Source organism: Psittacula echo (assembly GCF_963264785.1).
Source record: "Psittacula echo genome assembly, chromosome: 5".
Taxonomy (NCBI): domain Eukaryota; kingdom Metazoa; phylum Chordata; class Aves; order Psittaciformes; family Psittacidae; genus Psittacula; species Psittacula echo.
In genome coordinates this window covers 66,878,753-67,022,931 of record NC_137739.1, presented here as the reverse complement: position 1 = coordinate 67,022,931, position 144,179 = coordinate 66,878,753, and the positions used below count along the sequence as shown (strand labels likewise).

Here is a 144,179-nt window from a genome sequence, read left to right as displayed (position 1 = left end):
ATATCACGGTGACACTGTCTAGTTTAATGTTCGCAACTTCTCTTTTTTTTTTAAATCCTCACTTAGAGACAGAATGTTTAAAACAGCCACAATTACCAGCATTAAAACAAAATTAAACCTGAACCTAACTCATGGTTCTGCTTAAAGCTTCTAGGGTTGTAAAGCCTGTTTTGTAAGCTGCTAGTCTATGTCTTTGCAATCCATCAATAACATGCCATCAATCACTGTATATAGAATCAGAATCACAGAATCATAGAATCATTGAATCATAGAATAGTTAGGGTTGGAAATGACCTTAAAATCATCTAGTTCCAATCCCCCTGCCATGGACAGGGACGCCTCACACTAAACCATGACACCCAAGGCCTCATCCAACCTGGCCTTGAACACCGCCAAGGATGGAGCATTCACAACCTCCCTGGGCAACCCATTCCAGTGCCTCACCACCCTCTCAGTAAAGAACTTCTTCCTTATATCCAATCTAAACTTCCCCTGTTTAAGTTTGAACTCGTTACCCCTTGTCTTGTCACTACAGTCCCTGATGAAGAGTCCATCCCCAGCATCCTTGTAGGCCCCCTTCAGATACTGGAAGGCTGCTATGAGGTCTGCACGCAGCCTTCTCTTCTCCAGGCTGAACAGCACCAACTTTCTCAGCCTGTCTCCATACGGGAGGTGCTCCAGTCCCCTGATCATCCTCGTGGCCCTCCTCTGGACTTGTTCCAACAGTTCCATGTCCTTTTTATGTTGAGGACACCAGAACTGCACACCAATACTCCAAGTGAGGTCTCACGAGAGCAGAGTAGAGGGGCAGGATCACCTCCTTTGACCTGCTGGTCATGCTCCTTTTGATGCAGCCCAGGATACGGTTGGCTTTCTGGGCTGCGAGCGCACACTGCAGCTGGCTCATGTTCATTTTCTCATCGACCAACACCCCCAAGTCCTTCTCCGCAGGGCTGCTCTGAATCTCTTCTCTGCCCAACCTGTAGCTGTGCCTGGGATATAATTTGCTTTAGATTATCAGGCCTTGCACAAGTCTCCTGAACTTCTAGCATGTCCATAGATTCACTAGCTCTTAATTTACCGTTTGAATTTACCTGATCCCTCCAGCTGGAGGACTCTGCAAACAGTCTCCACTTCACAAAAGGAGCACTCCACCTGGGTAAACAGTCCTGGCATCTGCTGAAACAACAGATTTGGAAATGTTAGCCTGTTCCATAAATCTCCAGGTTAGAGGGTCATTGAAAGGCCCCAAGGTAAACAAAAGACCTTGTCTCAAAGCTTTTTTCCCTTAGGAACCAGCTACCTTCAACACTTCCTCTATGACCAAAGAGAACGGCTTGAAAAAGTCCTGTTTTTCCAAAGATAAGCAATTTAGCTTTGTAAATGGAAAGTTATGGGTTTCTTTAAAGGCTCTGTTTGAATACACTTTTCCCATGACTCCCCCTTGACAACATTAGATCTTCCTGGCTTCTCATTTTAGATGATTTTGTTTTAAAATATGTTTAGAAACTTAGGTTCTAATGAAAGACAGTAATTACTCAGCTAACAATGAACTTAACCAACCACCCAAGGAGTCAGAATGATTTACAGCTTTCAAAGGAGCTGATGCTAGCTTGCCTTTTGTGTTTCTACTTAATGCCTCTCTAATATTCTTCTCTGGACACAATGACTTTCTGAACAGGTTGGTTTTATTTTTTCTTAAATAGAATGCTAAGTGTCTCCACCATCTAATTCTCTGCATACAAAAGAAGATTTAATATCATCTAAAAGACTATAAAGAACAAACTTAACAGATGGCAAACTTCATTGCTCAAGGGGCACGCAGGCTGCTTTTCTTGGAGAAGCATTTCAATGTGGTTTTGAAAGAGAGAGTCACTAGATGTATTAATCTTTTCCTTAGTGGGGTGCTGTGATATAATTCAGGAAGAAGAGGGAAATACAGTTTGTGATCCAACAGAAGAGATAAGCAGATCTGCATGAGGGACATTTTTTGCTAATTCCTTGAATCTCTTTGAGAATCACTTTAACTGACCTTGAGCACCTCTGCAGCAGTTTTGAGATGTAACATCTGGATCCTAGGCATAACTTTACAAACTTGGAGAAAGATTTATGAAAGTTACTAACATTCAAAGACTTATTTTCCAGATCTAAAACAAGGACATTGCTGGCATATAATCAATGCTTTTCAGGAAGAAACTGTTCTGCTTCATTCTCTTTCCATTTTTCCTGTGTCAGAAGCCAACTTGCTAACAAGATTAATCGATTAAAACGACTCCTTTAGGAACAAATGTTTTGCATCTCACTTATTTTCCAAGTATTCGGCTGCATAATTCATCTGACACATAGCTAAATAATTTCTCTTCATGATTATCTGAGAAGCAATCACAACATTTACATATGGACCTATTGTTCAGACTTACTTGCTAAGTAATTTATTGGAATAATCTGTGCTCTGTGGCTAATCTCTCACTGTGGCCAGTTCCTTGGGAGATGTTGATATTCTGATGATGTGATATGTTTCTTTTCCCAAGTGGGTGAGTGTAACTTTCTGGAATTACTTTGTGATGTAAGTGGCTGTTATAAGTTTGAAATGTGTTTTCACGCTAAATTCACACTTGGTGAGTATTCCTACCAGAAAATGTGTTCTCTAGGATAATTGTGGAAAGCAAACATGAAAAAGGAAGGAACATAGTCAAAGCAAAGCGATAAAAAGACTGAGATGAACATAAATGTGTTTGCAGGACACACTTATCTCTGTTGTAAAGCAATGTGATAAAGGAGGAGACCTCAGATTTGCAAGGTAGGAATTGCTATATGCCAGCCAGCTACATATCGTGTATGGGCAATTTGGAAGATGATCAGCTGCCAGACCTGCTACCAAACAAATATAACCCACCATCACTTGTGCTCTTCTTGGGATATAGGTTACACAGCAAAGCTTCAAGCAAAGCAAAGTGTAAAGTTACATACCAAACAAAGAAAAGCAAGAAAAGATAAAAAGGGCATATTAATGTGATGGCAGCAATCTCAGTATTAGGGATAAAGAAAATAGGTTATTTCATGTCTCCAAACTAACACAATAGCCTGTAGTAATAGCCACTACTTGAAAAGCAAGAGAATAATTTCCATCATGATTTAGTGATCAGCTTTCACCCTGAATTTGAAGATCTGATCCCCTTTGTCTTGGTTTAGCAGTAGCAGTCATTTTTCTCTACTGGTGCAGTGCTGTGTTTTGACTTTCGACCTGGGAATAATACTGATAAAGCCGATGTTTTCAGTTGTGGGTCAGAATGTTTACCCTGACCAAGGACTTTGTGAGTCTCATGCTCTGCCAGGGAGGAGGAGAAGCCGGGAGGAAGCAGGGACAGGACACCTGACCCAAACTAACCAAAGAGGTATTCCATACCATAGCACGTCATGCCCAGGATGTAGAATGGAGAGGGCCCGGAAGGGCTGGATCGCTGTGGGGTGGGAGCGAGGTACCGGTTGGTGAGCGGTTGTATTCTCTTCCTTGTTATTTCCTTTATCATTATTACTATTAGTGGTAGCAGTAGTGATTTGTGTTATACCTTAGTTATTAAACTGTTCTTATCTCAACCCATGGGAGTTGCATTCTTTTGATTCTCCTCCCCGTCCCTGCAGAAGCGGAGGGAAGAAAGGGGGGGGGGGGGTAGTGGACTGCATGGTTCTGATTTACGGCCTGGGCTTAAACCACGACACCCTTATCTTTGCAAGTGCTACTGGGAGACCTGCTTGGTAACAAGAAAAGAATTCAACCTAACAACAGTCCATTCATCCTGGTGCTGCATCAGGAAAAAAAAACAAGTGTTTTTCTGGAACATTAATTCTCTGCAGACCTTTGCTTCAAATCATGTTTGCTGTATGCCAGTATGTATATTAACATAGCCAGAGAGAGGCCTTACTCTCACTGAAAGTCAATTGAACTATGTTTATCCCCACTGTGAAAGAGTAGACACAAATGGTATACCTGTCACAATATGGTCATATAGCTCAATAGGGGAAAACAACTATTCCAGATTTAATCCGAGCTATCAATTGGGAAGACAGGTTGCAGTTTTCTCCCTCCTAGTATTTCTCCCTACTAGTATACTAGTATTCACATCTTTCTTTAAATTTCAAAGGATGTCTTTGGGACAACTAGAAAAGATATTGGCTTTTTTAGAGCTTTGTCCATGTCTACACAATGATGGTATTTTTCTGCATGTGTATATACATATATATTTAGAGAGAGAGAGAGAGCAAGCTGTATCTAACTCCCTGGTCCACACTTCTTGGTATGACAGTCTAAGACCCTTCTCTTAACAATCATTGTGCACACAGTTTGCTCAGTACTTGGGAGATATCCTGAGGTCCAGTACTCCCTTGCTTTATACTGTGCTCTACAAATTTACTGGCAGTACATTGTGGGATGCCTTTCCAGAACTACAGGAATACTGGTCTGGGGAGGTAAACGTATGAAACTGCCAAATTCTCGTGATTCACATCCTTGCCTGCTATCCATTAACGTTCCTGGCACCATTTTCAAATTACTGTTGGGCAGTAGATGGAAGACATGCTGCTAAGTGCTATGATTATGAGATTCATTAATATGGGTGGGATTACGCACATGCATTTGTAGTTGGGCAAGCAGAAAAATTTGCATCTGGGGTTTCCTAAAACATTGGGAACTGAGGTGATACAACTGTAGGAAATGATGCTGTAGGAAGATGAGATCAAATTTTGTAAAGCAGTTTTACTTGACAAAATTTTTGTTTCAGGGTTCACATAGGCAGCAGTAACTGGTGAGACTCAGGCAGCAGTGCAGAACTGGATGGCCACTGCCTGTGGCAAAGCTTTTGGATGACAAAGACCAATTAGAGATATGAGCAGAACCCAGAGCTACAAGAGAAGGTGGGCCATGAATGCGCCCATCCAAGTGGGCAACCATGCCACCATCATCTCCGGCATCTTATTGCTGATCAGGAGCTCACCAGCTGGGCTTGGGACATCAGCTATAGCACATGTTGTCATGGGAATTGGAAATGGAAAGGTTTCTGCTTTGTCATATCATAAATCTAGAACTGCGTAAGTGTTGGTGCTGGCTTTAAAGGATTGTAAATGATAGACACACATGCCTAGTCTTTGCCAGCAAGAAAAGGTATTTTCCATGCATTTGCAGAGGCTGACTGATCACTATAAAATATTCACTGACAGTAATGTGATGTGAAAAGGTCTGTGATGCTATGTTATTGCAAAAATAGGGTCTAGGTTCTGGAATGAATAAGGGCATCTTAATTCTAGAAAGGCTACAAACATTATGGCTCCTCTTCTTTCTCCGGGCATCTGGATTCAGTGTATACTGTGTTTCCCTGGCCAAGGAAGCTCTCTGTTAACGGTTTTGGTATGAAGGAAGAATTACCTAGCTTTGTGCAGAGTGGTTGCAGATGATCATTAGCATGTACTTGAGGAAGATGGATAGGAGGGAGTACTTCATGAGAATGGTGGGTGTTTCCCATCATGATATGCCTCATGTGATAAGTGCCTGAAGGATTTTTGTGCATCCGTAAGAAGAGAGACATCCTGAAGGAAATAGTGGAGCAGGAATGTGAGTGGGAGCAGGAGGCAGAAATTTAATATTTATGGCAGATGGTGAATGTATCTCTGCAAAATGACCAAAATAGTCATGACCACAACATAATGGATGTTTAGTGTGCTAAGGGCAGAGAGCAATTTTTGGCCTATGAATTCATTGTAGCCAAGGAAATGTCTTCATGTTTGATGTACTGATGGTGTGTGGGCATGATCTGTCATTTAGGGGTTGAGTTGGAAATACATGACCTTTTTCAGTCAAATGTACCTAAACAAATTGGAGTGAGTAAAGTAATACAAGACATGCTGAATAAAAATCCGAAGACTGCAGTGGGGAAATATACAAAAGTAATGGTTGTGAAAGAAATGCCTGGTTGGGTTAAGGGTGTGCAGGACCACAAAAAGGTGCCAAAGTGGGCCTGAGAGTAATGAGAGCCCCAGGATGGTATGTGCCCTGGCTTGCAGGGGGTTCTCTATGCCAAATCCAGTCTCCTCACATGTTTGACTCAGTATTGCCCATGCTATCACTCCTTCTTGTTCTTTGGGAGCACCTCAGGAAGCGCCATCTCCCTGCTGTCTCTGCAGCCCTTCTGCAGGGATGTGTTCAGTCAGCCCAGACACAGATTCTCTCACACGTTTTCCCCATTCAGGTATCTGTCAGTCTCCCTGTGTGTGGTAATGCTCCTTTTCACACGGGCTGTGTGCTACAAGTGCTAATGGAAATTATAAAACCTCTAAGTGCTTATTGTCCATTCCCAGTTTCCATAGCAACCATGATAAAATGCTTCTTTTCCTACGTTTCAGGAATGCCATTCACCTCCTTTCTTCCCACTCTTCAGTCCCCTTCTGAAGGAGGTGATGTTTACTCGGCTGCTTCTCAAGGGAGAGACACCTATGACAAAGACTCAGTGCTGCCTGCACACCCAGGGCAGACATTAGAGCAAACGGGGTAGTGTTTGGTAGCTGGTACAAACTCCTCAGACCCCAAACAGGTCTTGTCTGAAAAGGCAATGTCATGCCAGGACCACACGGGGAGCAGGCTCTTCTCATGGTTGCAGGAGTGGAAAAGGAGAGCCAGCTCTCTCCCAGGAGAGCAGCTTTGCCTTGCAGGTGTGTGCTGTGCCATATGAGCTCTGATTTCCCTTACACAGGACCTACAGATCAGCATAAGCACACTGCAAATTAACTGAGTTTCCCAGCAGTCTTCCTAAGCACTTCACAGCATCCTAAAATCTGCATGCACCATGGCCAGCCTCGGTAGCTCAGTTACAGGAGCTCACTGATGAAAGCTCGCCTTCTTAATCAGCTGGGTGAAACAATGACCTAGAGAACCTTTTCTAAAGAGTTTTTCTGGCTGGGTTTATTAATGTTATACATAGACTAGGTTTGCAGTGTGCTTAATTATTTAACCAACGTGTTGCTGGTGCACTGAATCCTGCATTGTATGAGCTGTGCAGGTGTACCAGTAACAAAGGAATACGATGTGAGGACAGTGAGTATGGCTAATGACTGTGGGTGGACATAGTAGGCAGCAAATCTCCAAGTCTCGGATGACTGAGTTGTGCAATGCATGTACAGAAGGGAAGAGGGAAACAATAGCATCAGAGAGCTGGCATGTAGTCAAGATGTCGCTGGAGCTGTGATGGGGACACAAGAGTACGAAGGAGTTCAGTCCCAATAAGGAGCAGTATCACTTGGTTAATATTTGGAAACCTACCAGAATTGGCAATGTTGGTACCAGAGCTGGCTGAAGATCAGGAATTCTAGTCCACCCAAAATAACATTTTTTCTTGACTATTTTTCTTTTCCACCTAGAGTTTCAGCAGATTTGGGCCCAAAGACCCATAACCTCAAGGCTTCTTAGCCCAGAAAAAGACTTTCCAAATACATCTTTCTGACCGCACAGTTTGCAGTATCCCCAGCCTGGGGATGTTAGGGATCCAGAGGAAGGCACCTCAGAGCCTGGCCTCAGATTTTGTCAGTTGAAACTGAATCTTGCATGTGAGACATTCAAGACCTGAAGAAAGCAGCTCTTGGCCTGAAAGCTGGCTGGAAAGCTTCCAGCCAAACATAGTTTGAAATGTGCCTTCATGAACCCTATAAACCAAACAGCCTCACTGGGAAATCAACAAGCACCAACTCATGGGTGTTTCTTATGGGTCCATTTGCTTGGGCAAATGAAAAGCCCCAGTGTCGTGGTTTAAGCCCAGGCCGTAAATCAGAACCACGCAGTCCACTTCCTCCCCCACCTTTCTTCCCTCCGCTTCTGGAGGGATGGGGAGGAGAATCGAAAGAATGCAGCTCCCACGGGTTGAGATAAGAACAGTTTAATAACTAAGGTATAACACAAACCACTACTGCTACCACCAATAATAATAATGATAAAGGAAATAACAAGGAAGAGAATACAACTGCTCACCAACCGGTACCTCACCCCCACCCTGCAGTGATCCAGCCCTTCCGGGAACTCTCAGTTCTACATCCTGGGCATGACGTGCTGTGGTATGGAATACCTCTTTGGTTAGTTTGGGTCAGGTGTCCTGTCCCTGCTTCCTCCCAGCTTCTCCTCCTCCCTGGCAGAGCATGAGACTCTCAAAGTCCTTGGTCAGTCTAAACATCTGTGTTATCAGCTCTGTTCCCAGGCGGAAAGTCAAAACACAGCACTGCACCAGTAGAAAAAATGACTGCTACTGCTAAACCAGGACAGTATCCACCCCTTATTCCATACCATTCACGTCATGCTCAGATCCCACATTATCCATATACCCTCACTCTCATCTCAGTGCACTGTTATCTTCGTGCACAGACCAATCCCTATAAAGCTGCTGAGTCCATTCGGTCCATGATGTTGGGCTCCATCTCTTGTAACAGTTTTTCAGAGCAGGAGAGGCCCATTGCAAAGTCCACCCCTCGATCATGAGTCCATCTCTATGTTGCATCTCTGCCCTGATGGCCTGAAGTGTCATGGGCCCATCAGGCCCAAAATAATTCACCCTCCCCTGCAGCAGTCTCTGCAACTTGTCGTTGCGGACTCCATACAGCTGCCTTCCATCTCCGACGCTTCCAAAGCACTGGAGGGGCCCAGTGGATTAGATACTCGCCCATACTGTCCCACACACCGTGACACTCATGACTGTCCAGCCTTGGGGAAAACCTCTCGGTCCCCCTGTATTGTCTAAACCCAGACAAGACCCAAACCTGACTCTGCTTAACTCTCGGGATCAGACAAAATGGTCGTGGGTAGAACACACTCTGTGTGTGTGCCAACATGGTGATCCCCATCACAATCAGCAGGCAGGTCCCAAGGGTACCCAAAGGCCATTCAAAACCTTCAAAACTGTCAAATGCTGCTGCTGTACTTGTCACTGGGGCTGCTGTGCTTGAAGGCTTTCTCACCACCAGCTTCTCTTTTTCCGAGTCCAGATCTTCCTCCTCTGCCTTGCTGGAAAGTGCTGCGGGGTCTCCTGCATCCTCCTGCGGCTCAGGCTCGCAGGGCTCGGTGGGCTGCTGCTGGGGGATGCTCTCGGCCGCCGCGGGGCTGGGCTCGGCTGTGGGGCTCGGCTCCTCCGCCGCCTCCTCCCGCTGCTCGGCAGCCGCCTCCTTCCCCTCCTCGGCAGCCGTCTCCTTCCCGGCCTCCGGCCCCGCTCCCGCCGCCGCTTGGTCCCCGGGGCCCCTCTCCCGGGCCGCTTCGGCTGCCGCCGGCTCCCAGGGCCGCTCCCCCTCAGCTCCCCGCAGCCTCACAAAGACGGAGGCGAGGACGAGGGCCAGGACAGTGAAGAGCAGCGGGACGGGCAAGTACAAGTCCACGGCCACGTCCATCCCGCCCTGCTGCCGGAGCCCGCCCGTGTTACAAGCCATTACCATAAAGTACAATGAAACAAGAACCTTAGCCCAAGGCCCACACTTGATAAACACTAACACAGCAAATACCAGCTCTAAGTAAGCAACGACATACAGAAACTGTGGCATCAAGAGAAACAACTTTGAGAGCCCATAAATCAGCATTGTGCCTCAGTCAGATCTGTTGTTATCTCAACCCTTCGTGCCCCACGTTGGGCGCCAAAAAGAACAGTCGTGGTTTAAGCCCAGGCCGTAAATCAGAACCACGCAGTCCACTTCCTCCCCCACCTTTCTTCCCTCCGCTTCTGGAGGGACGGGGAGGAGAATCGAAAGAATGCAACTCCCATGGGTTGAGATAAGAACAGTTTAATAACTAAGGTATAACACAAATCACTACTGCTACCACCAATAATAATAATGATAAAGGAAATAACAAGGAAGAGAATACAACTGCTCACCAACCGGTACCTCACCCCCACCCTGCAGTGATCCAGCCCTTCCGGGAACTCTCAGTTCTACATCCTGGGCATGACGTGCTGTGGTATGGAATACCTCTTTGGTTAGTTTGGGTCAGGTGTCCTGTCCCTGCTTCCTCCCAGCTTCTCCTCCTCCCTGGCAGAGCATGAGACTCTCAAAGTCCTTGGTCAGTCTAAACATCTGTGTTATCAGCTCTGTTCCCAGGCGGAAAGTCAAAACACAGCACTGCACCAGTAGAAAAAATGACTGCTACTGCTAAACCAGGACACCCAGGTGCGGCACAACTGTCCCACATGACATCCTTGTCTCTAAATTGGAGAGACATCAATTTGATAGGTGGGCCACTCGGTGGATAAAGAACTGGCTGGATGGCCGCACGCAAAGAGTTGTGGTCAATGGCTCGATGTCCGGCTGCAGACCAGTAGCAAGTGGTGTCCCTCAGGGATCGGTGTTGGGACCGGTCTTGTTCAACATCTTTGTCGCTGACATGGACAGTGGGATCGAGTGCACCCTCAGCAAGTTTGCCGATGACACCAAGCTGTGTGGTTTGGTTGATACTCCAGAGAGAAGGAATGCCATCTAGAGGGTCTTTGACACGCTTGTAAGGTGGGCTGATGCCAGCCTTATGATGTTTAACCATGCCAAGTGCAAGGTCCTACACCTGGGTCGGAGCAATCCCAGGCACAGCTACAGGTTGGGCAGAGAAGAGATTCAGAGCAGCCCTGCAGAGAAGGACTTGGGGGTGTTGATTGATGAGAAAATGAACATGAGCCGGCTTCAGTGTGCGCTCGCAGCCCAGAAAGCCAACCGTATCCCGGGCTGCATCAAAAGGAGTGTGACCAGCAGGTCGAAGGAGGTGATCCTGCCCCTCTACTCTGCTCTCGTGAGACCTCACTTGGAGTATTGTGTGCAGTTCTGGTGTCCTCAACATAAAAAGGACATGGAACTGTTGGAACAAGTCCAGAGGAGGGCCACAAGGATGATCAGGGGACTGAAGCACCTCCCGTATGGAGACAGGCTGAGAAAGTTGGGGCTGTTCAGCCTGGAGAAGAGAAGGCTGCGTGGAGACCTCATAGCAGTCTTCCAGTATCTGAAGGGGGCCTACAAGGATGCTGGGGATGGACTCTTCATCAGGGACTGTAGTGACAGGACAAGGGGTAACGGGTTCAAACTTAAACAGGGGAAGTTTAGATTGGATATAAGGAAGAAGTTCTTTACTGAGAGGGTGGTGAGGCACTGGAATGGGTTGCCCAAGGGAGGTTGTGAATGCTCCATCCTTGGCGGTGTTCAAGGCCAGGTTGGATGAGGCCTTGGGTGACATGGTTTAGTGTGAGGTGTCCCTGCCCATGGTAGGGGGGTTGGAACTTGGTGATCTTAAGGTCCTTTTCAACCCTAACTATTCTATGATTCTATCATCCCTCCTTTTAACTGTTGTCTTCCTCCCTGGACTGGTGCTGCCTGGTGTCCTGGCATGGCATGGAAGGCAGCATCCACCGAAGACCACGAAGAGCAGCACAGGTCAGGCTGCACCAGCTTCAGCACCATCTTCCTCATACAGTCTTTCATTAGTGCTACAAAAATGACACACTTTTTCCATACCCCTATTTTTATAGGAATAAAATATCACCCTGCTCCATCACAACACTGCTTTCGATGCTTTGAACTGTGAACAAGAAACAGAAAGAAAAAGTAATACTAGTAATAGCATATTAGGGCCAAAGGGGCAGCACACGGTGACCAGATGAAAGCCAGAAACAGATGTGTTACGGACTGGAAGTGGCTAATCTGTGCCAGTTGGCTTCAAGGCCAGAGAATGGTACCTGACCTGATTTATATATTATTTCAGACTTAGACTAGCCAGCAAATTTGGTATGAAAATGAGCAGCATGAGGACATACGGCACTTCTTACGCAAACTGATTGAGTTCCTCTGGTGTAATATTTCCTTAATGAAGGTCTTGTGGAAGCACCTGGAGGTACACAAGATGTGTTGTTTAGCCCTCATAACAGGCTCGTAGAGTGTTCAGGATGAAGTACATTACACTAGAGGTTCTTCTAATTGCTAAGGTGGCCAAAATCCTCAGAGCTGCCCAGCTTTTTCTGTACCTTTTGATTGTCATTTCAGTGGTGGTGTTACGAACTGCCCATAATTGGCCAAATACCTCACAGACTCATTATGGGACCATTTCTACATGGACCTAGCCCCTATATGATCGGTGTACAGAATGGGGAATGGGGATGATCCAAGGTCGGAGGATATTAACTGACATTAGTTTGGATTTTCACTCCTCTAGTTTATGAGTAGTTCTTTGGAAATCAGCTTGGGATTCCTAGGTCTGTTGAAAGAAAGATATTTGAAGGAGGACTTAAAGAAGAGGGCTAAAGAAGGGACTGGCTGCACAGCTAATTCCGCATCATAGCCATGAGCATCTCATCTATCTCCCCGCCATTCCCATTACATCTGAATAGACCTGTTGTAATGAAGCATTGAGAGGTGAAAGAGGGGGTTAATGTACTAGTCTGTTACTGCTGGAGATGTCATTTTCAGTTTGATGGAGGTCACACAGGAAAATAAGTGTGGTTGTCTCAGCTGATTCTTCAGCACATATCTGGTGACTAATTTTTTTGAAATCTGGTATTGCATTAGTTAAGAATTTGCATAAATGACTCTGAGAGAGGAGACTGTGGTTCTATCCTCTTGGTTTTATTTAACATTGTACCCTTATTACGTGGGGTTTACTTTTCTGGTGTGATGCATTTTCCCTCTCCTGGATAAAGCAAAGTAATAGCTACCCAGAGGCCTGTAAAGTATACAAGTGGGGCTGAGTTGGAAAGGTCAGCCTTACAGATATGTTGGACCATGCCAAAGAGCAGGGTGAACAGATTAAGCTATATAAATATTTAAAGAGCTGTAATTAGGACTAACATGGCCCCACTCGCAATGTTCATTATACATGCGCATGGCAGAAAAGTAACTAGTCATGACCTTTTTGAACTTGCTTTTCAACAGAGTGTTTTTTACTTCCTAAGATGTTCCTAGCTGGCATTGCCCCCCTGGGAGGGGACAGAAGATTTGCCATGGCTTTCTGTGAGTCCCAGAAAAAATCCCAGAGAGCTTGTAGAAGCAAATAGGGGGGAGAAGTTGCCTTTTGCCCAGGTGTTACCCTGTGCTGGGGGGGTCTGGGGCAAGGAGGCAGAGATTTGCCAGCATGGTGGAAGCTCTTGTCCAAAGACCAGACAGACTTGAGGAGCCCTTGTTAAGGACACCAAGTGGCCCATTGTCACAGACACACAAACACCCTCTTTCTGGAAGGATGACTCCAGCTTATTCTTGGCCTCAAGACCATGTATTTGTAACTCCAAGACTCAGTTACAGCTCTCCTTGAGGAACGCAATCCGCAAGCTAAAAATGCTCTAATTGGTACAAAGCACAATATCCTTTTTGCTTAGCAACACACGTTTCCGTGAACACCTCATGCCACGAGGCTCACTGTCGCTTCATCACTCATCAACCTAGTCCAATGCAAGGTCTCCATCCTTGGATGGAGGTAACAGGTGGCACAGCCCTGCACCCTGCTGCCACGTCCTGCAGCAACAGCCACCACCTTTCTGTGACACAAGAACCAGTGGGACAGCCCAGGGGCTGGGCCACCATGGCAGCCATCCTGGGGTTTATGCTCTTTGAAGTGCAGCAGTACTCATCACTCTGGTGCCACCACCTCCAGGCAGAGGGCCAGTTGCTGAAAGGGAGTTGCCGCCTTCTTCAGAAGAGATCTAAGCTGTTTTCCTCAGAAGAAGAAGAGTGAATGAGGGTCAGAGACTTTTTCCAGATGGCCCATGGAGAGACGTTATGCTGGGTGGGAACAGATACGTAAATGCTCCCTGCAGCATCCTATAGAGAATGCTCTCCGTGGGGACCAGCCCCTGCAGGGCAGCTGGTGTGGGTCAGGACTCAAGGCCACACCACATTTTTAGAAGGGAGGGAGGGAGGGTGGGAGGAAGATAAGGGGTCTGGAGCACCTCCCGTATGGAGACAGGCTGAGAAAGTTGGGGCTGTTCAGCCTGGAGAAGAGAAGGCTGCGTGGAGACCTCAGAGCAGCCTTCCAGTATCTGAAGGGGGCCTACGAGGATGCTGGGGAGGGACTATTCATCAGGGACTGTAGTGACAGGACAAGGGGTAACGGGTTCAAACTTACACAGGGGAAGTTTAGATTGGATCTAAGGAAGAAATTCTTTACTGAGAGGGTGGTGAGGCACTGGAATGGGTTACCCAGGGAGGTTGTGAATGCTCCATCCTTGGCGGTGTTCAAGGCCAGGTTGGATGAGGCCTTGGGTGTCATGGTTTAGTGTGGGGTGTCCCTGCCCATGGCAGGGGGGTTGGAACTAGATGATCTTAAGGTCCTTTCCAACCCTAACTATTCTATGATTCTATGATTCTAAGGAAGGGAGGGAGGGAGAAGCAGAGTAAGGGAGGACAAGTCCCTAGAGAGCCTGAAGCTTGAAAGCACACCTATACTGTGCAGGCCAGGAGCTTGCACCCAGACATAGCTCTCTGAAAGTGCCCATGGACCAAGAGAAATCATATACATACACAGAAAAAGGGAAAAAAAAGAAAAAGGAAAAAATCCTGTTTGCTGCCCTGCTCTTCCCTGCAGCTAAATTAATTGGGTCTTACTCCTGCCGTCTGTATGCTGGCAGTACTCCCACAGCACTGACTTTAATAGGAGTGCAGATTGCAGGATCAGGCCCACAGTGTCTTGGAAAAGATGAATAATAATCACTATGTGGAGAAATACTGCAGTTTGTAACTCAAAAAACACTTTAAATCTGCTTAGCAATTTGTAACGCCCACAGAAGCACACTGTGTAAAGCTGCAGTTATGAGACAAATCACTTCTCCATTAAACACAGCTCCAGGATGTGCCTTAAGTCAGCATGCACGGGGAGCAGGGAGGGCTGGAGGGGAGGAGGACACTGCTAGCAGAGAGGTGTGAGAAGCCAAGAGGGTTGCTTTTTACAGCTGTGTTATCCCTTTACGGTTATTTTCTGGGCTTGCAGCAATTAATCCCCACACAGCCTGATTCCAATGTCCATCCATCTGTGGATGGTTGTGCTGCCTCTCAGATCTAACTATCCCTCAGCTTGATGAAACCTTTCCTGGCTGGTCCATCAGTGTTCCCCTCGCCACCCAGTGTTCTGCTGGTGGTTATCCAACCTCACCTATAGCTGAAACATCCCTCTGTCATGGAGAAGTGCAACAGCGAGGCTACAAATGCACATTTTAAGAACCTTCCTCTTTCTTATTTAAGCCTTGGACATCGTGCTGATCTTCTGGAAACAGAAAACACCTCCAGATGCAAGATGCCCTTTTCTGACTTTGGGCTGTTTCACACTAGCAGGAGGCACTGTGCTGCTTGGCAGGAGTGCATCTGTACCTTCCGCTGACCTCACCTGGACCATGTTGAGAGCAGGCAGCCGAGGCCAACACTGGGAACCAGTGGGGAAAGGAGCATTGGGAGCCCAATTGACATTAATCCTCCTTGTTGTCATGGGAGGGCTGTTTCTGGGAAGCCTTGTGATGGCTTCACTAAGAGTGAAAACTCTCAGCAAAGAGAGCCAAAATTGAAGAGGTCACTCTGAAATTAGCCAAGAGAAGCCAAAGAGAGACAGACTCTGATGTTCAGCCTCCAAAGCAGGTAAAGGCAGTGTGTCAAGGCAAAACAATCCTGGTCCATGGGACTAAAGCCTGAATACATTCTCCCCACATGGCCAGCTGGCAGCTCAGGCGTCCTCTCAGATTTGGGTGGGGTGTGCAACAGGAAGGGGAGATCTTCCCTTCTAGCCTACAAGGAGGGAACAAAGCCGCCAATTCTGGAGCCAGCAAGCCCTGCAGCCTAACACCCATCACTGCCATACTGGTGACCAGGGTGGATTTACCCTATCCTTGCCAGTTCTGACCCTTTTGCCCCCAAACTCCCCACGTGCTATGTGCAGCAAGCCTCCACCACCCTCTGGTTATAATTTGATGGGTACCAGATGATGACAAAAAGCACTGGCGGAGACACTGCCTGAACCACAGCCATCAGTGGCAGGAGGCCATTTACAACAAATTCTTCACCGCAGGGCTGGCCAGGGTGACTTGGCTCTGAAGTGCCATCAGAGCAGAGTGGGCTACTAAGCACAGCTCTCTACTGAGAAAAGGAAAGACCTTGGACATGCTGGAAATAAAAGTGAGGTCTGAAATGCAGGAAGGGGGAGGACAGCAAGCTATGCTGAAGCATCTGCATGGACCATACAATGACATTTAAGCCTGACAAGGCTGGTGAAGAGATCCAAGTGGACTGGGGAATTAGACAAAAGGGTCAGAGTCTCAGTGCAAGCTTTTATCTCATGCCGAGGGAAGGTGTTTGGAGACCTTGAATGAGACAAAAGGGTAGCAAGATAAACAGAGCAGGCAGCTGAATCCCTTGAGATTTTGAAACAACGATCAAAGGAAAATGTAAGAGAGGAACATGTTCTCAGAAAGCCAGAGGAAAAAGATTTATAGTGCAACAGTGGGGATCAGGTACCACAGGAGGTATTTCAGCTTCTCCTGGGAACCCAGCCTGTCCCACACCAGGAAAGCACACACTCATGCTGCAGGAAGAGCATGGACAGGGCTGAGCAGAAAGGTCAAGTTTTCTCCTGCCTAGATTATGGTCAATGCCGCAGATCCTAAGTGTTGGATCTGGATTGGCATGAAATGATGTGTGAAAAATAAGATATCATATATAAAGGGAAAAATTTTCACAGAAAGGGTGGTCAAATGCTGGAACAGGTCACTCACAGAGGCTGTGCTATCTCCATCCTTAAGGATTTTCAAAGCTCAATTGGGAAAGGCCTTGGATAAACCGTTTTAATCTTGAAGTTAGACTTGCTTTGAATGGGGGTTGGACCAAATGATCTCTGACAGTTCCTTCCAACCTAAATTGCTCCATGGTTCTGTAACTTTATGATCTGAAATGACCTCAGGGTAATATTTTAAAGCTTCAAGATGTTTGCCTGCTGTCCTGGAAACCCAAGCACTGCGATACTTGGACTCAGAGAGCTGAAAAGGAGCTCACAAGAAAATGCCAGCTCCTAGCCATTCCTCAAATGAGCCCGACAACCAAAGTCAAACTTCCCCGTTTGCTCACAGACTTGGGTAGGTTATATGTCTGTGCTCCTGTTCTGAACTTGAGGGATTTTACCAGTCAGCATTTCCACTGGGCAATGTAACTCAATTTACAAAGGAGCAAAAGAGCATCTCTACTTCTTGCAAGCAGTCAGATACTTTTACTTTACATCCTATCTTAAGGGAAGTTTTAGTGCTTGGTTTGTGTACTGCTGTGCCGATGATGGAGAAGCAGGAACATTTCGTACACTCAAAGTCTCTTTGCAGACTTCATCCTATCAGCCTCAAGAGAGAGTATTTGGCCATAACGTGTTTTGATCAGCCTGCTGGAAGAGTAAGCCCATTGTCATGGACCCTGTAGCCCTGACTCAGAGCAGGAGCTACAGAAATAAATACTAAAACACACCTGAAAAATAAAAGTGTGTGTGTGTGTAATGGCAGAGGCTAATCCTCAGTGACACCAGTGGCAACATTTGATTTCAGGTTGGTCATACCTTATGCATCAAGGCATGCCCAGGACGCTTTACCTTGCAACTATCAGTCAGACTGAATACCCCAAATAGATCATACTTGATCAATAGTTCTTCAGTAATGCCTTGAGGCTTCATAACATGACGACCCCACAGAGACAGATGCTATGTGCATAAAATACATCCCCTTTCGTCCACCAACACAGTGAAATTTCCAGTCCGTTTTCTCCCTTGACCCACATTTTTGTAGCAGGTGCTTTTAAAGGAAGGAAAGAAAATGGGAAGCAGCTGTTTGATGGCTACTGAATGGCCTGGGATGGCAGCAGCAGCCTGGGCTGAGAAGGATTAATAGGCAGTGTGCAACGTGAGGAGGTCAGAGGTGGCAAATAAATGCAGTTTATCAGAGAGTTACAGAAAGAAAGGAATGAATCATATTGCTCTCATCACCACAGATGAGGTATAAATAGAGTTAATCAGCACTGAATGAAGGCATATTAACTCAAGGAGAATTATTCATGCACTGCAGGTGTTTTCCGAATCCTTGTCCATGGAAGTAATGAGTGAGAGCAGTAATTGGTGTCCAGCCCATCTCTAGCCAACAGCTAATGCCCCTTCTGGACTGAATTAATCTTCCAAATTGCTATAGTGCTTTACAACAAATATTTCAACATAATGATCTTTTACTTATTATTATTTTGGGTAGCTGGTGAGTTATCGAGATTGATAGCATCCTTTGGAAGAGAAATAAAGAATCCGAGGGGAACTGATAATTTATTGAACTTTTGAACTACCTCCAAGTCACCTCTCTGGGACTTGAAAATTATGATGTATTATTTATCCAGCCCTGGCTGTGCCTTTCACAGTGTGGTAGAAAGCTTCAGGAGAGTAATACAACACAGGCCCTGTGTGCTTCCCATGAACACTCGCTGGAGAGAGCTTGCTATTAATTTGCCTTTCAACAAACGCTGTATTTTTCCTTCATAGCCACTTTTTAAAACAGCAATTTCTATGTGCCAGGTTACCAGTGCAGCCTCAAGAGTTTCCTTCACTCTGGTCAGCTGAGCTGCCGCCTCCCTGCTGTGGCACAAGCCATGTTTGGCAGCCCTCGTAGGGAAGTGTACAGGTACTGCTGCCCTCCCTGCTCTCTGGGCTGACACCACATCTTGCACAAACTTCAGCAACACAAGGACTGATCCCCAAATAAGTGGATGTAGCTCCTCTGGGTCCAGATCTCCCCCGGCAAGGTGTGGAGCTCTGTAGCCCAGATTCAGAAAAGTGCTTAAGCAGAGGCTTAACACAAGCATGTGCTCACCTTCCTCATGAGCTTAAGGTTCAAAGGATCATGTCTGGGCAACCTCAGCTCATTTAGTTCCCAGTGAAGCAAACACGTGAACACTTCAGTGGATGATGAGAAAGTAGCTTTCATCCATACCAGCAACATGGAATTTTCTCACACTCACCTCCTTACCCTCCCTACCTCATGTCAGGCAGGGGGAAGATGCTGGCTTAAGGGCCACTAACGTGACCACCCCCAGCCGGTTAGCCTTGTGCTGGGAGCTGGGCTATGGCAGAGGGGCCGGGGATGCGACTCTCTAATGGCAAACTCTCGTTTCTCTGAAGGCCTGAAGTAGTGCAGCAGGAGAAAAGGTGACGACCACAAGAGGTGTCTACCTTTGCCACTTGCATCACGTTTGGCCTCTGACAGCTCCCGCCAGCACCTCATCCCATATCCCATTCCGCATCCCTCCCGTATTCCCGCCGGGCGGAATGCGGGGGCTCTGCGAGCCGCGGCGGAGCCCGCTCTTGCCTTTCCTTTACTCCTGGCTCCCTCTCGTGGGCCTCCCCAAAAAGCGCAGCCCCGGCGGCCCTCGCTGTTTCCCAGCCGTCACTTAGTTCAGTTGCTCCGCGGGTTCTTACGAAGGAAACTGCAGCTGGAGCTGCGGCACCCGGCCGGGGAAATCGTTTTGGTTGCGAGGTAAAATACAGTAATTTGAGTTTTCCAGGGGGTGTTCGGCTTCACAGCTATTCTCAAGGCCCCAGCCACGGGGACTTGATCATTTCATGCTGTTGCTTTAGCGCCTTACCACCGGTTTAGGGACAGATGTGTTTTCACCCAAAGTAAAAGGCCATCCACTCCTCTGCCCTGTCCTGCACTCCCCCAAGCTAAAGTTTGCAGTAGCTGTGTCCGTGCCGGTGTCACTGCATTTCCTTCCCCCCTGCTGCTTCCCTCTGTCTGTGGGGTTGGTCCTGCCTGTCTCTGTAGTATCCTCCATCTACCCCACAACCTCGCTTAAATCTTCATTTTAATCTTCAACTTGCAGCACTTTTGAAGAGCTGTCACTTTCTTCCTCATTCCCAACCCGTCTGCCAGACCCTCTGCCTCTTCTTGACCCACTTCACCCTGGCTCTCGCACCCTTTTTCACTAGCCATGGCCCTGTGCCTGCTTGGCAGCCCTTTCAACTCTTCCTTCTCTCTCAGCACCTTCTACACTGCTGTCTGCCAGGGCACTGCCAACACTGCCGCCTGCCTTTGTTGCCTGACCCCTTCCTTTCATTCCTGTGATCCCAAGTCCCCTGAAAATGTGCTTATCCTCCTTCACTCCTTCCTTTCATTCTTCCCCTTCTTACATTTCCATGTTTCAGTCCCAGCTGTATTCTGTATTCCAGCCATAACGCATTCTTAGATGCAAACAAAGAGTGACAAGCCATGTCACCGAAAGCTGCACCAGAGCTGCCATGAGGCTCAGGATGAACCTGCAGCTGTGGGGATGCGAATTAGTGTCTGCTGCTTTACTGCCTGAGCTCAGGTGGGTAACTGAACCTTCCCACGCCTGCCTTTCCCTCCTTCATCTGATCTCTGTATTTCAAGCTAAAAGCTGCCAAATGCAGGACAATTTCTTTGTCAAGTTCAAAGAGGTCTTATTTTCTGAACAGATCTAAGGCCTGATAATAAGACAAATAATAACAACAGTGTATCAAGCTTTTAAAATAAACCTTTGGCAAATGGATATTTTGTAAGTGAAGTGATGCTTGCTAGACTTTAACACATTAAAGATCCATGAGCCTGCGGCTGCCTTCAGGACAATTTATTTCAATTCCACCTCATTTTCCACTTGTGAGATACTCCATGAGATTTAGTGACAGTATGTGAAAAAGGAGCTAGAAAGCATTTTGGTGTAGAACAGCCACTGAGCCATCCAATATGCTTGATGCACTTTATTCAGAAACATAAATCACTGAGGACAGAAAATGTATGAAGAACGATACCATTTGGTGATGTTTCTGCCTTGCCCTTCTCACTAATGGTTTCTTTGCGATCTCTGATGTATTTAGCAAGGAAGAGCATGCCCAGCCGTAGCTGGGTCTTCCATGCCTCAGGCTGATGACAGAGCTCCTTTGCCTCATGGTATAAAGGGTCTAAGTGACACGGAAAACACAACTTCTTCCTCCACAAGAATCACTATTTGCACATCACTTGCCCAAAATTTAGCAAAGGTTGTGTGTTAGGACTTGTGTCTCAAGTCTTTGGAAAACAAAGCAAGGCTATTTCCGAATGGTGTCATTCAGACCCCTAGGTTTCCCCATCAAGATGGATCTTCACTATTAGAAAGCAAGGTAGTCCACACCTGAAAGAGGAAATAATTTTTGCTTTGACTGATTCACTGTCTTTTCATTCAGGTTGCATAGAGCAGATTGCACATGGGTTGTCCTGGGCTAGAAACACATATGTGTCTGGCAGCCAGCAACCTACTTCCCAACAATTCTTTTATCCAAGGGATAAATGCTGGCCGGTGGCTTGGCCACTCAAGCCATTTCAGGATGGGAATGTGCTGCTAAATGAAGCCTCATGCTATCTGTGTCTTTCTCTCCCCATCTCCTTTGTCTTCAGCTGGAATTATTTATTGCCCAGGAGCAGCAGTGAGGGGCTGGGTGCTGGTCTCCCGGTCAAAGAAAGTCCATGGCCAGAGCTGGGCTCTGCTTTTTGATTCCCTTGCCATCAGATCCATTTTTATTTCAGAGGACCAGATACTCTCTTGATGTATAATAGAAAAGAGTGAAGACATAGTACTTATCCCAGGATGAGCCTCTTTAAATTCTGATGTTTGATCAGCAGATAAAGTGGCAGAGAGAAGGGAAAGGAGGGTAGACCACAGGAGGGTAGACCACAGGACCATAAGAATCCTGAGGAAGCTTTGCCATCTTTGTGCTGTTTCCATCAGTGCAAGAAGTCTGCAGATTTTGATTTTGCACATTGAAATCAAAGGTGAAGGCAAGTAAATGGAGTTTATTCACTTCTCATTTGGGTGGTAAGAGTTTACCCATTCTTCATCAGGCGCCTAGAGCCCCAAGCAGGGATGATTGCTGACTTTTATTCACCACTGTAACACTGATCCTGTTTCAAAGGAAGGTTATTGTTATTGTGTTTGGTTTTGGGTTTGGTTTTTTTTTCTACTTATTTTTCAACTTACTGTTACACAAAGTGGCCAAAGTCTTCTTTAGCTTGTAACTGGGAGAGGCAACCAGCAGGTACTTAGGGGAGACAACACGTGCTTCCCTTGCTCCACAGTCAGTGGTTACACCCAGACCTCTGCATTGGACCCCCTTGGTGGTCCCTCTGAACCTGTTGGGTGTGCATTTCCACGCACCCTTGCTGCGCCTTGGTGGGCTCCTAGGTGGGTCATGCAGGACGAGGTGCTGTGCAAACACCCCCGGGGATGGTCCCCTCCTCCTCCAGGGTCTTCATGCTGAAGGATGGGACAGGGAACTTCAATATGGCCATAAAGCAGAGGGCAGCAACAAAGCCAGCCCCTTTGCTACCTGTGGTTAAACTCCTGTCCGCTTGTCCTGGTTCACCACAAAACCTCTGTTGGAAAATTTTGGAGGGGTCACTGTGGTTGGCAGGTGGATTTGGGGAGGGCATTGAAGCAGCTGCGGAGTGGGGAGGCAGAAGCATAACCACAAATAGCAGAAGACCACAGATCAGACATTAATACTGCCTGCACAGGGAGAGCAAAGTGGCCAAGAGAGACTCACATAGTGCATGATTTCAAGGTGGAGCCCAGGGTCTAGCTGCAGGAAGGCTTCTTAACTGAGAGGCAAAACGACATGGCTTCAGTGTTATAGTAATGTGATGCAACACGAAAGTTACCTTCCCTTCCTTTTTATACTTACTTTTTATTAGTAATTTACCAGGACAAGGTGGGGAAAGTAAACAATTTCAGCCTACATCTTTGATGGCAAGCTGCAAAGCTGGACTGTTGAACCTATAAATTCAGGGATCTTCAGAAGAGCCAGTGGCTGCAAGCTGGGTGCCCTGACTGTCCCCATGCCCAGGCTTGTGCTCACACGCTGGCTTGCACGAAACCAGGAGTGGCATTGCAGCTTCATCTGCAGCAATTCTGAGCACTAGAAACTCTGACTAACTCCCCAGGGACTCATGGGCCGCTGACTTAGGAGAGCATTTGCAGTTAGTCAGGCTGGAGAAGTCCAGTCACAGGCAGCAATGTGGCATCTTATTGCTCAATTCATTCATCTTGTTAACTGTTACAGAGGAAGAAATATCCTGGAAATACATAACATCTGACAGGCAGAAAGTGTTCAGAAGCCTTGCTAGTGTGATTCCTGCTCCCACTGCGGTTACAACACAGGGCTGTGATTATGATACTCATCACGGTTAGACGGCACAGTTATCGTTTCCTGCTGCAGTGAGCAGGGTCTGCAGCAGATAAGGGGAATCCTGTGCCACCCTGGCTTGTGCTTAACAAGGTACTGTGAAGACCATTGAATTTGGATTTAAGAGTGGGGAAAATGGTCCTTTGGAAAGAGGGTTCTGGCTGGAAATGATGGATAAATACTATCACAAGCTTCTGCTCCCTCTCAGGGCTGCTGCTGGGGTGATTTATGAGTCAGTTTATGGACACAGACATGCAGTAGCGATTGCCTGTTCCTCTGCAGTGCAGCACAGGCTGCAGCTGGCAGTAGCTGAAGGGCAGAAAGCACTGCCGTGCAGTCTCCATGGCTGGGTAGAGACAGGCCTGCGGCTCTTGAACCCAGAGAGACCCAACCTTGGGTCCTCCCTCAGGATAACACCCAGCCCACCAGCCACAACAGTCATATCCTGGCCTCTCATGGGCAGTCAGGGCTTGAAAAATCCTAATCACAAGGCAGCTGCAATATTCAAGGGGTCAGAGCTGCAAGGATGCTCTTTCATAAATCAAGTGGATCTACTGGCTACATCTTCCCAATCAGAGTTCCTGGGGAAAAAGGCTTTTTGTCGGGAATTAATGTTTGGGGGTTTGGTTTATGGTTCCAAGTCAATACATTTAAATGCTTTGCAAAACAGCAACAGAAAAGAAAAAAGTCTGCAAACTGGCCATGCATATTAAAAGCTCCATCCTTCAACAGACTAAGGCCAAGTAATAATCCACTCAGCTCTTGCTTATTCTGAGCTAATTTTTTAAATAAAATATGTAAAGCCATCAGAACACTTGGAGTTCATTAGACAGCCCAGTATCTTTGATTGAACAGGTCACAACTTGCAGCTTGCCTGAGGAACTGTGTGTGGCTAATCTGAATGTCCCCATTCTGCTACTGCACAGGGCTGTGTGGGGACTGCAGCCCCCTTAGGCCAAGAGCAGTTTATAAATCTTGTCTCGTTTTGCCATAATAAATGCAATAATCACAATCAGCATTATCACCCTAGCTATTTATTGTTGCTACTTGACTTATAATGGTAATTTGCATTATCGTATGAGAGCCTCTCTATTCTAGGCAACCACATTGGATTGGGAAGATATATTGGCAGTCAAGCTGCCCATTTTAATTTATTCCCTCATCTTCGCAATGGCAGCGCTGGTCCAGCCAGCACACAGAATGAAGGGCTGGCAGCTGAGGACGCCAGCAATCTGCTCAGCTCTTCATCTCCTCACTTAACTTATCCCAGTAAATGGATTTCCACCGGGAAGCCAAGGAACAGGTAGGCTCCTACCCAAGCCTGCTGCAGTTGCAATAATGTAAATGGAGAGACACAACAAAATCTATACAGAAACTAGGGAGCTGGCTGGGACAGATACAGTCCCCATGCAGGGAACAGCTCGAAGAACAGAGATGTCTTCCCCCTGGTTGTGTGCAGGACTGCACAGAGGGAGGGGAGAGATGCCCATGTTGGGGTCAGAGGGGTTTGGCCCTGAAGGCACAAGGGGAGCGGGCTAAGGTAAGGTACCATCAGCTGCCTCTCTTACCTCATCTGTTTGAAAGGACAGCTCATGACAGAACTGCAAGGAATATCTCTCTGTGACTTTATCACTGGTTTCCATGGAAAATGTTGTGTCACAGGGGAGCATGAATTCAAGGCAGGAACAAGCTGAAGAATCAGAGAAGCTGGGTAACAGGGCAGCTGCTGCTGCTGAGCCAGAACAGCTGAGAGAAAGCAGGGCAGGGACAGTAACGTCATCTTATCAGTGGGCTTTCTTGGTGGTCACCTTGCACTTACAGGCTGCACAGCTGCCGTGGGGTTTCCAGCAGCCTACAGTGGCAGTGCCACAGGTTGCTTTTATAAATCATCACCCCTCCAAAGGCCTCTCCCCAAACCACCCCACAAGGCCTTCCTGGGCTCCCACCACTCCCCCTCAGCTCGACGCCCGCACCCAGAGTCCACAGACACTCCCCTCCCGGCGCCCCGGCACGGCTCGGATCCTGTGTCACTAGAGGGCACTCGGGTTACTTTTTCTACCGAACCTCCGTTATTAATATTCACATCAGGCGCTGCTCTTAGGGCGGGTTGGCAACATCCTCTTACGAGAGCAGAGAATTTTTTCCATCTGGTTTGCAGGGAGCAGAGCGATCCCAAAGGCAGCGCCTGCTTTTGGAGGGGATGCCACAGGGGCTGGCGGGAGCACCAGAAATGATGCGTGCATGGTGTACTCTGTTCAGGCTACTGCTGCGACCACCATACATGGGACCCCTTCCTGCTGCATCACAAAGCAGTGCGGGAGAAAGAGAGGGGTCCTGGCCCCGCAGGGCTTTCAGTAAAGTGCTAATTGCAGCAAATTCCCAGCTTCCTAGGGCTTCAAGTAAAATAAGAGTGCTAACACATCCAAAGCTTTATGCCTGGCGAAGTATGAACTAGCAGTATGGGCTTTTGTCTACTGCCTCTGATGCAGATGAGGAAATATACTTCTATAGGGGCCTGGAAAAGATCTTTAGAAAGAGAAGATGTGAGCAATTAGCTGCCTGGATTGAGAGGTTGCACTGGAGGCTGCATCTGGAGGGGTATTTTCCTTCTATTTTGACCTGATACTAAGGCTCCTAGTGTCCTGCTTGGCTCTGGTGTCCCCAGTAGAGCAGGGGGCCCAGCCACTGCCCATGCACTGTCCCAAGCCAGAGCAGCACTGCTGCCCTTGGTGCAGGCACCATGGGCCAGACTCCTTGGCCCAGCACTGTGCTTGGAGCTTCCCCAGCTGCAGGATGCCCCATGCCAGGTCCTCCCCACCATGTCCTGCCCACAGGCACGTGCACACACATGCACATCAGCACACAGGGTAACGTTGGCATATGCCAGGAGAAGTGGCTGGCACAGGGTACGTTTGTGAGGGATGGGCACTTAGGGTCACATGTCCTGGGTTCCCCCAGCTGGCTGTCACCAGCCCTGGCCCAGGGGGTAAGCAAGCTGTGGCAGATTCCCAGATGCCTCCTCCACTGACGCTGGAAGGGAAGCCTACACCCTCCCATGGGATGCCAGAGCTGGCACATTGCAGGTCACAGGAGGGTTGGATCTCACATGGACCCTCGAAGCCTTCGCCAGCAGCAAAGTGCATGTCTCTCTCAAGTGCATTTCCCTCTCACGGACCACATTTCATTAGCACTAATGCTTTCTAAGCTGTAACTGGTATTCAAATCAAAGAGAAGTAGATTATTTTCCCTTATTTATTGCTACTTTATTTGCAGTGGAGTAGCAGCTAGAGGCTCTGATTGGGACCCCCTTGTGGAAGACATAATGAAAAGATGGTCCCTGCCCCAAAGAGCTTCCGGTTTAATTACAGAACAAACGACAACAGATGGATGCCCCATACAGACAGGGAGGAGCACAAGGTAACAGGGAGACAATTATGATTAGCTTAATAAGCCGTGGTCACAGTACAACAGCTGCCTGCCATTGTCAGTAATTGTCACTCCAATTGCTATGAAAGAATTATTTCAGTTTAATCGCAGAATGTTCTCCATCACCCAGGAGAAGAAAACAGATATTTTCCTGTGCCTTGTGTTTCATTTCTCTATGAAAACGCCCTACCCAGCCTAGGGATGCGGGAATCATTGCTTTGGGCAACGGTGCTTCTGCAGGATCTCCCTGCCCCTGCTCATTTCCCATCTGAGACATGACAGTGGTTTCTGCCCCCTCTGCTTCTGTCCCAGCCTGGTCTAACCATGAAATGGATGGAGAAGCTACAACTAACCATGCTGGCAGGAATGCAGGGACAGAGCACCATGCACCCAGCCTCACACAGGAGTGAGCAGGAAGAGGTCTTGCTGCTGGAGCTCTGGTAGTATCCAGCCACAACCTGAGCCCATTTTTCTCTTTTCTCTCTGTTTCCCACCACCATGACTCAGCTACACTGTATGTGCTCACTTGCAGCATCTTTCATGTGCTCCGACACTGTGACTGTTGCAGCCTAAGACCAAATTGCCAGCCTTTTTGTGGCTAAACTAGTCATCACATTTTTAAGTGGTGCTTAATTCAAAACTGTTCCCATCTGTAGCTTTCTTGACTATTTTCTATGCATTTCTATATTTTTTCTATGCATTTTTGTGTCTACTTCCAGACTTTGACTGCCCAGATTAATGTTTCAGATGTCTTCGAGCATCAATTGAGACTGGCTTACTGTGTCACACACATATGTATGCACACTTGGAGGAAACTGGATTCCTCCATGCCCATAGAAAGGAGAAACACAGAGCACAGCTGGCCATCCAAATTGGGCTTCTGCTCTGACTGAGCCCCAGAGGAGCCTGTCTCACTGCAAACAGAGAGAATCTCAAGAGACTGAGGCTGCAGCTTGGGCTCAAACCCAGGCTCCACCAGGCACAGCTGCCCTCCACTCCTTCATTTCTACAACCACTTCCTGTTGACCCTTCCCATGCACAGGCATGAGCCTTTGCAGGGTGAGCTGGCCATGCCGTGACTTGGACCATTCCATATTACTTCTCCACAGATGCTCATCTTACCTCAGACTGGAAAAAGACGCTGACTGCCTGCTGAGTTACACCCTGGCTCTCAAGGATCTCCACTGGTGTGGAGCCATGAGCTTATTTGGCTATATCAGTTGTTGACAGCATCTCCCTGAGGAAGGAGCAGAGCTGTGAGCACTGCCCTTGCTGGCTGCAGCAGTCACTGTGTTACAGGGACCTTAGCCTACCCTTTCTCACTTCCAGGGACTTGTACTGGATTTTATTTCCTTTGCTGCTCTCCTCAAGCTGAAGTAAAAGACACCTGTGTAGAAGTTATGGGATAGGGAAGGAGGATGCACTAGTCTGCACCCATGAGGACATGGCCTCAAGTTCTTCAGGGCTCAGGTTGTTATCTACAGCACCAAACCTGCTGTTGCAGTGCAGCATGTGACAGCCAGCAGTGAGCGCAGTGGCTGGGCTGGCATCTCCTGCTCATTCTCAGAAAGGCTTCTCTGGAGAGGGACCAGAAGGTTCCTTCAGCCACTGCAGCCTCTGGGGAAGCAGGAGAGGCACCGGCAGTTGGGCTAGTCCGGCTCAGCTGGGCGGGCAGTGGGCTGCAGCCCACCTCTGCTCACCAGCACAGTGTGCCAGCATCCTGGAGAGAAGGGGATTGCTGGTTTACTGGCTATGATGGAGCCTGACCAGCTTTGAGTGAACTAAATGGGAGCGCTCACACCAAAGCGAAGGATAAGCCCGTGTGTGTTGCATGCTTGCCAAGTGCCGTGGGTGACTGCTGGGCAGGCCTGGCTGTATCCTGTGTGTAAAAGCCATTTCAGGGAACTTCATTTGCTTTGTAGTGTCCTAAAAGAAAGAATTAAGTTGCTTTTGCCTTGCAGCTCAGATCACTCCGTGTCCTTGGATACTCACATCAGGTCAAGTGTGAATTAATTGTACTTGCTGCTTTTCTAGATATATTGCTTTTGTTGGGAGAGTAAACTGCCAGGTTTATTAGCAAGCTGAAGAAAATCTCTGGGTTTTGGTTTGTTTGTTTGTTTGTTTCCTGAGCATTAATAAGTCCTTATTTATTCCACTATCATAGAAAAACAAACCCCAAACAATCAAAGATTTTATGGCAGCTGCTGCTGAGTCATGCAAAGTGGAAAACTCTCTTCAGTAAAAATTAGCCCATCACATGTTTGTTTCCTGGGTTATCTGGGGTTGCATTTCTTTCCTTTCCCTACCTGGTAACTATTGACATGACAGGTACAAGCAAGACAGAAGATAAAGGGCAAATGTAATCTTAAATAAAACCTTCTGCATTGAGAAACGGTAACTATATTGCAATCAATCTGCTGCTACTCTTTTCCTTCTGCTCAAGTGGATATAAGTCAGGGTAAAGGAGGATGCCACAGGATGTATCACTGTGCTTGCCGCAGCCTAGGCTGCCAAACAAGGTATCTTGGGGCCTTAAAGACCATGACAGTTGGAAATTATTTGCCGGCACATATTTTGCACCATATGTCCTAGCAGTTGCTGTACCTTTAAAGTGTGTTTAAGCAATGACATGCTGCCAGGACAAAGGCTGGTGCTCCTCAGCCTTTCAGCAACTCTGCTGACAGGACTGATTACAGAAGCTGCAGAAATCTGTTGGGTTTTCTCTACCTTGGGAACGCAGAGCTGGTTGAACTTGCTGGCCAGCCCAGCAAAAAGGTGTAGGACATAGAGGCAATTAAAGGCAAGTCAGTGTAGAGTTTGCAGAGTTCAAAAATACATGAACTGATCCTGTGAGAGTGAGACCATATTCCCAAAAGAAAAATGCAGTCAAATGGAGTGGGAAGCTCAGCATAAACATGTATTAGGAAGAAAATATTTCTGAAGGATGCAATAATCTATTTGAGACAGGTCTTGGTAAATCAGCACTTCAGTGCCTTATTTACAATGATGAGACAGATGATGTGAAATGATGAGAAGTCTTGCATAACTAATTTGCTGCAATGTTTCAAAGCTGTTAGTGGGATGATAGTAAGAGAAAATAGAGCGGTTATTTTGTGCCAAGATTTTTGAAAAGCACTTCATAAAGAGAAAAGTTAAAGATTAATTAACTATTGGCTGTGGTATGATAGTGCAGTAAAGCATCTAGTTAGACAACCGGCTTAAAAACAGCTTATGAGGGGAGGCTAAGACATGAGCAAACCAGCAAGCATTTGATTTGAAGACTTTAATTATCTCTGATGTCTTGTATTTTTAAATGACTAGGTTGGGATATGAATTATTAGTTACCAAATTTTGCAGGTTAAGGCAACAGTGAGATTTAATAAGCAGGAAGGGAGCTGGGCTGTGTGCAATACAGTTCTGCTCTGAAAGGTGACTGTGAAAATTACACGCTGGAATTTTTTTACAGTTATATTTCATGTAGAAGCAAATGACAGTTTCATAACCACCTGCTCTGCAAACTAAACTGGAGATTCTTGAATGTCAGTGGAAATGTTTATAGAGTTGGGCTCTTCTCAAAGTGAATCAGGGCATCAGTCTCTGACCCGAAGCCAATAAAGGAGAGATGGGCTTTAATGTTGGTGACTAATGTGAAACAATAAATCAGAGAGAAGGGCCAAGCTGCAAATAGCACTGTCATGCAAGACACTGCCAAATATTTGGGAGTCCTATTCAGTGAAGTTTTGAGCCCATCAGCATTGTATGTAGCTGCAATAAAACTGGGAGAAATAACACCGTTATTGATGCTATTGAATGCAGAATTTGCACCATATGCCCTGTGCATTTTGCTGTGAATACAGCACAAAACAAAAGCAGCAGTTCCATAAATGCTGGTTTAGGACTGGATTAAATCTCAGGAGCTATGGTAGGTTTCTATTCTGCTCTTCCATTTAAGGGATCTTTAAGATGCAGTAAACATATGTTTCATATAGGGGAGCCTGCTCAGGAATTCACATATTATGGATAGCATGGGTTTGTCTGGGTAGTGTTTGAGGCTGAGTGACAAGGGCTGAAAGATGGAGAAGAAACTCACAGGCCATCCAGAAACAGACACAGGAATACATATTAAAAACAGCCTCAGCAGCCATGGGGAGAATGCTCGGCTTGTGTGTCCCTGTGTCTGACCAGTCAGAGCCCAGAGAGCTGCTCATTTGAATCAGGGCACTGGCTGAAAGGCCTCCAGGGCTGTCAGCACCAAAACCATCTCAGGCTGTCTTGAGTCCTGTGTTTGGTAAGACCTGAGCAGCTCCCTGGCACATGGGGTCTGTCTCTCCCCAGTGTCACAGTGATATTTTACAGGCCTTGAAGAGCAGTTTCTGACATTCTCACTCCCTTGTTTTCCTCCTTTCTCCTAACTCAGCATGCAATTTAGGTCACGGTCAACCCTTCCATTATTGTTTCAAACCTCCAAGCCAATAAAAATAGCTTCTAAAGGCTTTCATCTTATCTCCACCACCCATTTTTTTAGTAATTCAGCAAGCACATTCTGTGCCCTGCTGCCTTGTTGGTCCTGAGCTTCCCAAGCATCTCTTCCATCTTTTATTCCAAATTTCTGCTGCAAACAGCTCTGCTGCCTGGAAAACAGCCACTTGCTCTTCACCTTTGCTCACCTCTCTGTTAAGGACCTCATTAAAGTGATCCTCTGCCTTTCTGCAATTGAATTCTTTAGACTAAAGCTCCCATTTTTTGTTCTTTATAGAACTCACTCCCACTTGCTATCTTCCCTTCACTGCCACTTTTGAAAAAAGCTCACATACATTTCTACTTTGCTCCCTCATGTCCAGCAAGCCACAAAAGAAATATCTTTTGCTTCATCCTATCAGCTTTGTGTACCCACTTTCAGCAACATCACATTCCTCTGCAAGAGACTGTGTTGGATTTTGAGTGCAAACAATCCATCATGCTGCACATAAATCCTCAGCTGCTTCTGTATCATCTTCCCCATGTTGTGTATGTCTTGTAGATACCAACATCTGTCATAACTCATACAACACTCAGTCAAACCCTAAAACTCTTCTTACAATTTCTGTGACATCCCTATCAAGATTTGGGTTCCTCAATGCCTCCAAGGTATATCTATAGCTATTCTTCATCTGCTTCTTCATCATGCAGGTATTTCTGCTATTGGCAGTCTTACAAGTCACAGTCAGAGCTCCTGAGATGCCTGGTGTTCTGATTGTTTCTGATTTCCTTAGCAACCTCTCTTCTGGTTGCATGTCTGGTGTTCCCCCTGCATCAGTAACTAGAGAACCTGATTCCTACCAAATTTGGCAAAAGCACAGAAATAGCAAAGACATTGCCTTCCTGCAAGTTCTGTGCAAACGAGTGTTTTAATAGAGGAGAGAGATGCTGCATTTGTGCCCTCCCACAGAGAAAGGCAAGACTGTCTCCAGCCTCACCTACCAGGTCTGGCAACAAATATAGCCAGGGGGCTCACGGCACTCTGTTGAGAGCCTGTAAGAGGTAGGTGGGAAACAACAGAGGAATGGGAAATACTGTGATTAGCCATGCTTTGGCATACTGCAGGGCTGGAGGAGAGAGGTAGGGGAAGCACGGATGGGAAAGGCAGGTATGGGACTGGAGTGCTGGATGCAGAGCAGATCTGAGGATGCTGCTATGGAAATGATGTAGAGGACAAGTGGAGGAATGAGTGTTAGGGCAAAGGGCACAGATCCACCAGGAAAAGGTTCGTTAGTATTGCTGCTCATGAACCTGAGCATGTTAATAATGATTGGCATGATTAAGAGTTCTCCAGGTTAACAGATCTCCAGTTCTGCACAGCCATATCTTTAAGTGTGCACAGTTAGCTGATCTCATTCCTTTGTAACTATTAATAGCCCAAGGACTCTTTTACCATGTGATTGATTTCTTCCTCTATTTTAGCACTGTAGATCTCTTGCCCATTTCTGATTACAAACTTGAGAAAACTAGTATAATTGGAATAGTTCTTTATGGACTGTTCCTGTTATTTCATCCTTCACTTCTGCAGTGACTACTGACAAAGCAGATACCGTGCTCTCTTTTTTATCCTGAAACAGCAAATTTATTCACCAAGGGCTTCCAAACCGATGACTGCTAATAACCCAGGCTCATCATAATACATGCTCACACTGCGTGTCTAGCTGGCTTGCTTCTGCTACAAAACACTGGGTTTGCTCATTTTTAAAAGACTGTCTTACAGCTCTCTCAACATTTCCATGGCTGTTATACTCCTCTGGTTGCAATGCTCTATTTTGGGGGTGGCCTGAACTGCATAAGATCAAAACATTCCACATTCAAGTTTCTAGATCTTTTCTATCATAAGTCATTTGCACATATCATAGTTGGTGCTTTCCCAAGGCCTGTTTGAGTTTCTTACAAATCAGGGCTTTTATAGGAGAGATGTTAAGCATATGCCCAGCCTGCAGTCTGAAGGACCAGGCTTCTTAACCTGGCCACTTTCCTTTAGCACGATGGGGAAAGGAGTCTGCACGCAAAGTTACTGGAGGCTTGGTTGTGCGCTCATGGGAATAAAAAAGCCGTTCTGCATGGTCATACACTAACTAGAAAGGGCCATTAAAACACTATTAGAGCTTCTACTTTGTGATGAATGAGGCTCACAGCTCTGCCTCAAGGTAGTGAAAACGAAGCATACCTTCACTGGAGCCTCAGGAATTATTCTCAAGGGTAAATGCAGTAGGTAGGAGGAGGTGCAGGCAGAACAGGACAAACTGTTAACTTGCAAGACATCTCGGTTTAACTTGTGTTGCAGACTGAGGACTACATGCCAAATGCATTGAAATCATTGAATCATAGTCATAGAATGATCTAGATTGGAAAAGACTTTTAAGATCATTGAGTCCAGTTGTAAAGCTAACACTGACAAGTTCACTGCCAGAATGACAGCCTGTCCCACACAGACAGGACAGCTACTCACAGCAACACCAATAAAGCTTGAGGGGAGAGAGCCAGTCTGATCGGGCTGCATCTTGGCAGGTCAGGGGCTGCATCTTGACAAGCCAGGGGCTGCCACAAGGTACCTTCGATACATGAGTCTGCCTACATGATGTTAGGGTCAAAATCCTGGGATAGGTGTCCACCCAGGGTTCAGCATGGCTCAGACCTTGGGTTGCAGCATCATGTGTGCCACCAGCCAACGCCATCATGCTTTTCTAGAGGTCCAGCAGGATCCTGCAATAGGAACTGCACATCACCTTGCTCAGTGGTGTCTGTTTCTTACGAAGGCTTTCTCAGTAGTAACACATCAGATAGTTCTGGGGCAAGACAGATGGGCGGACAGGTCTAGTTAAGGACCTGATAAAATAAATCTATTGGTTAGCTTAGTACACTCTTTGTTATGTTCAGAGGAGAGACCTTATCAGTCCTGCTGAACAGTGTCTAAGTAGGGTCTCTAACTGTGAGGCTTGGCTCCAAGAGTGATATCCTCCTGCATAAAGCCTGTTTCCCCCAGAAAATATGACAGTTACATAAGCCATCAATGTGTCCTTGTGTCAAAGAGGACAAAGGTATCCTGGGCTGCATTAGGAAGAATCATGCCAGCAGGCTGAGGGAGATGATCCTTCCCCTCTACTCAGCACTGGTAAGGCCACAGCTGGAGCACTGCGTCCAGTTCTAGGCTCTCCAGTACAAGGCAGACATGGAAATAGAGGAAAGAGCCCAGTGAAGGGCCACTAAGATGATTAAGGGACTAGAGCATCTCTCTTATGAGGAAAAGCTGAGAGATCTGGGACTGTTCAGCCTGGAGAAGAGAAGGCTCAGGGGGGATCTTACCAATGTATATAAATACCTGAAGGGAGGGTGTAAAGGGAATGGAGCTGGGCTCTTTTCAGTGGTGCCCAATGACAGGAAAAGAGGCAATGGGCACAAATGGAAACCTGGGAGCTTCCAACTGAACACCAAGAAACACTTTTTCTCTGTGAGGACAGCACAGGCTGCACAGGGAGATTGCGGAGCCTACATCCCTGGAGGTACTGCCCATGGTCCTGAGCAAGGGACTCTAGGCGGCCTTGTTTGAGCAGGGGGGATAGAACAGATGACCTCCAGAGTTCCCTTCCAACCCCAATGATTCTGTGAGCTGTGATTCTGTAATACAAGCAGTGAGGACCATGCCTAGCACCTGGATGCCCAGCACTTTCAAAAAGGTGACCTCAACTCTGCTATGACAATGAGTGATTACCTTTGGAAGCTGTCCCTGAGATTCTGCTTCAGCTGAAGGCTGCTGTGCATACTTTGCATTTACTCTCAGAAACTACGCCCAGGTGGATGGTTCAGAGTACAAATGAATTTAAATTAGGTATGTGGATTTGCATCTTAACCATGTTATCATGATTAAGTAGTACCTTGGTGTTACCTGAGGCAACCATAGGCTACACACCTAAACGAAACCTGAAATAGTCAAATCACTTATGCTTTACATATATTATGTCAGTGCAGATTTTCACATCTGCAGGGCAAATCATAGATTGGCAAGCAGCATTTTAATGATTGAAAGAGACAGCCTTGCCCAGGACAGGCACTGATTAATTGCAGTAATGATGGATGCTTTGAAATAATGTATCCTGTTCCTGGACCATCACAAAATTAAATTTAGGCCTTGTCCTAGACCCAACATATTCAATATCAAAACCTCAGGGTCAGCTGGACAACAGTGGATTTCAATGAAGCTGGATTCTATTAGCTGAAGATCAGGCCTGAGGAGTTTAACTACTGACACAGGAGTCTCTTCAATTTGCTGTTGACTCCAATGAAGTCATAACAATTTACCCCATTCCTGCTTAACGTCAGGAACAGAAGCAGTATCCATTTAGGATAGGCCAGGCTAGGCTATTTCCATTGGGAGGGACCTACAAGGATCAGCTAGTCCAACTGCCTGATCAGATCAGGGCTGAACAAGGTAAAGCATGTTGTTTAAGGGTATTATCCAAATGCCTCTTAAACACTGACAGGTTTGACCATCTCTCTAGGAAGCCTGTTCCAGTGTTTGACCACCCTCTTGGTAAAGACATGCTTCCTGATGTCCAGTCTGAACCTCACCTAGTGCAGCTTCGAACAATTCCCACATGTTATGTCCCTGCATACCAAGGAGAAGACATCAGCACCTCCCTCTCCACTTCCCCTCCTCAGAAAGCTGTGGAGAGCAATGAGGTCACCCCTCAGCCTCCTTTTCTCAAAACTAGACAAGCCCAGAGTCCTTAGCTGCTCCTCCTAGGACATTGCTTTCAGCCCATTTACCTGCTTTGTTGCCCTCCTCTAGTCTTCCTCAAGGACCTTAAAATCCTTCTTAAACTGTGGGGCCCAGGAATGCACACAGTATTTGAGGTAATCCTCTCAAAAAGAGCAATCACTTCATGTTCATCTGGGTTGTCCAGGCTAAGCACTCAGCCTGTGGAATGGCCACTGCAGAGTCTTCATTTTTGCACTCAGAAAAAGTCACCAAGCTGATGGACTCAGAACTGACAAACACAGCAGCTGCCTCCTTTTACACTATACATCCGCCTTTATATCTCATGATAGAGAAGCAGGTCTCTGAACCCAAGGCTATTGGGGAATCCCTCCTTACCACTGCTCCCATGGTGCTTGGCGGTTGGAGGACCTCCTCGCCTGGGACTACAGGCTCTTTTCACCATGTGATAATCACTGCCTGGTCTTTTGTCACTGAAAACAGGGCTTTCATAGGACATGTGTGATGCCATAAAATGTATGTTTGACACTCTCACACGCATTAGCAGGCACATTTTCTACTCCCATGTTAGTGGGAAGTGCACCCACAGACATAACACTGTGTTTGGTCTTGTCTGAGAATTTGAAATCCCAACTGAGGCAGCTCATCACAGATTCAATTTTCATAACTTAAAGTTGCTCTAAAATGCATGGATCATTCAGGCATTATATGGAGAGAACTGTACAGAGCTAAAAAGAAAACAAGAAAAAAGAGCGGGGACTGTAGGTAACTTTTTATTGCCCAGAGTGGTTGAGGGCTCTATAATTACCTTATAGAGCTAGAGACCTTTGCAGAACCACCAGTTGTCCTTTCCTTCTTCACTGAAGCTGAAGAGTGAAGCTTGCTGCAACTTCTTCTAAGAGGGGGTGAACACCCTCCCAGGAGCATCATCAGCCACCATCCAGCCTCCAACCCTAAATTATCAGGTGCACGTCCAGCTCTTCAGAGTCCTCCCTGGCTTTTTGTCTGTGCTTCCCATTGATTTCAGAAGACAGCATGATTTCTACAGACTTCTGAAAAGTCCAGGTGAGTGCCACGACCCACTCCTGCAGTATCTGCTACCTGAGGATGAGTAGCTCATCATCACTAGTCCTGAAGAGGGTTGACATGGAGGATGACAGGGAGCCAGCCCCTATCAGAGAGGTGGGAAGAAGGGATCAAATATTTCCTGTGGTGCAGGACTGGCAGTGGCTGGGAGAAGGGGATTCAGCCAGGGGCAGCAGTCACACTTGCCTGCAGTGCTGTGAACCTCAGGTCTCTTCCAAATTGCTGTCAATGTTGTTACAAATCTTGGTAATTGCTGGCATAACATGAAACGAAGGACTTCTGTGCAGCTCTGCTGAGAAGGCGTAAGGCACAAGACAAAGGCAGCATTTGTGTAAATCCACACTGAGTGCCTCTCAGTGTGTAATGGTGCAGCCAAGAGCAGCCTGCAGCCCAGGTGAAATCTTTGTTCAGAGCAAATGAATAAGAGCAAAATGCCTCTTTGCACATTGTCAGAAAAATCACTTTGGTTTTGGAAGAGATGTTATTGAACAGAAAAGTGAGAATTCTCAGAAGCAGCCTTTCAGGATATTTGATGCTGAAGTTATTTTTTCACTGTCGCAGGATGCTGTGAATAAATTGAAGCCATTTTGGTCCCACGTCTGCTCAGAAGTGCTCAGAAATTTATAATAAAGAACCATCAGCTGAGAATGGTTTGCCAGGTCATCATAACTGAAGAAGAAAAAGCATTTTTTGTAAAGCATTTCCTGATGCTTTTAGGGCAGTATACAACTGTATTTTTCCTGAATGCTATTTCTGTACTGTCTCTATCTCAAAATTAGATTGGAGTTTGTTCTGATTTCAACTTCTCATTACCACAAAATTATTATCTATGGCTTGTCCATTGTGGGGAGGGAACCACAGAGAAGGGAAGGGAATATAATAGAAACTTGCTTTTATTTTGATTATACAGTTTCTGAAACTCAAAGAGCACTTTGTTATAGAAGAATGAAGTGTGTATAAGAGTTGCATTACTTAAAATTCAAAAATATTTAATTCAAAGCAGATTAGTTCTCTTCCTTTTAGGTAGACTTAGTTGTGCTTATCTCCATGGGAACACTCCTATTAAAGTCAGCGACAGATTTTTAAAGGTTCAAGAGAGGAGACTGGAAAAGTTTTATTTTTCATCTCCAGTCATTTCTCTCAAGACATAGAAAAAAAAAGTATTAATTTAAAATGCAGTATGAATAACACTGCTACCCTCAGCAACCTAAGAGAACTAATCCTACAGATTAGCTAAGAAAAAGGAACACATTTTCTATCTATTTTTGCACATATTATCTAAAACTTGTCTTATTCTCCACAATGAACAGTACCACTGTCAGCTTGGCTGAACCAGAGTGCCAGAGTATCTAGCAAAAAATATAAAAGCCCACAAAACAGAACTGGATAATTTTGGTCTAGCATCAATTTAGGCACAAAAAATTGCCTCTAGCAACGTGATGCTTTTCACGCTTTCTGTAAGGATTGATCTGACTGAGTCTGGCAAATGTGAAGTCGCAGTAACACAACACTATTAAATGAGAAAATGGCAGCTGTAGAGAAAGCAAGACAAGGTACTGCTACTTGCAAGATGTCATAATTGCTGACCACTATTTGTTTTTTCAGTATCATCTCTGCACCTTTGTTCACACCACCTTTGAAGATCCCTGAAGCACTGTGAGTCTAAGGGGGGGGTGTTATGTTTTGTTTTGTCACTCTTTCAACACTGCCGCGTGCCTAAGCAGACTGCTTCATTGAGCCACTGCTTTCTTTAGGATACTTGAAATCAGGACTGAAATAAAAATGAGCTGTTATGTTGCCTAAATGTGGTGATGACATTCTGCTCCAGATGTCCATGATAATGGCCTCATCTAAACCCCTAGTTCCCTGCACTTCAGTCATCTTCAGACAAATTCTGGACAAAAAAACCCCAACAACCCAGAACAAGTGTCATCATAATGATTTTGATGGAAGCAGCTGCCCACTTCAGTTAATGCTACTCTCAAAGTGTGAATGGAATGGGAAACCCGCTAATTTGATGTGCTCCTTCTATTAAACTGTCTGTAATCAGGATACATACTGATCAATAAGACTGACAGCTTCCTAAAGCAACAATAGGTAGGCAAGTTCCCTTCTTTCAGGTGAATTTTAAAGAGGCATAAATTATTGAGTAAGAAAACTACAGTAGAAAAAAAAAATACTGAGGAAAATAAAGCCAACAATGTCTTTGGGAAACTGCTGCATCTAGACTGGAAGAGGGATTAGCATGGTTTCTTTGCCTATGTTGGCACTCTGCTCCCTAAATACTCCAAAACAAACCAGTCAGAAGTGATAGTATCCCTAACAGTCTCTACTAATGCACCTAATGATTTTTTGCTTCCTTAGGTTTGGTTTTGGGTTTGGGTTTGGTTTTTTTTTTTTTTCTCTTTAGGAAAGCATATACCAAATGCAAAATCTTTTCATATCCCAGTTTACCTTACCTTCAGTCCAAAATGTTGGGCTATGACATCATTAAAAGCTAGATACAAGAGCACAACAGAAGCTCTGTTGACAAATGCACTAAATGGCACAAAGCACTTAGCAGAAGGTAGCTTGCCAGATGGCTTTGCTGCCTTTTTTTCCTTTTAATTATTGTTATGAGAAAGCATTTTAGTAAAAATTGGAAATGACCAGACTCTCAGCCCTTCCCAGCATTTCTCTGTGAGGAACTGCCCTTTCTTTCCTACCACTTCACTCATCATTACGTGCAAAGATGAGAGCATTTGTGAAACTCCCTTGCTCAGCTAGTGCTTTAATAGTGAGCTGAGGCAGACAGACCTCCTTGAAAGCTGAGGAAGGGTTCTAGCATTCATCACCAAAAGAGCAGAGACTTTGTCTTCTTTGAGAAGTTTCTATATGCTTCCCGTCATTATTGACATCACACCAATGGTGACTTAGCTGCTGTTGTTTTTAATATCAAGTACATTAGCTCAATGTTCAGGCTTACATGATGCAATGTCATCAAAGACAGCCCCCACTGATAGACTATTTTTGGCTCCCAATATGGATCACAGCTGTAGATTTAAACTGCTTTTGGCAAGAAGGAATTTTTTAGAATATTGCCAAATACAAACAGAGCTGGAAAGGTGACAGCTTCCTAAAAAATAATTCCAGGAAGGAAAGTCTAGGATAACAACAAGATATAAACCAGTTGTGCTGCTTTGAGGTATGTTTAACTCTTTCTTGTATTCTACTTTTGGAATTCATTCCTATGAACTTTCTCTGATTTCAACTTAATTATATTTTGCTTTCCGAACCCTTAGAAAACTCCTCCCTTGATGCACATTAGCCAACTTCTCTCTCAGTTAGAAATTTCATCTCATTTCCTTAATGAGAAGAATATATTTAGGTTTTCTAGCTAAATTTTCTAGCTCTTCAAAGTCTCTGCTTTGCTTATTAATATAAAACCAATCAAAATAAAAAGTAAATAAAAGACTGCAGCTTGATGCTTTTTTTTTTTTCTAGAATTATCTTTCTGAAAGTGACAAAGTAGATACTTGAAACAACTTCACTTTTGCTGTTTTGTTTTAGCATGGGGGGTCTTTATTGTTAATGAGCAATGTTTGCAACTTCTACCCATACTCTTTATATTTCTTCATTCTTCTCAATTCCAAAATGATCTGTGGGTGGATTTTCCTGAAGCCATAAAGTGGTGACACAGCTATTTCCTGTTGCCATCAAAATTCTGTAACAGAATTTCTCCCTCTACTAGTTACTAAGTTACTTGGAGTACAGCCAAATCTAGAAAAAAAAATAAAAATCCTAACTTGACTGGATCTGAAAAAACTTTTCAGTAGCCATATGGACCTAATGCCTTCAGTTCTGTGGGTCTGCAATGATTCCAGAAAATACGTAATTAAGAAACCCTTCACTTATATTTCTTTTCACAAAAAAATAAAAAAGAGGATTTTTAAAATCAGATCAGTTCCAGAAAAGGGGGCTGTATTTTTCCACTGAAATATACCACAGGAAAAAGGAACTGGTAAGATGGATCATTTAATTCATTTTATCCAGATCACACTTATTTTTAGTATATGGAATTGGCACAGATGAGTAACAGAAGCAGAATACATTCAGCTACATTTCCAAGCTTACATACATCTTTAGCATGTATCCTGAATGTCACTTTTCAGCTCGGTAGATTTTTGTAACTGAAAACCTTGCTGTGGAAACTCAGCATTATTTACAGTACACAAGGCTTTTAAATCTTTGCAAGAGTTTTTGAAATCTTTCAACTAATTCTGGAATACCTGCAGTATCATTCATAAATAATCTTGCACGTGCCAGTCTGATACACTAAGCCTTCCATAGTTGTTAAAGCAGGCTTCAATATCATCTGTCACCCATCTGTCATTTTCCCAGCACAGGAGTTGATTCTTCCCTCTGACTGGTGTAAGCCAGGAATAGCGCTTGAAATCCCTGAATTTTACTAATGAAAAACAGACTGAGACTGGAAACATTACAGTGACTGATAGGCAGAAAACAGCTATTTCTTCATTCAGCTGCGGTTTCCTTTATAATCTCTTTCTTGCTGAAGGAGGTGGTGATAATCACCATCTGCAGGAACAGATAAGAAGGGGAAAGATAGATATTGTAACAGGATCTTGAAAACTCTGCTCTCCCTAGTCAAATCAATTCTGATCAACTGCCCAAAAATGAGTCTCCAAATTGGTAACAAGTATAAAATGTTAAACTCTCCTTTAAAAAAACCCAACAGAACAGAAAAAAAAAAAAAGAGAAAACAAAAAAGGGATTGTTAAAATGTGAAGGATCCTGCAAATGAATGTATCTGTGATATTAAACAGTTTGAGATCAGGTGAGACAACTGTAATCAAGGAGGAACCCAGAAAGAGAACAATGAAGACTTCGATATCTGCCGTGAAATATTTTTCTCAAGTGGGTGTCTGCAGAAGGAAGCACAAATAGAAGTAATTTAGGAAAAACAAAACAAACTATTTTAGTCCACTGTATCTTTTCTTTATTTTAAAATTATAGGTTCAGGGTATAAAAGATCTTCTATCGACTTGCATTTTTTTGAATTAACAGGTCCCAATATGCCTGTACCTTCTTGATCCAGGCAGTAGGTCCAAATGCACAGCACGATATTATTACAACCTGAATAACTCTCAGATCTAACAGGTATTTGGTGCCCTGAGGGCAAGGGCTTCCAGAAACAAGTATGTCTGTAACCATCTGCTGGACCTCTCTGTCACGTTGGGAGCAATACTTTCTGCTACACAATAGTCCATCTAGCTCTGTCTGGTTATGTGCCTGATCCTTTGAAAAGGGCAGCTCCATGTATGCTGCACTGGTTGGATTTGGTCTAGCCAATGGCCCTGAAGGCAATGGTTGAAAACATACAGTCCTTTCATCAACTGACATGTTATGTCTGACTGCGAAGGACCCCTGGCAACCGCAGCTACCATGGCACAAACCCCTGTTTAGCTCCAGCTCCTGAGGCAGGGGGTTTCCCAGCCCTGACAGAACCAGCACTCAGCTGCCTCTCTTTCCAGTGTGATGAGTTTCAACACACAGCACTCCAGCTATTTGCCAGGGGAGACAAGTAAGGAAAAGGCATCCTTCCCGGTTCAGCTTTGCATCAGGACCTGACTGGCTGCATTCCTAGAGACATAAACTCCCATCTCAAGCTACTCAGCATCTTGCCTTCAGGTGCTGCAGCCTCCAGAAAGAACAGTTCTCAGAGTAAGTGCTAATGCAAAAAGAAAAAAAAAAAAAAAAAAAACGAAAAAAAAAAAAAAAACACCCAACAAAAAAAACACCCCACTGCAGAAAGTTTGAGTGCCTTACACTCAGCTTTCCAGGGAGTGTGGACAGCTGCTGCTAACACACAGGGCTCTATTTGCCCAGGCTACCTGTGCTTTGAAATAAAACCCTATCACCAGGTAGGTTCTGAAAGGTACAGATAGCTAGAGCTTCCAGGCGCCATCTCCTGATATGTGGGGCCCTGCCAACCCTGCCAGTCCTGGGCCCGTTGCCAGGGTCTCCACAGGGGCAAGCCCAGCTGCAGAGCAGGGAATCGTGACTGAAGCAGTGAAAGGGAAGGACCGGTTCCAGCCATGGCTGCCGGAGAAGCCTCCCAAGCCCCACATCGGCCCTGGGCGGGTAGTGCACCGCGAAGGTGCGTGGGGACGGCGGCCGCTGGGATCACCTTTGTCCTCCTACAGAAGCTATGGCCTGGCAGAGCCCAGTGCTGCCCCGGGTGGCTCGGAGAGGGTTGCCCGGCTTCTAGAGCACCGCCATCCCTGCCCTAATACGCACACCTCTGTTGGAATGACACAGGGAAACGAAAGTGCGGAAGTGAACAGCGCTGCCCCTCTCCCCACACCCTCCGTAGCGAATCTGCCGAAGCGCGACCATAACCGGACAAACCCAACTCCACCCCACTACGGCGCGGGGCTCGGTCCAATCTTGCGGTGCCCTGCCTACGTCGGAGCGCGGAGACGCTGCGTGGTGGGCGTGGCCGAGTGCGGCCGGGGCTGCGCTGAGGGACGCGCCGGGCCGCGCTCGCTGGGGTTGTCGCTGCCGGGGGAGGAGGAGTGGGAGTTGGAGCAGCTCTTCCCCACCGCTGGGGAGAGGCCGGAGCGAGGCGGTGGCCGGGTGCGGCCCATGGACCGTCCGTGTCTGAGGCGGAGCCCGTGGAAGGAGCCGCTCGGCCCCGGCGCGGCCGTGAGGGGTGGGAGGCGGCGCGGGGCGCGGGCGGTGCGGCGCGGCTGAGCGCGGCGCACGGGCCTTTGAACACCGTTTTCCGCCGGCTTCGCCGCCGCCCGGCCGTGCCCTGCCCTGCGCCCGCCGCCGCGGCACCATGTCGGCCAAGGTGCGGCTGAAGCGTCTGGAGCAGCTGGTGCTGGACGGGCCGCAGCGAAACGACAGCGTGCTGAGCGTGGAGACCCTGCTCGACCTCTTGGTCGGCGTCTACGCGGAGTGCAGCCGCGACTCGCCGTTGCGCCGCGACCGATACGTCTCCGACTTCCTCGAGTGGGGTGAGGACTGGGATCGGGAGACGGGGCCAAGCCGGAGCTGGGGAGGGGGGCGAGGCCCAGATCGTGGGGGACTGTGTGGGATCCCCGAGCGAGGGGCGGCGGCTTCCCCGGGAGTGCGCTCCCCGTCGCTCCCATCGGCGGCCGAACCGTGCAGGAAGCGGGGACGCCGCCCCTGGATGCGGAGCCTCCCTGGGGAACGGTCCCGCCGCCAGCCGGGGCTTGACCCCGGCAGGTCTCCTCCCTGCCCCGCTCGGCCCCAGGCGAACTGCTTGGCAGCCGCAGCAGGAACAGCACCGGAGTGTCCTTGGCCCGAAACGCAGCTCGGCTTAACCCGAAATGTCAGGCTAATCCAGCGCTCCTCGGAGGCTCCCTACCTGCGGCGGGGAGGAGAGGGAGAGCAGCAGGCTCCGGCTTTGAGATACTGCTCTTGGGCCTGATTTGTTGCTGTTAGAGGGGGTAGGGGTGTGTGTGTGTACGTCTTGAAGAAACAAGAGTTACCGCTTATCATGCAGTCTTGTGCATGACCCCGAAGGACAGAGCAATTCTAAGCAGCCTTTATAACAGCTTTGTTTAATGGTTTCCTACTGTTAAGCAGCCTGATAATGAAAAACCTCAGTAGTCTGGAGCGTGCTGACAAAAGAAAACGCGGATACTTGTAATAATGCTTGGGATAAAAGTTTTCTCTCCAGTGTTGTTTAGTTAAGACTATTGACTACACGTCTGGGGAGAGAGATCTTTCCCTGCTGCATGTCTAAATGAATTTATGTTAAAATGGCCTTGACGGCTGACTGGTTTATTTGGCTGACTAAGTTATGAATAATCATGTATGACAAAGGTGACTTAACTTCTTCATGGAATGAGAATTGGAGGGGAGGGAGGAGAGGTCACTGCTCACAAGTCTATTGTCCCGTTTATCAGCTGTTCCATGCACGTACAATTAACTAGGCTTTTAAAGAGCCCTCATACAAAAAACAAAACAAAACACAAACAACCAAACAAACAAAAAAAAAAAACAACCCACCAAACCCCAAGAAAAAATAAAAAAATAAAAACAGCGACCAAAACAAAGGATTTCCTAAGGGAGAGGGAGGGGCTGATTTACTTCAGTAAATGTAAATGTATGTCTTTAGCATTACAGACCAGAGCACTAACATGTAGGGACAGCTGGTTCTGCTTAATTTCTGTGGGGACCACCACTCTTTGTCATACACTAACAGACTAAGAGGATTCACTTCCTGGACTCTCCTATTGACGTCAGTAATGCAATTGCCAACTGAATAATTAACCATTTTATCACATCTGCCCCGCAAGGCTGCAGCCTATTTGTTTTCTGGTGGGAGATTTGTATGTGTTCTATAAAGTGCAGTCTGGTTTTACACTTTTGTTCCCAAGCTGATGGTTTGAATGAGTGAGCACCTACAAACTGTTAGGATGGTACTTCAGGCACTGAAGTTGAGGAAAGGATTTAAGGCAGGGCCAAAGAATGATATGCTTTTTTCTATAGCACTGCTGGTGGTTGTGTCTTACTGATTGATCCCTGTGTTGTCACTTTCTGTGTGATGGAGAGACTGGTTGTCCAATTGTTTATAAAATCGCTCCTTTTAATTCTGTTTATTGTGTTCACTGCATGTGAAAAGGTTACTGACTTGATGAAAAGTATAGCTTGCAGTAAAAACAGTGTGTAGTTCTGACTTCAGTGTGGGATTACCCTAGTATAACAAAGTGCCTATTCAATAAATAATTGAAATGTATGTGAGCTACCATCTGGTGCTGCAGAGTCGGGATAAAAGTTTATAATCCAGACCCTTGATGGTAAGGGGATGGACCTAATCTGAACTGCTATTTATTATTATATTTGTGTTACATCAACAAGGAATACCTTTTAAAACCAATTATATTTGGTGTTCTCTGTTCCTCTCTTTCCTTCAAGCTGTTAAACACAAATAAATACCAACAACAAGACACCTTTTATCTGTGTCCTAATGCCCTCACAGTATGTTTCCACTGACAAGGAACTTGTTTCTGCCTCCAGCTAATAAGGAAAATATCATGCCGAACACACTAATCTTCCTCATGTCATGATGTGCAGTCTTAATTACAGTGTGATTCTCTGTTAGAAGATACTCGGGATTGATGTGCACAAGTTTTCTGTGCTGTTATATGTCTTTAGAAGCATAAGAGTGTAGTTAAATATTTGGGATATACTTTGAAGATCAGTGTTTCTTTATCAACTGGAGATGGAAGGAATTTCCTTTTGACAAAATGGAGACTTATCATTGACAATGGAAATAAGCTGCATAGGTATTAAGGTTAAATTAAGCTGAGCTACATAACAAGCATTTCTTTAGTATTTTGGATTTAAAACTGGGTGTGAGGTATCACACATATAAAATTCCCTTAAAATGATTCAGCATGGCTAATGGACTTGCATTCATAATTGCCAAAATAGAGTTCAGGCGTGGCAGTTGAGGCAGAGCTTCTTCCTGGCTGTGGGGTGCGGAGGAGATGCTGAGTTGTGTGATGTAGCTCTCTGACAGCAGCAGTGATGGAACTGATGACTGTGGGAGAAGGGAAGTGGGGAGTCCAAAAATTAAGCCTCACATTTATCCTGTGACACACCGCCTTCTCCCTATTCAACATCTGTAAAAGCCTCACACCTCACCTGCAGAGGCTGGTGACCCCCAAATGGTGGATCTCATTGCTTCTGCCATATCAGTCCCGCTGCTGCTTCCTTGCAGTTCTGCCACAGGTTTATTTCTTCAAAATCATCTTCCTATTTGCTAACCATAGAAGAGTGTAGGGTGTGGCCTTTCGCCTTGAGGCAGCTTGTGGCTTCCATTGCTTTAGAAATGTTGTAAGAATCTGCCATTTTAACCTTGGCAATTATAGCTTTCCCATGGTGAATGGAGCTTTCAAACAGACTATATTTTTTCCATGTACTGGAATTATAATACACATACCTTTATGCCAACTGTCATTGGAGAAGAGCTAGCTGAGCTGCATGTTGAGGAGGTCAAAAGACCTTTTCCTCTAGTTATTTTTATTTATAATAAAATATATTGAATAAGTTTTCACCCAATTGGTTATCACTGTATTGTTTATATAATAACTATTGAAATGATGCCCAGTATTCTTACTGGGAATTGAGACTAAGTCTATTAGTTAGCGAACCCATGTATACATGTTCAGAAAGAATTTCCCGAATCTGTGCTTAGTGCCTTTTAAACTGTTGCTACATCTGCTGCTCCCAGAGTGAGAAATAGTGAGGAGTCCTGTTTATTCTGGTTGTACTTGCTCATTCCTCTCAAAGTCATCAGCGAAACTGGGCTGCTACAACACTTGTGCCTCTGAGGCCAAATTGCTTGACCATCTTTGCTTGTCCTTCCAGTTGTCAGGAGAGTAACCTAGCTGGCATCTGGGGAAATGCTGGAACTGAACAGTCCTGGGTCCTAGAAAGCCTTTAATACAGTCTGTGTGGGCCTGAAAGTCTGTGGAGGTACCTTCCTTGTTGAAGCTGATGTAGGCCACTAGTGAAGACTACCTAATGTTGTCATCAAGCACAGAGGAGGCTGCGTGGCCTTCGGGGTTATCCAGTGGATTATGGTACACACCAGCGTTGGGTGCTGTGGGGTGGTATTGTCCATGCACTGCAGAGGGACCTCCAAAGAGGCACTTCCTGCAAAAAAAGGTGTGCTGTTCCTGTTTCCTGTGACAAGGAGAGAAGTATGAAGTGCTGGAGCAGCATGGCTGCAGCTCATATCCATGCATTGCTTGTCCTTCTGCTTTCAGGTACAGGGTGTTCCTCCCTGTGGAAGTCCTTGTCCTGTCATACTGAGGAATCTGCATCTTTCATAATGCTGCACTAGAATGGCTGCTTGCAGGTCACCTTGCTGGCTGGCATCATGTTCATGCTCGTCTGACATCACCTTGTTTTTCGGGAGTTATCTTAGCTAGCTGTGGCTGGTGCTCACTGCCCCCTGCTTCCAGTCAGCAGGGACTGATGCAACTGGCTGCTGCATTTTTGAACAGCTACTTGGCACAGTTTGCAGCCAGTAGGCAAGCATGTTCAGAGAAGAGCCTGACAGGAATGGGCCTTATTTGTATTCAAAATTCTGTTGGTGCTGCATAGACTCTCTTTCTTGCTCCAGCCTTTGTTTTCTCTGACCCTGTTTTGTACTTTTGGCATGCTACAGAGGGCAGGATGGCACATGTCCCCACATAGTTCATTCAGTGTTGTCTCACTCCTGGACTATATACTGGCTAGTGCTCTCTGTGAGAATGCCTCAAAACCAGTGTCAGTAGTTTAGATTGATCTGAAATGTGGGGTTTTTTACCTTTAGGCAGGTGTGTGGTATACTTCCATGGACTGTTTCTCCTGATGTGCTATGAGCCATCTGTTTGAATGCTGACTTATCTTCTGCATTCTCAGTTTGTGCAAGGTCTGCTGCCTGGCTGAACTGGTGTTCTGCTTTTGGATGGTGGCTGTTTGTTTGTTGGCTGTGGGGTGGTTTTTTTTGGGTTTTGTTTGGTTTTGTTTTTTTTTTTTTTTTTTTTGGTTTTTTTTTTTTTTTTTGGTTGGGTTTTGGGGTTTTTTGGGGAGGGGTTGTTGTTTGGTTTTTTTTTTATGTTTGGGTGTTTGCTTTTATTTCTGCTGAGAGGGGGAACTTTAAGGAGGCTGAAGCTGTGGGGAAAAGAAAGAAGATTGCAGGTGGTTAGCACAAGAAGGCCGACTGGGCACCTGCTGCCAAGCCCTCGAAGACAGTTTGGCATAACAGGCCATAGATGGGAAAAATCATGCATGTAAAGTTCATCAGAAAGGGTTGCTGTTGTGCTGGCGCAGTGATTCACACTGTTGGGTTAGGACTGGGGCTTCAGGTTTGCATCTTGCTCTTGGAGGGAGGGGAGCTCTGTGAACTTTGCAAGTCTGTTCCCAGATGTTCTTTCTCCTTCCAGTTCTGCTTAAAGAGGCCCCTTAATCTTTCAAATACAAAAAATATCTAGTGAGGGAATGAAGAACCTTACAGGTGGCCTTTCTGCAGAAGAGTGTGTAGCCTGTTCTTTCAGCCTGAAGGCAGTTGTATTTAGAAGTGTAGATGTGGACCTGAGAAAAGGTCTTCCCAGCCTGCATTAGAGCATCTTTAAAACTAGCTACAGGGTAGATCTAGCCCTCTGACTGCCACAGGCACTGATGTACTAGAGAAACTACTAGGTAGGGGTGAGGGCACAATGTGTAGCTGAGTGTGCTGCTATATGAGGCAGAAGCTATCCTTAAGTATTTTTGAGATGACCTTAGAATTATCAGACTTGGAGGGCTGGTTATGAGAGTCTTTGGCCTTTTTGGGTTGCACCAGGAAAAACTGTCACATGATAACATGTTGTGTATCTTGACTTAAGGGCTTAAATTCCTCTCATCCTTCCCTTTAGCGCTTCCTCCCTGCCACCCCTGCTTACAGAAATATACATAGAAAGCCAGGAAGACATCAGGCTCTGCTAGCTTGTATAGTGTCCTTCTCTGTGCGGGCAAAAGCTGTACAGTGAGTGATAAGCCTGGTTGGCACATGTGTGAAGTGAGTGTGGTTGGATAATGAAGACAGCTGATGAATTTCAGATTCTGGCCTAAATTCTTCCTACTTCCATCCGCTATCTGCCAAAGTCTATTACAACCCCTTATACTAGAGCTAGCAGCCAGGAGGGTGTGGATGTGCGCCCACTAGGGCAGGGTGTCTTGCAGAGGTTCTGGAAAGGCCAGTGGTGGTGGTGATGGCCATGGTTTCTTTGTGCACAGTGCAGTGTGGATGCAGCTGGAGCCTTTTCCTGCTCCCTGAAGGCTTTCCTGTGGTCAGAGATGGGGCACTATAGCTTGGATCGCGTTTGCTTCTAAAGTCTTTGATAGTCATCTGGCAGAATAGTGTGAACATGGCCACTGAATCCCAGTTTCCTGCATTCTCTGTTTTGAGTAAACTGGTTTTGTTCTTCTGAAAAGTATGTTAGGATTAATTCTTGTTGAAGTAGCCCAAACTGCCGTGTTAGCTTTGATGGCATTGTAGTTGGGGCATGAGGTTCAAAGCCTGCTGCTGTATGTATGGTGGACCCTTTACAGTACATCTCTTCTAATCTGTTATTTTTAGAATGAGGCAATATCTTCTAATGACTTTTTCTGTAAAACTTTATGCTGTGAAATATTAGCACTGAATGTCACAGTCATGTTTTGACAATGGGAAAGTAAAGTGGTCTGGAGGATGTGAGATATATTGGCATGTGCTGTTAAAATGACTCATGTCCTGGGTGAAGCTTTTCTTGTGTCCCATAGGAGGAAGTCATTGTCACTTTCCTCCTCTGGATAAAGTTGCTGATGAATAGCAGTAGTGAGGGCTTGAGGAATTATGTGGTATGTTAAAGGTTGTGACATATTTTTGATTTTAATTTTTATTTATGTATAAAAACTCAAAAAGAGGTAAATAAGTCATAAATTTGTCTTTGTGTAGGAAAGAAATGTGTGCTGCTAGTAGCTTCTCACTCATGGTACATGATAAGGTGTAGAATGCAGAGGTAAGGTTTCATCAGCATCCATAAATCTAGCATTTTTTTCTGACTCTTACTTAGAAATCCAAATAATTTTCATATTGCTTTGTCCTATTTTGCAAAAATATGGCACAGTTACGCGTTACCACTGGAAATGGCTTGGATGTTGGTTTAGTCAGCAGATTCAGTACAATGAACTAACTTTTTTTTTTTTTTTTGCAAATAATTCATATGTGTGAGTGAGTCAGTTTCTTCTACACCTACTAGAAACAAATTATTTCAACTCTGAGTCAGAACTGAAGGGACTTGTCTCCTTAGCTTTTTTTTTAGCGAGCTACTTTTACTTTATGGTTATATATTAATGTTTGATGTTTTAGAAATGTTGATCTGTAGCTGAGATTAGTTGGGAATGTTAAACTACTATAGATTCTTCAAATTTATGAAACTTGTATTTTATCCCTTGCTTGTAATTTGAGGCAGTTTGTGCAACCTGGTTTTAGATGGGTATTACAAAAAGGAAAAATTACAGTACTTACCTAAACAATCAAAAATTTATCTGAGCCATTAACAGAATATAGATTCATCTTTTTCATTACCTGTGTCTGAAAAGCTGAGTAGGATGGACTACAGGCAAATTTGTTTAGAAAAATAGAAGGGGCTTGTTAAAGCCTTTTACTATGTTTTTGCCTTTGATAATACTTTAAACAGAGTTGAGGTTTATTTTCTAAGTCTTCCATAAGGTACACTTGAGAATTTCAACATATTCTTGATGTAGTTACCAAAGACCTTGTATTGTGCTTACTAATATATCCCACTGAAGCTCTAGTATTTTTTTGTTTTTCTCAAAGGATTTAATTTTAAAAAGCTTTTCTATTCTAGGTCTGTAATTTTGAGTACGTTTCTATGGTTCGGTGTGATCTGTTCATTTTAGCTGTGTCCTAATACTAAAGTATTCCACTCTATTTTTCTCATCAGTGTATGCAGATTGCCAGAATGCAGCCTTTCATTTATAAAGATCTTTGTTCACTGTAATGAATGTAGCTTTCTTCAATAGGAAACTACTCGCTGTTTTCTTAAGCCCAGATTTTGCATAGACCTCAGTAATCATGTCTGTAGATATACTTAGGGTGCGTTCAGATTAAGTGGGTGCATCCATCATTGCCAGCTGAGGCCTTAGGCATCCTGAAGTGCCTGAGATCTTAATTTCTGTCATTCATGTCATCAGGGTCTTAATACTCTGAAACCTGTTGTTACTTAACCATAGCCTAAAGCTTGAAACGTGACTCAGGATACCCAACCTGAGACCTCTGTAAAGGAGTGTGAGCTTTGGAAAAAGGTGGGGATGTCTTCACCAAATACTGAATTATTGAAAATGTGTGGAGTTTATTAATCAGGAGTACATTAATGAAGACTGAGGTATAGTTCTTAATTTGCTTGAAGGTGGTGCCATTGAGGGCTGAATATGTACAGCTGCCTTTCCCAAAAAGGCCAAGAAGAGAAAGGATCAGAAACAACAGAATTCTATATATATCCCAGATTCTTTTCACCAATTATAATTGTTTTCCAACATAAAAATAAACATGGGTAATTGCTTTGTGAAGTCCTACTTGAAACGTGTTTATGCCATGTTAGCAAGATGTGCATGTTCAGGATTTTAGAGAATTCTATAAAAAATTCTGTCTGGGCTTGTAATTCAGATTAAACCTGTATTATACTCTTCTAATTTTCATTAAAAATGTAGTGAAAGACGAAGTAATAAGTAAGGTGAAATGAGTTTTTAACTCACTTAAAGTAGATATGTGGAAGTCAGTCTTAAAGGAGTGTTGCAGCTGTTCTGGCCATATTGTACTTTTATTGGGAACTGTGTAATTCATGGGATGTAGATTCACTTTTTTTTATGTCGATATCGTAGATTTACCCTAAATACAGCAACCACTATTGAAGTATAGGAGGCTTTAATATATTATAATTTCCCTGCAAGGATTGGTCCCTTAGCCTAAGAGCTAAACTGTATGCCTTCCCTGGATAAACGAGACTTAAAGAAAAGCTTTGGGTCCAGTTCTCGAAAGGTACATAGAAATAGATCATGCTCTAAATTGGTTTAAACCCTCTAGTACTGGAAAAAAATGAGGTCAGAAAATACCCCCTTCTGGTAAAGAATCTATGCTTTCTAATTGAAGGCATTTGAAACTTTTTGATCTAAAACTCCCTTTTAGAGTTGTGCTAGGTGGGGTGGAGGAAATCTCTGTCCTCAAATTTTGAGGAAGGATGAGGTTTCTAGTAAGTGCATGGTAATACTTCTGGGGCATCTAAAACCTTTTTCCCACTTTTGAGGAACTCCTCTGTCCCTGGTTCCTCTCTTCCAGAACTCCATGTGTACCTTGAGGGGAAACGGGAGTCATCTCCATTGCCTTGCACACATTCAGATTTCTGCTCTTGTTTCAGCTTGACTTCTGTGATGTTCATTTTGCACATCCTTCCTCAAAAGTTGGCTTCTTCTGGAAGCTTTTCTGTATGCTGCTGCCTTTACTGCTGCCCATGTGACTTGGATTATCAATACTGAAAGCCAGAGTGTTCTGAGTGTCTTTTATTTTACTGTAATTAAGGCAGAGGAGAAACAGCAGGAGGGTGACTTCAGGCATGAAGATCCTGTTAAAATTTTGAAATATGTTTCCAAAGGTTTTCTTTTCAAGAAGTGCATTTAGTCTTAAATTTATCTTTTTTTCTGTTAAGGTTAGTTAGGTCACCATTCTCTCCACCCCCATTTCTGTGTATGATGGCTACCTGGCTATGATCTTGTCTCTTGTTAGTGCTGAGAGATGGACACATAGTGTGCATGTCTGCAGGCTTTGTTGTGCAGGCTTCTGACTATTCTTGGACTGTAGATCCAAAGAAGTGTATTTTTTCTACAGCTAGGTATACTTGAGTGAGAAGTTTGTATTCAAGATTTTAAATTAAAGCATTGGGATTCCCTTACCTAGTCTGTGATTATTTGCACTTCATCTGAGTGAAATGGGAATATAGCATCTCTCCTCATTTTCTTTCCTTTTAGTTTTGGTGTTCTTTAGGGCAAAGAGGGGATCTCGCTGCACACTTGCTATCAGTGGTTCCTTTTGGGATGCAACCCTCTCACATTAGTCACCTGAAAAAAGGAAATTAAACTTTAGTGATGCAGAACCTCACCCTATATGACTTGTTACAGGAGATGTATTATTGTAATAATACAATTACTATGTGTACAAATGGCTAAAAGTGATCTAAAGGTCCTAATGGAACAACTGGTAGCTAGTAACCACTAGATGCTGGGTTATAAACACAGAGTGAAGACTGGAGTCTGTGGTATTTAATCTTTCTGCCTTTTATGGGTAATGTGGTATTTTTCCTAAACTCACAACAATTCAGTTTCCAGAGCAGATTTTCTGAGAAGTTGCAGATGAGTTAGCCTGTTGTGTCACAGGGAAGAAGCACAAACATTTTCCTTACAGACCCACTTTAACTAGTTGTAGCAAAATGCCTTAGTCATGTGGCATGGTATTGTGCAGAGGAGTTGAGTTTGACTGTGTTAACTTACTCAGTTATGTAACTGAAGAGTTCCATTACCAGTAAGTTCAGCCTTTGGATTCCTGGACAGTTAATATTTAAGTTGGGAATAATGACAATATACAAACAGCTGTTTTGAAACTGTGGTTCTGCTGGCCTGGTACTCCAGATAACGTAATACAGGACAACACACAGCAGGGATACTGAACTGGAGGCTGCATCAGGCCCACAGACTGTCTTTATCTTATCCTTAGAAGTATTTACTGGTTATTAAGGCAGCTGAAGTGTGGTTATCACTCTGTGTATGTTATTGCAGGCCAGCAGGATTTACCAGACTGCTGGGTGTAGTGCTGTGCCAACAGGGCTATTCTGGTCAGGCTTGATCCAGGCAGGCAAGACTCAGTCAGATCTACATCCATGGTGTCCTGGTTTCAGCTGGGGTAGAGTTAATTTTCTTTCTAGAAATAATAAATCCTTGTGCATCCTGAAGTTGCCACTCTCCTGATTTGAATTGTAAAGACAAAAGACCTGACACTTTGAGATAGAAGAAAAGGGGGGATTTTTCATTTAAAAAAAAAAAAAGTGATGGAGAAGCATTTAACTGCTCTTAGGAAAGGACTTTGCAGTAATTATCCTAAATGTTAGAGGCATGCAAGCATTTAAGTGGCTCAGACCTAGAGCAGAAGTGCCCTGATTTTGACAGAATCAGAGTTACAGGTAGTCTAATCATAAACTTCCTGTCCTTGTGGATAGTATTACACATTATAAATCTTTTGTTTAATATTTCAGGTGCTTTTTGAGGGCAGGGACAGCAGAAATTTTATGCTTTACCTTTTGCATACCAGTGTTATATTTCCTCCATCCCATAAAACCTCACGAAGTTCAGCATGACAAGTGTGAAGTTTTGCACTATGGAGCAGTAAAAGTCAGGGAATGACCAACTAGAAAGTATCCTTGCAGAAAAAGATTTGGGGATCCTGGTAAACAGTTAGTTAAAGTCAGTAGCGCATTATTGCAGAAACGGAGGCTGCCTGTGTACTGTACTGTACTGCAAAAGCAAGACTGTAGCCAGCAGGCTGAGGGAAGTGGTTATCCTGCTCTTTACAGCACTTGTGAGGACATTTCTGGAGTATTTTGTCCAGTTCTGGGCTTCCCAGTACAAAAGAAACACTGCAAAACTGAAGCGAGTCCAGCAGAGAACCACTGACTTGGTTGGAGGCCTGAAGCATGTGGTGTGCAAGAAAAGCCTGGGATACCTGGATCTGGTGAGCCTGGAGAACAGGAATCTGATCATGATCTTCAACTGCCAGTTCTGTGTATAGGGAGAACACAGAGGCAGACTCTTCACAGGTGCAGTGTCAAGGAGAGGCAATGAACACAGATTGTGACAAGAAGGGTTGTGACTCTGTGTAAGGGGGAAAAAATATTCCTCCTGAGGATAGTCAGTCACTGGAAGAGGCAGCCAGGGAGGTGATAGTCTCTGTAGGAGATATACCTGAGCTGAACAAGGCCTTGAGTAACCTGATTGAACTTCGATGTTATCTCAGCTTGAGTTGGAGGTTGGACTCTGATCTCCAGAGGTCCCTTCCAAACTAAAATTATTTAGTGGTTCAGTATTATCTTCCCCCACTCCATTAGTAAATGTATTTAACATCATGGCTCCTTTAATAGGAACCAGTTGTTCTTCATACTTCTCATAATGAAAAGAAATATGTGAAACAGAATCTTGTTACTGTAGATAAAGTAGTTGACACAACTTGTGTAAATTACCTTTTTGGGGTGGGTTTTTTTTTGTTTGTTTGTTTTGTTGTTTTTTGGTTTTTTTTTTGTAACTTAGGTGTTTATTCTGATTGGTTGGCATTTTACCATGATTCTGAACATAAGTATTGACAAGCTTTTAACATTAAGGCTTGTAAATGATGGAAAACTGAATTTTGTTCACATTATTCTGCCATGTATTTAATAAATGCACCTGCTTCCTTGTTCCTGGAGGAGAATTGTCAGAACAGGTTTCAAGAACTTTGAACCTGTCTTTTATGTCTAGTGCTTTTTTCCAGGTGTGCTTTCTGTATATCTAGTTGTTACCCTTGATAGCAGTTGAGGTATTTTAAAGCTTTGTTCCTCGAAGCTCTCAGAAGAGCCTGCAATCCCTGCACGACTGTGAGCCTGAATCATCCTTTACAAAAAACACAGGTTTAGCTGTTCTGCTGGATACGTTCTCATATCGCAAAGGGATCTCCATCTAGTAGGATTCCTGATACCCTTATATCTGACATTGTAAGGAGTCTGCCTAAGCAGTTGCTAACAACAGGGTGAAACAAATCTTCCTTGTAAAGATCTAATATGACATAGTCGCTGTTCTTTTGTTTCATCTGTAAAATAAGAGCTCCTATGACTTGCATGTTGTTAGACTTGGCAACATGGTTTTAATGCTGATACTCTCTTGATGATAGTGCACTTAACAAACCAAAATACACAACATATTGTTTCAAAATCATATTGATATATGGAAAATAGCATGGGAAGTGCTATCAGTGATGAGGATAACAATGCACAAATGGGGCAAAACTCAAGAACTGAATCCTTTATTAGTGGTTTGTTGTAGTTACGAATAGGGTTTGTATATCTGGGGTTCTGAGTGTGTTGCTTGCATACCCCTGGGACATAACAAGATTTTTTCAAAATTCTCATGATTTCTAAATGCCTGGAAGTCTGGTAGACATCCTTGCCAGAGAACGTGTGCCATCAGCCGAGTTGTGAAGACTTTTATTGACTCTACTATATAATATAATGGTTCATTACCCATATGGGGCAAGGACTGTGTATGTGAGCAATTTATAAAGTGTGTTAGTTTTTCAGAAGAAACTTTGTTCAAAATGTTGTATATTTTTTGGATGCTGTGGTTGTGAGCCCTCAACTGTGTTTATGGTTGATGTGTGGGAGTTTTTCACAGCTGCAGTATATCGCTTCCCTCTTGGGAGGTACCTGCACACTATGCAGGTACCTTGTGGGTTAAAAGCAGGTAGTGAAGTAATGGCAATAACTTCTTTCTTTGAGTCTTGCTGCATAAAACTACAGAGAAATATCATCCCTCTCCTCTCGTAATACAAGATATATCTCCCTCTCCTTAATTTCTTCTTTCATTTCATTGCTCAGAGGTTTTTTTACTTCTTATTTCCTATTTATATTTAGAAAAGGCGCTTTGCAGTGATGTTGTTAAAACAGCAATGCACACTTGTGCACTCATTGCTGCAGTGATCTTTTGCGTCAGTGGCTGTAATATGTCATCATACACATTGGTTATAATGGCTCTGTCTTCAAGTGTATGCTTGATAGCTACAGAATGAATAATACAGACACTTTACTGGAAAATGTGCTGTAGTAATTTACCTTCAGAGCTTTGTGGGTAGCTCTGAAATCAGTGACAGCTGGTGAAAGATAATGGATTATCTTTCTGCAAGAGAAGCATGGGCAAGACCTACTTCTTTACTTCAGTCTCCTTGCCCTCATCTCTCCCTCCCCCATTATGTCCCATGAAACACTTAAGAACCTGCCCTCTCCATTTTCTGAGGGTCTTAGGTGGAGACTGTTAGTTATCACTTTTGTGTTTAAAAAAACAAACAAAAAAATAATTGGCAAGGAAGTAAATTTAGCTGTGCATAACAATTCGTGGAAGAGGAAATCAACACTGTCAACTTGTAATCTTCTAACACTTGTCCAGAAATAGATTGTTGAGGAGCCATAGCATTTGAATTAAAATTTGCAGTATTGGAATAAAAAATAAGCAGGTACATGGGTTCGAAAGGGTTAGGAAAAGCAAAACCATCACTTCAAGTCCTAAATATTGATTAATATGCTACAAATGGTGGTCAGGCCAGATGTCTTTACCTGGTACTTCCAGAAGTGGTAACCTATACTTTAAGTTGAGTTTATGTATTAAAATGGCTGTTAAAAAAGATTTGAAGGAGAGAGATGGAAATGATTTACTGGAAGGAAAGTTTTTCTTCTGTGATAACTCAAAGACTCCTACTAGACTTTGGGGGTTTTGATGTGTTATGTTGATGATTATGTTCACATAACAAAAATAAGACTCCATATTGATTTCTTGGTTTTTTGAAAATGCATTTTTTATAGAGTGGTTCTTCAGAAAAGTGCAACTTCTGAAATTTTCATTTGTAATACAGTTGTAAACACTCCTGGCTTCTTTTCTTCCTTTAAAATACAGCTGAACAGTTAGTCGGGGCAAACTTTGCCAGCAACTGCACAAACTACTCAGCTCTTGTAAAATTTGTTAAATTAATCAGGCACATTTTTATTCCTGTGTAAGAATTAATTATTTTTGTTACTTTAAAGGCCATGAAGCTATCAAGAGTTTAAAACATTTTTTGTAATATTCATGTCCTTGCTGGATTCACAGTGGCAACCTGAAGATGGAATGATATGTTACTAAACAAGCAGTTCTGAGCACCTTTTTCATGTAGGTTAGAGAAGAAGATGATATAAAGTGTCATAAATATTGAGAATCTTGAGATGAAAAGTAAAGGGGGAAAAAAAATATCATATCTCTTCCAGACTTTTCTTTAGAAAATTCCAAAGAAGTGTGTGGAACAGAAGGATTATATAACCTCAGCTCCACAATACTTGCATCAAAAATGAAACTATCATGTCTGAACTATACAGTATCAAGGATGAAAAGTTTGACAGTCTTAAAAGATTGTGATTTAGGACTGAATGTTTTTATTTTTTTAAGTGAGTCAGTGCAAGTGGAAAATATTACTTAAGAGCTAAACCAATCACTGAATGGGCCAAGTAGCCAAGGTTTACTTAGATGACACTGGAGATAAATTAGTAAGGGAAAATATTAAATTCTGTGTGGAAAAAAAGGAAGGAATAGGGTATAGCTAAAATGATGTGCAAGAAAGTAGAAAGGCAGCTGTTTGGCTTTTCTCTGTGTAAATAGTTGCCTCAATATCTGTACTAGTTTACAGTTACATTGCAACAGCTTAAAGTATCTTGAAGATTGGCAGAACTGGCCTTGTCCTTATGCTTGTGGTCTCCTCAGAGGCCATGTACTATTTCAGAAGATTTCTGTAAGGAAGTGAATTCATCTTTCCTGGTTCCTACTCTGGAAATGGAAAGGTGTAAACACACATCTACACTGGTAGGGTTTTTCAACTGCATCTGTATTGGCATGAAGGTGTTCACCCTGCTGTTGCATTGGAGCATCCAAATGTTTGATTGTTATTTTCGAGTATGAGTAAAGAAAAAGATTGGAAGCCAGCAGAATAGAGCCTGAGGTATAGATGAAGATTTGAGATTGCCAGCCTACTACAAGCTTGTTCTGAATGTCCTGGTACTTGATTTTTTGTTTTCAGTTCAACACGCCTGTCTAGGTGGGCTGCAAATGAGGAAGGAAAAGGAATTCTCTGTTTAAATGCATGGAAATAAATCCTAGGGCAAAAGTATTATGGATGTAGAGTTTATTAAATAAAGATGGCATGTGGATAATCTTACTCATAAATTCAAGCAAGGAGGAGTGTAAGAAACTGAGCAGTTGTCTTTAAAGCAACAAGCTTAAAAGCTGAATGTTCTATCAGGTACTGCATCTGATATAAAAACATGTTGGGATGAGCCTCACTTTATGTATCTACCTTGAAAAGCTGAGGAGTGAGACATAAAGGTACAATATGTGGTATTTACAATTGTGACTGTAATGACTGAAATACTTTTCATATGTTAATGGAAGTAATTTTTGTATTGCCTAAGTACAATGAACATATTTTTGTTTCCTACTGGCTTTAAGCGTATGCAAGAAAGAGGAAGAAGCTAGAGCCCAGGGAGCTTGGAATACTGCTAATCACGCTGGGGTGTGCATTAATGGGAGGCATGTGAGGATATAAGCTTCCAGGAGCCTGCAAGAGGTTTGGGAATGTCTAGAATTGTATGTCCTTTAACCAGTGTGTCGTGTGGCCTGGCAGTCTGTTGACAGCTTGTTGTCTAAAATCATGATCCAGAAACTGGATTTAAGGAATTCTGAAAGATATCATTGCAAAGATGTTAGGAAATGATGGACTAAAAATACTAAACAGAAGCAAAAGTGTGTTCTTTGATACATAAAAAATTGAGGTAAGGGGAAAGGGCTTTTTCCAGTGTACTGTACGTTAATTAGCAAAAAGCTGAATAAGAAAGGTTGAGAGGAAGAGAAGAATGGAGGACTCTATCCCAACTGTACTAGAGAAAGCTGAATTTATAATGCTTGGAGACCTGGAAACATCTCTAGGAAAAGGCACAGTATTCTGTTTTTAGATTCTTGTTCCATATGCTTTGCATATGCATGTGATGTTGAAGCTCTTCAGTAGTGCTCTAAATAATTGGACTTTAAAAATTCACTCTTAACTGTTCCAGGATTTGACTACCCTAAGGACAGCTGTTTGATTTAAAGGACAGTTTAAAATTGGAACTTGTATAAACTGTCATTTGTCTAATCATAGAATCACAGAATAGTTAGGGTTGGAAAGGACCTTAAGATCATCTAGTTCCAAACCCCCTGCAATGGGCAGGGACACCTCACACTAAACCATGTCACCCAAGTCTCTGTCCAACCTGGCCTTAATATTCCAAATTAATGTTTATCCAAAAATGTTTTCTTTCAGTGTTATTTGATGTCTATTTAAACAAAAAAGCAACAGCCAACCAGGCAAACAGCTGAACAAAGCCCTGCTTCCAAGCAAGCCTTTGATGGATTTTTATTCTTAATAGCAGGTGTTATGATCTTGGTCAGTTTGAAACTTTGTAATAATTAGTTGAATTAGAACAGAATTCTGAAGGTGTCTTCGTTTATTTCTTAGTAATGACAGTTTTTGGCACTTTTTTTGAGCCATGAGCACTCTAAAAAAACATTGTTCTGCTAATGATCCATGTACCACGCAGTTTGACTCCATTTCTGGAAGTCTACATCTAAAGCCAGGTTTAGGAACTTCTCATAGATTTCCAGTAGATTTATTTTCTCCTCTCACCCCTGCAAAATCTGTGCTCTCCTTTTTCAATTTAAATTTTAACTGTAATATAAGGAAAGTCTGGGGATAGATACTGACAAATTTTGAAATGTGCTGAGTCAGTAAGACACAAAAAAGTTGCATAGTGAATTGAGAAGAACGTTGCTTTACCTGGGTAAAGTTTTTGTCACACTTGGAAGGCTGAGAGATGTATTTCTCTTCCCTTTCTACTCTGTTTACAACCTTTCTGAACAAGTGTCAGTAAGCATGCTGCCTTCTGGAGATGCGCTTGTCTTCTGAATACCCCAAATCCCAGGGATTTTCCTATTACAGGTGACTGACCATGCTCCTAATGCCCTGCTTGCCCTGTGTTATGTTAATAGTGACTTAACACTTTGAATCTGTGAAAATAGTGCTGCTGTAAAGGTTTTCCTCTTTGTTGCTCTTAGCCCAGAGGCATTGGAAGGGGCAGAGCAAGGCAGAATGGCTGTAGATCCAGAGCTCCTGGTGTAGAAAGGAAGCTGAAGAAGTCAAGAGTATAATAGCAAAAAATCCACTCTGAGCTTTCCACTATAATGTGTAACAAATCTTAGAGCAGGACTTGCTAGTATTCTCTGCAGATTTAAAGACAGTCACCCTCTTCTTTGAGTAAGTTGAGCTACTCTAAATAGTCTCGTGCCTGGTTGTAGTAATTGCTTGTCACATGTTTTCATGGCCTTTTCCTATGGCAAAATTCTGACTTTTAATTCACCTTTTAATTAGATCTGGAGCTCCAGGGAAGTTCTGAAATAGGGTGAGTAATGTCTGAGAAAATGTCATGCTGCCCACTGCTATTTAGAAGGAAGTGGGGTGAAAAGAAAGATGTGCCACACCTATGCTTAAAGTAGCTGTTGCTATCTGAACTCCTGAAATTGAAAACCAGCTTATGGTATTTACTGCATTCTGTAGCACTGTAAGCTGATGTAATGCCCATCCCCTTAGTCTTATATTTCCTGGTTCATGGTGTTGATCTGGCTGAGAACTGAAGCATCACAAAAAATATAATTGTCATTTCACTCTGCTCCCTTACCCAACTTTCTGTGCAGCTGCCTGGGTGTTAGCACCAAGACAAGCCACCTCTGCAGCAATTGGACTGCTGTGACGGCCATTGCATGGGCACTTCGCCTCTCCTTGTCTGTGCTACTTAAGGTGATGGCCCCTGAAACAGAGCTGCGCTCCATTACCCTTCTTGCTTGCATTGGTGTCAAAGCTTCTCCTGACCCTTCAGAGACGATGATTCAGGTTGTTGAACTAAAGGATGATTTCTCCATTATGTATCTTTGTAGGTTGGGTTTCTGCTGGTTTAGAATTGGAGATTCCAGTTGGGCACACGAGGAAAATTTTTCACCATGAGAACAATCTGCCAACTAAAATAATCTCCCCAGGGAAGTGGTGGACTCCCCAACTTTGGACACTTTTAAGATTTGGCTGGGACATCTAGTATAGGTCATGCTTTGCCTAGAAAGGTTGGACTTCGAGTTCTCTTCCAACCTGGGATTCTATAATCTGTGATTCTGCATTTGTGTAAGATGCTTTGTCAAGAAGAACTTATTAATAGAAGTCTAACTTTTAAAATAAAGGAGGTGGTATCATAGAACCAATGTAAAGTATGAATTGTTATGTTACATAATGCATGTATTAAGGTTTTAGTGACTTGAGAGAACATCTTGTGTATATCTGGTGAAAACAAAAGATGTCTGTTTACTACAAGTAATTGATAAAACAGTTATGCTGCTTGTCTTGCCGAGTTTTACTTTGATGATAAAATAAAGCATGCAGTCAGAAAGCTAGAACTTTGCTCCTACATTAATGTAAGTGGTGGTTTCATAATTGAAGTAAGTATATGTAAGCTTTTATCAGCACAGTGTGGCCATCAGATTGGGAGTTTTGTTTCTTAGCAGGGTGTGCAAGAAGTGCTGGCTTGATGACATTTAAATTCATTTATGTGTTGTTATTGAAATTTGGGTGAGCTAAAATTTTTTTCTTAATCTGTAGTTAGAAATTATCTGAAAAGTAAGTGATGAAATCAAAGAGCTTTTCTGAGCTGTCATAATTCTCAGACTTTTCTACAAAAAATATTAACTATGCTTTTTAGATTATTCATCCTGCAGTAAGATTTAGCAATATTTACAATTTTTTAAATGGAATTAAAGAAATTGAATCACTGAAATTTTACTGTTTGAAACTAGTGATTCATGTAGAAGCCTGAAAGAATTTTCCTGTTATTGATGTGCTTCAGTACATGATCACCATTTGCTGTGGCTTAAAGGGCCTCTCCAACACCTGCAAAATTCAAAAACAAGGCCATTTTGCCCTTCTCCACCCTCATCCTGCTGCCCACCTTGGGCTGGGGCTCCAATGTCACTGCTGTGTGTGAGTCACATTGGGTGAATGGTTCAGCAGGAGGGGACAGGATAGACAAATTAGCTTTCTCCTGGAAATATTCCCTGGTTTGGCATACCAGGTGAACATTGATGATGATCCAGACAATAGAGTGAAGTGTGGTGGAAAGGAACAAGGAGGAACTCTTTCAGCAGCAGAATGGATTTCCTGGAATAAAGTGGTCATGTAGCTCCACTATTCAGTTGTCTCAAATGTCTGGGATGTCAGACAGTCCCAGGGGCAATCTGGAAAGGGGCATGAAAAACTGGACTATAGGCTGCAGTCAGGAACACAAGTTTCTCCTGGAGCTTTCTTAATTCTCCCGAGGTTTGGGCTAGAACTTAATCTCAAGATGCTGAGTGTTTTTTGAAATGCCTTGGTTAGTAGTCATAAAGGTGCAGGGTTTCTTTTTCAGAATGTGTCATTGTGCTTTAAAAAGTCTTTCTGTGTCCTGATAGCTGTGTGCTAAAATGTTGTGTATAATGAAGCTGCACCAAGCTAGTGTGGATGGTAAATCACTTCTGTGTTTCCCAATGAAATGCTATTTACAGTCACATTTTTCTTCATTCTTAGTACTAACAGTTTCATCTTCCCAGGTCAACTTCAGTATAAAAAAAACCCAACAAACTCTACCTGGCTTATTTTTCTGTAGCTACTGTCTTATGTATGAGTACAGCAACAAGTCATTTGGTGTTTGTTCTTGGATCAGAGAGGCACAGTGGCTTTGACAGGACATTTGGCAACACATTTTGTCACTTGGACTACTCAGAACCATCTGCCTGTTCCTCCTTAACTTGTCTGTACAAATCTTGAGTATTATCTTCAGTGTCCTTTCATTGTAAGCATGAAAAGCAGTGAATGGGCTAGTCAGGCAGATAGCCAGCTATTAAGTGTTTGTGGTAACATTCATCAAGGAGCTGGCAAATGGTAGCATACTGCTGCTTATTGAGTTGTTCTATGTGGAACTTGCTTTTGGGGCTTGCCACACAAGAAGAGTAACAGCGAACAGGGATGATGCTTCAAGGTAAATGCTTGCTCTTCTGCTGGCCAATTTACTGATGCTGTTGGGATCAGTAGCAGAACTGCTGATCAATATTTTTCTTTAAAACATTTCCTGATGCCATTACCCATTAGCATGGTGATTTTCCATGCAGTTATCACAAACTGGTATACAAATTCTAAACACCAAGATCAGTTCTGTAACTGATAAAGCCGCTTGTGGAGCAAAATGCAAAAGCTGTGAGCGCTCAGTCTTGGTTTGTGCCTGAAAGTAATGATGATTTTATCCTTTTTAACCTTTGAGGATTTTGCATATAATTAATCCAAATCTTGTCCAACCTCATGATTCTGTTATTTGCCAGCAAGGTATCTGATTGAAAGTGGATAGGTACTCTATCTTACTATTGTCAGAAGGCCTTCATTAAACAAAGCAAAGTCTGTAATCATGGCTGCAAATGTGCTGCTTCTTCAGGAAAGTTTGAGGTTTGTTTTTTTTTTAACATTTGTATATCAGATTAAGTATTTCAATGAAATATTTAATAATGGTTACCATTTATTCTCTTGAAAAACACTGGCAGTCAGCCTCAGGAAGATTAAGTTTTTCTTAATGTTTGTATTAGTGTATAGAAGTCTTCTTCTGCTGGCATCTCAGTTCAGAATAATACTATTAGAAGAGAATATCTTAAAATTATGAAGTACTGACTTGCCAGGCAGTATAAAACTGGATGGCCTTGCTCAAAGGATAGAGGGGACTCTTAACAGTGTGTGAAGTAGTGTCCCGTATCAAGAGGCTGTTCTGCAAGGGCTGGAAGCACTTTGCAAGACATAACCAGATTGTGCTTCTCAGGTTTTTAATGCAGTGGAGCTTGTGTCATTATAATGATAACCCAAGTCTTGCACCACTGAGTTTGTCTAATGGATGTTGATGAATGATGAAGAATCAGATCACTGAGCAAGAGGCAGACAGGGGAAGTGAAGTGTGTGTATGTATGTTATAAAACTGGGAGGGAAGGCATGGCAGAAGTCAAAGGCTCAGCAGAAAATGTGTCAGAGAATGCAGAATGTGTCACCTTTTGCTTGAACTTAGGTGAAGTAGAATTGGGATCTGTCTGCTTTACTAGGCTCAGTGGAATAACCCCTTGCCCTTCCCGCCATTATTACCTTCCCTTTTCTGCTGTAAGCTTCCTTTTTTCTCCTGTGTCGTGGTTTGGGTTGGAAGGGCCCTTCAAGATCATGTAGTTCAAACACCCCTGCCATGGGCAGGGACACCTTCCACTAGACCAGGTTGCTTAAAGCCCCCTTCAGCCTGGCCTTTCAGCACTTAAACACTGTTCTCTGCTGGGTTTGGTTTTTGTTTTGTTTTGTTTTGTTTTTTGTTTCGTTGGGGTTTTTTGTTGGTTTTGTTTGTTTGGGGGGTTTTTTTGTGGTTTTGTTTTTTTTTGTTTTTTTTGTTTTTTTGCGGGGGGCCAGGATTTGTTTTGTTTTTCATAAAACTTGTAGCAACTTGAACAACTTCAGTTAAATTTGGTAAAGGGGATATTTATGGTCTTCACTGTAATCGAAAGGTGCCAGGCAGGAGGAATGGATTTGGACTGCCAAACAGTCTGCTCACACATACCATATTTCCTTAGGAAACCAGACTGGAAAAAAGCATTCACAGGGCCTGACAGTAAAAGGAAACAGGCCAGCACAGGAAAAGGGAGGCAAGGTTGTGTAACTGGCAACATTAAGACTGGAGTCAACAAAGGTTAGAAGAATTAACAAAAATTGACATTTCCAAAATACATGGGAAATTTCACAATTAGGTAGCAAGAGGATTGTACTTCTCTAAACATAAGTGTGGGTTGTAACAGGTATTTATCACCGTAGTAAGCAGGTTGGGGCTACCTGGGTGTGAGTATCTCCCAAGACATGTATACAAGCACTAACTTGTTAAACCTGCCAGCCTACTGTTTTAGTAGCAGTATCACAGGAATGCTGTTTCTTTGAAAAGAGAGCACAAAGGGCAAACAAGTTACTTGATTTCTACAATGTAAGTTCAGAGAGTTGGTTGAGAGAAATGGTAAAACTTGCTGTTCTTTCATGTTCTTCTTCCAAAGAAAACATCTTAAATAAAATATTGGATCTGCCTGGTGGGAGTATGGCTCCACAGACAATTATCTGCGTCATTTTGTTGTTTCCCTGACATTAATATTTTGCAATTCACATAGTTTCCTACCACAAGGTTTTGTAAAGGGGATAAGTAGATAAAGGGAGAGTGGTGGCAGATGAATTTCTGTATGACCAGGCAGTTTGGACATAGCTTCTGGGTAGATCTACCTGAATGTTATCCTGGTGTTATATAATGACTTAAACCCCAAATCACTTATAAGATCACTTCAGAACTGCAAAACTCTCTGGTGCAGGGTCATTGAGTATATGAATAGGTTGTCCAGGGAGGCCATAGAGTTACCATCCTTGGAAGTTACTGAGATCTGAACAGAGAAAACCCTGAGTAACCTGGTCTGAAACCAATACTGACTGTAATTTGAACAGGAGATTATACTAGAGAACTACTGAGTTCCCTTTCAGCCTGAATTGTAACTCTGTGTATTATTTTCTTGCAGTTGTCACATTTATTTAAAACTTGAAGCTGCCAATGATACAAACCATCAGATATTCTTGGACATTTGGCAACTTTGACTCAGTGGTTTTTGTGACTGAATTTCTGGAAACTTGTACTGTTAAACAGCGCAGGCAGGAGTCCTCAAATTAGAGCCATTGGGTAACTCCACCACTGAAGCAGTAGTTATCATAAACCCAGTGGGGTTTGGGTTTTTTTCCACTGTATTGTAAAGGTGCTAAGTTTTGTGATTCCAGATAGTAAATTACGGACATATATTGAATGGTTCAATATCTGAGCAGAAAGTAGAAATCCAAGACATACCTCAACACTTCTTATTTTTAACCACAGTCTAGCTTGTGAAAAATTGTCCTATTATTTTTTGAGAGTGGTGTTGACAATACTATCCTTCCCTGACTTGCTGTCAGAAATTAGAGGACATTTGGCATATGCTTCTGACCTTGACAGTCTGGCATGCACCCATTCCCAGGGTAGCAGTGTAGAGTGTCTAGTCTGCTGTCTCAGGTAGTCTCTGCTGGCAGTTGATGCAGTTTTTGATCATTTTGAAACAGTCTTCAAATATCTTTTATCAGGTGGCATAATACAAATTGACTGCAGTGTAGCTGCACTAGCTAACAAACCTATTTACCTGTGACTGCACTTCAAATGATGTTTTCAAATTATTCAAGTAGATGTTTTTTCTGTACAAACAAAATATCCTAGTCCCATTTACCAAGGGAAGACAGGAGAATATGATCAGGATAGAATTTGTTTGCAGGTAGAGAATTATGACTTTCAAACAAACCATGGGTTTCAATGAAGAAATAAATGCTGGCATTTGATTTCCCATTATGAATATTGGCCAAAACATCGACTGTTCCTGTTTTGTATTATACTCTTGAGAGCATACATTGCTTGGCTTCTCTAAAACTAGTGGGTTTGTTGATTTGTTTTGGGTTTTTTTGTTTACTTTGTTCTGTTTTTTTCTTGTGTGTCCTTATGGAGAGCACCCTTCTTCCAAACAAGTGTGAGTATAGTAATGTAGAATCAGCCTGAGAGAAAAGGCAGTGATGCATGCAGATGTATTGCACATGGAACACCTATTCCAAATTCTCATTACAGCTTCACAGTCATGAATAAACAAAGTCTTGCAATTACTCTCAGCTAATGTTACCCTGACAACAGTATATATAACAAAATTCAATAATCACTGCCAACAAAACCCCCAATACAACTAATGCTTCTGTTTGCCAGGATGAAATACTTCATTAAGTATTAAATCAACTCCAAGTAGTAAGTCCTACTTTTAGTATTAGGATCAGAAGTTGTCAGTAAAGTGTAATTATTCATTCCAGTATATGGAGAGAAGTTGGCTTTGAGTTCCCTCTTTATAAAGTAGTGATATATAAAAGGAGAAGCTGGAGCTTTTTACCAGCTTTAGGGTATATCACTGTGCGTATATCAATCACTTGGCACCATTCTAGCAAGCACAGTGAACACAGCTCTCTGATACTTTATGTTGCAAGTTTCTGCTCACTCATTTTGGACAGTTCTGCATATGTTACTGATCTGGGTACTAGAGGGTCGAGGAACAGCAACCTCCTGGCGTGGGAGCAGGAAAGCAAATTGGAAATATTTTTTTATTTAACTTACTAAGAGGTAAAAATTGTTCAATCCAGTACTTAAAAGCAGTAGGTCACATCCTGGTGTAAAGAGGGTTCTACTCCAAGATGCCAGTAAAGTAAATATGAGTTTAAATGAACTACTGGTGTGTTGCCTCCTCTGAGCTCTGGTCTGCTGCATAACCTCTATTGTTATGTCTGTGATTATGAGATTCTGTGGATATTAGGTTTTATTTCCAAATTTTACTTCCTTTTAAGGAATCTTGGATGCCTTGACAAAGACTTGAAGGGTTTTTTTCCATTTCAGAGAAAGTCCTATCCAATTCAAAATTTTTCTGTACATTTGAATATTCATGTTTGATGCTGAGCCTGCCAAGAGAGAGATCACTGAACATGCAGTGTTTCTGAACACCTGCTAAACACTAAAAGCCAATATGAGTTAAGTGCACAATTAGCTTGTCAAAATGATAACTTCCTTTTAGGGAGGGAGTACTTTTTTTTTTTTTTTCTCCATTTACATCTATTAAACTAATTAATTTTAACATGTAGTACTTCAGTTGACCAATTGAAATGGAAAAACCAGGACCAACCTAGGACTCTGGCAGTTTTTGAAGTGAAATGGTAGCAGTCATTCAATGTTTCTGCCCAGCTGAAATGAGTAATCTAGTAGAAAATCCAGTAGTCTTGTTCTTAAATTTTGTACTTTAGATAGACAAGAAACATGCAGTGAAAGGGGTGTTACTTGTGGGGAAACCTTTTCAATGATACCTCTCAAGTTGTACGAAGAAGCAGTGTGCCTACTCTTCAGTACACCAATTTCTTCTTTTTGTTAGCTGTTATATGAATTTTGAAGTCTGTAATCTCCAGTTCAGACTTCCATATCTACTGTGTGTTTGTAAAATTGGTTTCTTTGTGTTAACATCTGAAATACATTGTCAAGGCAGTGACCCCTCTTGTAGGAAATCTATTTGGCTTAATGATAATGTAAGGTGGGTAAAATGGGAGTCTGGGTTAAATTACAAGTTGTAGTTCTGTGATGTTTTATTCAGTTGCAAATGGGGAAATGTGTGTTTTTAAAAACTTAATCTTTTTAGTTTAATAATGTTTGTGAAGAAGAGCGATCTTTTTTTTGTGCTAAGTTAGATGCATAAGCTGCCACTTTATAGGCACCACACTTGCTCCTGTGCAGTTTAGCTTGCACCACTGTTTTTTCTTGCTGATTTGGTCTTCATAATTAGAGTAATGAATTGTAATAAATGTTGTGTATAAATAGTAATTCTCATCCTGTGATATGATAGAAATAAAAAAAATATTCTGAAAGGGAGCTGGAGAGGAGAAGATTGAGATCTGTAGGTACAGTGGAATTTATCAACCACATAGTTTGAGAGATATCCTGAATCCAGTGGGACCACCGAAACGAAGTACATGTGAGTTAGTTAATTGCTGGATATCCATTAGGTTGCAGCCCTTCATTACTTACTGAGATCTAGTGATTGTTGCTTAACAGAAAAGATAGTTCAAAGTAAAAATCTTAAATTAGCCACAGATTTTGTAGAAAATGGTTTTGTTGCTATTGAGACAATTCTCTCTTGAAAGTGGGTTGTTAAAGCTTTAGAAGGTACTAGCTGAAATAATCAAAAGTGAAGCTTAAGAGGAGAATTATTCTAGTGGCTGAAGGATAGGACAGATTTTCTCTGTTTACCCATAATGAATCAACTCTCTCTCTTTCATATGGTCCTTCACTGAATCACAAAACCGTAAAGAAAGGGGGAGGGGGAGAGAAATCCTTCTGAAAGACTACTTTGCTCTCTATTTGCTGTCAGCAAGGCAGAACCAAATATAGGATTGAACTTAAAAAAAAAAATAATAGTGTAGGGTTTTTTTCTTTCCATAATTCTACTAGTACTTGAAAAACTGCTGTTGTACTGTGTACGCAATGAATGCTTTTGACCTCTAGTTTATGCATTATTTTGGCTTAAATGATTTCTCTTTAATAATTGATTTTTTTTTTTTCTTAAACAGCAAGACCATTTACAAAATTGGTAAAGGAAATGCAACTCCATCGAGATGACTTTGAAATTATCAAAGTGATTGGAAGAGGTGCATTTGGTGAGGTAAGAGATTCTTACTCTCAGTTATAGTAATGTAACTGTAATTGTTTGTGCAAATGATTTCTTGCTACAGTTAACCTCTTCTTATCCTAAAGACAAAAGATTCACACAGATGTGTCAGAATACTTCTAAATGTGGGATGTAGCTAGGTACTAGTGAAAGACCCCCTTGAAGAAGGGTATTAGTGCCCAGATCTGCCGTCTCTGTGACTGGATTATTCTTACTTCAGTGTAGCAAAAACAAGTGTCTCTTCAATGTCTGTATGGCCCGGGTGGTCCCACCTAGCAGCTGCACAGCTGAATTTGGGATCTCTTCTCCCACTTGCCATATGTACTCTTCTGTGCTGCTGTAATTTAACACAGAACTGGGCTGCTTCTATGGTAGTAAAGCAGAGGCTGCTCCACCCATCTGCCTGTCTTTGTAGCAATCTGGTAATGCAGAAAGACGCATTTGGCTGCCTCTAAGGCTGTTCCCTGTCATCTTTGAAGATCAAAGGCTGCTGGATCTGGTTTTTGGGCAGCAAGTTGAATCATGCTGGGATGATAGGAATGCCTTGTGTTTTGACAACTCGCCAGTTGCAGGACCCTGGACTGAAGCTTTAGTTCTTAATACGCTTGATGTAAGTCTCTTCAGACACAGAAGTCTGATAGGGCTTACCACTGGCAAAGACAGTCATGAGCATGTCCTCTCCACTAGGCATAGGATACCTGAGACTTCTGGAGAACCTTAAAGACAACCCTTTCAGCATTTAAGTGCATGTAACTAAAGCCACAGATGTTAGCAAAAGAGGTTATTAACCAGAGAATTTCTAGAAGTAAAGAACACCCCTTAGATTTCTTTCAGGGAGCTTCTTTTAAGTAATGCCACACTAAAGCCATATGTAGTGACAGCCATTAGCAGCTCACTTCAGCCTATTAGCACTTGATTACAACTTCTGCTGCCAGTCACTACGGCTAGGTAGGCTTCCTTATCTTCGTCTGGTGGTGTCTGCAGAAAGAGCAGGACGTGTGTAGTGCAGGGCTTTCCTTCCAAGCATGGTGTGCCCTGGACATTTCAAGATATTTCACATAGGGTTTGATTGTGAAACAGAGGTATAGATAGAAAAATGCCAGGACACTGCTCAAACTAGGTTCGGAAAGCAATGACATTTCTATGTACATAAGCACTTGATAGTGGGTGAAGTAACAGCTTCATATCTGCATAATTCTAAGCTGTTTCAGAAACTGCTTTTGAGGAAAGCAGACACCTATGACAGAAATTAGTGCTTCAAGAACATCTCTTCATCTGAACCATCATCTAATGATGTGGTGCATAGTGAGCATAGCTGCTGAAGGAACTTGAGCATTTTAGGTAAAATGTCCAGATAAATACTAACATCTTGACATGTAAGACACAACTTTGCTATCTAGTGGTTGTTGAACTTGGTGAGTTTGGAACTTCCCCCTTCCCCACTCCACACAACTCTCACTCCCCCCCCTCAAAAAAAAAAAAAAAGTGTTATCTTAGGGTAGGGGAAATACTGCATGAAAATCAGCTAAAACCAAACACTTCAGTGGTTTTTTTTTTAGCTGGTGTGTATTATTTGAATATGGCTTTTAGAGAGAAAAATTACTGCAAAGAGTTTGGCAGGAAAAAGCAAAAATGGGAAAAAATTAGTTAAGTCTTAAGGAATGGCTGAAAGCTACGAATTAAGTCCAGAAAAGAGGTCTGAGCAGGGAGGTTTATGAGTAGATAAAAGGCCTAGAGAACCAAGACAGTAGTAGGTAACAGTCTACCTCTTCGTTAGGGTTTTGATTCAAAGCAGTAGCACATCTTTTAAGACAGTGCCCCCACTTAACTGCAGAATGATTTTGCTATGCATGAGCTCGATTTCCTTTGGAAGAATCTGCATTCCAGGTGTGCACCAAATGTGCTCCTGGCCCCAAGGAATACATAAGGATCAGTCACTGGGTTTGAATCTCCTAACAGCTTCAGAACATTTAGGTTAGGTCCAGGAGACCAGGCTAGGTGCAGTCTGAAGCAACAATCCTGAACACCACACAGTGTAGTTGGGAAGGCTCAACACAGGTTACTTTCATCTGATGTTCTGGTCTTGCTGTGCCAAATTACTTGCTGTAGTGGCTGTGACCACTGATATCTAAAGAATGCTAGGTTAGTGTTTTGGCAGTGTGTCTTTTGGTGGGATTAGAAGGGGTTTCTGGATTTTTTCAGAACTAGGCTCGTGAATGCTACAGCTGTCAAAAATGGGAACCCTTTATAGTGACTTTCAGATGGAGTCAGTGTTGGGAATGCCTTCACACAGTATAACTTTAAGGAAGGGTCATTTTCCAAAGTACTTGCTCTGTTCTTTTCCAGTAGATGTTCTCCACTTAAGGAATTGACCAACTGGAAATCTCAGTACAACAGCAGATGGAGTATTTTTAAGAACTTTAAGAGGTTTCAGTTTATATGTGCTAGGGGGGAAAGGTATGACCTTTCTTGGCTTTGGATCAAGAGTCTTAAGGTGTATAAAAAATACAAATTCTGGGTGGAAACTCATATTAATAGTGTCTGGAGTGCCTGAATCAACAATGTGTTTCGTATTCTTCCATTTGGAAAAGCATGGAACTTAACTAAAGCAATTCATATATCACATCCACCCCAGTGGAAATGAAATTTCATGGAAGTGGAATGAGAAAGTGTCTTAATTTCATCCTTCTGTTAGAGCTGTGAGTGCTCACAAAGTCAGTGGTGTTAGTTTTCTGTCAATATCATGTTATCTTGTTCATATTTCAATTTAAAATGTTAGTTTATAATTGGAGCAGCTTGAAACTTTTTTATCAGTTTAAATTATGCATCATTGATTTTTAAGTTCATTATATTTTAATCCCACTTGCCAGAGAATATTTAATATTTTTTGCTTATGAATGAATCCTTTGACCCTTCTGTATACTACATTGCTACAGCTGCCAAATATTCTAAGCATTATAAAATAGCAAGTATATAAAGGTTGACATTGCATAATAAGAAACTAAAATCTAGTTTCTTGAGAGACTTGTGGCATCTGACTTATATAAAGCAACACTTTAGAAAACTGAATGGGAAAGCTGTAAGTAATTCTTCCATATGATGTTCATACATACATAGGAACTATGTTACAAATTAGTTGATGGAATTAGAGTAGTTATAAGGTTATTCATTAGCTCTTGTTAAAAACAAACAAAAAATCCAACAATAGAAAAAAATGACCCAAACACAAATATCTGATAGAAATAAACTTCAAAAATAGCTATAGAATATTTGTTAGAATGCATAAATAAATTAATCAGAACTTAATTAAACCTATTCCTATTAGAATTAAGTAGTTTAAATTAAATGCTGAACAACTAAACAAGCAAGTCTTCAAAAAAGATGGAAACTTCATTCCATTCTCAGTTTAGCTACTTTGGACTTTTTGGAGAGTGCCAGAGGCTTTAGTCTTACCAAAGAACTTTTGCGTAAGTTGTATGTTTGATGGCAGACAGCTTAAACGAACTAAAGGTATGATATTAGTTTGTATCACTGGTTAATTTTTGCCGCATGACATGCAAGCCAAAGAAACAATGATCTTTGACCAGAGAGAAATTGAAAGCACACGTGGGCTTATGTCCATGAACACAACTGCAAATCAGTGTCTAATTTAAGGCTGATTGATATAATCACCAGCACATATCTGTACTGGCATGTCAGTGCCTTTTTCTTTCTTTCTCCTTTTCAAACCGGCAGAACTCAGCCTGGTTCTTCACACTTTTTTTCAGCAGTAAGAGAAGAAAGCCCAACTGGTTATTCAAAACTACCTGAGTGAAAGTTCTTACACCGCAGGAGGTATGAGAAAGCAAGAGAAGAAATGTTTCTTAAAGTTCTCATAATTATGCTAAGACAGAAATAACCTAGCTGAGAACCTAGAGATTTCTTATTGTAGCCACCTGCCAAAACACACAGGTCTCCCTTTTCTCATAAACTAAGCCAGCCACTTTGCATGCAGGATAAACTGAATGTCTGAATATCCTTTACGGCAATGTTTAAGGCTCTGACTTCTGGAGTCACTGCCTTGAGAACATAATTTATTTTTTTCAGAAGTTTCATAGTTATGAAGTTCAAAATTTGAAATGTTATTTGAGTGCATGACAGAATAGCGTGTAACCTGAAGTGTTAGCTGTAAGAAGGATAAACTACTTTGTGGCTCTTCCCCCTCTCCTAGGGTACCCAGCTGGGTGGAACATTTTAATGAGTGCCCCAGTGTTACTTTCAGGTTTTTTTGTTTGTGGTTTTGTTTGTTTGTTTGTTTGTTTTACAGGTCATATAGGCAGATAGCTCGTGTGCAGAGGAGCAATCTCCATGAGGAATAAAGTTACTAATGATTTAAAAGCACCCTGAAATAAAATCAGAACTAAATGGTTTTCTGATCTTCATTCTGGTTTCTGTTAATAAAATTAATGTAGAAGTCTCTTTGTAGACAAGAATGAGTATGTTGTATAGGGTGAACTAGTGAAAATACATATTCTTTAGGACAAGATTTAAACAATATGACCACAGACTGGAAAATTCCAGCTTTTAAACCTTTAAAAAAACATGCCAAACCAAAAATTCCAAACTACCTCTGGCTTGAAGTTTGCATGTGCCCAGCTACTTCTTCTCTCTAGAAATATTGTGGACCATTATTTGAAATGAAGTAATGTCCTGAGAGCCTGTGCTTAGTGAGATGTGCTTACCTGAGAAACTTATGCCAGCCTAAGAAGTGCCTTCTGTGTGCTTGGTTTTTGCTTCTGCTTGCCAAGGGAACTGGAAGTACTAGTGCTGCAGTATAGTGAGAGAGATAGGAGAAGGATCTTGTGTATGAGAACTGTCTGGCTCTAACTACTTGCACTTCCTCCTTTGCAAGCTTCATCTGACCCTGTAGCAATGTAAGTCTTTAAGATCATTCTTCTTTTGTGTAAAGGACCAATTAGGCATGCTGCTGTAGATTAATGTATTTCAGTGAAGAGCAGTTGTTGAAAGAACTGTGTCAAAATGTGCCTAGGTTGAGAACTTGGATTGTATAATGTGGCTGACACCTCCTGGAAATTTGGCAGCATGGGACTGAAACAATTGTTTTCCTTCCCTTGTTTGTTAGCAAGAATCTCTTGAATGAGCAATGCTTACTGTGGTTGCAGCAGAAGGGTGGAACCGCTTGTTCTTGCTTAGCACAAAAATAACTAAAACTCTTAATGTGCCCCACCTAAGCATTACTGCTCTGAATGGATTAGAAATACCTTTTAATATAAATGCTGTTGTGTACAGAGTTAATGTGTGTAGTATTTAGTAATAGTACATGCCACCTCGACTCGGGAGCTTAGTCAGAGTCTCACTTGTAATCAAAATACTTAAAAATGTGTTTCCAGAGGAAAATAAATAATGGTTGGGAGAACAAGACTGATCTTCTTGTTTCTGATATATTATGTGGTTCCTAATGAGAGAGATTATCCAGGACATAAAGGGGAGGCCAAGGTATTCAGTGGCTTTTTTTGCGTTGGTCTTCACCAACGAGAGCTCCAGCCACACCGACCAAGTCACAGAAGGCAAAGGCAGGGACTGGGAGAATGAAGAACCATATGCTGTAGAAGATGAGGTTCAAGACCATCTAAGGAACCTGAAGGTGCACAAGTCCATGGAACCTGATGAGATGCACCCCTGAGCCCTGAGGGAGCTGGTGGATGAAGTGGCTACACCACTGTCCGTTATAATTAAGAAGTGGTGGCAGTCCAGTGAAGTTCCCACTGACTGGAAAGTGGGAAACATAATCCCCATTTTTTTAAAAGGTTAAAAAGGAAGATCCAGAGAACTACGGGCTGGTCAGTCTCACCTCAGTGCCTGGCAAGATCTTGGAGCGGTTCCTCTTGGAAACTGTGCTAAGGCATGTGAAAAATGAGGAGGTGATTGAGTGACAGCCAACATGGCTTCACTAAGGGCAAGCTGTACCTGACAAATTTGATGGCCTTTTACAATGGGGATGTGGCAGTGGTGGATAGGGGAAGAGTGACTGATGTCATCAGTCTGAACTTCTGCAAAGCATTTGACACTGTTCCACGTGACATCCTTGTCAATAAACTGGAGAGACATGGATTTGAGGGACTGACCACTGGGTGGCAAAAGAATTGGCTGGGTGGTCACACTCAAAGAGTTGCAGTCAAAGGACACCAGAGACGAGTAGTGTTATTCAGGGTTCAGTAATGGGTCCACTGCTATTTAATATCTTTGTTGGTGACATGGACATGGGATTGAGTGCACTCTTAGCAAGTTTGCTGATGACACCAAGCTATGTGGTGCAGTCGACATGCTGGAGGAAAGGGATGCCATCCAGAAGGACCTTGATACACTTGAGAGGTGGGCCAGTGCCAACCTTACGAAGTTCAACAGACCAGGTGCAAGGGCCTGCACCATCTGGAGTACTGCATTCAGCTCTGAGGTCCCCAACATAAGAAGAATGTGGACCTGTTGAAGCAAGTCCAGAGGAGGCCACAAAAATGATCAAAGGCTGGAGCACCTCTCCTATGAAGACAGGCTGAGAGAGTTGGAGTTGTTCATCCTGGGGAAGAGAAGGCTCTGGGGAGTCCTTCTAGCAGCCTTCCAGTACCTAACGGGGACTTTGAACTGGAAGATGGTAGTTTTAGATTAGATGTTAAGAAGAAGCTTTTTCCTGTGAGGGTGGTGAAGCACTTACAGGGAAGCTGGATGCCACATCCCTGGAAGTGTTTAGGCCAGGTTGGACAAGGTTTTGAGCAGCCTGGTCTAGAGGGAGGTGTCCCTGCCTGTGGCAGGAGGGTTGGAACTACGTGATCTTGAAGGGCCCTTCTAACACAAACCATTCTATGATTCTATAATATACTGGCTAAGGGTGCAGTGAGGCTCAAAAGTGAATATGCAAAATCTAAGCTTCCTGTGGACAGGTGTGCTTGGCAGTAAGACACAGAGCTGTTTGTGTGTTTTCCAACTGGTAATCACAGCTGTAGAATACTGAGTTTAATGTTTTTATGTTCTTCCAGAAATTAACCTGGGGCATAGTGAGCCTACAGACTGCAATTAAGGCTGTCTCACTATTCAGAAGCTTTGGTGATTAGTATTAAGTACTCAGCAGGGACTGTGACTTCCTACGTTGTAGATTAACAGAATTCATTGCACACAACCTATGACGCTCCTCATCCAGCTATTCAATGAGTCAAAGTATTCCGAATATGAAGCAGAAGAAATATTTAATTATCTTTGCTTTTCTACAGTATGCTTTTCCCCACCCCCCCAAAAAAAAAAAAAAAACATAAAAAATTAAAGCAACTATTTTCTGCTGTGGAAATGGATGAAGAAAGAAGCAGCTTTGTTTTGAAAAATGCTTCAAAAGAGCTGGTTGCTATCTTGGTTCTCCCCAGCTCCGTGTGTGTGTGGCAGCGCCGAGTTACTATGGTGACAGGCAGGTTGCAAGGAGCTGGAGAGACATGGTTAATTGTAGTGCTGCTGTGAAGCCAGCCATTTGTCTCTGCAGCGACCCACCCCCCCCCCCCCGACTGCTGAGGAAGAGCTTAGGTGTTATTCAGGGCCTTTATTCTTCTTTTGCAGAACCTTTCTTGGCTGACACTTGTGATTTCCTATTTGCAAATCATGAAGATCCATGCTGTGTGCTCAAAAAATAGATTTTGCTTAGGAAATGTGTACCATGGTATATGAACCCTAGCAAAAGACACTGATTGCTCATTTTAAGTGTAGAACAGACACAGGAAAACTGAGAGCACTGTCCAGACCAGTTTTTCCTCAAAGATGCAGGATTAAAATAGTTAACTAATGAGAAGCATATCAGAGACTTTTCGTATCCAAGACTGTTAGGAGAGCAGTTCTTGAAGTGCTTTTTCAGTAGCTAGTATCCAAGGTATCAATAGCATGACAGAGAAATAGTAAAAGTGGCATAAACAAGACTTAACTGAGGGAATGACTGTTATATTCAATTATGAATCTGGTAATAAGACATTACGGATAAATTGTTTACATTTGAAATGACATTTTGTCTCTTCTCCCAGTTGAAAGGCTTGTCTAATACCTCTGCTCAAATGTCTAAAGCCTTTCCAAGTTCCTGCCAAAGGTTAATTCATGGTAATTTTACACTATTTTATCTGTGTAATTTTATTGTCCATTAGGCTAAGCAGATCTTGTTATCTTTTGTCATCCTTATAACTGATGCTCTTCTTTCAAATTTTATTTGTAGGTAGCAATCATATCCACTTTTTTCTTTTGAACAAGTAAAGCTTTTCCTTTTCCTATGGTAGCTTGAGAGGCTCTTTAGTTCCTTGATCATCTCAATCGTCTGCCTTCACATCTGCTCCAAATAGAGTATTTCTCTGAGGTGTGGCTCTGTGTGCAGTTTCCAGTGAGTCTGTATTTCTACAAAGCACTAATGTTTGCCCATCTCTAATGGTGTGTATGTGCCTATGAATTCTAGAGTCACGTTTGTCTTTTTAAAAACCATGTGAGCATGGTTGCCAAGAAATCTTTGTATTAACTATCTTAATTGTTTTCTATATATCCAAGCTTGCATTTACATGATTTCTACACTTTTACACGCCATACTTATCACTGCTTACTAATGCTGATTGTGTCACTCAAAGGGCAGAGTACGGTGGTGGGAAGTTCTGTCATATTTGTAGAGGCTGATTTCGTGCCTGATTCCCACCATGTAGGTTTCATCAGGGCGTGAGGAAACATGGAACATTGATTAGGATGGCTTTGCACACTGCAGCCCTAAATGTCAGTATCATGTGGCTTTTGAAGATCAAAATGCAACTAAACACTTCTATAAACCAGTTCAAGAAGTAAAGTACTAGCTTTTGCCAAAGTCCAAAAATTATATTTTAGCTCTATTGGTTCTTTTTTATTGCACTACAAATGAAACAGCTTGAGGCAAAAAGTACAGAGAAAAAATGGATGGCAGGAATAACACAAATCTGATAGGGTGTTGTGGCTTGTTGTGACTGTAGTTACCACAGCTGGCTCTCACTTGTGCTTTAGCCCCAGTTATCATACTTTTTTTGACATAAATATGTTTAAAGTTGGTTGAAGTGCAGGCACGAGCATTCATCTGGCTTTCTGAGGTCCGTGAGAAAACTGTACTTGACCTTTATTGCAGTGTCCCTGTTGTAGTGAATCTGGAGTTACAGTGACAGTAATCAAATCAGCTGTAACAGTTTAGACCTATTAAGGGCAGGCAGGCAGGGGGATGTAGTGGTGAGGAAACTCCTGCATCTGGAATTTTTCCTTGTCAGTGTTTTAAGATTTGATAAAACAGAAGCACCTACATCTCTCTCTACCACACTGCTCTGTGATGGTTTAGTATTCAGAACTCCTGATTCTCCATTCCAGCGTAGCATAATGAGGTACAAGTTGGATAAGTTAAAATTCTTAATTTCATAGAATCATAGAATAGTTAGGGTTGGAAAGGACCTTGAGATCATCTAGTTCCAACCCCCCTGCCATGGGCAGGGACACCCCACACTAAACCATATCACCCAAGGCCTCATCCAACCTGGCCTTGAACACCGCCAAGGATGGAGCATTCACAACCTCCCTGGGCAACCCATTCCAGTGCCTCACCACCCTCTCAGTAAAGAATTTCTTCCTTAGATCCAATCTAAACTTCCCCTGTTTAAGTTTGAACCCGTTACCCCTTGTCCTGTCACTACAGTCCCTGATGAATAGTCCCTCTCCAGCATCCTTGTAGGCCCCCTTCAGATACTGGAAGGCTGCTCTGAGGTCTCCACGCAGCCTTCTCTTCTCCAGGCTGAACAGCCCCAACTTTCTCAGCCTGTCTCCATACGGGAGGTGCTCCAGTCCCCTGATCATCCTTGTGGCCCTCCTCTGGACTTGTTCCAACAGTTCCGACACAGGTATCAGAGATAGTTATTCTGGGTCAAAGGTATGTGGATTAGTTAGCCCACATCCCATCCCTTTGGCCAGGTAGAGAGGTGCAGGAAGAGAATCCAAGGACAGACCAGAGCTGAACCCTGCCAGGCTTCCAGCAGTGGAGGGTTCAGGGGCTCGCTAACCACAGTGGTCAGTAGTTACTGAGGCTTCTGCTGTGTGTGTTACTCAAGTAATTAAGCATTTACTTACATACTGTCTGAATACTTCGCTGTCCACAGCAGCCTGTGGCTGAGTACCAGAACTGTTGTGTGGCAGTAATACTTAGAATTATAGAATCATAGAATAGTTAGGGTTGGAAAGGACCTTGAGATCATCTAGTTCCAACCCCCCTGTCATGGGCAGGGACACCTCACACTGAACCATGCCACCCAAGGCCTCATCCAACCTGGCCTTGAACACCGCCAAGGATGGAGCATTCACAACCTCCCTGGGCAACCCATTCCAGTGCCTCACCACCCTAACAGTAAAGAATTTCTTCCTTAGATCCAATCTAAACTTCCCCTGTTTAAGTTTTAACCCGTTACCCCTTGTCCTATCACTACAGTCCCTGATGAATAGTTCATCCCCAGCATCCTTGTAGGCTCCCTTCAGATACTGGAAGGCTGCTATGAGGTCTCCACGCAGCCTTCTCTTCTCCAGGCTGAACAGCCCCAACTTTCTCAGCCTGTCTTCATACGGGAGGTGCTCCAGTCCCCTGATCATCCTTGTGGCCCTCCTCTGGACTTGTTCCAACAGTTCCATGTCCTTTTTATGTTGAGGACACCAGAACTGCACACAATACTCCAAGTGAGGTCTCGCGAGAGCAGAGTTAGAGGGGCAGGATCACCTCCTTCGACCTGCTGGTCACGCTCCTTTTGATGCAGCCCAGGATACGGTTGGCTTTCTGGGCTGCGAGCGCACACTGAAGCCGGCCCATGTTTTTTCGGCACACAGAGCCACTTCCTTAATTAAAATTTTATTTGGTGCTTTTTGATTTCTGTGTTATGAAAAACAGCAAATAATTGTTCTATATTCATCTTCAAGACATTTATGGTTTTGTGTGCCTGTCATAGCTGTTATCTTGTCCAGGCCTGGAATATTTTAGGCTATTAAACCTTTTCCAGAAGCCTCTGCTTGTGCCTTTTTTTTTTTTTCTTTCTTTTTTTCTTCCTTTTTTCTTTTCATTATCCTTAACATACTTCTTTTTTTTTCTTTTGACTTCTATTACAGTGTAGGTTATAATAAGCATGGAAATGAAGAATGAACTAATCAAAATTAAATCCTGGTCTTTTACAGCCTGTGCATAATGTAAGCACTTGTTTGGCCAGTTGGCTTTTAAACTTCGAAGATAGAAGTAATGCTTTTGTTCTTAAAGTAATTATTTGCAGCAGTGTTCAAATCCGTATCCTTTAGAATGCCTCTGAACACCGAGTATTTTTTTTTATGTTAGTAGATGTGGTGGATTGGTATGTAGTATAGAAGCCATCATATTTACAACCTGACATCTTGCATAGTTAGCACAACTGCAGTATAAGAGATTTCTGTTTGATCTCACAAAGCAGTCACAGTGGTTATTATAGTTGAATTTGAGCTATGCCAGAGAAAGGGGAATTAACACAGAAGTAAGAAAAAACAACAATACTGCTGCATGTTGGAAGCAACCAAAGCATTATGTGACAATTGTAAACTTAGAAATGCTGCCACCTGATGAAGCAAGTAAAACAAAGCTAGCTTGAGGACACACTGAAGTGTTTTATGGAACTACAGCTATAGGGTTTCTTGCAATATTGCAACAGTGTTCTTGCTTATATTACTACTGAGTTTATCAAGGCATAACTTAGTTTGTGCTTTCATGCTTTGCTTCAGACATCACTGAGGTTTGGGTTTTGTGAGGCAACTTCTGCACCTTTCAAGTTTCTTTTCAGAGATAAAATTCTTGGTCAATTCTCTATTTTGCTGCATGGTTGTATGAATTTTTCTGCTGACACAAGAAGCTGTCCCACTGTCACCCTTACAACTAAAGCAGCAGTATGTTCACTGGTGCCATATAACCACTTAATGTGAAAATATGAGTCAACTTTCCTTTTATTAATTCTACTTTCTCTTCTACAGAAGGCAATTATCTTCCCCTGAAGGTTTAAATTAAGTTGGTCTAAGCAGGCCCTCTCAGTTAAATAGCACTAGTATAGATAGCAACTGGGGAATTGCTAAATAGGTCCTACAGATTTGCCTTACTTTTTAGTTTTTTCTTTTTCCAGGCCTGTTCTCATTTTCTACTTCATTCTGAAGTTTGCTCGGCTCCTCAGCTGTGCATGTCCTCGATGCCAGGCTGACATCGTTCCTCAGCAGTGGAGCATGCCTCAAACTTCATCCATCCTGCAGTGCTTTCAGGCAGTGATGGCCTTAGATAAAGTGCAGTAGATGAGTATCTGAGTTCTGACTTGTGTGCTGTATTTGTATTTAAACAGTAGAGCAGTTCTAGTGTTGTGTTGTAATAAACTTGAATAATGCTACTTCAGGGCTCGTAGAGCTATACTTGCAAATTGCTTCTGCCCCAGAGCTTTTGTTTGCCTGCAGCAGGTAATTGCACTCAGTTCTGGACTGTCCCTTCTGTGGAGATGGGGATGTTTTCTGAGTTGTCATGTTCTGTGTGGAACAGAGTTTAAAATGTATAGTGGGTAGTGTCAGCATCTTGCAGTTCTGCAAAGCTCTTAAAGTACAGTTTGACTTACAGTGTGCTTTCAGCTGTATGAGAGGAATGATTCAATTAAGTGTATGGAGAGAGGTTGTTACAATGGCTTTTAGCTGCAAGGCCATGGTAAGGCTAGGAGCAAGGCTATATGTTTTGGACCATTACTAAAGATCAGTGTTAAACAGTTTCAAGTGCCAAAGAACCTCATGTGTTTGGTTGAGACCTTCTCGTCTTACTTATCCTACCCCCACAGCACGAACAGTGTCTGCAGGAGGTGTTTGTAGGCCAGGAGACACTGGAATGTAATGTATCAGTGGATATTCTACATCACTTAGAAAGCTTCTTTTTAGTGTTGTGTCTTTTCTAGCTGTGTTCAAGGCCAGATTCACGTCTTTCCTGTGACAGGTACCTGCTTTTTCTTTTCTTAAGGAAGGTTTCTGTTACATGACTGCGTGCAGGTGTATGCTAGTTGTCACTCACCTGTTTATGTGACCTGCTGAGTGGAGCTTCATGCACTGAGTGGTGGAGGCTTAGGTATGCATCTGCTGAGAGGTGTTTGTCTAAATATGAATGTCCCATTCTTGTGTTACTGGAGGAGCAGTTTCCCCCTTATCTGGAATTTCTTTACTGGTAAGGTGCAGAGAGATCTTACATTTACCTTTTTCCTCCGCAAGACTTCTGACTTTGTATACTGTTGCTCTGCTTGATTCTACACTATTCCAGCCTTGGTTTATAGTCAACATCTTACAGCTGCTGTAGCTCCTGAATCCCTTATAGATAAAGAGATTTTAAGCAACAGAAGAGGCAAGCTGATGTCATTCTGTTAGTTTTCCTGCTGCTATTCAGAGCTCTGTTGGAAGCAATGCAAGCTGATTGGTCTTCTGCTTCTGAAATAGAGACTGTCTGAGAAGCAGCTGAAATACTCAAGCAGACCATGTATAGTCCTGTGAAACTGTTGCTCTCTTAGTCATGATGCCTGCTTTTCTTTTCCCAACTGGAAAAATTCTGTGGAAATGATGGCTTTACTACAAGAAGAATTAATTTTGGTCTTGGAAAATTCAAGTCCTAGTCAAAATAAAGTCTTTGCATTCCTAAGCCTTGAAGTTTTTTTATTATTCTATTTTTTTCTTCCACTGTACAGCTCTGTGCACAACTACTGTTCATAACAGACCTGTCTAAGCAAGTCTAATACACAGGATGCATAGTAATATGCTTCAAGCAAAATGAGGAATAAGTAAATGGATACTGTTTTTACTTCTTTTTAAATAACTGCATACAGTACATAAAAGCATGTTCATTTACAAATATCTTTCAAGTTTCTGAAACCTGAAATGTGACAACAAATTAGTCAAATGTAGTGTATTTCTCCTGACAGCAGCCTCTCTTGTTTTCTTAGGCTGCCCTTTTAAATGTTGCCTCATTGGCTGAAGGCATGGCATACAAGCATCGCTTGTTCTTGGCAAACAATGCAGCTTTACTGCGCATCTTCATATGAAAAGCTTCATGCTCCTTCTATATCATCGCCCTGTACTTGATCATGAAGCACTTGACCACACATAGTGTGCTGTACATCAAGCACATGCTGATAATGTAGGAGGAATACAGAAGGAGCAAAGACTCAAGCTGTAGTTTATGTGTGTGTTGATTGCTGATGACTCCTTAGTAACTTACTAATTTGTGAGCATTAAGCTGTTTGAAAACTGGATTTCTCTGACTGTGCTTTTGTGTGAATATTAAGCTGTTTAAATATTGCATTTCTCCAACCATGCTTTTGTTAAATAAAGATACCTTATTATTTCAGGTTGCAGTTGTTAAAATGAAGTGTACAGAGCGCATTTATGCAATGAAAATTCTGAATAAATGGGAGATGCTTAAAAGGGCAGAGGTAAGTAATATGGTTCTTTAAAGCAGAGAATTTTTTAAGTGGCATTAGGAAAATTACATTGAAGCTCTTCAAGATTAGGAAGAATTATTTTGTGAGCATAGGAGCTGGATTCTTTTTTCTTTTTTTCCTTCGTCTTTTTTTTTTTTTCGTTAAGCTGTCTTAATGCAATCAAGTCTGACAGTCCCTTCCAGGCATCTGTTGTTCTCAGCACTACTGCGTATTCATTTACCAGACAGTCTGCCCTAGTTCTTAACCTGAGTTTATTGGCTAGATTTTTGTTTACAGTAAAGACAAGTTAAAGGCTACATGAAAACCGAGATTGGTGCTCCTATGACATTTACAGATGTATACAAAAACATTATGAAAGGTCTTCTTGATCCTGCATTCAGAAAACATACATTAAGGAGCTTTGGATCCTACAGTTTGTAACAGGATTTATATAACTAATGAAACTATAAGTAAATATTTTGGAATCACAGCTTCAGGCGGTAAAACAAAATGTGTTAAGAAGGTAAATCTGTTTAAGGAGGGTATTTTTAATAAAAGGAGTTGTACATTGTCACAACAAATTACGTAAATGTGAACGGGTACTTAACAGATTAGGAAAGGACCTACTAAGAATATGCCATGGGAAGTGGTATATTCCTAGGATACCTACTCTTGCATGAGGAAAACCTCATGGCAAGTGTAATATTACAGTCAGCAGGTAAATGAGCAATAGATTTGAGGGGAGAATGTGTGTAATGCATCAATACTTGCAACAGTTCTGTTAAGGGCAAAGGCTAGCTGCTTGCTGAGGGCTGAGCATGCTGACCTTTCCCTGTCCCATTCTTCTGTCCCCTTCTGATACCACCTCCCCCCCAGCCTATCCTTCCTAGTCCCTCCCTTCCTTTTAGTGAGTCATTGCCAGCTAGCTCTTTTCCTGAATAAATCTCCTCCCTCTTGTTAAGCCTCTCTCCACCACAGCCTTTGCCTGATTTAGTCACACTTTGTCCATCTGACCATCCTCTGCTTTACAATGGCAGCCACTGCCACTTGGTGTTTCTTTGAGCTGTCAGGAGAATTCACACTCTTGGCTGTGCTGCATCAGCAGTTCTGCATTAAGCCTTCACCTGTATGGGAGAAATTCGGTGCCCTTTCTACACATATTTCAGTTGGGTTAATTAATTGGTCAGTATGGAATTGTTTTAAACCCAAATGCTTGTAGGACTTCTCAAACTCTAATGAAATACAGCTATTGCTGGCTTACTTCAGTCCTTTTTAAAGTGATTTAATTAAATGGCCTATCTAAATACCTGAAACTTTTACATGTAGAGATGTTCTGAGAAGACAGCTGCCTACACATTGTCTTCAAAGTGTACAGCTGACTCCTCTCACCCTGTCAGGCAGGCACAACAGGTAGAAGAGGGTAATCCACCAAGAAAAATGTGAAGTGAGCAACAGTTTTCCCAAGTAACAGTCCAGCTAAGTTCTCTTTCCGATGATTTTTTTTTTTTCCCCAACTGCAGAGGATAATAAACTGTCTTCTCTGCTGTGCCCCATTGTCTTTTCCTGTTCAGTTAGCTGGCTTGATTTGGCTTTTCTGGATAAGCAAAACTTTATAACCTGCATATCAAGTTCATAAAACATCTGGGCATTAAAATTTCCCAAATGCAGTGAAACTTGTTAGTTTTTAAAATGAAGCCTGCAAGAATAGAGTAGCCTCTTAAGCAGGCAGTTCCACTGAAAAGCAGACTTTATCTGTTTTCATATCCACTCTATAAGTGGTCTAAGAAGCACATTGTTATACTGGCTTGTTTGTTTTGTATGACTCATTAAATGTAGCAAAAGGTTACCTAAATACTGCTTATTTGTGTACTAGCTGCAAGAAAAAAACCATATGGTCAGAAACCACTAAAATACAGTAAAGATTAGTGAGTGTCAACTGACATCCATAAATGGGTTGCAAGTAAATAGGCATGCCATTTATGTTGATAAGGTGGACCATTTGTATTCGTTGTTCTGACAGCAGAATACATAGTCATTAGTGTATTACTGTCGACAGTTGCAAATAAGTCCTGACTGGCTGATGAGGTAACCTGTCATACTTTTTCAAGGCACGTCTCAAGGCCTTTTAAGCTAGAGTAAGGAGAGGAGAGTTTTATACTTTGAATTCATGATTCAAAGTGTTCAGCATCATTACTGGTTTTGAAGTGTTCATAACATTCCCTCGCTATTTGAGGTAGCACAGTGAACTGGATCAAGGAACTGATGTCTTCAAAAATAAACAAACTAGTTTTCTGTGTTGGCAGCCTCTTTGCATCGTGGTGCCAGAACTGAGAAGTGCTGTGCTCTGGTGCTACAGACAGAGGATAGGATTACTTAGAGCTGCTGTTGCTGCCAAACTTTTGTAGAGTGATACTTTGGCCTTGCATTCATAAACCGTTAAACCACTCTCAGTTAACATTTAATTACAGTTTACATCTGTCTGCACCAATAATTGCTAACTTTACAATGTGGCCGCAGCATGGTCATTTTCAGTAGAAATGTAAACTGACTTTTGCTTCCTTAGGGGCAAAAAAGGTTGAGATACCTGTACAAGATGCAATCAGTATATCATAAAGCTTAGGCTTCCCAGACACATTACTTCTGTAGTACATTTTCTAAGACATCTGGACAAGTGACAATGACAAACAAAAAAAAAATTAATTACTATCCAGAACTCAAACGCTTGAATCTGCAGCTGCTGAATATCCTCCTAATGGCTGTTTGAATTGAGAGTAGTGGAAGAGTCCCAGGGTCCTGCATCTTAATGATTCTGATCCAGTAAAAGTGTTAATACATTTTTATAAAGGAGGATTTGCTTGAAGGCAGAAAGTTGGTTTTATGTAAAGATGTTGAGAAAACCTGTTACACAGAGCTTCCTTCTCTGAAGTTTTGCAGTGTACTATTTGAAGTAGAGGAAAGTTATTGAAAATTAAATGCATTGTACTGGACAAAGGTAAAGCAATAATAGAATCTGCTTATTTCCTATATTGTGTCGCCAGTGTCTGGAGCTGTAATGTAAGAATTAATCTCTTTTTGCAGAGGTCTTTTTTTGAAGAACCAGTCTTACCTCTGTAAAGCCATTATCTTTCTGATACAGATTGCAGTGACAAGTTACATTTTTCTGGCTCTTAAAAATACATTATGTAATGAAGATTCAGTGTTGACTTGAATTGGTTTGTGGGCTTTTTGATGGTTTGAGGGAGTTGTGTGTTGGTTGTGGGGGTTTCTTTTGGTTTGGGGAGGGGGGGAAGGGAGGTGTTGTGTTGTTTTAGGGTTTTTTTTTTTATAAGGTTGCAGTCAGGATTAGAGTGACTGAATGCTTGACTGCCGTTCTGCAGAGATTCCCTGGCTTGTCAGTTGTGCGTACTGAATTCCAATGAATAGAGACCTCTGTTCAGTACTTTTAAATAATCCCATAAAACATCCATATATATTCATCCTGTGAAAACTACTTGTTGATGTTGACAATGGCTTCTCCCCACTCTCTTCCTTTAGACAGCTTGCTTCCGAGAGGAGAGAAATGTCTTGGTGAATGGAGATTGTCAGTGGATTACTACATTGCACTATGCCTTTCAAGATGAGAACTATTTGGTACGTTTGATTCATCCATTGATAAAAGCTTTAGGTTATGAAAGAACTTTATTTTTGGTACATTTAAGGATATTAGTGCAGTAAATCAGTCTGCCTCATGCCTCACAGCAGTGTTTCAACATTCTTATTTTCTCCTTGAAGAAAGACTTCAAAGGGACTGACTGTAACTCCAAGAAAGTGAGAAATTCACATAGTACTATAGTATATCGAGGTTAAGTTAAGTACCTGTAACTAATCTACTCTTGTATAAAATACATCATTCTTAAGTTTAATGTTTTGGATAATATTGCATTTAAATAATTTGAGAGATGTTAACTCTAAAAGTAAGAAATATTTGTGTTTTTATTCTAAACTATCAGAATGTCTTTTGAAGCAAGATTTTCTTAAAAAATGGCAGAAGTATTTTAAATTTTGATTTTAAAAATTATTATACTGGTATTTTAAAAGTCTCAAAAGAAGAAGATAGCCTATTTCTTAGAAGTATTTAAATACACTTTTAAATGAGCAGATTGGTCATCTCAGTAGCTAGAGAGACTTTAACAACCAACAACTTCTATTACATTTTTTAATGATGGCTTTCTAGAACTGTAACATAGAAGTTACGTTTACCTTAGTCACAGAAGTCAGAGAAGTCCTGGTCAGGAGCAAAGTCAGTAAAGCCCCAACATTCTGCAATATACTGAACCATACAGCTTCCTTGTGGCTACCTGAGGTGGGGTTTGCAAGCCTGCTATTTCTGTAACTGCTGGCATAGTGGAAATGTGCAAGTTTTCACCTTTTCAACACTTCTTAGAAAGGACACAGTAGCAAGTCATGATTATAAATAAGAAAAATGTTATGATAAAAGGCTGCTAATGAGTTCAGGAACTAAGCATAGAAAAGAGTTAGAAAATACTCAAACATTTTCACAGATGCTGAAACAAAACAGATTATTTTGACTGTCATGTTTAAAGTATTTTTGGAATAACAAGCACATCTAAGCAAATAAGTAGTCAGGTCTTAGACCCTCATTTGCAGGATATTCTCATTGAATGCTTTGTGATAGATCCAGGTTTTCAACTTCCCAAAGGCTAGTTATCTCTTGCACTGCCTCATGAAGATAGCTCATGATTTCAGATTCCTTCAAAACCAAGCAGCCTTCAGACTTACATAAAAATAACCTAACTTAAATATAGCATATTTCCAAGTAGCTTGTAAGAATAGAGCTACCTAAGAAAAAAATTAGCTGTACAAGATAGCAAGCAGTAGTGGTGACAGAATAAAGAGGAATCTAGTGTTGCTAATACCATCTTGTACAATCTGTTCAAGGAAGCTACAGCAGTATGATGCATTTCTTTTCCTGAAGCTCCCAAAGACATTTAGATGTTGAAGTTGCACTTGATGGCAGAATTTAGACATCTAGCATCTAATTTAAGACCCAGTATCTAAGAAAGCAACAACTCTGCGTGACAGCCAAAGTCAGCAGATTCCCAGCTTGCCTGAGGTCTGGTTCTGCATGCTGGCTTCTAATTTGGTCTGTTACTCAGCATCCATCTCATGTAATTTTCTGGTGCTCACAGATGGAGTATTTCTGCATCTCAATCACTCTGTTGTAAATGATGCATGAAAAAAGGTGAAACACATCAGGAAGTGACTTTTGTCAAAAAATCTGGACAGAAGGTTCTCTTCCACACCAGTGGTTCACATGTCCAGGGGCTATAAGTTCTATGTTTGTTCTCTGCTCAGCTTGAAGAAGTTTATAGCCATGTTTTTCCACATCTCAGTAGAGTGCTGTCATGTTACAGAACCTGGACGGATTGCATTTACTTTTTAGTTGTGCTGTTAATCTTGATCGTAGTAGAATGGAATGCAAAGCTGAGAACAAAACAAGAACAGGCATCAGAGCTTGATTCTCCAACCTGGAGTGGACATCAGTACTCTGAAAGAGAAAGTACTAAGTTCTGGAATCTACTCCCAGTGATGTTTGTGCATTATAGCTAGTGATTCTTAAATACAAAACCATGTAAGCTGACCCTGAAGCAGAGAGAGAACCTTCGTGTCTTCCCACACCTAGGGTTGCCATCATTCTATGACTGCATGATAAAAGGTTCAGAATGAGAAATATAAAGAGAAGATAAGCTGTTAAGGTAGAAAAGTAGTAGCTGTCCTTGGGGAGTCTAAAAGCGATTGGGGATTTATGCCCTTTAATATTAGTAGAGCACGTGGTGATGCAGAACTTACATTTAAGCAAGAAACAAAGTTCTACAAAATGTATATGTTCTGGAGTTCATTTTCTGGTTCTTCTTCTGTAGTTTTAAAATCTTTTAAGAGGCACATACACCATGTGGTAGTGTTTTCTAAACAGCCAGTTCTTAATGACATGACATGGAAATGATAGCATGGCTTTTTTCTTGGAGAGCTTTCATAGAGACAGTTTGAGTCAAGACAGGTGATTGATCAAGCCTCTGGTGATTTTGCTGAAGCAGATAGAGCGTATGTGAAACACAGTCCATGAATACGACAAATGTGTATGGGACCTGAAGTTCTTAATCTTTTCCAAATTCACATCTGTTAGTTTTCTGGTAACTTACCAGAAAAATTTTCTTTCCCAGTCTCATTCATGTTTGTCTGCTGTGAGCCTGTTACAGGCTTCTGAGTATTCATGAGAGTATTTTGGTGTCTTTTCTTTCTTTGATTTCCAACTACTCTCACCCTGTTTGATGTAGTCACTTCCCTGAAAGAAATGCGATTCCTATAGATTTCAGTGTCAGAATAGTCTTTATTTTAAACCCATGTGAAAGGAGAATTGCCTCCTGGCAAGAAGATCGTTGTGAATTGGAAGATGAATAAAATCTGTCTTTCTTACAGAACAGGTCTCACCATCTCCCTCTGATCCAAGCACCTCATTTCATGGGTCAGCTGAGTTCTTGCTGAGTTACGAACACTGTGGGAGCTGAGGGAAGTTCATTACCTTGCCTCTGACAGGAGGATATTTCAGTTCCCACGGAAGGCTCTGTAAGGTCTCTTAGCTTTGAATTTGAGAGAAAATACTTCAATACAATATCCCTTTCAAAAGATTGCTAGTTCCTCTCTGTAGCCTTTTGTTTTCAAACATAGTTGTTGCATGTGTACAGTGTTTCAACATGTTTAAAATTCCTTGATGGGTTGTACAATACGAAGTGATCAATTTCAACATAAGTGATGAAAAATCAGACTATGCTATACTTAGAATAAGATGGAGAAATATAGAAAAACCTGTGCCTTTTGGAGTCACTCTTTTAAGCCAAAAGATAGCAAGGAAATTATTCATACTGTGCTTGGTGTTCCTGTTTGCGTTCTTATCTTCTTTAATTTCCTTCACTTGTGGAAGATCAATGTATGGCAGGGACAATGAATTGTAGGTTGCTTTACCTTGAGTAGAAGAATAAGATGACTGTTTCGGAAAGCTTCATTCCAGAATAAGCAAGGTTATTTCTAAAACCACAGATCAAATCATCTTGGGAAGTACGGAACAAAGTGGATTGACCGGTAGTACTAGGTAATCTTTATACTTGAAGTGATTTAGGTGGATATTGCTAGGAAGTAACTAAAACGTAATCCTTGTTTTGTGGTGTGAAAAACCAATAGCAAGTCTAAGTCCTTTTATTTCAAGTCACTCTATCTGTATCTTTCCATAGATAGGATAATGGCTGGTTCACCTAGGAGTCTAATTATTTTTTCAATGAAATATATGCAGAAGAACATTGATGTTTGATTTTCAGATTTCCCATTGTAGTGCCTCTGGCTTGACAGTGTTTCTGACTTGTCACAGGCACTCCTAATGTATAGTGTTATCAAGTTCCTGCCAGCTATGTTATGCATCCATGATGCAGCATGTGCTAAGATGAGTATTTGAAGATGTGGTAAGTTTTGGAAGTGATGTCATAAGTTTTGGAAGAATTAGTGGAAGGGTTTTGGTTTGGTTTTTTTTCAGGGATTAACTCATGAATTTTTTTTGTTTTGTTTTGGTTTTGGTTTTGGTGGTTTTTTTTGTTGTTTGTTTGGTTTTTTGTGTTTTTGTTTCCTTACCAGCTGTCTGTCAGTACTTCACTGCTTTGTTTCCTCCTTTTCAGTATCTAGTGATGGACTACTATGTTGGTGGTGACTTACTGACACTTCTCAGTAAGTTTGAAGACAAGCTTCCTGAGGATATGGCTCGGTTCTACATTGGTGAAATGGTGCTTGCTATACATTCCATACATGAGCTGCATTATGTGCACAGGTAAAATACCATCTCACTGGGCAAAAAATACATGTATAGTTATATGAAGTTAATCCTAATGATACTGTTTCATATACAGGTGAGCACAGTAGCCACAGGCAAATTACTATGAGTACTTGCTATATGCTATATAATGGCTGTATAAGCTATTACATTTTAAATACCAAGTTTTGATGGATTGATATTAGAAGCAGTGACATTTATCTGACTAACCTTTTACTAAAGCTTCTATTTTTAATCAGGCTTCTTGACTTATTCTCAATTCACTTCATGAATATTTATCTGCCTTTGTCCAAGCCAACCTAGAAGTTTGAAGCAGTTTGAATTCTCTGGAAATGCTTAGACGTTCTGCAAAATTATACACAGTAAGCCCATGATGATATCAGTGCATCTGTTTACCTGAGGTCATCTTTGAAAAGGTTTTGTAATGAGAAGGCATGTGCAGGTCTAACTGTTTTTCGACACAGGATGCGTATTCCTGATCAGTGCCTATCATCGTGCTAACTTAGGTTGTGTCTTGTAGTATTTAAGAATATATAATGTTCCTTGTTGTCTGTCAGAGGAAATGGGTCAGGAAGGTACAGTACACTTTTTACGCTGCTGCTTTGGCTTCCTCTAAGAGCAGCTGTTTTAGAAGGGCTGCGAGTACTGCGTGGGAGGCACTTGATACATACTTTGTTTCATTATGGCAAGAGTCTTTATCTAGTGAGAATTTCAATCTTTTGTTTGCTTTTTCAGATTTAACACCTATGTATGATATGTCAGTTAGGAAGCAAAATTATACTAATTCTGGAAAGCCTTGCAGTTGTCTTGTTACATGCTGACTTTATAGCTTGATTTCAGTAAACTCAGAGGTTTTTTAGTTAACTGAAATCTGCTTATGGCCATACGAGTAGGTTCATAATAAGTCACTGAAAGTCCTGGCTAAGAAGTGGACTTCATATATAGTATTGTATCTGGTTTGGCAGGTAAAACTTGGCCAGGTCCCTTTACCTCTTTATGCCTTTTGTCTTAGTCTGTGAACTAAGGACAGTTTTACTGTCTCTCTTAAGAAATTTATGGTATAAACCATCAGGTAAGTGAGGTGATTTTTGTTTGCAATTAAATCATTAAAAAGACAGGAAATTCTCAAGCTCTAATGCTTTGAACTATTCTGTTTGGGCTTTGATCACTGTTTCAAAAATTAAAAAGATAAAAGATGCATAAACTCTGCAGTACTCCTGTGAATATTAAATGTTGTGGACTCGGAAGTTTACCAGAGACATCATTGCACCCATTTCCGAGGAAGGTGGCCTGACTGAATGACCAGCCTACATCTTTGCATGGGGCTGAATGAATGTCTGTTGGGGAAAATAGGAATGAATGGCTCCTAGGCCAAAACATGCACTTTGAATAGGAGATGTATGAATGCCCAAGAAAATACTGCTTGGCAACTGGAATGGATTAGGAGGAAGCATGATTGCTCTGGAGAGGATTTCAAGAACCATTTAAAGGCTTATATGACCTGTTAGCCATAGATAGGAAACAGTGGAGCTCAGAGATCAGGCATTAAGCTTTTCTGAACAGCAGCAGTGTTCCCTTAGGCAAGCAAGATCTGCATGCAAAGCAGAAATGCAGAGATGTATTGGATGAGATTGGCTCATGCTTTGAATGCCGCTGTGAGAAGTGTCCTTTTAAAAAAAAAAAAAAAAAAATCTGTGTATAGTTGTATATAAGCTCCAGTAGTCCTCTGCAGTTACTGAGCTTGACTTGTGCTTAGGGGACTGTGAGGGAATGTTGACAATATGTGGAACTGAAATGTATGGAGTAAGTCTAACAATAGAAAATTACCAATGAGTTTATTGAGAGTGTATTGTGCTCCATCCTTGGCGGTGTTCAAGGCCAGGTTGGATGAGGCCTTGGGTGGCATGGTGTAGTGTGAGGTGTCCCTGTCCATGGCAGGGGGTTGGAACTAGATGATCTTAAGGTCCTTTCCAACCCTAACTATTCCATGATTCTATGATTCTGTAGTGAGATGGTCTGATTTTCTGGGTTAGTACGTATTTTTCTGTATTATACAAATAAGCGTGCATTTAATTTATTTTGACAGGCATAGATTAGCATTTACTATTTTGTCTTAATACCGTTAATGAGCAGCAGTATTAGTGAAATTTCAGTAATTAGTCTCAAAGCATTAGCACTTGATTAAACAGTGTTAAGTCAAGTTTGTATTGGAAAAAATTATCAGATTGGCAGGATTTTTGCACATATGAGGACCCTTGTTAAAGCTATCATGGTTTTCCTCATGAGTCTCCTCAAGTGTGAAACTGTGGAATTTAGCACCTTAAAAATCAGACATTGTCAACTTCCACATATATGTAGCAGGGTAGGTTAGATTATATGGGGCTTTTTTGCCTACTTCCTAGTAATTCTAGTCTCTTCCTCAAAAATTAAGCTGAAGCTATTGCACATTTCTAAGTTTTTGGGCACATGTAGTGGTACTTGGAATTTCCCATTTGAAAGGAAATACAAGATTTTGTGGTGCAACAAGACTGGTGGGTATAAGGTAAAGCACGTATGGTTCTATTATTAATAGATAATATTATTTGAATAAGCATATCTAAAAAAAACCCTACAAAGCAACACATTTCTAGGCTTGATTATCTTCATTGGCTAGCTCAGATAAATAATAATATTTGAAAATGGCATGATAATATGCCAGCATACTGGAAGTTCATTCTGTCTGTATTTGTTAAAGAAAGGAAAGGAGACTGGTATATGTTATTTTGGAAGACATGGACATTCTCATTTTTAGCCTGAAGAATTGGTGCATAGCTGAGTTGAATTTGGTTTCTGCACTTGCTCTTTTCTCTTCCTTTCTCACCACCTTCCCCACATATTGGCTAGGTGATCTTAAAATCATATCATAAAATCATTGGGATATTTTGAGACTATTAATTAAAAAATGTATGTATCAGGACTGTCCTGTGAAGTTGTCTGGATGACTGATCTTTTACTGATAACTTTAGTTTGTGTGAATTTGAGAACAAAGTGGTGAAATAAAATGTGATTAATTGGTGGACTAAATTCAATTAACATGCTCTTCAGTAAATTATTATTGGCTTCCTTCCTGGTATCAAAAAGAATATCAAGTAATGCACTAGAATAAAATGGGAATCTGTTTCATGTCATTTAGTAGCCTTAGCATGCTGTATATTGTTTTATACCTTACTCTATATATATGTAAAAATAGGAAAGACACTGCTTGATATTGGAGACTTTCCAATGTTAGGGTATCCCCTTGAAATGGCATTTCCCTGATCCCAGAGCTGAGGGAATTCAATGGCTTGTAGAGTAACTGCTGCAGGTACATAGGATGCAAAGGTCTTCAGGTATCCATAGAAGCAAATGTGCTGTGCAACAGTGTATAGAAAGTCTGGAATAGCAGATGAAAAATATTGGCCAAATGGAACTTCTGGACAAAGTGTAGAGAATCATTAAAAAAATCTTCCTAGGTAAGAAGTCAGAAGTTAGTTACCAGCTTTGGCAAAAAAAAAAATCGAAAAAAAAGACTAGATTAAAAGGTTGCCTTTTCGTCTTTCTTGCCTTGAAATAATGTATTGTGATGCCTGATCTAGCTGAAGTTGTCCCTGATCGTTGCAGAGGAGTTGGACTAGGTGACCTTTCAAGGTCACTTCCAACCCAAACTATTCTATGATTTTGTGAGTGTAATCATAAAATTATGTTGATGAAGTAAGCTGCATATCTGTTTCAGTCAACATGACTCACTGTAATTGTTCTGCTTGGTTATTTGACCATACATCGATAAACTTTGAGCCTGAAAATCTGATGTAATGTAAGGCTTTAATATTTTGGGAAAAGTTCTAAGTTGGGCAGGAGGAGGGAGTTTTAAGTAGTACAATAAAAAGAGTTTGCATCAGTGGGTATCCAACATAAAAATCTTTGTCATTTTGATTCAAGATTAATCTTTACAAGCAGAACTAATACTTTATATTTAAATCTTTTTTCACTCCTTGCTGTTATAACAGGGACATAAAGCCTGATAATGTTCTTTTGGACGTGAACGGCCACATACGACTGGCAGACTTTGGGTCCTGTCTGAAAATGAGCGAAGATGGCACAGTATGTATGAAGCAAAATTTAATTGTAGTGGGAATTTTTAAGTGAGTTACTTAAAGCTATTATTCATTGTCAGTGTACATCGGGAGGGTGATAGGTTGTAAGCTTATTGACATGCTAAAAATTGAGGGAAGAGTATAACTCAACATACTTATAAATCATTTTTGACATCTTCATCTCCTTGCTACTTTTTAACCTTATCTCTTGTTAATATTTTTCTCTGACCTCTTTTGCTACTGGCCATTTGAGTTCTCATGAGATTTTTATGAACTGTCGAAAGACCCTTTGTTAAAAAATAATAGACATTTGATACTATTTGTGTTGGAATTACGGGTGTCCAGGAACCTAGAAGCCACGCTAGACTTGAAGTGCAAGTCATTCAAAATGAGGACACAACTAAGCACAACTAGAACTTAACCTGGCTACAGCCATAAAAGGCAATAAAAAAATGATTTTATAAATATATTAGCAACAAAAGGAGGGCTAAGGAAAATGTCTCTTCTATACTGGATGTAGAGGGAACATAGGGAAAAAGGATGAGGAAAAGGCTGAGGTACTTACTGCCTTCTTTGCCTCAGTCTTCAATAGTAAGACCAGTACCATGTACCAGGAAGACAGCTCAGGGACAGGGTGCAGCATGAAGCCCCCATGCAGCCTCTTCTCCCAAGTAAGGAACAATAGGACAGGAAGAAATGGCCTCAAGTTTCACCAGAGGAGATTGGATATGATGAAAAACTTCTTCAACAAAAGAGTTGTCAAGCACTGCAACAGGCTGCACAGGAAGTGGTTGAGGAAGCACCCCTGGAGATATTTAAAAGACATGTAGATGTGGTGCTTAGTGACATGGTTTAGTGGTGGACTTGGCAGTGCTGGGTTAATGGTTGGACTCAATGTGGTCTTAAAGGTGCTTTCCAGCTTAAATGATTCTGATTCTGTCAGTTACTAAGCAGTTTTATATGCCTTTTACAAATGGAACAGCACTGTTATGGTAATCTGCCATTTTGTGCACTCTACTGGATACACCCCTACAAGCTAAATCACTTGTGATGGTTTTTTGTTTGTTTTGCCTAATTTAGGATGCTTCCAGAGGTGCCAGTCCTGCCAAAGTATAGCATGTAACAGCATTCACGCATTTTGGCACAAACTTGGCTCTTGTTGATTTTCTGTAGTCATAAAATGCCTGCCAAGGATTTACCATGTTAAAATGCAAAATAAATTGGAAGGAGTCGTTATAACTCCGTGTGAAACCTGAGAACATATTCCTAAAAATTAGAGATGGTCTGCTACTGCCCTGATCGTCAGGGCTGCCTTACTACTTGGGCACAGGGCAGTTCCCCTCCTCACCCGTGTGTTGCATCCAGTTGCATATTATGCAGTAAGCGTTCAACCAATTTCTGATATAATAAAAATAGGGGACTACTTGCCTGAGGACCTTGTTTTGTGATCTTCAAATGAAACTGTAAAATTCAGGCACAGGACTTGAAGTCCCTACTTACTCATTTTTAATTTCAACTTCAGGCAGCCAATTGCAATTTTAAAGTATTAAACAGACACAAAGGCAAACTATGTTCTACTTTTGTCTGTCTGCTTTTTTAATGGCTGTGATTATTTTGAGTTTCTGCTGTATTCAGAATAAAACACCGGTAGATTTTTATGTAGAAGTAGACTGGAACTTACTCTTTGCAGTCTTTGTTACTTTCTTAATATTTTATTCTATTGCTGTGAATTTATAAATCTCCTCCATTTCCAGACTCATGTTGTGGTGTCTCTGTTTATCAGAAGTACTAGTGTGTAAGTTGCTCAGAGAACCTTAAAACTTATGAGAATTGTGTTTACCTTTTTTTTAAGGTACAGTCATCAGTAGCAGTGGGTACGCCTGACTACATCTCCCCTGAGATACTGCAAGCAATGGAAGATGGAATGGGAAAATATGGGCCTGAATGTGACTGGTGGTCACTGGGAGTCTGCATGTATGAAATGCTGTATGGTGAAACACCCTTTTATGCAGAGTCATTAGTGGAAACCTATGGGAAGATTATGAATCATGAAGTAAGAGCTATACTAAGTGTTTATAGAGAACCTGTTATCACTTAAAGATATTGAAGTGACAGTTCTTTTCTTTTTCATGTTGTTTTAGAACCATCTTGTGTAGGTTTGTTGGTTCAGGTTTTAGGAACATTTGCTTCTCTGAACTGCGGAAACTGAATTCTTTCTCAGACTGATTTGTTTTTTTTTTTTTCTGTAAATGCTGATGTTCTTGTCAGAAAAATTAAGCAGACATCACAAAATTAAACCCAACTCTTGTGTTAGGCCCATTGACAGTTTCCTCTGGACTGCAGTAGAAATTAAGTAATGCATTATTTACACAGCTGTGCACACATTCTGTAGCACTGGTAACAGTACAAAAAAGGGAACAGGCAAGTCAACCAGTGTAGACATGAGCTGCATGAAGAAGATGAGGTTGAGAGAAGTAGCCCAGAGTGGAAGCAGTAGAAAAACTTGAACTGCATGAAGAACATGAGGTCGGGGGTTTGTCCAGGGTCAAAGTGGTAGAGAAGCGATGGAACTAGGTAGCCAGAAGCAGTTACTCAGGGTATGTTGTTGCATTTTCTTCTCCCCAGGATTAGTGTAGTTTGCTGGTGTTTACAATGCTGTGCTCTCACAGTGAAGCAGTGATGAATAAGACATTAAAACTTTGCCAGAGTTGAAACCCTTGCTGTGATGAATATTAACCTCTCTCTTACTTTTATTTCTTCAATAAACTAACTGGTTGCAAATGTAGCTATATATATGTTATAAATATATATATACACACAGATATATATTTACACACACCATGTATATATGTATACACACATGCTATTGTCCTTTACTGGAAAAAAATAAAACAAAACACAAAGCCCATCTTGACTATACAATGGTAGTAGTGCTAAGCTAAAATACAGAAAAAGGTTTCCCAATTTTTATGTAGAATAATTCCAGATGTTAGTGGTAAGTACAATTTTTAGATCTTCTGTTTGTTTATGGTAATAATAGATGATATTTTGCTAAAAAAAAAAAAAAAAAGTATTTAACCTATAAATTAGAAAAATGCATCTTTAAGCATAGCAATGTTTTGTAAAGAATTGACTACCGTCATGGATTTGTAAAAGTTTAAATCAATAAAATTTCAAGGAGTATGTCTTCAGGGGATCAGTGAGGGTCTGCCTTTACTGTATGATCTTTAATGTATTGTAGTGTGTCGAAATTCCTGTATGTCTTTAAAAAAAAGAAGAGTTTGCTTTTCCTGATAGAGTTACTGTAATTGCAATTAGTTTCAAACAGATCTGTATTAAGGAAATTGAGAAATGATTACTTGTCCTCAAAATCCATTTTAAGACAATTATTCTGTCACTGAATGTATTACATTGTACTCTGCCACTGCTTGCTGGAACTTGAACAACGTCTGACTATTTGTTTCAAATGCTGTCGGTGTAATTGAGCACATTCCTTTTGAAACTACCATTGAAAGTTCTGGAATGGATTCCTTCTCTAAAAATGTCTCTGCTTTGTTTTCTAGGAACGATTTCAGTTTCCATCCCATGTTACAGATGTATCTGAAGAAGCAAAAGATCTTATTCAACGACTTATCTGCAGTAGGGAGCGTAGACTGGGACAGAATGGAATAGAGGATTTTAAGTCTCATGCATTCTTTGAAGGACTTAATTGGGATAACATCCGGAACCTAGAAGCACCTTACATTCCAGATGTTAGCAGTCCTTCTGACACCTCAAACTTTGATGTAGATGATGATGTATTAAGAAATCCAGTGAGTCTTTCTTTTAAATATTACTGATGAGAGTATGCAAACTAAGGTCCTTTCCAACCCAAACCATTCTATGATTCTAAATGCCAAAATTGATTGCTGTTACATAGTCCAATTTAAACATATTTAGGTGGGGAGAAAAACAAATCCTTAGTTATACTTTTAGTTTAAACCTTTCCAAGGAGCTAGTATTTGGATTTATTAAAAAAAAATAAAAAAATCTGTCTTCAGAAATGCGCATGTATTCTCCATGCAGCTTGCACTCGCAGCTGTCCAGGTGAGAGAGAGCTCACATGGCTACTTCCCCACTCCTTTAAGAGCCAGGAGGTTGGTTTTCAGACTGGGTAAATAGGTGTTGCCCTCCTTCATTTCTGTTGAGAAGTAGTTTACAAATTCGAGTCAAGAGGAGCAGAGGGCTTTGTGGCAATTTGTTTATCAGTTTGTATTCCAAGAAATGAAGAGCTTTTGGCATGTCTTTTGATTACATATCTAACAGTAACCAGCATACTAAAACTAATAGCATGCATATTGGTGCCAGGTTTAATTAGGAACTTGAAATTTTTTCTTTACTGGTTGTATTGTACTTTGAACTGCTACCGTTTCAAGTGCCAATTCAAGAGGCTCCTAAATTCAGGTTCATTGTATTAAGTGACCTAATCTGAAATAAAGTTTGTCCGGAGACAGTGGTAGTCTCTACAATGAAGAGTAGATGCCAATTGTTATTTGGTATACACTAGGAAAAGTCTTTCTGTTAGCTGTCTCTCTTTAGCTGTTGAATCTAACTCAAATGTCTTTAGCTCTTGATTCTCTTCTGAGTTTTCATACACGTTATTTTCATGCAGGAAGTGGTGCCGCCAAGTTCTCATACAGGCTTTTCTGGATTGCATTTACCATTTGTTGGGTTTACATACACAACTGATAGGTAAGCAAAGGATTTATTGTTCATTAAACTTGTTTCCTGAATGCAGCTAGTGACAGGAAATTCTCATTTTTCTAAACATATAGAAAGGTTGATGTCCATAGGTATACCTGTGGATAAACTTTCATCCTTTCCTTTTTTTCCAAGTGTCTGAACGTATTTTAGTCATGCTTGCCAAGAATAATTGCTTTTGTATTTAATATTTTATCTATTTGAAATTAATGAAAGTTAAGGAACTAGATGTGTCGCTTCAATTGGTGAATTCAATAAAGGTGAACAATTCATATGGTCACTTCAATAAACTTGCTGTTTCTTCACTGAGAAGCTGAGAGTAAGTCTTGTCATTGTTGCATGTCTGTCAGGAACAGTTCGTGATTAGCTCTGAAATCCTGCTGGTAGTCTAAGATAATGTAGATGGTTCCGAGCATGGAAAAAGTTGCTCATTTTTGATAACCTTTGGCATGGGAGAGTTAATGTTTTCAATAATTTAGGCAGAATTATGCCTTGTAAAGGGAATATACGTCTGTGTCGTTAAAGTCCTGAATGCAGGTATCTTAATTCTACAGCAGCATACACAGTAGCCAGGAAATAACAACTTTATCTACCTTGACAGTTGTCTCAACAGTAGTAATTACTGCACTAATTGTTCTTGTAAATTTAAGGTGGATATTTGTTGGAATCCCATCATGTCACTGCTATAGTCTGCTGTGGGTATTTATTAAAATGTTCTAATTTATGTACTTGTTTTCAGTTCTTTGTCTGATAGAGGCACTTTAAAGAGTGCAATGCAGTCTGACACTGTAACCAAAGATATGGATGTCCAGCGTGACTTAAAGAGCACTTCACAAATAGAAGGCTATGAAAAGAAAATACGGAAATTAGAGCAAGAAAAGCAGGATTTGAACAGAAAACTGCAAGGTTAGTGGTTTCTATCTGTTAGTATTCTTAATTCTGCTCATTAGGAGGAATGGGAATTTATTTTATTGAAAGCCTTGTCCTTCTTTTTCTGTTTTTAAGAATCTACACAGACAGTGCAGAACCTCCAAGGTCCAGTGTGTGTTCCAGTAAATACAAGCCGTGATAAAGAGATTAAAAAATTAAATGAAGAAATTGAACGGTTGAAGAATAAATTAACAGGTAAGCCTCTGGCAAAGTAATTATAGTAATGCAATTTATTTTGCTATCCCTAGTAAAATTTTGCACTGTTTTTGTGCAGTAAGTAGAATTAATGTTCTTGAGGTGCTAAAAAGCAAAGGATTTTTTACAGTCTGGCTCAATACTAAGAGGCATTTCAGTTTTTCTAGATGAGCACTTTTTTTTCCAATTGCTTGGCCTGATAGCATTATACTGTCCTGGAGAGTCTAGAGTATGATGAATTGTGTGGATGGGTTCAGTTAAATATTTTCTGTGATTCTTGTTTCCCTGAAAATCTCAGGAGATCCTGTTCTCCTTACTTCTCCTTTTTCTGGGGGAGTATTGTTTTGGAGGGATTTTATCTGGAGAGAGGTGTAAGAGACAGTGGGGAGAAAAGACTAGTTGCTCTTTAGTAACATAAGAGGATAGGTGTGGGGATGTATAATAATGGTTCATATGTAAATATTTCTGAGCTCCCGTTCCCTTTGTGTTTGTTTGGTGATGCATTAATTAGGAAGGATTGAGCATTGCAGAAAAACAAATACTGGCATCTGTCCTGAGAGAAGGCTGACTCATCCATATCACTGAAAATCTGTTGTCTGGCAATGCTATTAGTTTATCCATGCAAACCTCCTGTTAGCATCTAATTTTTAATTGGGAATTGGTGATAAACAAAATGGTAGTTTTGAATCCTAATTACTTGGCTGAGAGGTTTGTAGGGGCCTGTAGGATAGCATAAGTGAGTTCAGATGCTGAGTTTGTGATGCTGGGTTGTTTTTTTTCTTCCCTGCAGTTTGGCAGTATACCCACTTTGTTAGATACAATGTAAAAATCAGCTCTCCTACATAGATTATCCTTCCAAAAAAGGCTATTCTAGTGTGTGCTGGAATTAGGTTTGAGTCAAAATAGGTTAAGGGGCTACTTCTGCAAATAGTTCAAGTTTATCTAGCTCTTCATCCAATGGTGTCCTTTTAAATATAGAAAGTAGCAGTAAGGTCTGTTTTAAAAAGTGGTATTGGTTCATGTAGGATGGGAGGAGGTTTGTGCTGAAGTGAGAGAAGGAATAATACTTTAATCATTACAGCAGTGCTTGGGATCCCTGAATTGGGATTCAGGTACAATTTCCTGTTCTGCCACAGACATCAGTGGAACTTGAGAGAGATGGTTATTACCTGTGCAATTTCTTATTTATTTGTTTTAAAAAGGAGTAAATAAAACCAGATGGAGATGGCGATTGGCAGTTCGTTTTCTTGCCAACTTTAAGACTGAGCAGAAATAATAAAGGTGGTTCATTTGTCGCACTGAATGGTGATAATTTCAAATCAAATTTCTTACATTTTCTTTGAGAGTGAATTCCCAGGGATATGGTCAGTTGGGTCTCCAGCCTTGCTCATGCAGGATGGTATTTCCTTCCCATATCGTTAGTTCTTATTTACTCTAGGAAATAGTCTTTTCCTGTCTTGCTGGATGCATTAATGACTGCAGCCTTGCTTGTTATATAATGAAAACTATTTATGAGACAAATTACTGGAACTGGTATTAGAGCAAATCAGTTCTATTGCACTGTTTGCAAGGGCTAGAAGGTGCATTCCTCAAAACCAAAATGAAGCCCTGTGCTAAGGCTTTTCACTTAGAGATCACAGCCTTTAGGAGGATTTCTTTAATAGGCTGAGAATATTAAAATTATTTGGAGGTGTCAATGCCTCAGGATTACCTTAAACAGTCTAGAATGGTGGGAACAGGAAACAAGTTGCAAAGCGATGCAAGTTTGCTTGAGTAATGTTGCTTCCTTTATTGGTGTAAATCTGGGACCAGTTATCTTTAATATGCACTAATCTACAGATATAAGTAAACTGGAAGGACAGCTTGCAGATGCAATGGCTTTTCGACAAGAACATGAAGACTCAATGCACAGGTTGAAAGGACTAGAAAAGCAGTGCAGAGTTCTGCGGCAAGAAAAGGAGGACCTTCATAAGGTATTGATCCAAAGATAGATACGTTTAAAAACAGTCTTGTAAAGTACGTATAGAACAGTTCTGTTGTGATTGCAATTTTAGTGTTTCAAATACTGCTTTTTAAAACTATACAGAGAATTGGGTGAACCTGTTAATTTTGTTAGCAGTGCAATAGTTTTCCAAAGTAGCACACTTTCATTTTTGGAAGTTGATAGGCATCTTGCTTATCTCAACAATGCTCTGCTAGATGGAACAAGCACCTAAAGAATGGGTTTAGTTTAAATGTAAATTATTCTTAACTGTTTCAGTAGGAGTCTGAGGGCACTCAAGAGAGACTTCAGGACTTCGGGACAAGTGGTTAAGGGGTCAAGAGCACAAGTAGTGTTCTCATCTCTCCTTCCGGTTTCAGGGAATGAAGAGGGAAGAAACAGGAAGAGCCGGCAGATCAATAGCTGGTTCTAGCCTGGTGTCACTGACAGAATTGTTTTGTTTTGGGTTGGTTTATATGACACTGGGCCTGCCGGTGACAGATGGGGTACACTTGTCTCAAAGTGGGAAAAGGATCTTTACACAGGAGTCAGAAGGGCTCAGTGGAAGAGCTTTAAACTAGATTTGAAGGGGGAATGGAAAAACAGATTTTAAACTTTTAAGTATTGGAACTTCACAATTTGTTTGTACTAAGGAACCTGTTTCAGTTTTCTGAAGAATTTCACAAGATTTGCAGCAGCATCTCAGTGCTGGTAGTGTATTTGATGGGTGCATTCAATGTGCTGTCTGCTAAAACATTCCTTTAAAAATGGTTACTGTTGTACAGGTACATTATTTAGAAGTGAGGTGGTATTCTTGGAGCTGCCACACTAGATGGTGTCTTGGTATGTCAGTGCAGCTGCATAGCCAGAAAACAAACAAACGAAAAAAGTGTAAATTAAGAATTAGAAATAATATTTAGAATTGATGTGAGGTGATTTGAGCTTTCAAGTGATGCTTATGTATATCCAGTTCCTTTTTCCTTGGAAAGAATATATGGGGTTCAAATCACAAAAGATCTCAAGTGGGGACCCATAAGGGTCATTGAGTCCAACTCCCTGCTCCTCACAGGTTTGTCTAACACTACATCAAACATCAGCAGACTTCCTGCCATCCTCAGGGGCTTTGGGCTACAGCTGCCAGTTTGTACTGGGTCAGGCCAAAGGGATCCCATTTGTACTGGAATGTGGCCCAGTCTGTATTCGGAAGAGGCGAGGGGATCTGGTTTGTGACTCTATATTATATTTTTTTTTTATTTAAACCAGCAACTTGTAGAAGCCTCAGAGAGATTAAAGACACAATCCAAAGAACTAAGGGATGCCCATCAGCAAAGAAAGCTAGCTGTGCAAGAGTTCTCTGAGCTCAGTGAGAGGATGGGAGACCTGCGATCTCAAAAGCAGAAGCTGTCCCGGCAACTTCGCGACAAAGAAGAAGAGGTGGAAATGAGCATGCAGAAAATTGATGCTATGAGACAGGACATCCGTAAATCAGAGAAGATCAGAAAAGAGGTAGCTTGATAAAATAGCTAACAATAGCATGTTTCAGCTGCTGCTTATCCAGTATCTCTTATGTGATTGTACTGAAAAATTGGGACTGTTAACAATAATTTACTTTGTCCATCTGTAAGAAATTGCTCCAATTCCTCTTCCATTTAACTTTGCTACATTTCATAAAGGAGATCTTGACTTTTTTTCTTAATGTTTTACTGATGTATTGGGAAATGAACCAAGGCTGATTTTTATTCTGGAGAAAACTATTCTTGCTATATGCTCAAGCTTCTTAGTTCCTTGTGTTTTGATTCTTGCAGACTCATAGTCAGCTTGTAATTGTCTTCATGTGCTTTAACATTGGAGTATGTTAACTTTTTTTTAACTGAATTTTTCTGTTCAGCCTAATGACTGTATCAATCTTCTATTCAGAACATAGTCTGTAAGTTCATTATTTTGGCCCACAATTCTAAATACAAACCTTTTGAAAACAACTTTGCTAGTTGATTTTGAATGCAGAAAAACAAATCTTGCTCCTCCTGTCAGGTTTTAAAACTGTGCCACTATTACTTGAATTGCAGCAGTTGCCTTAGTTGCCACTAAATCTAAATTGTCTTTCTGATAAGCTTCCTGAAGTTGATAAATGGATGATCAGGTTTATTTTATTCCTTAATTGCAAGGTAGAAGTGTTTAGTGTTCGTGTTTGAAGTATTTTGCAGTCATTTGGCTCAAAGGTTGACTTAGTAGATAGTGAGGCATGGAGCTTACCTGTAAATGTGGGAGACTTACTTCTTTCACAACTGCAATGACTTCCTAGTGCCATTTCCTTCTTTTAGCATTAATAGAAGCCATGCAGTTATCCCTGCACATATTGTACAAATAGTCATATAGTAATAGCTCTACTGCATGAGACAGATGGATGCCTGGATAACTGAAGGGAAAACAATTATGACATTCTGAGATTATTGTTATAGTGGTGTAACATAAAATAGAAATAAGAAAAACTTGCTGCTCTTCCATATGGAGGAAGGGAAATGAATGACACAGATACCACTATCTTGTACTGAAATGACTTAAAATTACTCATTACAGCTGGAAGCCCAACTTGAAGAAGTGGTAGCAGAAGCATCAAAAGAACGCAAGCTTCGTGAACACAGTGAGGTCTTCTCCAAACAACTGGAAAATGAACTGGAAGCACTAAAGGTTCATGGTTTTTGACAAATGTTTACTCATGGCATAAAGAGCTGCAATAGCTTTGCTTACTCAACTGTTGATATCTGTGGGAGACTTAAAAACTGCAGCATTACTAGAAACCTGACCTAATAAATCCTGTTAGGATTTATTTTCTTTTCTTGATTGAAAGACTCAAATATCTCATTGTACATTAGCATATTGAAAATGTCCAGTTTATTTAGATTCTAAGCAGATATTAAACCAATGTAGTCCAAATCTATTATCTCTGCAACCCTTCTGAACCCCTTATTAGGGTCATGGAAGCAGGACCAGTCACTTAGGGGCTTAATGCTTGGATACAGCCACTTTTTAAATTAATCGGTGCCCAAATAAGAATTTTCCCAAGTGCCACCAATTGGACAGTTCTAATTTTAAATAATATTCCCAAAATATAGAGCTTATAATCTCTTCCTGATGATTTATCATCTTCTGCAGCTGAAGCAGGGAGGCCGGGCAGCAGGTGCCACACTAGAGCATCAGCAGGAGCTTTCCAAAATTAAGTCTGAGCTGGAAAAGAAAATCTTATTTTATGAAGAGGAGTTGGTCCGACGAGAAGCATCACATGTCTTGGAAGTTAAAAATGTGAAAAAGGAAGTACACGACTCAGAGAGCCATCAGCTTGCACTGCAGAAAGAGATCATGATATTAAAGGATAAATTAGAGAAAACAAAGCGAGAGAGGTAAGCTTTTGAGTATGTTTCATTCATTATGGATTTATTTTTTTGTGTATTGCACTGCATAGATATCTCTGTGGGCTGGTATTTCACCTTAGCTCTGTTTATTCCTGTTTGAAAATCCCAGTCTACAGGGTCAGCAGTGTTACAGTATAAGTGTTTCTATTTCTTGTTCTTCTTAGGCACAGTGAAATGGAGGAAGCAGTAGGAACAATGAAAGACAAGTATGAGCGTGAAAGATCTATGCTCTTGGAAGATAACAAAAAGCTAACAACAGAAAATGAGAGGGTAATTATTTTAAGAAATATTTTTAAGCAAAATATAATTCTTAACTTTCTCACTTTCTGATGTTGAAGTAATCTGCTCATTGATCAGAACAGGATCTGTGAATGTTCGGGCAGTATCTGAATGAAACAAGTTGGTTTTTGCCATATAAGTGTCAGAGATCTAGCTAAATAGTAACTTTAGCATCTCAGTGCTGCTCTTTCTGAGATTGATTTCCACAGCTCAGAGGGCATCACCTTCTGATTTCTTCATGAAGGCAGCACGGAGAGCAAAGCATTTACAAAAGACTGCCTGCCTTCCTGATGGCTTACATTTAACCTAATTCTTCTCCATGACCGCTACACTTGCTTTTTCTTTTCCTTTGTTTTGTGTGAACTGGCAATATTTTCTTCTGTGCTAAGGAGCTAGTCTCCATTTCCACAGAAAAAGAACCCCTTCCAGCTCTTTGGTCTGTGTGGTCTGTGTTAGAACTTCCGGATAGCCCAGGATGGTCTCATTTGGTCAGATTCTATAGGTGTGTAGACATACGCATGTGTAGAAAGTCTGAAACTGATATAAGTCACAAAGTGAAATTATTTTTTTATTTCAGCTCTGCTCCTTTGTGGACAAATTAACAGCACAGAATAGGCAGCTGGAAGATGAGCTCCAAGACCTAGCAGCAAAGAAGGAGTCTGTTGCTCACTGGGAAGCTCAGATTGCAGAGATTATTCAATGGTATGTGCTGTTCAGAGATCAGATGGCCTATCTCTGAAATATTGATTGGCTTTGTTTTTTTTTTTAATGTATAGGTAGGCCCTTTCTCTGTGTGTGGGACCAACAAAAGCACAGTACTTTTGAGTGTTGATTAACAGTTTCTCTTCTGCTTTCTAGTCTAGTATTGCTGAGTAGTAATGCATATGAAATTGTCAGATGCTACTAAGAACACAGGAGAGGGTTTCGGAGTCAACTTGCTTTGTCTCTAATATGTTCATTAAATCACCCACATTGGAATATTTTGATAAACTCAGGTAGATGATTATGATTTAAAAGGTCCATATTAACATATAGAATATCACTAGCTGCACTAGGCAAGCACTTGCACTTCATTTACAGGTCAGTTCTTCCCTCTGTTGTTTGCTGTTTTAGCAAGCTGTGTGCAAGTATTTTCAGCATGTAAAAACAAGAAGGACTTGAAAGTAGCCTTTATAAAAATTGAACAAGCAATATGCGGATCATGTTCTAAACAATAACAGTGAATCTTCACAGAACTCTTGCTGATGGTGGAAGGCAAACTTCAGTTTCCCTAGCAACTGCCACAATCAGGAGAATCAGATAAAAGAAAAATCTGAAGCAGACAATTTAAGATATATTCAGCTTCTCGTTGCTGGGAGAGTTTTGTCTGCTCAGTCCATTTCTGTTAATGTCCCTAAATCCAGTGCAGACACTGATTATTTCATGCTGCAGTATTTGGTGCTATGAGCCATGAAACTTCTAAGTAACAGTTGTTTGCAATTGTACAACAGGGTAAGTGATGAGAAGGATGCTCGTGGCTATCTCCAAGCATTGGCTTCCAAGATGACAGAAGAATTAGAATCATTGAGAAGTTCCAGTCTGGGGTCACGAACACTGGTAAGAAAACAGCAAGCATTCAGGCTGTCCTGGGGGCATCTAAGAAGCTGTATTTTTACTTTCAGCTATCTGTTCATAATCAGAATTATTTTATAATAAATCCTCTGCTCAGCTTTCTGGCTTTTGCCTATTGCTTATGAAATCCAACTAGGTAATCTGATCAGAATTTGATAATTAGAGGTTGAGGGTGTCCCATCCCTGGCAGTGTTCAAGGCCGGGTTGGATGGGGCTTTGAGCAGCCCGCTCTAGTTGGAAGGTGACCCTGCCTGTGGCAGTAGGGTTGGAACTAGATTATCTTTAAGGTCTATTCTAACCCTAACTGTTCTGTGATGGTTCTGTGAATTACAGGATGAGGTGTTTCATACTAATATCTGCCATCACAAACTGCGTTAAACAGCACAGACAGGAGAAGAAGCAATAACTTAAACCATTAAAGAGGAATACAGGAACGTATGGAAGATGCAAGTGAATAATGTTAATTGCACTGTGAGATAACAAAGTTTTTCTTTTGTGAACATGTATTAGCTGGCAGATATTGTTACAAACTTGTGACACACTGAGAACATGTAGCTTTATTTTCATGCGGAACAGTGAGACCTTATGCCATAACTTTGCCACGCAGTAGTAACATGAATTCCCAACAAAATCTGCAAAATAGAAGAGCTCTCACAAAAGAGTATGGTTTCAAAGACAAAACCGCTGTTTTGCCATGGTAGGTACAAAATGTCCTGCATAAGGAAAGGAGAGCCATTTGCAGCTAGGCATGGAAGTTCATGTCCCTAGCAATGCCAGTCAGCACAGTCTGCTGCGCAAAAAGTCCATTTGTTGCTGGTTTGTAGAAATAAAAAGTTACTCACCCCTTCCAAACCTATAAATAGGAGAGAATAACAAAAAGTTATGACTTCCTATGAGCTAACATTTGCCTACCTCATCAAGAGACTATTATAATATTGAGAAGTTTAATAGGAAAAAAGATCGGATCAAATGCAGTTGTCATTTTCTTCTTAGCTACTGCCAGAAAAAAACAATATACACTGATTAATAACACTGTTCTTTATATTACAGCTGGTATTGTAACTTCAGCAGAACCTGATCTAAGACAATTATTTCTCAACATAAAAAATGCCTCTCCTTTTCATGACTGTTATCTGCAAGTTCATGTGTGGCTAGAGAGGCAATATAGAAAATGTAGTCTACACTGCAAAAATGCCTGGTAAAGCTCAGAACATTAGCTTTTGGGGCAGGAGGGCAGAATTGTCTGTTGTATACAGAAGTATAGCATACACTACTTAGCAAGCCTAAGAATTGTTTAAATGAATGTTCTATATGTCTTGGGTATCTCAAGACCTGGATAATTTCATATTTTTCATGGTTTTGCCATTTCTAGTATGTTTTAGATTGGTGTGTTTTACATTAAATATTGACATTGATCTCCTGTTTGAAAGCCTGGTATGTCACTGTGCAATTTTTATACTCTTTTCAAGACTGGACAATGAAAACTAAGTATTTTCAATGGGTTCTCTCAGTTTGACTTCCATGCTTGGTGATCCAGCATTCTGGTTTCAAGCATATTGTGTTAGTGGTTTAACCAATAAAAAAATTGCCCTTTACTTCATTTTTGTGTAACAAAGTCTTGTCTGTTGACCAGTTTCCATGCAGCAGGTATACTGTCCATAACTAACTTAAAGGGCATTCTTTGAAGCAGCGTAAAAACTAATTTATGTCTTCGAATAAGAACAGAAATATCTTTAGACAGTTGACATTAATGGTCACTAACTTACTGCAACAGGATCCGCTTTGGAAAGTGCGACGCAGTCAGAAGTTGGATATGTCAGCCAGGCTGGAATTACAGTCAGCCCTTGATGCAGAAATTCGTGCCAAACAACTAGTTCAGGAAGAGCTACGAAAAGTTAAAGATGCAAATATGTCTTTTGAAAGGTAATAAGGTCTTTGGTTCTCTTTGGGTTTTAAAAACAGTTCGTTTTTCTGGTTGGTTTAGAACTATTTTTTTCAACCAGTTCTAAACTGCTGATTAGAACAGTAACAACTTTCTTAGAATGGCCCATTGTGCTTGAGATATTGGACTTTGCCAAAAAGATCCAATTCTAGAAACATGTTTCTTACATAGTCAAATGAGAATTCTCAAGATTTCTTCAAGTAAACGTTTCACTGCTGTGAATAGCTTGGTAATGAGATACAGATCTCATTCTCCCTCTGGCACCTGAGGGGGAAAAGCGTAAAAGCAAATTCAGTACCTTTTCTTAGACTAAGCTGAGAATAGACATTCTTGGGAATTAAAAGCCAAACTACTCTTAGAATAATTTTGTTTGGCGGGTATCTGCAATGATAGCAGGAGTCTGAAGTGCAGTTTTCATTCTCTAGTAGAGTAGTGAGGTGCCTGTTCAGGGGGAAAACAAAATTTATCAGCCTTAAAAATGGGAATATTAAAAAAAAAAAAATCACCACTCTTCATTTTCCAAAATGGGATGTAGGACCAAGAATTAAAGGAAACCTCTGAGATGTAGGGCCAGAAATTATCAACTCTGTGCACTGCTATTTCTGCCTTTGAGATATTTCACATTGAGTTTTGATCATATTATGTTGCTTTAGTAAATTAAAGGAATCAGAAGCAAAAAATAGGGAACTGTTGGAAGAAATGGAAGGTTTGAAGAAAAAACTGGAAGAAAAATACAGAACAGATTCAGGTAATTAAAGCTACTGTTATTTAACACAGTTCCAACACCACCTGTGATTTTGCCTTTTAGCTAAGCCTGTTCTGCTTTGGGTTTCAGGTCTCAAACTTCCAGACTTTCAAGATTCCATTTTTGAATATTTCAACACTTCTCCTCTTGCACGTGATCTAACGTTCAGAGTGAGTTATTACATTAAATATCTATAAAAATATGATAGCTGAATTATATTTTCATTATGTAAAATAACACTTGGGCACTATATGGCATGTTTGGATCTGGCATATCAGCTAAATTAGTGTGATGCAGAATTGAATGCCCAGCAGACGTCAGATAGCTTGGCATTTTGTAGAGAAGCTGGTTTCTTTGGGAAATATTCCCAGAAGTTCACATTCATTATTTCTCATTCTAGCTCTTTTGTTAGGTTAATCTCAAATGTTTGGCTAAATAGTTTATATTCAGGGTTTTTTTTGGAAAGGCTGGCACACCCTGTTACAAATAAGGGATTAAACGCTTTGCAGTTGGAAAATGCCAGCTAATACAAAGAAAAGTATTCATACAGTTCAAAGAGTGTTTAAACAGATATGTAAAATTGTTGGCTCCAGATCTTAATGCAGTGGTTAGAGTAGAAGGAACAGGGAAGAGAATCAGAGCACCCACAGATGTTGGTATAAGTTTATCATGACACACCCTCTGATCCTAAGAAAACTAATAATACGAATCACAAGTCCAGATGGGCGTTTCACTTTGAAGGGTTTGTGCATTGCCTGAGGAAGCAGCTGTTAAATGCAACATTGAAATCACATTTCCTTACTTCATGAACTCTTGATCCCTGAAGATTTTCCAGGAGGTTTTTTTTAATTCTTTTTTTTTTTTTTTTTCCCCTCCCCAAAATATATAGACAGCTTAGGATAAAACCAGGAGCTGTTATGTTTATGGATCTGAGTTAAAGGGACTCAGGTTAAAACCTCATTGGTCTGGTTAGATGTTATACCTGAAATGTGTACTTTTTTCATATTGTCACTGTTGCTGGAAAGAAAACTATGTCCATACTGTGGTATTTGCATACACTTCGTGTATGTGCGCTTTCTCAGTCACAAAATGTCCATGCTGGCTTTGTTGCTTAAGCAGGGAGGTGTGCTATATGGATGAGGTGGAGAGAAGAGAGAGAAACATGATATATGCTGATAAAAAGCATAAAAAAGTAGATAAAAAATATTTTTTTATCTACTGCCCTTGTTACTTTAAAACATTACTTTAAAAATGACAGTTATACTTAAAACTGTGACATGTTGAATATCAAGCCCATAACTAATCAACAGTCCATTCTACAGATCCTGAAATAAATTATAGTTGCCATGGAAATGTAGGTGACATTTTCTGACAAATTACATTAAAACTGCTGATACTATACTTGATGACTTCTGTTAACAATATTTTTTCATATGTACTTGTAGTCAGTGTCATCTCCTCTGGGTTAATTTAGTTTGGATAAATATCATTTGGCCATACAAAACATTTTATTTAGCTAGCCTACTAATATCCTGTCTGAAGTTTTACTGTGGGTGATAAGTGATCATTTTTATCCCTCATATCCGTTACAACAAAGGATTCTGTTTCTTCTTCGTCTACATCTTCTCTGCTAGCCTTTTGGGAAGAAGTAAGTTTTTGCTAGTAGTTTTGTCTCCCTATCTTGTTGTGACCTGTCGTAGTAAAAACAGCCTTCTAAAACTAGATATTTTGCTTCCTTGACTTTTCTATAAGTTAATCCACTAAACCTCTTATAGGCTTACCTTTTTATATTTTTGCTATCTATATGGCTAAAGCTGAATCACACTTAGCATTTTCAAATAGCTCATATTACATAATGGTAGAATTTGATCTTAATTGGCCTAGCTCTACCAATCAATTCATAACTCAAAAAATAACAAATATCTGAACATATTTAGTGAGCTAACTGAACTTGAGCTGTCTTGTCTAAACTGGCTGGGAAGTGAGTGATTTATTACTTGTTGACTTTAGTGCTAATTACATCATTGATGTGATGTCTAATCAGATGTTTGTTAATCATGATTTTCATGATGTCCTTAGAGTACAGTAATACAGTGTCCTACTTCCACACCCAGCTGCTTTAGCTCTGGAATTGTAGCATACTTCCCCCTTGTGCTGGCAAATAGTAGTTGCTAATTTAAGTGTGAAATTAATAGAAGGCTTGTAATGGATGCTGTTCATCAATTTTAGTGAAATATAAGTCAATGTGATTAAGAAGATGTGATTATTTTTAATAACAGAGGCCAACCTTTTTTTAACAACTATTTAAAGGATGGTGTAGCACTACTTTAAGAATTTTTCTTGTGGCAGAATTACTGGCTGCTGTGTGCTATAAAAATCCTATTGTAGTAAGCTACCGTGAGAAATAAGCTATTCCATGGCTGATTGCCAAGCTTCTCAGACATCATTCCATACCTGCGTGTAAGAGATTAGACACAGCCTTGCTGGGAGAAGGTGGCTGTTGCAGCATTTATGCTGCCTACTATGAGGTTCTGCATTTCAGTACTTCCAGTTTTACAGCTTTTCCATCAGGTGGCAGGGTTCATTTTGAGGAAAGATTTTATTTGATTTTTTCCAGAGTGGAAAGTTGTTAGAGGTATGTGTGTGTACTGCACATAGAAATCAGTGTTGGTTTTTGTTTCCATCTTGTTGATGTGAGAACACTTCATCAGATCTGTGGTATCTAATCTAGCATGCTTGCTGTCACTTTTGCAGACCAGTTCTATTAGTGAGCAGGAAACCCAGGGTCCCAAGTCGGAAGTTTCACCAGCTACTTCAGTTGTAACTGCAGAGCAACAAGAAGAAGTAAGAGCGGTTTTTTTACCCTGAAGAGTAATTCACTAGAAAGTCTCTGGCTTGTTCATGATAAATACATGCTGCAGCATTCATTATGAAGAAGGATTGAATGTTACTTATTTACAATGTGTCAGTGTTAATTGCAACTGCTTTGAGGACATCTGCAAATGAAACCTTTTTGCTGGCTCTGTGTATGTTGGTGTAACTCATTTACGTATGTTTTCTGTATTGCTGCTTGTGTTTTTGTGTGCAGGCTTTCCTGTGAGTGCTTTAAAACGCAATCTGTTTCTCTTAAATCAGAATGGCAATGTTAATGATGATTAAATTGTTAATAATTTGGAAAAAAAAAAAAGAAAAAAATCAGAACACAATAAGCTTTGCCACCCCAATCTTGAAACAAATTCTTGAAGCCTCATTTTGCTCAATTACAGTTTTTTGTGATTCAGGAACCAATTCGGCTTCAGAGGATGCCTGCTGCTCCTTCCCCCACCATTCAGTCCATTTCTCTAGCTGTACCAAAGGTAGGGGGACTGTGCTAACCTTATTATAAAGAACAAAGGAAAAAATGCCATTTATAAATTAGCCCTCTGTGTTTGTTCTTGTCCTGTTTGGGTTTGTCATGTGTTTGTTTGTTAGGTCTGTGTTTTTAATCAAATGTTTCCACATGCAAGTTGGTGGGTTTTAATTTGTCAGAAGGGATGATAAGAAATGGTTGTAGGTTTGGGTTTAAGTGTCTTATGCAGTTGGAAATAAAATTGTTGTCTTGCAACATCTTTTACAAGCTGCACTTACTTAAAAGAAGCCCAGGTTTCATAACGTACACTCTGATACACTGGAGGGTGGTGAAGGGAGTTCCTTCTATTATGTAAGTACAGAAAGTGAAAATTTTATTGGTTTTTTTTTATCCTGAATGTATCTTTCAGCCTAAAGCTCACCAGCTCAATATCAAGTCATTCACAAGCCCCACTCAGTGTAGTCACTGCACTTCTCTTATGGTGGGATTAGTTCGACAAGGTTATGCCTGTGACGGTGAGTCAGTTAAACTTTTTATGTTTTCAGCAAGTCCCTGAAAAATTGTCCCAAAACTCGCAAGTATTTTAAGGCAATCATTTCCATGGAGAGGGAATGAGAGAGGTAGCTGCCGCTGAATAGTTCTCCTTTCTCCTATATCATCATCAGACTTCTAAAATCAAAGAATTAATATAAGCCCTCATGGTTCCCTTTCATATTGCTATTTAATTCTGCTACCATTAGTGTTGTTACATTGTGAGTTGGGGGTTGGAAGTGGGGAAACAGGACTGCTTTATGCTTCCATAGTGGAGAAGACTATGGCAATGCTCTGGTAGCAGAAATCTGAGTCTGTCTATTTTGTGCTATCCTGATCCTAAACCCCATATTTTGGGAGGACCATCTGCTGGGGCTTTTGACCTGTAGCCTGTCTCACTGTCCATTGGTTTTATTTACAATGCGTTCTGTGCTGCATGTGTCACTATTGAATTCCACGTTTGAGTATATGGAGGAATTTTATTTGAAAACACTTATCTGTATCTTGATTAGACACATGAACACACAAATCTATTGAAGACAGTACAGTATAAATAACCTTATGTATTTCTGTGCCCAGCTTAGTTCTTGCGAGTGAAACCCTCTCCACTGACACCTTCAGTATCATATTCAGATTGCTTCATCTGCCCTTCAGGGGTTTTTTCCTGGAAAATCTTCTGGTGTCACCTCTTCCCCAGGAGCACCTATGCTCTGCCAGCACTTGCCCTAGGGCTTCCTTTTGTCTCCTGTTGATGGCAGTTCTAAACTCTTGGTTTGCATCTCTTCCTGCAAGTATGAAATGGCATTTTTCCCTTAGTGTAGCTGTCAGCTTTGGGTTTGGTTTTTTTTCTTATATTTTGATGAAACTCTGCATGATTACTTTTCCAGTTTGCGTCTTCTACTCCACATAGTGATAGCTACAGGAAAAAAGAAACAAATCCACAATCATTTTGACCTAAGAACATAGATGACTCCGGTAGAACAAAATTTTGCAATGTTCCACTCCCAAACACTTGCTTTTCCCAAGTCCTCCTCTTTTTAATGCTGGAGACTGTGGTAAAATACAGCTGTACTTCCAGAGGCCTGTGGAACTGGCTATATCCTGTGGATTTTCCCTATTATGTAACCTGTGTGCTTTGATATTCACAGTCACAAATAATTATGATGCCTCCTGAAAGAGCTGAATTTATTATCTGGTCTTGGAAAGCTCATGCAGTACTTTCCATGCATGACTTTTTCAGCAGCCCACTGCTCAAAGAGCAAGCTGGGCAGGCTGCTCTGGGCTGCCCTCTCTCCTGGCTATTCCCTCAGGCATTATGAGGAGGAGGTTTGTAGGCCAGTTTGTGGCTCTAGCAGAAAAGCAGGCTGTTCCCAGGTTTACTAGAATCCTTTGACCCTTTGTAACTATGACACTGCATGTGGAAAATGCCCAATTCTGAGAATATGGCTAGGAGAAAGCAGAGAATAGAGCACAGTGCTGTGCCACTTGCACTGCCTTCCCAAGCCTACTGGTAGAAACAGGATAGCTGGGACAAACCAGCAAAGTCTCTGTGGAAAGATCTGGCCCATAAACTGTGGGTCAGATGCCCTGATATCACGTGTTAATTCATTCTGCAGTTCTTGTAGTCTGTCTCATGTGAAGTGGTGCATATACTGAGTTTTGCTGTGTAGTGCTTCTGTGTGAAGTGCTTTATAGACAGGAGACCTAGAAACCCCTGTCCCTTGCTGACGAAGTGCAGTGTGGTTCAAATTATAAGAAAGGATGCAACAACTAGTATAGTTAAACTCTATTTATGTCCCTTTCACCACACAGCATTTCAGTCTTTGTCCCCTGGTTTTTACTTTATTGCAATTTCAAGTCTATTGGCTATGTTTAATAGTTTAACTCTTTTTTTTTTTTTTTTCCTCAGTTTAGTTTTTCTTTGCATTATTCTTGCACACTTGGATCAAATTAAACAGCTACTGTGTTTATTTCATATCACTGCCCTGTGATTTTTATTCCTTCTTTAACACTTTTTCAATTCAGTGACTGGGTTAGTTGCTGCTTAACGCCAGTGAGGCTGACCAACTCCTTTTCCTTCTGGAAAATGCTTTCATAAGTTGCCTTGAAATCTGGATTCAGTTCCTGCCCTTTGTAGAAGTAATAGGCTTAAAAGAGACAATAAAAGCACTTTGGAGAGTCTCATACTAGGTGTGTTCAGTCATTTAGCATAGTGGGCTATTGCAATATTTGACTGCCAGTTTCAGTGTGATTGATTTGCTGAGCGTAAGGTTAACCTATGTTAATCTCCTGTTATGACTCATACACGCATTTCACTGTGCATTTTCTCTTTTGTACTTAGTGTGTTCATTTGCATGCCATGTTTCCTGCAAGGATAGTGCACCTCAGGTCTGCCCCATACCCCCTGAGCAAGCCAAAAGGCCTCTTGGAGTAGATGTGCAAAGAGGAATAGGAACCGCCTATAAAGGTTATGTAAAGGTAACAGTCTTTTGTTCTTGGACAAGAGAAGAATACTAAACTTCACTTAAGCTATGCAGCATGGAACCTCTACGTATGTTTAAACAGATCTCCTAAATTGTGCTAAAGCCTTAGGGCTTTGTGTGCTGTCTGTGTAACTTATTTAACCTTCGTTGCTTTAGATGTGGGAGAAATGGTTGGTTTTACTAGAAGAGCTAAAGGTTAGTTAGATTAGTAGCTACAATAATACTTCATAAGCCGGGGAGGGGGGTGGAAGCATGCTTTGAGGAAGAATTGCTGTCATCATTGATGTAAGCATAATACAAAAGGTAAACTGCCCTACCATTTTGGCATTTGTGGACTATACAAGCCCCATTGTTTGTCCTAGTGCTACCTAATATATTTATTAAACTGTAACAGGGAATGGTTGAACTTAAGGAAAAAGATTGTTTGATTACTTGACATTTTTAACTCTGTTTTGAAGGGCAAGTAGAAAGTCTTTCAATTCCATTGATCTAAGTATAAGCTTTTCTAAATGCCCTGCTTTCTGTGTCTACTACATGTGCTTACATTTAATAAGCAATCAGTTATTTATACGCAGGTCCCAAAGCCTACAGGAGTTAAGAAAGGGTGGCAAAGAGCTTATGCAGTTGTCTGTGACTGTAAGCTGTTCTTATATGATGTGCCTGAAGGAAAATCCACCCAGCCCGGAGTTGTTGCAAGTCAAGTCTTGGATCTCAGGTTTGTATTATTATGACAGAGTAGAAACTCTCTGTTGGTTTTTGTTTTGTTTTTTTTTTTTACTATCAGGAATATTTGTTTATAGTACATGAGAAACTTTTAAGATCATGAGAGCTCTGTCCAACAAGACTTGTGTGTTCTTTATATAGACTGCAGCTAATGTTAGGCTGAATTGGTTGTCTCAATAGCAAGTCACTGAAGTTTCTTTTATAGTCACTTATACTACAATCACTAATATTTACAATGTTAGCATGGTTCTTCCTAGAATTCCATATGCACACATAGAAAAAAAATAGACTTTATTAGATTGCTTTTCCCTGCCACACACTCTGACCTCAACCTCGAGTCGCAGATCATCCCATACCTAGTGATTTCAGGAACATTATTAAAACAGAAGTAGTCTTCAGAAAAGCACCAACTAATTGACAATACAAGTAGTTTTGACCCTACCTTCTGACAGGAATTACTTTTTCATGGTGAACCACTTGAACCACTGAGTACTGTCTGCAAAAAGATCTGAGACTTACATTGATCAGAGTAACCAATAAGTTCCTTTTTTTCCATTATGGAAATATCAATAAAGTGTAATACCTTTTAATGTTACAGCACCTTCTGTCTCTGTCAAATATAAAGTTTGCTTGCACAAGCACCTTGATCTGTATTTTTTCCAGGCAGTAGGACTGTGGGCTTGCACCAGTACTGCTGTTCTGTTCTCACATTTATTCTCTGAGAACTGTCAGTGTCAGCTCTCTCTGACATGCTGACAGCAGGAGCAGAAGTGTGGGAATGTGGCAGATAGCAGCATTCACATCAGTACATTGCTTGAAGCAACTTAGCCAGATACTGTACCAACTGTCCAATGCTTTATCTGCTTATTGTAGCTGCCTCTTTGAATCTGTCTTCTGAGGATTCTTGGACGTTTTAATAGATGTTAACCACTACAGCTATGAATTCTAGCATGAGCAGGTTTCAGGCATTAGTGTCATCTTTACACAAAATTGGCAATTATGGTGATCAGCTCGGTCACATTCAGTTTAAAAAGGCTTGTGTAGTCAAGCCCTCTGGGGTGGAGCACTCTGAAATGCAAAAGTTGTTCCGATGTCTGTTTATTTGACTGTAATAGAGAATAAGATCTAGCTGTTTTGAAAACCCTTATTTGAATCCCACAAACTGTAATTATGTTGCCAAGAGCTTTTTATGTGATTTTCCTTTTTTTCCAAAGGCCCTTCTCTTGCTACACATTGAGGTATGAATTATTCATTTCTAATGTGTCTGCTGGGCTGGAAGAGCAATATTCTTGCTGCTAATTGTAGATTAGGTGTGGCTGGTAAACCAAAACTGCATAAAGCCACCCCACTTAACTTCAGGTGGACTGAGTTACACGTACTAAATGCTGTAGAAACATAACTAAAGCTTGTGAGTTGTTTAGGTCAAGGATTGTTAGAGCATAACAAGCGGTGATGGCAGTTGTGACCTCTGTGCGGTGTTAGGAGATTGCAGCCTATTGAAGCAGTTGCAATATCAATTAGATTTTGTTGAATAATGTTAGTGTGGGCGTATATGTGATTCTCTTGCTCTCTTTCTTACTAGAGATGAAGATTTTTGTGTGAGCTCTGTCCTAGCATCAGATGTAATACATGCAACTCGTAAAGACATCCCTTGCATATTCAGGGTAAGGCTATCAATTTACCTTTAAAGAAAATACAAGCTAATTGTGAGTGTTTTGCCTTGACAGCAAGTACATTACCCATATTTAATGTTTAAGTTACGCAGAAGTATAAGAATTTACAAAGGGTTCTGAAATGTGTAGAGGAGCAATGTGATACTCCTCTTATAACTGAATTCTAAAGAGCAAAGTTCTTCTTTGCTACTTCCTTATATACAATGCTTGGCTGTTTTTTATTTTCTTGATTATAATATTCTAGTCTCCTCTTCCATTGGTATTACCAGATCCTGGTTTTTCTTTCTTGGCTTTGGAGGACTCTTGCTTTTGGAACTGATGCTGTAACACAGTAGGCTGAAGCTGGGTTGTGCTCACTGATTCTAGTTTTGTCATGTGTTGTCTTGTATGTTAAAAAAAATTTTTGAAATTTCAGTTTCCTTAATTCCATATTGAAGTATAATAGAAAAAATTTAAAATTAGAAAATAATTAGCTTAGTTACAATATCCTCTTGAGTGTATCTTCTGTCTGAATGCTGTTTTTCATTTTTAACAATACGAACATCTTTCCTGGGTTTTATGTGGATTATATTTAATCTGAAATTTTAAAATACAGAGAAGAGTAGGTCAGTAACCATTATCTACAATCTCTTGCATTTAAATACCCAAACTCACTGTTTTCATAGTCTCTGATCCTCAGTCGTATAGAATCAAGTCAGTGGAACATGGAAGCCAAAGAGCTGACAGTCACATGCAGTCCAAATCATTTGATCATTTAGGGTTTTGCATTGTCTTGGCTACTTGAACGCTTCCATGGCTTTGTTTTTCTCATTTTATGTAGAAATATTTTCTGCAGTGAATTCCTATCCTTTAGTTTACTACTACTTTTACTCTTTTGTTTTCCTCGTACTTTTTCCTAAATGGGTTTTGTTTGTTTGATGTTTTTTTTTATTTCCGTCTGCTTGCTTTCTTCGCAAATTAGCAAACACAGAATACTATGGGAAGCAAGTTCTGAGGAGAGAAAATGAGCTATACAGAATGGTGGTTGATTTGTTTAAGAACAAGGCATTCATACATTTTAGCCTACCTGACTTGCTGCTCTAATTTCTGCCTGCAGTTTTTAACTGAAAATGTATCTAAGAAAAAAGTCAAATATAACCCCATGTAAGAATACTTGCATGCATAAACACAACAAAATGTCTCTACAGTTTGCTCAGGTCATCCCCTGCTAAAGAGATCTGATATGAATTATCTGGAAGCCTGGTTTGTGATTGCATCCATTTAGATACCCTTTTGAAGGGGCCAGAGAAAGCTGCCAAAGTCCACTTCTCTTCTCAGTTTTATGTTCGCCTTCAAAAAAGGAATTTCTAAACCTGAAAACCAGTAATACCTGATATAAAAGAGTTTATTTTCTCCATTTCATTTAATGTTAGATTTGCGTCTTGCTGACGTAATGACATAGAATGACTTCTACACAACAGCTAAAACTGTTACTTTACATCATCTTTGTAAAAATCTGATCCTTCTTTCATATGTATAATTTCACGTAACACATGATGATACTGTTGGCCCACCGAAGACAGATTTTCATTTCTTTTTGATCTTCCACCACCAGAAAGCAATACCAGAATGCTGCCAAACACTAAAATATTGCCACCTCTAACACCCCATGAAATCAAGAAGAGGAAGAACTTGTCTCAGACTCGTATCTCTCCTTGGTAACCAGATTTTAAAGCTGGATGTTAGGCCATCGAACACTGTAGTTTAAGTGCTGCCATTGATACATGGCTGCTAAGAGTGTCTCTAGTGGAGTCCTTACACAGTTTGAGCTAAGGAGCCTTGAGTTTCATAGCAAACATTGGATTTTTGTATGGTGAATAATGCTATTTCTGTTATGACCAACTTCTCCAATTTTTTTTCCATGTTTGCCTGTATTAAGATGCCGCCTTCAAAAGACCGAGGAGTCTAGTGGTATATCAAAAGCAAAACCATAGCTGAAGTCAGATTTGGTTTGGTTTTGTTCTCAGATTTAGAAATATTATCCATTACGCCCCCATCTTTAAAATATTAATGCTTAGTTACAGCTTAGATGTGAACAAGATTTAGTGCTGGGTAATAACAACTACGAGCAATTGGAAACTACTCAGTTCTTTTCCTACTGCTTTTCACTTTCGTCTTACTTCTGGAGTTCTGTCTTTGACATCATACTGTCCCAAATTTACTTCCAAATATATTTTATCTTTAAGATGAGTGTTAATTGTTTAATTCATTCTTTTGGGAAGAGTATGTTGCATAACTATATCATCCACCTTTACGGTGTTTTTCTTACCAAGGCATATAGGCTGAAGGTGTGTTATTCCATGTTACAGCCTTCAGTTCTGCACTTCTGCAAGCTTCTGGTGCCTTTTTCTGTTATTCTAAAAGTCTGTTCTGAGGACTGATACTGGCTAATGGCCTGTTTGTGACTGAAAGCACAGTTCCCATGATCTCACAAACACTCCTGTCTCTTCATACAGGACACAAAACTTATGTTAAGAACTACTAAGTGCATACTTTGGACAACAGAAAGGTTTTGGATAGTTTTCTATTCAGACTATGTTCTGCTTTGAGATCCTTAGGACGGTTTAACTGAAAATTAGGTGAAGCCACAGTGATTTCCTTTTAACATGGGGATGTGGGAGAATGCAGTACTTCAGTCTCAAAACATTGCTTTGCTTTAGAGCTTTTAATGCACATATAATATGCTCTTCCTCCTGGACAAATACTTTGAAAATCAAGTAACAAAATCAAAATGTAGAACTGACCCTAACAATGCCATTGTGTTTAACTGAGAAAGCATGTGAGTAATTTAAAGCAAGTTATTAAAAATTGCTGGGGGAAGGAATCAGGACAAATTAGGGCACTCTACTACAATCTCAGTTCAGAGCAGGAAGGAGTCTTTTATTGCGATGTACTGATTATTGTAGGAAAGGAATGTAGCGTACATTGCCCATATTTTGAGATTCAGAATGATTAAGTAAGACTGAATATTTTTAAACAAAGCCACTGTAGCTTGTGTAGGGTTATTTGAAGCACTGTGGTTGTATTAGCTGTGTGCTGCGTTGCATATCCCTCAGGTACATCGTCACATTGTCATGAAAAAGTGCATTTTACTTTCACACTTCTGTGATGTATATAATACTTTATAGGCTTTTATTACTCTTATTAATTTAACTCTCTCTGTTAAAAGGTGACAGCTTCTCTCTTAGGTTTGCCTTCAAAGTCTTGTTCTCTACTGATCCTGACGGAAAATGAGAATGAGAAGAGAAAGTGGGTTGGAATCCTAGAAGGGTTGCAGTCTATCCTGCACAAAAACAGACTGAAAAACCAGGTTGTACATATTCCACAAGAAGCCTATGACAGTACACTGCCTCTTATTAAAGCAAGTTTAGCTGCTGCTATTGTAGGTATGTTTGCTTTAACTTTCATAAGTGCATGAGGGTTGTTGAAGCTTTTAGATGGGTTTCTGTAGTGAGAGTACTGACACCTGGAAATAAATTCCTGAGCTGAATTCCTTCGTAGGAATTTAATAACAGGGGGAAATGCTATCTTGCATTGATATTCAGATTTCTTCATCTACTCAGAATAAATAATACTATTCAGTTGTTCAACAGGTTGTTATAGAAATATGATATATAGCATGCATTTGACAGATTGCATGAAGTTAAGCAAAATTGATTTGCTGTTGAAAATCTCTTTGTCCAGAAATTTTTCCAGGTGTTCAAAGCAAACAGACTGTTTTAAAGAGAAGATTAAGTGAAGCTGAATTAATAGCTTTTTTTTTTTTTTTTTTTTTTATTTTCTGTTCCTGGTTTAGATCAAGATAGAATAGCAATTGGCTCAGAAGAAGGACTGTATGTGATAGAGGTGACCCGCGATGGTAAGTTAGGCCATAATGCATGAAGTAGTTGCATAGAGAATAATGAGCTCCATCACTTCTAATGCTGTTATAATATAGGTTATACAACAGCCCTTTATGTATGTTAAGTACTCAGTTAATTGATGAGAAGGAAAAGTGAATGTGAGATACAAGCACTAATTTCATCATTATCATTACATTCAGTTGACTGGCTGAAATTAAAGGGAAGAGTTACTGGGCATATTCTGACACATTCTCACCTTAACTGTGTCCCACAGCAGGTAACAAAATGCTTCAGCACACAGATCACACACAGCCCACACAGCAGCAGTTGATGTACAGTGAATTATCAGGCACTTACTAAATAGAACTTGAATTGAGCAAGAAAAACTTGATATTGAAGCAGACTTATTCCAACCTGTGCCATCAACACTGGCATGAATTAGAAGCTAGACAGCCAGTGCAAGCAACACAAGAGTTTGTAGGCTTCCCGTTAAAACTACTACATATTGTTGTCTGTTTCTTCCAGAAATTTGACAACCACTTGCATCCCGTTTCCTGATGATGGCCAAAGCAAATGCCTTGCTTGCCCACTTTCCATTATCTCTTAATCTCCCTGACCCCATGCTTCCTTCTGAACCTGCTTTTTCCTTCCTGTTCTTAATGAATTCTGCCCTCTGCTTTGGGAAGAATGGAATCCGTTTAGCCTGGTCTTCCAGAGAACTTACCATGGCCATTCCAGAAATTCACAGAGTGTGTCCCGGGTACCAAAGCAAAGCGTATGCTGCGTAGTCACTGGGCAGCGCAGGCTTATCCCTCTATTGTATTACTAGGCATCACAGCTAGGGAGTAAGGGAAGCATTTTTCCCTTTACCCTGATATACTGAGCACAAATGCAAATAACAGTGGGAGACATGCCTTGGTATGGTGGGGAAAGCGTGGAGGCCAGAAGGATTGCTAGCACATGAGTACGGGGATATTTGGGGTCAATCCATACAAAATGCAGTTTTAAGCATGGAAAAGCAATTAACAAGTCTGGTTAATTTTGCTTTCTGTTTCCAAAGAAAGATATTTTTATTTTGAACAAACAAATGAACAAAAAAAATTAATAAACTAATTGAATTAAATTGAATTTGTAGAAGTTAAGTAATACATTTCTAAGAAGCAGTGCAGATTTAAAATACATTTATCTACTACCGTTTATCCATTTCCGAATTACCATAGGAAATATTTGTTGGTTTGGTTTTTTTTTTTCTCTGAATTTAAAAGCACCAAACATACCTTGTAAAATTTCTTATAACTCCTGAGGCACTCTAAATTTAGACAACACTCTAAATCCATGGGGTTTTGTGGTATAAGAGGTGGCAACCTTGGCTTTCTGATAGTATTGTTTCTAACAAAATACTCAGTGCTCTCTTCACCTATATTTATAACTTCTAAGCTTGGGTTCTTCTGGTGTCTTTAACTATGTGGGAGTTGAGGATGTTGAAGTCAGTAATACAGATTTGTGAAATTTAAAAGTGCCATTTCCACATTTGGAGAAATCACTGAGACACTACTGAAATATCCCTTTGATTGTTTTTAGTCATTGTCATTCCAATTTCAAGAAAGTTGGCATCGATGGAAGAACTTGAATTTCCTTTTTCAATGCAATTTAGTTTGTTGCAATTTGAAAGTTGGATTGCAGTCGTGTTAAAAGTTCCATTTCAATGTAAAATATAATAGTGAATAGAGGTTTTTAAAGACTTACTTGACTTTCAGAAACAAATGAAGTCAGGGAAGTGATTTTTGGGCCAGAAAGCAAAATGTTACTGCTGCTTGTTGCTTAGAATAAGGCATTGCCCAGTTCCAGGAAAATCTGCATTGCACAGGGAGACAGCAGGTATTCGAAATTCTTTTTTAGCAGTAATAAATGCCATTCCTTTGAGTAAGCTTCCAGTGGTCACCATTCTGTAAGTACTTAGATATAAAAATAACATTTGATGCAAATAATTCCGAAGATTCCAGTACAGCTTCATGCGTAAAAGAAAATAGTGCACTGAATTTAAAAGGTCATTTCATAAAGAATGATTATCTGCATCACCATGTCATATGGAAATGTGAAAAGGATTTACCAATTTTGGTTTTAAATTATAAAATGTTTTGCAGGAGTTTTCTGTGGCCAGTTCCTGTATATGAATAGCATTTTTATAAACTGTAATCCCTTATTTTATGGTAGTTGTAATTTTCAGTGTTAATTAGCTGCTAGCTGCTCATATCAAAGGTCTTTGGTCAAAATATCACTTAGTTCTTGACAAGTAAACTAAACTGTAAGCTGGAGTTGGAGCTAGGGAATAAAACAACCTTTCTCTGTGGCAAAGTTCCAAGCTGGTTATTTCATAGAACATTTCTTGAGACATATCATCTATTTGTGCAAGGGGGAGAGACACCACAAAAGCACTTGGATTTGTAATCTGAACAGCCAAGGCTGTTCCAAAGTTCACAGAATTTGGTAACTTGGCAAGGTTATTCAACTATTGCTGAAAAAAATGCATGAAATTTCTAGTTAACTTTTTAAAATTATCATTCACAAATATTTTAATACATTCAACTAACAGAAAACTGAAAATGACATTTTAATAAAACTGGCTTATGCATTATTATGTTTCCTAGTTTGGAATTGACTCATCTCTTCTATTTGTTCCCCATGAAATACTCACTACTTTCCTGAAAGTGCCTGTATACCCACAATCCTCAAAGCAGAACATATTGTACCTAACCCTCTTAGTTGCCTCTAACCCTGTTTTAAAGAAGGTAAAACTCCCCAGCTTCCGTGGTAGCCTAACTAGTCCTTACTGTGAGAAGGCTTTTCCTGGCGCCTGTCCTAAACCTCTCTCACTGCAGCTTAAGTTGGTTCCTCCTTATTCTTTCCCCATCACACAGCATTTTTTGCCTTTCCATATGGGTGTTTAACACCTGCTTACTATTCTGCTTTTGTGTTTGGCTAAGACATTTGCCAGCAGTATAGCATTTTTTAGACTCAGTTATCATCATATGAGTCAGTCTCACCTCTGTGCCTGGCAACCTCTTGGAGCAGATTCTCCTGGAAGGCATGCTAAGGCACATGAAAAACAAGGAGGTGGTTGGTGACAGCCAGCATGGCTGCACTAAGGGGAAATCCTGCCTGACCAATTTGGTGGCCTTCTATGATGGGGCTACGAAACTGATGGACAGGGGCAGAGCAGTTGATGTCATCTACCTGGACTTGTGCAAAGCGTTTGACACTGTCCCACATGACATCCTGGTCTCTAAATTGGAGAGACATCAATTTGATGGGTGGACCACTCGGTGGATAAAGAACTGGCTGGATGGCCGCACGCAAAGAGTTGTGGTCAATGGCTCGATGTCCGGCTGGAGACCGGTAACGAGTGGTGTCCCTCAGGGATCGGTGTTGGGACCGGTATTGTTCAACATCTTTGTTGCTGACATGGACAGTGGGATTGAGCGCACCCTCAGCAAGTTTGCTGATGACACCAAGCTGTGTGGTTCGGTTGATACGCCGGAGGGAAGGGGTGCCATCCAGAGGGACCTGGACACGCTTGTGAGGTGGGCTGATGCCAACCTGATGAAGTTTAACCATGCCAAGTGCAAGGTCCTACACCTGGGTGGGAGCAATCCGAGGCACAGCTACAGGTTGGGCAGAGAAGAGATTCAGAGCAGCCCTGCGGAGAAGGACTTGGGGGTGTTGGTCGATGAGAAAATGAACATGAGCCGGCTTCAGTGTGTGCTTGCAGCCCAGAAAGGCAACCGTATCCTGGGGTGCATCAAAAGGAGTGTGACCAGCAGGTTGAAGGAGGTGATCCTGCCCCTCTACTCTGCTCTCGTGAGACCTCACTTGGAGTATTGTGTGCAGTTCTGGTGTCCTCAACATAAAAAGGACATGGAATTGTTGGAACAAGTCCTGAGGAGGGCCACGAGGATGATCAGGGGACTGGAGCACCTCCCGTATGGAGACAGGCTGAGAAAGTTGGGGCTGTTCAGCCTGGAGAAGAGAAGGCTGCGTGGAGACCTCATAGCAGTCTTCCAGTATCTGAAGGGGGGCTATAGGGATGCTGGGGATGGACTCTTCATCAGGGACTGTAGTGACAGGACAAGGCATAACAGGTTAAAACTGAAACAGGGGAAGTTTAGATTGGATACAGGGAAGAAGTTCTTTACTGAGAAGGTGGTGAGGCACTGGAATGGGTTGCCCAGGGAGGTTGTGAATGCTCCATCCTTGGCGGTGTTCAAGGCCAGGTTGGATGAGGCCTTGGGTGTCATGGTTTAGTGTGGGGTGTCCCTGCCCATGGCAGGGGGGTTGGAACTAGATGATCTCAAGGTCCTTTCCAACCCTAACTATTCTATGATTCTATGATCATTAAATACTTTGTATTTCTTCTGTTTGTGTTCTGCTAATTTGGTCTTCCTTTGTAATCTACTGAAGATGTGGATGTTTTCCTGAAGGTGCGACCCATTTCAGTAGATACAGCATCTTGCAGTGTATAGATAGTACAGATGTTATGTAGAAAATTTTCTGTTTATCCCAGATGTTAAGCAGTCTTTTCCTGCAAAGTGTTGCCGAGACTTTATATCAACAGAATGAGTTGCAGGAATGCTTTGTTTCATTGTTTGTTCTGAGAATTAATAACAAAGGATTGAATATGTATAATGAGTACTCTTTCTTATCTGGTTTGTGTCACTGTTTAGATTCATTTTCAGACATCAGTATATAACACCGCAGTGTTTCCAGGCCTGGTGGTTTTCTTGTTTAACTTACAGCGCCTCTTGTTTCCTTTGCAGTGATAGTCCGAGCTGCTGATTGCAAGAAGGTGTACCAGATAGAGCTTGCACCCAAAGAGAAAATTATCATCCTCATCTGTGGTCGGAATCATCATGTTCACCTTTACCCTTGGGCCTCTCTGGATGGGTCAGAAGGAAACTTTGACATTAAGCTTGCAGAAACTAAAGGCTGCCAATTGATTACAACTGGAACACTAAAGAAGAGTTCCTCAACGTGTTTGTTTGTTGCTGTCAAGCGACAGGTTTTTTGCTATGAAATTCACAGAACTAAACCTTTCCACAAAAAATTTGGTGAAATTCAGGCTCCAGGAACTGTACAGTGGATGACAGTGTTCAAGGACAAGCTCTGTGTTGGCTACCAGTCTGGGTTCTCTCTGTTGACCATCCAGGGAGATGGACAATCTATAAACCTGGTAAATCCTAATGACCCCTCGCTTATCTTCCTCTCACAGCAGTCTTTTGATGCCCTTTGTGCTGTGGAGCTCAGTAATGAGGAATACCTGCTTTGCTTCAGCCATATGGGAGTATACGTCGATTCGCAAGGTCGAAGGTCACGCATGCAGGAACTAATGTGGCCTGCAACTCCTGTTGCCTGTAGTATGTATATGTTTTTCTGTTGCCATATCCCTGTTGCTGCTTTACTTGTTTTAAAATAATCAGCATTGTATTCTATTTTGCTTGGGTTTGTCTTTCAACATCAGCAGTTTAAGTTTTGATGAGTTAACAGGATACATAGTTCTTCCTGATGGTAGTTTTGGAATTGGCCATCTCCGGGGCTGAGATCCTGAATGCTGCAAGAAGAGAAGCTCTGTCTTGTTACAGGACGCAGAAGAACAAATAATGGAATAAAACATTGCAGAGAATAGTTCTGGATGCAGGACAGTGCAACACTACTGGTCTGTGAAATTCTGTAAAGATTGTTGCTGCCCTAGAAAGTGTAACTGTCTAGTTGTCTGTAGGATGCCTTCTGTGTCCTGTACTCAAAGTACACTAGAAAATTGAAGAAGTGTAACCGAAACTCAGTTTCATAAAGATAACAAAATGGGAGATAAAAATATGACTTTTGGCAGAACTTATAGTAGGGGTTTTTATCCTTTTGGTTCTGTTTTTAGGGGAAGAGTTTCCAAAAATAATACAAGCAGGTGGAGGGTAATTTTTCAACCCCTCTGCTTGTTTCAGGAGCATTGCTTCATCAGCTAGTTAGGATAGAAGTACATGCAGAGCATTTTTAAGTGTTCAGTAGTTAAAGGCAGTAAATGATAAAACTGGGATTTCTATTTGGATCTCAAACAGCAATTAAAATGTTTTGAATGATAGAAGGCAAGAAATAGCTTTTTGTTTAAATAGTACGGTAAGCAGTTAGGTGCACATTGATCAGGCCAGGCCCTAATGGAAGTCTGTTTAATTTTAATTGTCTTGAGCTGAAATTGTTTGCTTGCTTTATTCTGACCTAGTTCTGTACAGAAGTCTGAAGCAAGGGCCCAAAGAAACAATGTAGTTGAAAATCTACCTTAAAACGCCATTAGCCAAAGCTAATGTTTCCTTTTCCTTTATCAGCTTTATTTTTTTGCATTTCAGCAAACTAGGCTTGCTAGACAATGGTTTTGTCTGTTATTATTAGAAGCTGTTCTTACTGTAAACTGTTTCACAGCATTCTTGTATGTGCAATCCTGAGTGGCATTGGCCTAGGGCTGGTTTTGTAGAAAGAGCAATTTTTTCTGCTGCCAAAGGAAACTGTATTGCTTTCCTTTTCATTAGCCTCGTCGTCCCTCTTCATTCCTAGTGTCAGTGACTAGTGATGGTGGCTTTTTTTAACTGTTCCATCAGGCGATCATCAGAGTGCAAATGATTCTGCCCCATTGCAGTTTCTGCTGTGGTAAAGTACCGTGTTGTAGGAGAGGTTTTAGGGCACAACAGAGAATTTGTTTCTAGGGCATTCAGTCCCTTCATGCTAAGAGAGGCTGAGGTCTGTGCTAACAGAGTCAGCTCTGTTATCTTGGGTGGCCTGTCTAGGTTGCAGCTAAACCAGCTTAATGTGCTGGTTCTGTGAAGAGTCAGTGTAGGTGGTGTGGGGCTGCTTGGCTTGAGTACAGCACAGTGCAAAGATGTGGAGCCAGCAGGTCTCAATGCTGTAGTGTGGGCAATCCCAGTGCAGACACATATGTGTCTCTCTGCGAACCAGTTGAGGTCTGATCAAGCTCATCAGCTCTGATTGGTAAGTGCTGCCTTGGCTACAAGCTGGCCAGGCAGAAGCAGTTGGTGTTTCTGTCTGGTGCTCAGTAGTGTCCCTTGATTTGGACTTCCAAGCCAGCCGTGACCCTGTATTATAAATACTTGACTAGAAATCACTTCTGGGATATATATTTATGATAGCTGTCTGAGGCTTTCTGTGAGTGAATTTAAAAAATAGCACCACTGCTTTACTTCAGTTTTTCTAACAAGATTCTGTGGTGTGTTTGATTTCCTACTGGGTTATTTTCCTTTTGTTTATTGAAGCAGCTCTTTTCTCTATTAAATCCCATAAATTTCTAGTAACTGCTCTTTACATAAGGACGCAGTCTTTACTTGAGCAGGGCATATTGGTACGAAGCTCTGAGGATCTCTGCTTTTCATTTGACCTACACTAAACTTTTCTGCTGATGCCTTCTATGCTTTAAAAAAAAAAAAAAAAAAAAAAAAGTTGAAAAGAGAAAATGGGTTGTGGGCTTAAGCATTGCGACATTTTTCTGTTAACTGGATGGAAGCAGCCCATACGTGAATATCTAAAGCTAGATAATTGTTAGCAAAAGAGGAAGGAAGTTGAGAACAGATCCGCATCGTGACTTCATGACCCACCTCACAGATGGTGGCCCTCTCTTTTCCCCTGCAGCAGATGTATAGTTAGTTTGCTGCTTCCAAAATGAAGTAATCTGCATCTATAGAGAAGCTAGCTGCTCTCTTCCTACCAAGTACCAAATTTGTATGCATCTGAAAACTTCAGATGCCATTTTGCAATTTCATGAAATCATAATTTGAAGTTTAAAAATACTGAAAGGGTCAAACTCAAATCTTTCCATCATGCTGGAGTTGTCGTTAGTGAATCTGTTATCACAAAAATATCTGTTTGAAAGCAGGGCTGGGAGAAAGTGTTTTAAAATGTATATTTCATGAAGCAGAAAACATGTAACTATTGAAATTTGCCCAAATGTATGTCAGTTCTGGACTACTGAAACCACATTAGGGTTTTATGTTTCTTTTTAATCTATGCAGGTTGCAATTCTTCGTATGTAACAGTGTACAGTGAGTATGGTGTTGACGTATTTGATGTTAACACTATGGAATGGGTCCAGACTATTGGCCTGCGAAGGGTAAGTAGTTTTCTTTAGATATAGAACTTAATTGGGCTAGTTCTGAATTGAGATATTTCTTCACAGTGTATGCTAGGCTTGAGTTAATTCTCTGCCTCCTTCCTCAAAACAGATCAGACCATTAAACATGGATGGCACGCTGAATCTCCTTAACTGCGAGCCACCAAGACTAATATATTTCAAGAACGCGTTTGCAGGTGAGTACTGAGCAAGGGGAGAAATGGGAAAATGATATGAAGCTAACAGGACAATTTTAAGCAGTGTTGCCTTTGCGTGAGATGAAACTTGTATTGGATGTTCTGGGTCAGCATATGCCTATGTATATGAGATTGCATTGTGATATTACAGCAGGAGCTGTCCTCAGTGTACCAGAAACATCTGACAACAGCAAGAAGCAAATGCTTCGAACTAGGAGCAAAAGAAGATTTGTATTTAAGGTTCCTGAGGAAGAGCGATTACAGCAAAGGCGGTAAGAATTTAATCGTGGTATGTAACTTAAGATATGATGCCGTGCAGAGACTGGGAATGCTGATAGTAAAAATCACTCTATTCTTCTAGGGAAATGCTTAGAGACCCTGAACTAAGGTCAAAGATGATTTCTAACCCGACGAATTTCAACCACGTGGCTCATATGGGACCAGGAGATGGAATGCAGGTTCTCATGGACCTTCCGCTGGTAAAATACATTTTAAAGAGAGAGAGATATATGTGCATTTGTTCTTGCTCAGAAAAACTGTGAAGATGAGCTGTATGGGGTTCAGGTATTGTCTCTGTACAAAATTCTTCTTTTAGTCATTTTGAGAAAGGTAAACCTTCCTAATGTGCAATGCTTCTAAATCTTATGCAAGGAAATACTGTTAGCTGACTTATGAATGAGACACTGGAAGAAACAGGTATCACTGCCAGGACCTTGTTCGTGATTTTGTAAATAATCAGCCTCTCCTCCTTCCTTTTTCTTGTTTGTCTTCTTAAAATAACAGAATGAACTTCCTTCCCCCTCATTCTCACGGCATTCTGCTCTGCTGTCACCTCCAACAGGCTTTGAGCATGTCTATCACATGAGCTCTATCTCTGCTGAAACCTTTCTCAAGAGTGACCATTCCTCACTGCAAGGCTCCCCTCTGCTTTCTTCCTCTTCCTGTCCCTCCTCCGCTTCCCTGTCCAAGGGTAGGAGTAGCTACAAACTGTTAGGAACTGGAGTGGTGTGCTTGTGGCACTTTGCCAAATCTAGAGCAAAAACAAGGAGGGGGGAGACTAATGCTGTGAAGGTAACTAACATGCATGTAAGTTGCAGTGCTTTATAGCATTATTTTTATTTTGTATTTAACAAATACAGCATTTTGTAAGCTATTTTAGTGTTAAATCCAAGAGAGGAAGGCAAAAAGGTACCTTCCATTTTATAGCTGCTGTTCGGGCTTTCTCTTGTCTTTCTCAGCTAGCCCAGATGAGTGTAATGCATTTGTCCTTTCAGCAGGAGGAGGAAGGGAAGCAGAGCTGTCGGTACAGTCCCTGCCCGTTCATAGAGGGTTTGCTGGCTGACAGGTTCCAGTGGCTGCTGTGGGGCTTAGTTCTTTCTCTGTCTTTCTCAGGGTTTGTGTCTGTTACTGAAAATATGTGGATGTGGTCAAGTAAGTTCAGTTTTTCTACCAACACTGGTTGTAATAGCTTCAAAATCACAGTACAGTTTTCATGAGTAACAGCTCCTAATTGGATCACTTTTGCTGCTAGCTAACAAAGTGTTTCATTTCAACTGCAGAGTGTCCTACCTGCTGCGCAGGATGAAAAACCATGTCCATCTACGGCTAACCTCTCACGGCAACAGCAGCAGCAGAGAAACAAAACCTATATTTCATGGCCCTCATCAAGTAAGGCTGGAAGCAAGCTTGTCAGTTCTGAGCTGTAATTTACAGGTTCAACAAGAGGTGTAAACCTGCCTTTTTTTCTGCATTCTCTACAGGTGGCAGTGATGTGGGAGGAGCTGTGCCTTCCCGAAGTATGTCTGATCCTGACCAGGAGTTTGACAAAGAGGTAAAGTAGTTTTTATTAAATGGAGACTGATGATATCCTGTTGCCGTAGATTTTCTTCTTCCAACAAATTAAATTTCTGAGGAAATACTTCATAAAAACTGTGTTCTTTATGGAGATGTTTTCCTTCCACAAATATTTTCTCCAGCCTGCAAGTTAGAGATGCCAGCCCAGAAGTAAAACTGTGAAAAGATCTTTTTATAGTGATATTTTAAGAAGTATTATGTCTTGGATTAAGCTTTGTAGACAAGGGAAATGTGACTAATTGATGAAGTGTCCTCAAAGCTCCTAAAAATGTTCTCTGGGCTATTAGCATAGAATAGCAAAGTAATACGACTAGTTAAGTAATTTTCTGTGCTGCCTTAAGGAAGACTTTTTGTCTTGTAACTTGAGTAGGAGCCATATTTTAAAATAAGTAAGACTGCTTTTAGCAAGAGTAAAAGTATGTGCCAGTAGTCACTAAACAGAAATGTCCTGGCTATACGAAACTGATGTTGCTGAATCAAGAGAGAAGATGTCATTTTTATTTCCTTGATTTTTCATGGGTGTAGATTCTTCTAAGCTTTACCCAAGCACTGCCTGTGCAAGGGAAGTGTTAGGCAAATAGTAATCTGGGAGGCAAACCCCTAGATCAGGATCTTTGCATCTTTAGTGCTTTCTGGTACTCAACCGCAGGCCCGTGTAATGTTTTGGGTTTTGAAGGGTGTTTCCCTGAAGGCAGATGTTTGCAGGATGCTGTAGTACACCCCAAGTCAAAGCACTTGTCCAGAGTTCTAATCGCAGCTATGCTCCAGCTTCCTTTGTTGCCTTGAATAAGCCATTGAAAGCGTGTGAAAATACGAATTTCTAAATACAAGTATTCTTTAAAGTGTCTTGATCTTCCAAATGATGGACTATGTCAGTTGACTTCGGTTTTCTGCAGCATCCTTCCTGAATTCCGAGTTCCATGCTCTAATGGTGGGTGCTGTTTGTAGGCACAAGTAGTGGCAAATTCTAACTTTTTTACAATGTTTTCTTTTTCAGTAGATGCTACAATTTCTTATGACTCCTTAGTAGTAGTTTGAAACTTGAAAAGGGAGGCTCTAATAACACCCTTTGGCTTTATTTAGGCTTTTGGCTTTATCACAGCATGAACTGGAACGTGTTAGGATAATCTTGTTATGGATGATCTTATTATTGTTTGAGCCATGCAAAACCTTGTGAACAGCATTCTTGAAGGATATTACCTTTCAATCTATTTGCTAAATATGCATTCCCTTTCTTGAAAATAACTTGCTGTGATAGTAGCAGTTTTTCCTGTGCAGTATTTCACTAGCTGTGAATGTGTGCAGTGCTCAGAGTTGTAACTCACCAAAATAGTGGGAAACTTGCCAGCCGTCTTGTTGAAGTGAGACCAGTCTGTGAAGGCAAATATTCAGCAACCAACCTAACGCTGGGGAAATAACTGTGGATAGACTGTCTTTATTAGATATTGACGCAGGGTGTCTCCAGTAAGTATATTCTGTTTCCAGATCACCAGGCTGATACTTGGCAAGCTTCACTCTTTTGTCAGGCACTTCACATGCTTTTGCTGTTTTGTAAAGTTCATATGCTTGCTTCCTTCCTTCTCACCAAACTGAAGATGATTTAAATGTAATTATTTACATGTTTATATGGACAGATAAATCTCCTAGGCTATAAAAACTGCTTAAAACACACAGGCTGGTAAATCCAGAGTAACAGTGGACAAAGAGATGCTTTCAGACAGGAAAGCCTTGCAGTGGCTAGAGGAGCCTGAGGTGCAGCAATTTCCACTTACTTTGCCATAATTCCTATTATGTCAGGAGGTCACCTTCAGGACTGCACTGGGGCATGTTGATAATAATGGAAGTATTTGCATGAATGTTTAGCAGTGAAGTAAATCTGATACACAGTGCTTCATAGGTGTTGCTCACACTAATTTTTGAGTGCCTTTGAAAGCTTTGGAGTGTGAAGAATTGATTTTAAGTAAGCATTTTTTTTTTTTCCATGTTTCTCATTAACAGCCTGATTCAGACTCCACCAAACACTCTACTCCCTCCAACAGCTCAAATCCAAGTGGTCCCCCAAGCCCCAACTCTCCTCATAGGAATCAGCTTACGCTAGACGGACTGGACCAGTCAACCTGTGATGCATAACACTACCACTCTCACTACTCTGGCTTCGATCATCCACTAGTCTGTGGAGTATTCAAGAGCAGGGCAAAGCTTTCTCAGATGCTAGTGCCAAGACTGACACTGAATCTCTAGTGTTGTACAAGAATAATTATATATCCAGATTGTAGATACAAACTATTGAAATGAAGAAAATTCTTTACTAAATAGCGATCGAGCTTTTTATGCAGAATTGTTCACTGCTCAGTTACGGTTGATTCCTTTCTGCACAGCTGTGACACAGTTTTATTGCATAGGACCATTTAAGGCCACCAGTAAATAGTCTTATTCTTATGCTGAAAAAGAAATAGAGATACTGATAATGTTGTTACAATATCAGGAATATTATTTTTCTATAGAATGATGTAATGTCTCGTTAGCAGGAAATCCTTTTAGACACAATTTGGACCTCTAAATAGGAAATGCAGGCAGGTCTGGTTACATCCTCAGATGAATACTCTCTTCCCTTTTTCCCATAACTGTTTGTTTCCTAAATCTTAAGAAGAATGCTAGGCAGCTGTAGGTCGTTTCCAACATCAGTAGAATCACCAGGAAGTCAAATAAAAGATGGTTATAGTTTTGTGGCCTTTTAATTCATTTAGCCATTACATACGCAGCTGCATAACTGTCTTTCTATCTTTCTACCAGCTTCTTAGTCTTGTACATAGGACTTACTCCCAGTTATCTTTTACCTGTACTCCGCTTTTTAGTCTTCATCAATCAGGCATTAGTCAGGGGTTTTAAAATATCAGTAATTACTGCTGGGAAAGAAAATTTTACTCCTAGATCCTGCCTGTCTCCTTCTGAGAAGTTGTTTCTCCTGGGTTTTTTGGTGTAAGGACACGCTACATTGTTTAGCTAGCAAGCCTTCTCATGGACACGTTGCCCTCGAAGTCTGCTCGATCTACGGGACTATATCGCACTAAAACATCAGTCTGGTTTTTTGGTTACCAAAGTGGAACGTGAAGGACATGTAACTGGGGGTGCTGCTTTTCTCATTAATTGTATCCTCACCTGCATGAAGACCCCATGATTATTAATCAAGTATTGATCATGTAGAAAAATGCACAACACACTCCTGTATATTTTGCTATGGCCCACGTGCAGTGGTGATGTTTTGTGTGTATATTTAATCTCATGCTTCCATGTATTATACATTTAGTAATCAAAGATTTGTGACCATGTTTCATTAAAAGCTTGTAATTAATTCAGCGGCTGGCATATCCAGTTTGTCATTGTCACACTAGTGTGCCTTCTGTGCCAATTTTATGACAGTTGGATGTCACTTATTTAAAATTTGGTTTAAATGGGCTAATGATATATCAATGGCTAATGTTCTTTTCTGAAACACTGTATAGGATGTGCACTTATCTTTAGTTTAAACTGAGTGTTCTAGTCAACATTTAATCCTGTTAAGTGTTCGACTGTACTTGCTCTTTTTCTCAGATTCTTGATAAAGGGGCTCAGATGGAGCTGAACACTACTGCTTTGGGGGTTTTCTGGTTTTTACTTTTTTAATGTAAGTCCAAGTCTTTGTAATTATTGAATTGTGAGAACATTTTTGAACAATTTACCTGTCAATAAAGCAGAAGAGGGAGGTTTTAAAGTTCATAGTCGTCTGTCTTGACATGGAAAAACAGTCTACACTGACACTCACTTTAGTTTCATGGTAAATTCACTTTGCTCACGTGGATGCTTTACGTGAGCTAAAAGATAGTTATGGAAGCTCTGTATCACAATGCTACAAGAAGGGTATTTCTGCACATAAACAGCATGTTCAGGAGTGATGGAAGTCCTTTCAGTGGAATACAGTGTTGAAGTTTTGTGCCTCTGGTTTTTGTTAGAGTTGTCATTTTATCGAGTTGCTGGTCCTATTAATTAATTTTTAAATTATTTATATGACTGTTTCCTCATGGCTGAAGCGTAGTGAGGAGGCTGGGGGATCTATTCAGGCACCTTAAGTGTGATAATAAAGACTTCTCACTTGTCAAAGCAGTAATTCCCAAAGAAACACTTGGGACCATTTCAAGGGTTGGAGTGTGAATGTTGCAGCCCCTGATACAGAGGTTTGTTTTAAGCTCCCCTCATGCAATGCAGTGAGCATTGCAGAGCTCACTGTAGCCAGAACAGAGCCAACATCTCTAGTGAGATGTGAGGTTACATCTCTGTAACCTCATCACTTACGGAGCACCTCAGTGCTCCTGGATCACTTCTTGGTTTGTCTTGCCCATTGTTCTTCAGGTTATCTTAGTGGGGAAGGCCTGGGTGAGTATTGCAGACCCTGCTGTCCCTTGACCAAACCTACCTGGGCAAGGCCAGCAGGCTGCAGCAGGATACCCTGGGGAAAGTGGCACTCTGCCCTGGGAATGGGGTGAGAGCTGACAGGAGGTTTGAGGACTGTGTGTCGGAAGCTTTCTCACAAGTGAATTCATGCTCATCAGCCTTCAACTTCTGAAAAACATTTCTGCTGCTCTTGAGCTGATTTTTCTCTGCACAGTGAGGACTTCGGATGACAACAGCGTCTTTAATTATGGGGGTATTAAATCATAACACTCAGCAGTGCCAGGGCTTGGTTATAATTTAAGCAGGAGAACGTTTCTAGAAAAATCAATTGCTCAGTATGAATACATTTATTCCTTTCTCTTTTTTTCACCAAGTCTGGCCAAGCAGAATTCCTCCCTAAGTCGTTCACCGCAGCCCTTTGCAAATCTTCTATTCCCTTAAGGCTTCTGATTCTGGTTTCCTGAAAGAGTCATCCTTAAGCCCTCAGGAGAACTTTTAGAAATGCAGAAACTCAAGATTTGATGTGGATGTTCCTCTGGCAGTGCAGTTTCTTCTCCCTGGAGGGTAGCAGTCTAGTATCACAAGTGAGGAATTAACGCAAGGAACAAGGATAATTTGGTCTCTGCTGTTCCTCTGCCCATTCCGTTTTCACAGAGGCATTACATCAGGGCCCGAAGCTTGGGTGATGGGTGTACCACTCACCAGAACACATTCATCACTTCTAGCATACATCTTTGCACCAAAAGGCTACGTATTTTGGAATACATCCTGGTGTTGTTTGCTACCAAAGAATGAACTCGTCTGCCACCATCTCTGCAGCATACACATGCTGAGACCAGCTTCCTACATGGGTGCAGTCTGCTGGTGGAGTGCATAAATACTTCATGTTTGCAGGGTAAGTGCTTAACATAGCCAAGTGACAGGGAGGGGACTTCAGCATGGAAATGCTGATGGTCCAGACACCCTCATTTTTTGCACAGCACCAGATGAGGCATCGCAGGGAGAAAGCAGATGCATAAAATCTGAAGAGCTGGCACTCTAGTGCTGAGAAGCAGTGAAGTGTTTTAGAAAGAGATGACTGTAGGGACTGAACTGCACCTTTAGGTGCAATTAGGCAAAGTAGCAGCCAAAGGAAGGTGGCACATCATGACCATGAACCTTGTCTTGCTGCTGAGTTTAGTCTATTTTGAAAGGAAAAAATAGAGATGGTATTCTTGCATGCTGGGCTACCAGAGCATCTCACATTCCAGTTTGTATGCTGCCTGCTCTGTATAGAGCAGGTCTGGCAGGCAGAAGCAAGGAGGATGCACCAAGAAGTAACATGCATCTGCCCAGCCCTTGCCTTCCATTGCAGGGGCAGCAGGGCTGGACCTGCCTTCTCCTGGCTGCTTGCTCTATAAATGTGGCTCCCCCCTCAATTCCCCGTTACATCCCTTGTTGGCAGCCTTGGCCTCCTCGCAGCTGGTGGGGCAAGATCTGCCGCTGCTGCCACCCTCACGCAGCGCAGAGCAGCCCCTTTGCTGCAGGCTGAGAGCTGCTGCCCCATGGCCTGGCACGTCAGGGCAGTGCAGCGGGGTCGGAGGGGAAGGGAGTGCCACAGGCACTGCGCCAGGGAGGCCGGAGGGAAGGCACAGTGCTTGGGAAACGCCAGCACGATGCTCCATTCCAAAGCCTTCCTAAACGTGTTTCTGGGGACATGGGGTGCTGACGAGACCGGACATCAGCTGCACGCCTGTTGCGGGATGTCACGGAAAGCCAGACGTGTGCAGAGCATGTCCCACTGGGGAATGATGCTCAGACTAGCGTTGCCGGCAGGGTTAGCCGAGGACAGCAGGACGTGCTCACCGGGCGAGAGCTGCAGTGCTGCGCTCCAGCCAGAGGAGGAACCTGAACTCAGGAATCAGCTGGCTCCCCGTCCTTGCAGCGTCTTTTTTCCCTGCTCCCCAATAAGCTGCCGCACTTTTTTGTCACCTGACTACGCAGTTTTACGCAGTTTTATCGCTTGCTTTCTCATAGATAAAACTGTCAGGTTTTTGCGGCGTCGCCTGCTTCCCAGTTTTTTACGCAATCCCTGCTCTGCCATCCCGTGAGGGAGAGCAACGTGGAGCCCTGCGTGCTGATGGAGGAGATGGCCTCAGCTCTGCTGCCACTCTGCAGCGCCCTGGCCAGCTCCTGTATCCCAGTGGTGCCATCCCTCACCAAATCCCCTTTTCTGCAGCTGCTGCTGTTGCTGTCTCCTGCTAAGTAAATAAATAAATAGACAGCTAAATGAGTAAATAAATAGACAAATAAATAAATAAAACGCCCCTGGCCACTGCTGTTTGCAGGCTTGGTGGTATTTTGAGTGCTGCTGCACTGTCTGAACCCAGGTTTGCGTAACTTCTGTGGGCAGCTGTAATGTGTGGTGGGAAGGCCGAATGATATGAGTTGGTGTCCATTAATAGTGTGCAGGTTGCTTTTTCTTTTACGACCCCAGGAAGCAATGACTTCTGAGATCTTGCCATTAACACTAATGCATTTTTCATTAGTCTGTCACAGCTGGGGACCCTGGGAGCAGAGCAAAGCCATCAGGTGCCCAGCTATGCTGCGCACAGCCTCAGCGACAGAAACCAGTCCCCTAATGCTCTGCTTACCACAGATATCTGCAGGTCAAACTTCTTGTTTAGGCAGGATCCCAGGAACTTGATGATCTTAAGGTCCTTTCAACCCTAACTATTCTATGATTCTGTGAGATTCTTAGGTACCAAACCCCCTTGCATTACCCTGCCTGCACAGTGTGCTGTGTGCATGCGCCGGTACGCAGGGTGGTCATCATGGGTACAGCTGCAGGTTTTACAGCAGCTGGTGACCCCCAGCATCGCAAACTGACTCCGGTGCTTCAGTTTTGTCTGCAGAGCTCCCTGCCTCTGCATCGCTTTCTGTACGAGCAAGCAAACACGGCTCCAGAAGGAAAAGTACAGACTGTGCTCTGCTAGTGCGCTGACAAAAATTGATCTCTACTTTAATTAAAGCCTCTATTGCAAGTGACCTCGAGCGGCTAATGCATTTTAAAAATGAAGCCTCACCAGCAGCAGATCTGCACACCCCACACAGAGGGGTGACCAGGCGGTGATCCGTGGACCGTCTCCTCCGTGCCATGCCGGCTGTGCAGTGAGCTGTGCCTCCCTGGAGGCTGTCAAATTGTACTGGTACGTGCTGAGAGTCCCGCATGCCCAGGTGGGACACAGAGCTGATGTCCTCAGGTGCTGGCAGGGGAAGGATACCATCCTGCCACCATCCTGTGCAGTGAACTGTCCCTGTTGCCAATGGGTTGTCTTTTCCCTCCTTATCATGTAGCCACGGGATGCTCTTGCCTCTCACCTTAAGCATATGTTGTGAGGATGCAGCCACTGAGACTCCTCGCAATCCTGCAGCAAGAGGTCCAAAAGTAGCACACAGAAGAATGCAATTTGCTCCAGGATGAGTGGCAAGGGGCTCCTTGGGGAGCCTTCTCCCCACATGGAGCAGAGCTGGTGCAATGGGATGCCTGGTGCAATGGCCTCCAGCATGCAGCACTGCCTTGGCCTCAGCTGTGAAAAATAAATCATGAATACATGTGTATTTAAAGGTTTGTAAGCTAGAGGAGATTCAGTCACTTGCAGTGAACTGATTTGAAAGGGAGAAAGAGCATAAAAAGGCCCTCACAGGCAGCAGACACAACAGCTGTACGGATACGACCGCCTCCCCCTCCGCAGTGAGACCCATCCGCGGCGCGATGCAGGGCCAGCGGATGCTGCGGCTGCTCTCGCAGGCACCATGG

The 144,179-nt window shown here is 41.6% G+C and overlaps 1 protein-coding gene across 10 annotated transcripts; it reads left to right on the top strand.

Moving 5' to 3' along the window:
* The first annotated feature begins 43,464 nt into the window (after positions 1-43,464).
* On the top strand, positions 43,465-139,703 carry CDC42BPB (CDC42 binding protein kinase beta). 10 transcript variants are annotated; one of them, XM_080619016.1, is made up of 37 exons: positions 43,465-43,969; positions 70,693-70,784; positions 85,211-85,294; positions 88,817-88,912; positions 93,004-93,152; positions 97,181-97,274; positions 99,120-99,320; positions 100,831-101,079; positions 101,919-101,998; positions 102,747-102,913; positions 103,013-103,132; positions 104,972-105,105; positions 106,377-106,619; positions 107,691-107,801; positions 108,267-108,511; positions 108,688-108,793; positions 109,380-109,504; positions 110,293-110,398; positions 112,188-112,336; positions 113,009-113,103; positions 113,191-113,270; positions 115,855-115,944; positions 116,382-116,456; positions 116,859-116,964; positions 119,322-119,458; positions 120,039-120,178; positions 121,769-121,850; positions 125,068-125,284; positions 125,695-125,757; positions 130,555-131,151; positions 133,804-133,901; positions 134,014-134,098; positions 134,250-134,370; positions 134,460-134,577; positions 135,658-135,766; positions 135,859-135,929; positions 137,951-139,703. In XM_080619016.1, exons 1-37 carry the CDS (start codon positions 43,792-43,794, stop codon positions 138,080-138,082), a joined length of 5,145 nt encoding a protein of 1,714 aa, XP_080475142.1. In that variant the 5' UTR covers positions 43,465-43,791; the 3' UTR covers positions 138,083-139,703. The 10 variants fall into 10 exon arrangements, 9 of the variants coding, with proteins under 9 accessions (XP_080475142.1, XP_080475141.1, XP_080475140.1 ...); XM_080619015.1 differs by having other exon boundaries at positions 116,367-116,456; positions 134,253-134,370; XM_080619014.1 differs by having other exon boundaries at positions 116,367-116,456.
* Positions 139,704-144,179: the final 4,476 nt, after the last annotated feature.

Excerpts from the sequence above, each read along its gene's own strand:
- CDC42BPB (XM_080619014.1), top strand. The coding sequence starts at position 43,792 with ATGTCGGCCAAGGTGCGGCTGAAGCGTCTGGAGCAGCTGGTGCTGGAC. Across the intron at positions 113,104-113,190 it reads AAAATACAGAACAGATTCAG|GTCTCAAACTTCCAGACTTT; the intron begins GTAATTAAAGCT and ends TTTGGGTTTCAG. Across the intron at positions 131,152-133,803 it reads TGCAACTCCTGTTGCCTGTA|GTTGCAATTCTTCGTATGTA; the intron begins GTATGTATATGT and ends TAATCTATGCAG.